Source organism: Arachis hypogaea, chromosome 13, assembly GCF_003086295.3.
Source record: "Arachis hypogaea cultivar Tifrunner chromosome 13, arahy.Tifrunner.gnm2.J5K5, whole genome shotgun sequence".
Taxonomy (NCBI): domain Eukaryota; kingdom Viridiplantae; phylum Streptophyta; class Magnoliopsida; order Fabales; family Fabaceae; genus Arachis; species Arachis hypogaea.
The window spans coordinates 8,329,036-8,473,214 of NC_092048.1; the positions used below are offsets into that span (position 1 = coordinate 8,329,036).

General features: G+C 33.8%; 11 protein-coding genes, 7 long non-coding RNA genes, 3 other non-coding genes and 1 pseudogene across 25 annotated transcripts; 12 read left to right on the top strand and 10 right to left on the bottom strand.

Moving 5' to 3' along the window:
* Positions 1-5,027: 5,027 nt before the first annotated feature.
* Positions 5,028-5,101, top strand: TRNAI-AAU (transfer RNA isoleucine (anticodon AAU)). The gene has a single exon. It is a non-coding gene; the product is annotated as a tRNA-Ile (tRNA).
* A 74-nt stretch (positions 5,102-5,175) lies between these two features.
* TRNAI-AAU (transfer RNA isoleucine (anticodon AAU)) lies at positions 5,176-5,249 on the top strand. The gene has a single exon. It is a non-coding gene; the product is annotated as a tRNA-Ile (tRNA).
* Positions 5,250-5,694: 445 nt separating this feature from the next.
* LOC112736965 (auxin-induced protein 15A-like) lies at positions 5,695-6,235 on the bottom strand. Its single transcript, XM_025786654.3, has one exon. It carries the CDS (start codon positions 6,133-6,135, stop codon positions 5,875-5,877), a length of 261 nt encoding a protein of 86 aa, XP_025642439.1. The 5' UTR covers positions 6,136-6,235; the 3' UTR covers positions 5,695-5,874.
* Positions 5,717-10,275, top strand: LOC112736966 (alcohol dehydrogenase 1). The gene is made up of 8 exons (XM_025786655.3): positions 5,717-6,119; positions 6,251-6,405; positions 6,909-8,317; positions 8,424-8,607; positions 8,709-9,111; positions 9,275-9,511; positions 9,604-9,762; positions 9,896-10,275. The coding sequence occupies exons 3-8, from the start codon at positions 8,284-8,286 to the stop codon at positions 10,004-10,006; spliced, it is 1,128 nt and encodes a 375-aa protein (XP_025642440.1). The 5' UTR covers positions 5,717-6,119; positions 6,251-6,405; positions 6,909-8,283; the 3' UTR covers positions 10,007-10,275.
* Positions 10,205-12,258, bottom strand: LOC112736970 (auxin-induced protein 15A-like). Its single transcript, XM_025786658.3, has one exon. The coding sequence runs from the start codon at positions 10,781-10,783 to the stop codon at positions 10,502-10,504; it is 282 nt and encodes a 93-aa protein (XP_025642443.1). The 5' UTR covers positions 10,784-12,258; the 3' UTR covers positions 10,205-10,501.
* A 1,838-nt stretch (positions 12,259-14,096) lies between these two features.
* LOC112736968 (auxin-induced protein X10A-like) lies at positions 14,097-14,906 on the top strand. Its single transcript, XM_072213116.1, has one exon. The coding sequence runs from the start codon at positions 14,210-14,212 to the stop codon at positions 14,690-14,692; it is 483 nt and encodes a 160-aa protein (XP_072069217.1). The 5' UTR covers positions 14,097-14,209; the 3' UTR covers positions 14,693-14,906.
* Positions 14,907-17,092: 2,186 nt separating this feature from the next.
* Positions 17,093-17,584, top strand: LOC112736971 (auxin-induced protein 15A-like). The gene has a single exon (XM_025786660.3). The coding sequence runs from the start codon at positions 17,170-17,172 to the stop codon at positions 17,434-17,436; it is 267 nt and encodes an 88-aa protein (XP_025642445.1). The 5' UTR covers positions 17,093-17,169; the 3' UTR covers positions 17,437-17,584.
* Positions 17,585-17,691: 107 nt separating this feature from the next.
* Positions 17,692-20,258, bottom strand: LOC140178068 (uncharacterized). 2 transcript variants are annotated; one of them, XR_011870188.1, is made up of 2 exons: positions 19,113-20,258; positions 17,692-18,019 (listed from the first exon to the last, which is right to left on the bottom strand). It is a non-coding gene; the product is annotated as an uncharacterized lncRNA (long non-coding RNA). The 2 variants fall into 2 exon arrangements; XR_011870189.1 differs by lacking the exon at positions 17,692-18,019 and adding an exon at positions 18,666-18,949 and having other exon boundaries at positions 19,113-19,245.
* On the top strand, positions 18,903-21,414 carry LOC112736969 (uncharacterized). Its single transcript, XR_011870187.1, has 2 exons — positions 18,903-19,541; positions 21,108-21,414. It is a non-coding gene; the product is annotated as an uncharacterized lncRNA (long non-coding RNA).
* Positions 21,415-22,567: 1,153 nt separating this feature from the next.
* On the bottom strand, positions 22,568-24,822 carry LOC140178069 (uncharacterized). Its single transcript, XR_011870190.1, has 2 exons — positions 24,021-24,822; positions 22,568-22,993 (listed from the first exon to the last, which is right to left on the bottom strand). It is a non-coding gene; the product is annotated as an uncharacterized lncRNA (long non-coding RNA).
* Positions 24,823-35,278: 10,456 nt separating this feature from the next.
* Positions 35,279-36,544, top strand: LOC112736973 (uncharacterized). Its single transcript, XR_003168849.3, has 2 exons — positions 35,279-36,045; positions 36,128-36,544. It is a non-coding gene; the product is annotated as an uncharacterized lncRNA (long non-coding RNA).
* Positions 36,545-39,859: 3,315 nt separating this feature from the next.
* On the top strand, positions 39,860-44,874 carry LOC112736975 (uncharacterized). The gene is made up of 2 exons (XR_003168851.3): positions 39,860-42,166; positions 42,997-44,874. It is a non-coding gene; the product is annotated as an uncharacterized lncRNA (long non-coding RNA).
* A 5,553-nt stretch (positions 44,875-50,427) lies between these two features.
* LOC112735735 (auxin-responsive protein SAUR21) lies at positions 50,428-51,344 on the bottom strand. Its single transcript, XM_025785247.3, has one exon. It carries the CDS (start codon positions 51,269-51,271, stop codon positions 50,876-50,878), a length of 396 nt encoding a protein of 131 aa, XP_025641032.1. The 5' UTR covers positions 51,272-51,344; the 3' UTR covers positions 50,428-50,875.
* Positions 51,345-51,924: 580 nt separating this feature from the next.
* LOC140172902 (auxin-induced protein X10A-like) lies at positions 51,925-52,546 on the top strand. The gene has a single exon (XM_072213118.1). It carries the CDS (start codon positions 52,054-52,056, stop codon positions 52,363-52,365), a length of 312 nt encoding a protein of 103 aa, XP_072069219.1. The 5' UTR covers positions 51,925-52,053; the 3' UTR covers positions 52,366-52,546.
* Positions 52,547-52,727: 181 nt separating this feature from the next.
* Positions 52,728-54,647, top strand: LOC112736986 (uncharacterized). The gene is made up of 2 exons (XR_011870191.1): positions 52,728-53,610; positions 54,419-54,647. It is a non-coding gene; the product is annotated as an uncharacterized protein (transcript).
* Positions 54,648-58,908: 4,261 nt separating this feature from the next.
* Positions 58,909-61,022, top strand: LOC140178070 (uncharacterized). The gene is made up of 2 exons (XR_011870192.1): positions 58,909-59,816; positions 60,629-61,022. It is a non-coding gene; the product is annotated as an uncharacterized lncRNA (long non-coding RNA).
* A 4,545-nt stretch (positions 61,023-65,567) lies between these two features.
* LOC112736977 (disease resistance protein RUN1) lies at positions 65,568-72,063 on the bottom strand. The gene is made up of 5 exons (XM_025786663.3): positions 71,319-72,063; positions 70,033-71,131; positions 69,669-69,953; positions 66,317-67,210; positions 65,568-66,239 (listed from the first exon to the last, which is right to left on the bottom strand). Exons 1-5 carry the CDS (start codon positions 71,816-71,818, stop codon positions 65,679-65,681), a joined length of 3,339 nt encoding a protein of 1,112 aa, XP_025642448.1. The 5' UTR covers positions 71,819-72,063; the 3' UTR covers positions 65,568-65,678.
* A 3,992-nt stretch (positions 72,064-76,055) lies between these two features.
* On the bottom strand, positions 76,056-99,234 carry LOC112736976 (disease resistance protein RUN1). 3 transcript variants are annotated; one of them, XM_072213119.1, is made up of 6 exons: positions 98,781-99,234; positions 89,741-90,115; positions 87,397-88,501; positions 87,030-87,317; positions 76,821-77,690; positions 76,056-76,742 (listed from the first exon to the last, which is right to left on the bottom strand). In XM_072213119.1, the coding sequence occupies exons 1-6, from the start codon at positions 99,050-99,052 to the stop codon at positions 76,170-76,172; spliced, it is 3,483 nt and encodes a 1,160-aa protein (XP_072069220.1). In that variant the 5' UTR covers positions 99,053-99,234; the 3' UTR covers positions 76,056-76,169. The 3 variants fall into 3 exon arrangements, with proteins under 3 accessions (XP_072069220.1, XP_072069222.1, XP_025642447.2); XM_072213121.1 differs by having other exon boundaries at positions 76,056-76,716; positions 98,781-99,137; XM_025786662.3 differs by lacking the exon at positions 98,781-99,234 and adding an exon at positions 90,417-90,637 and having other exon boundaries at positions 89,741-90,311.
* A 4,390-nt stretch (positions 99,235-103,624) lies between these two features.
* On the bottom strand, positions 103,625-107,550 carry LOC112736978 (disease resistance protein RUN1-like; annotated as a pseudogene).
* Positions 107,551-119,524: 11,974 nt separating this feature from the next.
* On the top strand, positions 119,525-121,785 carry LOC140177830 (uncharacterized). Its single transcript, XR_011869316.1, has 4 exons — positions 119,525-119,705; positions 119,797-119,846; positions 119,940-120,068; positions 121,497-121,785. It is a non-coding gene; the product is annotated as an uncharacterized lncRNA (long non-coding RNA).
* A 9,391-nt stretch (positions 121,786-131,176) lies between these two features.
* Positions 131,177-135,653, bottom strand: LOC112736979 (disease resistance protein RPV1). Of its 2 annotated transcripts, none has more exons than XM_025786665.3 (5): positions 134,564-135,653; positions 133,267-134,371; positions 132,896-133,189; positions 131,998-132,750; positions 131,177-131,899 (listed from the first exon to the last, which is right to left on the bottom strand). In XM_025786665.3, exons 1-5 carry the CDS (start codon positions 135,064-135,066, stop codon positions 131,324-131,326), a joined length of 3,231 nt encoding a protein of 1,076 aa, XP_025642450.1. In that variant the 5' UTR covers positions 135,067-135,653; the 3' UTR covers positions 131,177-131,323. The 2 variants fall into 2 exon arrangements, with proteins under 2 accessions (XP_025642450.1, XP_025642451.1); XM_025786666.3 differs by having other exon boundaries at positions 131,177-131,847; positions 134,564-135,184.
* Positions 135,654-137,829: 2,176 nt separating this feature from the next.
* LOC112736980 (disease resistance protein RUN1) lies at positions 137,830-141,818 on the bottom strand. The gene is made up of 5 exons (XM_025786667.3): positions 141,123-141,818; positions 139,827-140,931; positions 139,456-139,749; positions 138,602-139,354; positions 137,830-138,526 (listed from the first exon to the last, which is right to left on the bottom strand). Exons 1-5 carry the CDS (start codon positions 141,620-141,622, stop codon positions 137,969-137,971), a joined length of 3,210 nt encoding a protein of 1,069 aa, XP_025642452.1. The 5' UTR covers positions 141,623-141,818; the 3' UTR covers positions 137,830-137,968.
* Between the last annotated feature and the right edge of the window lie 2,361 nt (positions 141,819-144,179).

Here is a 144,179-nt window from a genome sequence, read left to right on the forward strand (position 1 = left end):
CCAAAACTAAAGGGTTTTTTCTGGAGAAGGGTTTTTAACGAGGCATCATAGTAGGGGGCTAAGGGAAAATAAATTATCAAAAGCCCTTAGTAGCAATAAGGTATCTCCTCAATTAATAAAGATCTCTTTCATTTTAAATATCTCTTTTGAATTCCCTTTTTATTCTCTTTCTACAAAACGCGCCGATTTAAGCTCGACAAAACGTGAAAATCCCATGAACCGACCTAGACGGTCGTCAGGATAAAACGACGAGGTACAAGTCGGCGTAAAGAGGCTATAGAAGTCGATCATGATAAACTCGGGAGCAGTCCGATTCATAAGTCGGAATGCGAAACCGAGTAAAATTAAAATGAATCGCAAAAGTAGCCTAAGTCACGAAAAACTCAATGAAACAAAATTGAGTACTAGGAATGATAAAAAAGAGATAGGAAAAAACTAAGAAAAAGTTATAAGGCTGCCTTGAGGATCAAAAAGATTCAGAAAAGCAGGCCAGCCCCAAAGAATAGGCTTTTTCCAAAAAAGATCAAAAGAATAGAAAAGCATGCGCGCATAAGGTAACTCAAAACCCTTATCCAAAAAGGGCATTTATTTAAAACGCTAAATTAAACCCTTATTAAAAAGGGTATCGTAAATTGTTTTGTTTACGGCCCTAAAAGGCCAAAAAAGTGTTGCAAACATCAACAAATAAATATAAAAGAGTTTAAAAAGAGGGGCCCACAGGCCGGGCCCCAATAGCCAAAATTACTTCTTCGCAAGAGGAGTAGAAGGATCACCACCACCAGGACCAGGAATTGGAGAGAAAGTCGGAGGAGCGGTAGAAGAGCTCGGAGCGTCCTTAGAGTGAGGAGGGGACTCTATGATCCTCTGCCCCCGAGTCTTCAAATCGGACTCAGACTCCACCACGGGGACAGGAGGATCCACGATGGCACCATCAATAACAATCTTATCAGGGTCCAAAGGAGAAAGGTCCAAGTCAGGAGCAATGACTCCGACATGCTCCTTAAAAACCCTCCAAGCCTCATCAGCACCATCCGCAATAGAGTCCTCCAACTCGGTATAGGCCTTCCGGGCATTCAGCAAGTCATTCTTTACAGACACAAGATCAGCAAATAAACTGTTGTAGCTGGCTTGCGCTGCCTTCCTCAAATCCACCTCCATGTTGCATTGGGCTTGCAACTTCTTCTCCTTCTCCCGGAGGCTGTCCCTCTCCTCCTTCAGCTTGGCGACTTTCCCCTCCAACTCCCTCTCGTGCTCCTGATATATGCGAAGCCTGCCTTCCAGCTCCTCGACCCTCGAGGTCGTCCCTAAAGAGTTGAGAGGAGTCTTCTCAAATATATCTAAGAGTTTGCCACAAACTCCCACCGTCTTGAGACTCTCCTCAACCACAGCAGTAAGGTAGTGCCGAACAGAAACATCATCCATGCTCATACGAGCATGGGGATAAATGTTCTTTCGGACGAACGCAAGAGCGTCCGCCTCACCAGAAGCGCCAGACTCTAAGGTCTTACGCTTCCTCTTCTCTGGTTCAGGAGTAGGTCGGACGGAGGGGGGTGGCAGAGAGGAAGCAGAAGAGGAAAATCACAATAGGTTGGGAGGGAGTCCCGACGTTTCGAGGAGGAGGAGGAGGAGAGACAACCGCCCTAGCGCCACCAGACCTGGCACGAGACCTCGCCTTGGCCTCCTGAACTCTTTGGTAAGACTCCTGGGCATTTGTTTTTGCCATCTCTGAAAAAACAAAAAAAGCAACAATTAATAGATTAGACAAGTCGGAAGAATTAATCAGACAAGTCGGAAAACCAAATGAAAGCTACCTATTTGCGCTTGGATAAAACTCGGAGACCCCTGGATAAACTTTTTCGTGTCCAAGTATGGAGACCTCCCCCAAACTTCTCGGAGGAACCCCACAATGGCCGCCTCCACATCATCCAGGTCGTCAAGACCATATTTTTCACAAAAGGAGGCCTCCAACCAATACAAAGGAAAGCAGGGGGAAGAGTTATCATCCAGAAAAAAAGGGTGGTGACCCTCTACAGCTTGCACTTTGAAAAAATAGTTTTTGAAGTCATGGAAGGATTCGTCAAAAAGGGTGAAAATTCTCCTACCTTGTATGGTCCGGAACGACACCCACTGTTGTTTATTGTTTAGCCCACTAAAGGATTTTGTCATATGAAAAAGATGGAAAAAAATCTTTAAAGAAATCGGGAACTCTAAAGCCTGGCTGATGAATTGATAAATTTTCAAAAAACCCCAAGAGTTGGGGTGAAGCTGGGTAGGAACGACTCGACAATGACGTAAAACAGACACCTCAAAGTCTGAAAAAGGAAGAAAAACACCCAAACGGGTGATCATACACTCATACATAAAGAAAAAATGGGAGGCCGCCTCATTAGCCCTCCCAAAGCAAACCCGGTCTTCTGGACCTGGGGCCACTAACTCATACTTCGGCTCGTCCTCCTCAGAAGAACAAATTCTGTGGCGAGTACGAAGATGGGTGATAAACTCAGAATCGACTGAGGGTTCCTCCCCTAAGACTGTGACATCAACCCAGTGAGAGAGAGCATCTACAGAAGCCATTTCTTTTTCTAAAAAAGGGGTGACAAAACCTACAAGGGGAAAAGAAAAATCACCAACACGGTCTCTAAAGGGAGGGGGATGCGAAACTAAAGTATGCAAATCAAATTTATCTACAAAGGCATATTAAAGAACTAACCTTTATCTGGAAATGAGGGTTGGAAGCAAAAGCCTTCGAAAGCACAAGAATGCAATACGAACGAATGCAAGGGAAATTTGAAAGATCGCAGAAACGAAACAATGAAAGAGAGGGAAAGTATTTATAAGAACGTTAGGGGCATAATGGTAAAATAGGGGCAGTCATTAATGAAGATGCACTGTTACCAAGGCTATTGAAACCCTACGCACACCCCTAACGGATACGACGCTTGATTAGACGTAACTGTCAGAACCAAAAGGTCACGAAAGGTCACGTCGGTTTCAAACCACCACGTCGGTCCTCTTACAAATCGGCTACGACCCCGAGTAGAATACTCGAACCCAAATCTTAAAAAGAAATTGGGCTCGAGTAGGGGCACTGTTCATACCCTGACCCAATAATAAAGGCCCAGGATCCAAGCAAAGAAGCCCAACCCAAAGGGTTGGCCCTCACCCAATACCAGCCTTCATCCCAAGAAGTCGGTACTGAACACGACCTGCTCCAAAAAAGTCGGATACGAGGGTTAGCTGGCAGATAACACTCATTCGAATGAGTAACTGCCCCTAGAAACTCTCTAACCACTTCATAGAGCCATATCTTAACCTCCCTAAGATATGGGAACGGTTATCCACCTAAAAAGGTGGCACTACTTCAGCGGTGGTTATTGGTTCACCACTATAAATACACTGACACCATTCCGGTATCTCTAGGTCCCAATACTCTCTAACCTGCTCACACTCTTGCTAACTTAGGCATCGGAGTGTCTTTGCAGGTACCACCCCCCATTCTCTCATACGTACAAGTCGGACGGAGGAATATCGAGTAACAGACCCCCTCGAAAGCCACCTCCTTCATACGTTTGGGCCAGCCAACGCCATCCAGCCTACTAATCTCCGGTTACCCACCGTAATAAGTTCTTTCATTATTTATTTCCGATTAAATGATATGCAAAATTCTAAAAAATTGAGTCATTTTTAGATGTTTACAGAATAAATAATTTATTTATTCAGGTAAAATCATTAAAAAAGAATTAACAGTAAATGCGTAATTAAATTTGTGAACATAATCGAAAGAGATTTATTTTTGAATTTTTTCCATTAAAATTTTATGTAATTGTAATTTCATGAAAAAAAAAAAGACTATAGAGACGACATTGATATATTAAAAACCAAAATCTTAAATTATTATTTATATTTGAGTGGGAAATCTAGACTAAATTTTTATAATAGTCCCCAGATTCAGCTCGTATACTAATTTAATCCCTAAAATTCCAATTGCACTATTTATATTCTCCAAATTACGTTTTGGACTACATAACGGTCCTTTAGTAGAATTCCGGCGTGACTCAACGACAATCTTGCTTATGTGGCACAGCCACTGTCACGTAAGATCTCCAATTATATAAGTCATTTAAATTTAAATTAAAAGTAATAATAACTTATTTAATTTAACATTTATGATAATAAATAAAATTATCGTTATATAAGTCATTTAATATAAAATAGTTAAATTAAAAATTATAATTAATATATATATCACTTGTAAATAAATTAAAAATTAATAATTTTCTAATATTTATACCATAGAATAAATAATTTTGTTATAAATATTCATTAACGATTTATTATTCAATTAATATATCAATACAAGAATCATAATTTGCAAAGAAAATACTTAAACATGATGGAAGAGAGACTGTAGTAGACCATGCAAGAGTATGCTGCTTTTTTTTTTTCTTTTTTTTTTTTTAATAATTTCAAACGACAATACTTCTAGTAGTTTTTCCCTACCATCATCAATCAATGGATTATCGTTTGTATGATAGGCTAACAATCCAAAAACAAATAAATAAATAAATAATAAAATAGCATACTTTAGCGTACTACTCCAGTGATTGTTTATCTTAATCTCATGAGTATTTTATTAATTATTTAATTCCTAGAATTGAATGTTGCGTAGTTAATTATAAAAGATATTAAAACTAATTTAAATCATCGAAAAAACAATAGTATAAATATTTTTGGTAATTTAGAGAGATAAATTATTAGTATAGTATCATTATTATGTATTAGTGTGAAACAAATGTATGTATATTTTTAAAGTATAAAATAAATAAGTTTTTACTCCAAATTGATAGGTTATGATATATATATAAATAAGTTTTTTTTATGTATTAGTGTGAAACAAATGTATGTATATTTTTAAAGTATAAAATAAATAAGTTTTTACTCCAAATTGATAGGTTATGATATATATATATAAAAAAAAAACTATCTAAATCAAACAAAACGAAAATAACGATAATTAATTAACATCTGGCCTATTAGCTCAGTTGGTTAGAGCGTCGTGCTAATAACGCGAAGGTCGCAGGTTCGAAACCTGCATGGGCCATTTTTTTCTTTTCTATCTCCACCGTTGCTGAAGTATACTAAGATAATATATATATTCCTTGTTACAACACAACTGGCCCATTAGCTCAGTTGGTTAGAGCGTCGTGCTAATAACGCGAAGGTCGCAGGTTCGAAACCTGCATGGGCCATTTTATTCTTCTTATATCTCTATCGTTGCCGAAGTATACTAACATAATACATGTATTGGAGAAAAACTAAAGGGAGAATTTTGCATAGCTTCACAAGAAGTGAACTTACTTTTTCTATGAAAGCAGCCCGAAATCAATATAATACCTTAAGAAAGCAGTGAAGTTATTTCATAATTACGGAACTAAGTTGCCCGGTAATTTGGATAAGGTGGGTACTCCCATGAAGATATTATAATTGTCTTCATGTGATGATTTTTCTTTTTGACCCTTAGATGATGGAGTGTAGGGTTAGATTTTGATATGTTATAAAAGTGTTGTTTTTATTTGAAGTGTGGCCAAATCAATAAATCACACTTTTATACAAAGCATCTTCATAAAAAGATGTTTTTTGCATCTTCATTTGAGTAGCTCCCTTTGGATAATATCATAATCATTTTCAAAGAACAATGACAAGGAAGAGAAGCTTTGATCATTGGATGTTCTGCATCTTTCAAACATGTTCCACTTTTGCTTGAAAGCAAAGGGAAAATAAACAATCTATCTACACACTGTACAATTGTAATTGTTTGCTTTGAGCTAATCTATGTTATGTCAGCTTTTTTTTTTTTTTTGAAGAATGCAGCATTCAATCCAAAATTGATATGATGCTGCAGAACAAATCTTCTGTGCAAGGAATTGTGAGGCCACCCATTGGATGAACATAACCAAATTCTTCTTCTGCTTTACTCAGCAAGTCTTGAAATGATGGTTGGTTCAAGTATGATATCGGAACTATAAACCTCTTCATCTTTTCTCCTACATACACTGCAAGATACCCCTTTGGAATTTCTCCACCCTTTGAAGCTGCTTGTGTTGCTTTTCTAATACCAGGTAAGCGAAATCCCATTGCTTCTTCTTTGTTAAGAATGATCTCAAGTAACTTGTATGCGAAACAAGCGTTTCAAGTTTGATGCTTTATGTTTTGGGTTTGAGAATGCTAAGATGAGTATTGGTATATATAGATCATAAAATTGCTTCAGCTTGTGTGGAACTGAATGGTTATGAACTGTTTGATGGGGTCTAGTGAAGGACAAAGACTCATGAACCTTCACATGGAGTGTTTTGGAGGTCTTTATGAAGAACTATTAATGATTCAGGAGTAAATGACCCACATTATGTAAGATTTTCCAACACAATCACTGCTTGAAAATGAAATCTAGATCTTGAAAATCTTGTGTATAGCTGTTAGGCAAGGTCATGCCAAACCTCATCTATTATTCAGTTGCTGTTGCTTAGAACTTTATTCACATCCACACAACCTTGTGATATATTCAGTGTCGGCTCGAATCTTGATTCCCGGACACTGTTTCGAAGCTATCAATCAAGTCTTGCTTGTGATTCACAAATTTCATAACTTATTACTCTGCTATTATTTGTTGGCAGATGTATGGCATAAAATTGTCATTCTAATGAAAATTTGTGAGATGTCTAAAGCATGTCTAGTAATAATAGATGAACACATGAACAAAATCAACTCTAATTTAGTCCTCTTCATTGCAAAATTGATTGTTAGCAAATTGTAACTATATATACACTATAATTCTTGAGCTCTCAAAGCAGAACAAGTCATTTGCATATCAAATTTAAAGCATCCTAACTCAGCTTTTTCTCTCTCACAAGTGCTTGAAGATCTCTATCTATTTTCTTAGAACAAAATGGGGTTTCGCATACTAGGCACAAGAAGGGCATCAATTTCTGCAACTGAAGTAAGTTCCAAGCGATTTGTAGTCCCAAAAGGCTATCTTGCAGTCTATGTCGGAGACAAAATGAGGAGGTTCATGATTCCGATATCATACTTGAATGAACCTTCATTTCAAGCATTACTAAGTCAGGCAGAAGATGAATATGGATATGATCATCCGGCAGGTGGTCTCACTATTCCATGCAGGGAGGATGAGTTTCTAAACATCACTTCTGGCTTAAATGGGTTATAAGATCATGCTAATGAAGATAGATAGGTAGATAGATAGATTGGTTGAAACAAATTTTGTACACATGGCACTTTATTTTTCTTCACCTTGGTTTCTTCCTTGATCAATTCTTTCGGAAATGTAAAATTTTTTATCTGAATGAGAAAGTTATGATTCATGTCATAATAGCTTGTTGCATCACTTTTAGCCTTTTCCAATTCTACTGTATAATATTATACTTTTTCTATATTATATTATATGTAGCATCCCTATTGAATTTCGGTTTTGTGATACACACACCATTTCCTGCTTTCAAGTTTTGGAGACTAAGGTAGTGAATCAATTGTCTTATGACTATTTAGCACCAGCTAGATTAAATAGCGAGACATTGTAAATAATAATAATAATAATAATAATAATAATAATAATAAAAGAATGTTCACAGACATTTATAGTTGGTATAGGAAATATTTAAATTTTTATTACTTTAAAAATTTCCGAGATGAATTCATCCTTCTATTAGGATATTGATTTGTATTTTAAAGATATTTTTTGTTTATCTAACACCTATATTAAAATTTTGTTCTTGAGACTTTTAAGATAATTCGGTGGGACAAATTTTCAGGTGCATAGCAAATCAAATGGATTTAATAGTTTTTTCAAGTCCATGCAATTTTCCACTTCAAGTCTATATACACATTTTCAACTGTCATTTTCAACTGTTTGTCTGCACACATTAATTTTTCCTTTGACACTTTCATTTTTGGTATTTATGTAAACCAAATTTAGCATTTTTTCCTTCCTATGTTCTTGCTGAGCATCCTATGCATTATATGAATATTATATTTTTTAGATTAATTTTGTATGTCGGTTCTTTTAAAACAAATTTTTTTTTGAAAAAAAAAAAAAAACAAATAATAATAAAAGAAAAAGAATCATGTGTTGAAATGAATCTTTATCTTGTTGTACATATTACTATTTGCTAGTTTAAGTTTAGAACTGCACCTTCCCATTCTTTTCAGTTCAAAGCCAAAACTTTGGCTTTCAGCATAGCAAGTTTCTAAATTGAGCAAATTCTTACAAAGATGAGCACTTCACAGGGTGTTATTACCTGTAAAGGTATAATTTTTATCATTATATCAACATTAAGCATGCATGTAGAAATCAATTAACTTTCATGTTACTTGCAAACATGATATTATGCAAAGTTATTTGCTTTTTGCAGCTGCAGTGTGCTGGGGATTAGGAATGACACTAAAGCTTGAAGAGATTCAAGTTGATCCGCCGAAATCAGGCGAAGTTCGAGTTAAGATGCTTTGTGCTAGCATCTGCCACACTGATGTTTCAGGCATTCAAGGATCTCCATATGTTAATGGTTTCCCTCTAGTACCTGGACATGAAGGAGTTGGGTAAGATAGATTCTATGTCCACATACTGCATTGTATTGTATCAATGATAGAATTCCATCCATGAACATGATGAATTGGTTTTAAATTTTAATTAATTGCAGTGTTGTAGAGACAGTTGGAGATGAAGTGAAAAATCTTAAAGAAGGGGATATGGTGATCCCAACATATATAGGAGAGTGTGGACATTGCCGGAATTGTGTTTCTGGAAAGACCAACCTTTGCCTGACATATCCTTTCAGAATTACTGGCTTCATGCCAGATAACACTTCTAGAATGTCCTGCAGAGGCAAGAAGTTAAAACACACTTGGACTTGCGCCACGTGGTCCGAGTACACGGTTGTCAATGCCAATTACCTTCTCAAGGTTGATCCAGGCATCAATCTAGCCCATGCTAGCTTCATCTCATGTGGGTTTTCAACTGGCTATGGAGCTGCATGGAAGGAAGCCCAAGTTGAAAGTGGATCAAGTGTTGCTGTTTTTGGTCTTGGTGCTGTAGGATTAGGGGTATGCTTCAAAGAGATTTGTTGGAAGTTACTCAATCCGTCCATCAATAACTGTCGGACTGAAAAAAATTTCGTACATATCCGACAGTTATCGATGGATGGAGGGAGTAGTTTGCTTCTAGTTTTGAGCCTTGATGAGTTTTGATAATGACCTTGTGATGCAGGCTATAAGCGGAGCGAAAATGCTGGGGGCTACTAAGATAATAGGGATTGACACAAATGAGATGAAGAGAGAAAAAGGGAAAGCTTTTGGAATGACTGATTTTATAAATCCTCAAGATTCTGATAAACCTCCATCAGAATTGGTGAAGGAACTGAGTGATGGATTTGGTGTGGATTATTCTTTTGAGTGCACTGGAGTTCCATCTTTGATTAGTGAATCCTTAGCAGCCACAAAGATGGTTAGTTTCACTTCTGTCAAGTAATTCAGCTGTTTGATTTCATCAAATTATTATATGATCCTTGCTTCTAATTGTTGTTTCGGATTATGTAGGGAACCGGTAAAGCAATATCTATTGGCGCGCCAAATGAACCTATTGTGCCTTTCAATCATACAACAATTCTGGCTGGCAGAACTCTGAAGGGTTCTGTTTTTGGAGGTCTAAAAACCATGTCAGACCTTTCAATTGTAGCTGACAAATGCCAAAAGGAGGTACTTTAAACTTTAAAGACACTTAAGTTCAATAGATACACTACGTTATCGTTTCTGGAATATGCTTAATACATTGATGAAGAAGTCTCACAATTATTTAATGTATTCGGACTATTTATTTACATTTTCACAGGAGTTCCCTCTTCAGGAGCTATTCACCCATGAGGTCCCATTGACAGATATAAGCAAAGCATTTGATCTACTCAAAGAGCCAAATTGTGTCAAAGTTGTCATCAAGATATGATTTTCTAACAATTGATGGATGTAAAATTCAAATTATGCAGCTTCAGATAGTTTTATAGGAGAATATTCTGCTTTAAAAATCACAGAAGTTGCAGTCCAACAACTGTTCTGTGTGAATATGAATAAAGAATTGTTTGATGCATGTGTGTATAAGTTGGCAGTTATTTTACTTCACCATTGTAATGCAAAATCAAACAAATTTGTGATATGCAATGTAACTTTTTATTCAAGTGCAAATGTTTTAATAAGAAGTAAGGTGTTCAGCTCCTACTTTGAAATTTATTCAAACAGGCAAATAATCAAGTTTCAGTGAGTAACTTTGCTTATGTAAGCTCCTAATTGCAGGAACAAGTGAACATAACTGAATTCATTGTCAATTCGTCACTATTCAACAAAAGTAGACATACTCTTTGAGTTTGTCATCTGATTCTCTATACTAATCTATTCTATACAACATGTATATGCTAATCTATGTCAATCTTCTACAGTCTGAGATTTATAGCCCATTCAAGCGAGAAGTGATCCGTTGGAAGACATGTTCACTACAAGGAATAGTGAGACCTCCCATGGGATGATCATATCCAAATTCTTCTTCAGCTTGACTCAACAAGTCTTGGAATGAAGGTTGGTTCAAGTATGATACGGGGATCACAAAACGCTTTTGATTCTCTCCAACATACACTGCAAGATACCCTTTTGGGAGTTCCACAGATTTTGAAGCTGCTTCGCTAGCTGAGAATGATGATGCCCTTCGAATAACAGGTAAACGGAAACCCATTTTTTCTGTATGTATGTAAGAACTAGAGCAGAAAAGCTTTCAAGTTTAAGATAAGAATCTGTTAAGTGTTGATGCTTAAGAATGGCAATGAATTGTGTTGTTTCTGAAGACAGGAGGAAATGTATTTATAGATTTTAAGATTCTTTGGAAGATTATTATTTCCAAGATAAAATTATTGTTGAAGTCACTATAGGATTGCGGGGCATACACACGAGAGATCACATGGTGCTGTCTTAGAAGTGGTTAAGAGTGAATGCCCCCACCTTCTCAAAGAATAGCCAAGACTGAAGCCACTGCAATCAAATGAGATAAGATCAAACTGAAGCCTTATATTTGTTTCATGTCTTAATTGGTATTCCATATTTTTGTAAACATGCTTTAGACATGTCACATTTTCTTCAATGTTGAGAAATTGACTAAATGCTAATATATAGCTACCAACTGTTGAAATAATCTTGGCAATGAAAACAGGTACTTGATGGCTATATATTCATATTTATTTATGGACATGTTTTAAGACATCTCATATGAATCCTTTCACGTACTGATGTACCCTGTGATCTGTATTCTATTGCAATAAATGTAGTCATATCCACTCTGCATCATTATTAGACAATTTCCACTGATTTAGTAGGTTACCCATCAGTATGAAGAGCCAACTTATGTGATATGTCTTAAACATGTCTGCGACATAATAAGTAGTAGTCCATTAAATCAGCTTTGTATTTAACCATTTATTAGCTTCTCAGTTGTCTCTTTCAAAAGGTGGCAACATTGTTTGGCAAGAACTCTCAAATCTAAAGTAATCTTTCATAAACACAATGAAGACACTACCATGTGATCTTCGTTTCGCCCTTGTCTCAAAGTAGGCCTTATCGAATGGCTAATTACAAAAACTTATAGATGGTATATCTATATATAGACGGTTACCCTTGCACTCTAAAGCAACACAAATCAGTAGCAACAACAATTCTTCTTTACACCCTTTGAGATCATTTGCATTTTTATTAGTTTGAAGCAAAAGAAAACAATGGGATTTCGCTTACCTGCTATTAGAAGGGCATCATCTGCTGTAACCCAAGCAGCCTCCGTCCCAAAAGGCTATCTTGCAGTCTATGTTGGAGAGAAGATGAAGCGGTTTGTGATTCTTATTTCCTATTTGAGTCAACCTTCATTTCAGGAGTTACTAATCCAAGCAGAAGAAGAATTCGGATATGGTCATCCAATGGGTGGCCTCACTATTCCTTGCAAGGAGAATGCTTTCGTGGATCTCACGTCTCGCTTGAATGGACTATAGTATAGTCGAAGGAAAACAAGACTGACTTAGATTAATTGAGAGACAAATTTGTACAGCAGGCACTTAGACTTTTTCTTTTTTACTTCCGTTTTATTGGCAGATACTGACTACCATCTCATTGAAATGTCAAGGATGTAATATCAGAAATTTTTCCCCTAGTTCAATGAATTTAAACACCTTATCCCTAAGGACTTGTATACTCAATTTCTTTGCATATGAACTTCACTTTTGAATGCATCCATGTGAACATGAATGCATCTAAATAATGCTTTACTGCTGGCAAATGAATCTCCTGCTTATGATGAACTGCTTTACTTCTCTAGATAGTAAATGCAGTCACAAATTTTAGTCATTGATTTTAGCCATCTAGAAGATATAAGACTAAATTATTTCTCTAGGTAGTAGTTATTAGGTACTAGCAAAAGAACTATCATTGTTGAAATTGATACAGATCCTTCTCTACATCTTCAGTTTTGCTATTCCAGTGAGCTAGCTAATTTGTTGAAACAAATCCATAACTTGATTACTTAAAGCTAATTGAGCGAATCTATAAGTTATTCAACCAATCTCTTCTGATATTTCCTTTGAATTAGTTTCTTCTATGCTAAAGGTTGTTGGATCTTATGTCTCTATAGTCTTCACAGTTTATACTATTACCACATATTCACACTGTAATCTCTCCCAGATCAGAAGCTCACCAACTTTGATTGTTTCACTTGAATTTGACATCCCTCTGAAGCTTGTTTTCTCTAATTTTTTACAATGATGTACACCTTTCTGATATATACAACTGTAACTAGTATATTTGAAACCATTGCATATTGTACTTTTAATTTTTATTTGTATGAAAGAAATAGATTTGCTCATTTGTAGGGCCATGTTTTAATGGATTCCAATTTCATATAATATTAGTTAGATAGTCATTGAATCTACGTGGATTACAAATTTGCAATTCTCTTTTATTGTTCTTTAAAAGTTCTGGGCAATCGGAGCATGTTTAATTTTATTATGATGTTGTTGCATATATTAGAGATCATTCATATCAGACAAAAGCAAACAAATTTTGACAATGTCATGCTGTAATGTTCTCATTCAACATTTTTACGCTTTCAAATGAATGATACAAGGAAGAGACCAAAATGGACAAAGTTTATAATAAAAGAAAGAGCCTTCTGTACAAAATTTGTCTCAGCTAAGCTATGTCAGTTTCTATTAGAACAATTTACTGCCCAACCATTTGAAAAGTGAGGTTTAGGAATTCATCCTCACTGCATGGAATTTTGAGACCACCAGTTGGATGTTCGTATCCAAATTCTTCTTCTGCTTGGTTTAGTAATTCTTGAAATGAAGATTGGTTCAAGTAACATACAGGAATCACAAACCGCCTCATCTTATCTCCCACATAGACTGCAAGATAGCCTTTTGGAACATTAGTCCCTTTTGATGCAGAAAGTGATGCCTTTCTAATACCTGGAATGCGGAAAGCCATTGTTCCTGAGGGATTTGTATGAGAGAAAAATGTAAGTTCTTGATACTTGAGGAGATGCAACTGATTTGTGTTGGTTGAGAACACAAGAAGAAGTGTATATATAGTTGCCATCCTGAAGAAATTATTCAGATGAAGCAGTAAAATGGGGTCTACATAGTGACAAGGGTTAGCAAGGGATCACATGGTATTGTCTTGGAGGTCTCTTTCATAAGATTAGGACCAAAGAAGTTAAGTGAGAGTACATATCCCACCTTCTGAGGTAATTGCTAAGTGGCTAATATATGATATCCACTTGAAATATAATGAAAATCTACACAAATTGATAGGTGAAGTATGCTTCTTCAAGCATTGTAGTTGTACTTAAGGTACTCCATGAGACATGCTTTAGACATCTCACAAGCTTCTTCAAATTGACATACAACTGATAATGAAATCTGTTGATATGAGGCCAGATGAGAACTAATATGAACCTCAACTCTTCAAGTACACCAGATTATAAACAACACAACCATGAAATTTGCAAAACATTGCAATCTGTTGGCCTACCCTCTACAAGGTGGACCTTGAATTATGTAGTTTAACAAGCTGATACTGTGATACATATGAAAGTCCGCCGAGACAATACCATGTGAACTCTTACATGCCCTTGTCTCCTAACTGGTCCTATCTGATGCCCTCCTCCACCAACCATTCTAATATCGGTGTGTTTATAACATATCCTTTTATCTATATATATGTTCATGGTTGCAGTCATTCACATCCTAAAGCAAAAGAAAAACTCAAAAGATCGCATCTTATTCACAAGTCATATCTAAGACTAATATTTCATCAACACATACATACAACAATGGGTTTTCTTTTGGCTGGTATCAGAAGAAAGACATCATTTACTGCAAACCAAGCAACTTCCAAAGTTGTGGAAGTCCCGAAAGGCTATCTTGCCATGTATGTTGGCGAGAAGATGAAGCGATTTGTGGTTCCCATTTCTTATTTGAATCAACCTTTATTTCAAGAATTACTAAGCCAAGCAGAAGAAGAATTTGGATATGATCATCCAATGGGTGGTCTCACTATTCCATGCAGTGAGGATGCTTTCTTGGACCTCACATCTCGCTTAAACTGACTTAGCACAAGTCCTGCCGAAGGAGACTGACATAGATTAATTCAGAGTGAAACTTTTCCTTTTCTGTAACAAGAATTGAGAGACAATTTTGTGTAGCAGGAACTATAGTATAAGTTTTCTTTGTAGCATAACATCATCTCATTGAGATGGCAAGGATGTAAATATCAGAATTTTTCCTCCCAATTTCAATGAATTTATAGACTTCATCTCAAAAGATTTATAGACTTAAGTGCTTTGCATATGCTCTTCACTTGTGCATTTGTTCCGTTTCTGCTTCTGTTGTATAAAAAAGTTTATGAAATGCTGCAAATTTGTTTCCAAAAGCCCTTTCTAACACACATAAGCACACCACAAGTTGGCCTTGAATCTGTAAATTGCTTTATGACATGAAGGACTGAATCATTAACTGATTTTCAGTCATATGGCTAAGTTAAATATATTGGATCCAAGTTTATATTATTAAATGTTCCCCTCATTATTATCATTCTTTTGGGTTGTGAGTTCTGAAATTGAGAGCCATCCATCTAAAATTTGCTGCAATTGATCTTATGATGAAATGTTCTATACCTCTAAATAGTGTCGTTGCCGAAATCCAAATAGATAGATATTTCTATGCAGCAACTTCTGTTTTGCTTTTTCATCCAGCTAACTAAAATTGTTCAAATAAATCAAATGACTCTTGAAGCATGAATTTAAGCAGGCATTAGGTTGTTCTCAAAGCCTGTACATCCTTTTTCAATAACAAGGAAGTGCCTCTTCCTTTTCATGTTTGTAACAGATGGAACTTTATTTAGACTCTTGCCTTCACCACCTACTTGGGTCTGCTTCCATAGAAGAAAGAAAGGAAGTGCCTCTTCCTCAACTTTTAATACAAGAAATCTACTAGTCCTTCACATATTTACTTTAGTAGTTTTAACAAATTGTGAAAGAAACTTTATTTTGATATTGCCAGTTTGCCACATATATTAGAAATTATTCAGGTTGAACAAAAAGCTGCAATAAGCCAATAACTTTCTCATTCATAGAACATTTTTACACTTTCAAAGGAATGATACAAGGAAGACACCAAAATTGACAATCTTCAAAATAAAAGAAAGAGCCTTCTTTACAAAATTGTCTCATCTAATCTATGTCAGTCTCTATTAGCACAATTTACTGTCCACTTAATTCAGAAGTGAGGTTTTGAAACTCATCCTCACTGCATGGAATTGTCAAACCACCAGTTGGATGATCATATCCGAATTCCTCTTCGGCCTGGCACAGTAATTCTTGAAATGAAGGCTGATTCAAGTATGATACCGGAATCACAAACCGCTTCATCTTATCTCCTACATAGACTGCAAGATAGCCTTTTGGAACATTAGTTCCCTTGGATGCAGAGAAAGATGTGGCCCGTCTAATACCTGGAATGCGGAAAGCCATCGTTTCTTGTTGCTCAAAAGAAAAAGTAATATATTGTTGTTGAAGGATTTGTATCAGAGAAATATGTGAGCTTTGATAGTTGTGGAGATGCAAATGAGTTGTGATGGTTGAGAACACAAGAAGTGGTGTATATATAGATGCTATCCTGAAGAAATAATTCAGATGAAGCTGTAAAATAGGGTCTACATTGTGAAATGATCACAAGTGATCACATGGTATTGTCTTGGAGTTCATACATCATATTCTGACATAATTGCCAAGAAACTACACATATCAAATCAAAGACATCTAAATTAAAGCAATGTAGTTGTACTAAAGATACTGAATTAGACATGCTTTGGACATCTCACATGTTTCTTCAGATTTAGAATTGCTTGTGACAATGAAATCAGTAAACCTTGTCCACAACCTGATTTATATCTCTGAAACGAAGTGTTCTGAGGCCAGAAGAGAACCAAAATTGGACACATGATAATGATCCGATATGAACCTCATTTTTTTTTTTTTGGTTTCCCACGGTATCCCCCAACCCGGCAGGTCAAGGACTAATCCGTCGCGGTACTGAGCTCCATTTAAGGGTTTGCCGCTGGCCAATAGGTTGCTGCATGCACAAGGCGGGATTCGAACCCCCGACACTTGCTTAAGCGGACTAGTGAGCTAACCACTAGACCAACCCAACTTGGTTGATATGAACCTCATTTTTAAGTACACCAGATTGTTAACATATCCCTTGGAATTTGCAAAACCATAGGCAACATGATCGAATCAAACTTGCTGTTGTATACATAAATGGACCTTGAATTATCTAAGACAACACCATGTGATCTCTTTTATGACCTTGTCTCCTAATAAGTCCCATGGCTACCATCTCTTACACTTTCTCCACCAATCATTCAAGTGGCATTATGTTTATAGCATATTCTATTATCTATATATATGTTCATGGCTGCAAGCAAGCAGCAACACAAGTCATTGACATCCTAAAGCACAAGAAACTCAAAAACTTACATCTTATTTTCATTTCTTAGACTAGTATTTCTTCAACACATACAAAAATGGGTTTTCGGTTACCCGGTATTGTAAGAAAGGCATCATTTACTTCATCTTCAAAAGCTATGGAAATTCCAAAAGGTTATCTTGCAGTTTATGTTGGAGAGAAAATGAAGCGGTTTGTGATCCCCATATCATACTTGAACCAGCCTTCATTTCAAGACTTGCTAAGTCAAGCTGAGGAAGAATTTGGTTATGATCATCCAATGGGTGGCCTCACAATTCCTTGTGAAGAAAATATGTTCTTAGATATCACTTCTCGCTTGAGTTGATGCTAGCACCATCAAGATTAGGCTGACTTAGAAATAGATTACTTAACACAATTTTTGTAACAATTTCTTACCCAGTTACACTGAGAAAGATTTTCTCCATTTTTTGTTATCCTACTATTCATCTCAATGAGAAATTTATGCACATAAACATTTGTCTCCCATTTTCTCCTTAAATCTAAATGTATTAAGTTCAAAGGCAATAACAAGCACAAAGTGCTGTTCATAAAATCAATTTTCACTATGTTGTACAACAAGTGCAAAAGAACCAGCAGGTAACTTTTATGATGATAGTAAATGTCACGGCCCAAAATGAGCCATGATCGGCGCTTAGGAAAATAATCCCCAAGCAAGCCTAACCGACTCAAATATAAGTTGAATAAGAAAATTACAAATATTTGAAATAAACTTACAATGTTTAAAATGAATAATTACATATTTTTAACAAACAAAAAATAAAATAAATATGAGTGGATCCTGCCTGTGACATATGGAGCATACAACGTCTAGGAACTCAACAAGGAACAAATACCTATTGTAGATCATAATTCTTGGATAGAGAGCTCACATATTCAAGTATTTATTCCTGAAAAATATTTTTAGAAAAACGGAATGAGTTTTGCAACTCAGTGACTAGACAATACATTTATAATCCACATGAGACCATATAACATTATTATTAAAGTAATTTCTTAATTAGAAAATAGTAATTGATCATAATAAGCGAATCAATAAGGGAGTTCTCATGCAGAAATCAAATCAAAAGTCCACACTTGGGCGGCTCCACCTCAATGGGTAGCCCTTTCCTCTCGTGTGTCCTAACAGAATAACAGATCTAACGTGTGGCCTACACGTTAGACTAGCAACACCCCTGCTAGCTGGAGTCTGAGTTAGATGCATCTAAGTTAACGTCATAACCGCTGTTAACTACGGTTTTCTATACGAGCCTCCCAAACCAATTCAAAATATATATTTTCAAATATAACAAATTCTTCAGTCTTGCAAACATATGAGGTATCAAATTAAATAATACTTTCTCATAAGAAATATTTTCTAATCATAACTTCTTTGATCATAAGTAATTTCAAACACATTTCACAATTTCAAAGTCAGTAAGTACTAACAAATACTTCAATGCTTCAAAAGTATATATTTGAATAAAATCAAATGTTCTAAAATAATATAAAACTTCATCAAACATATATATAGTCTCATGTAAAATTTCTAAGATATGAACTTCATAAAAATATATTTTTTTTTTAAACTATAATAAATCAATTATTCTAATCAAATCAGAGTTTTTCAACAATAATTTTATAAATATAATTAGAAACTCAAAATAGCATGAACCATAAAGAAAATTAACAGTTATAAATGTAAAGCCTTCTCACAGCGTGGTCCTAAAGGACCGAATAGACCAAACCCGGAGTGCCGAATTAAAAGGTACGAAAGAGTGCAGAATTTGGATTGGGTAGTAGCAACAATTTCAATTCTCACTGCAGTAATGCCAACAGCCCTAGTAATAATAACATGGGACAACCACAGTAACAATGGCAGCAAATCCAACGGCCTATGGTAGTTTAAAATTGAGCAAAGACAGAAAGGGGTATTAAGCAAGGTAGGACAAAGTCAATAATAAGGCTTTACGGCAAGATAAGGTAGAACAAGATGAGTCTTACCAAAGAAAACAAGGGGATGGAGCATCAGCAGCTCCGGTGACCCTCTCCAACGTCGACGGTGAAGGACACAACAGAATAACGGTGGCGGTGGTTCCTCTCCTCTGGAGTGACTCCCGCAGCAACACTACAAGCTTTGACGAACAGGGGAGAGGTAGGGGTCAGCCGCAGTGGAGCAGAGTAAAGGCGGAGATAGCTTCGGGTTGCACCAGCGGTGAGCTTCAGCGATGGCAATATCTCCGTCCGACGCGGCCCCTTCAACGGCGATGACCGTAACTCCAGCGATGAGTCCCAGCAGCGACGATAGTGGTGCTGCCTTCTCTTTATCCATCTCTCTCCTTATTCGTCTCTCCCTCTGCCTCTATAACTCGATAGCGGCGACGGCTTCTCTTTGCTTTGCCAGTGCCGTCATCTTCTTCTCTTCTTCCCTCGGTGACTTTCTCACCCCCTTTTCTCTATTTCTTTTGTTCAGACTTCAGTAGGGCTGCACATGGATCGGATAATATCCGCATATCCGCGGTAATTATCCGCATCCGATCCAAATTTTGCGGATATTATCCGATCCGCAGAGCCATCGGATCGGATCCGCACTATGGTCGGATCGGATTGCGGATTTGGCAGTGATATCCGCGGATCCGATCCGCAAATCCGCATATCCGCACATCACATATGAATAGCATAGTTTAAGAAAATAAACCCTAATGTGATATGAATTTTAATGTGTTATTTCTGAATTTTATGATATTTTGTTTTTAATTTTTTATGTTGTACTTCAACTTAGAATAATTAAACTTAAATCTTGTGTTATTATTTTGTTTTTGTTATTCAAAAGAACTATTATTGATAATATTTTAGGAGTAAATAGGCTTAAACAGATAAAAAATGAATTTTTTGGATTTTTTTTGTAAAAATAGTCAAATAGAATCTTAAAATAGTTTTTTTTTAAATTATGCGGATATATACCCGATATCCGATCCGATCCGATCCGCATACTTGCGGATCGGATCGGATCGGATCCGGCCTAAAAAAATGCGGATATCGTATCCGATCCGATCCGATGAGTGCATTGCGGATCGGATAGAATTTTAGGCTATATCCGATCCGATCCGATCCGTGTGCAACCCTAGACTTCAGAGTGTATGCTTATGTGAGAGTAAGAGTGTGTGGGTTTAATTTAGGCATTAGGGTTAGGTTTTGGTAAAAAGAATAAGGGTAGTGTAGGAATTTTGATAAAATTAAAAGATAGGGTAACAATAAAAGAAATCAAATATAAAATATTTCAGAAAAAGTTTGGGACGTTACAGTAAAAGAAAGTTATGATAAAAAAAAAAGGCAGTAACTAAGTATGAATTTGCATAATATTAGTTTCAATAATGATAACTTGTTTGGTCAATTCAATTATCCAATTATTACTATAGGATGATTAACAGCTTCAAGGACCAGTCCCTATATTTACCATGTCCCCACTTTGCTTTCATCTGTCTTTGAATTTGAACATGGGGATCACTAAAATGTGGCCTCTGAAATGACACAAGAGTGGGAAGCTAGGTTGTAGTGAATGTTGTGGAGAAGATCTGATGGGTGCTATCATGTTACCATCTTTGGACTTAACAATGGGTATGTTTTTTGGTTTGGGAAGGTTTGAGTCAGGTATCATTTCTTATTTTGACTTGCAGAAACTTTTAATTGTTTTTGAAGATATTGTGTTTTTTACCAGTTATGCGAACCTATGCATATTATTTCAACATTTATGGGGGCATGTGTTGGAAAAAGAAGTTTTAATTTGATTTTTATTATGTAATTGGAGTTGTAGTTCAGTGAATGATGAAAAAGAGAAAGTGTTTTCTCTTGATCTGTATTTCATTCATACAAGATAAAACTAAACCTTGAGTTTTTTATCATACAATCAATTTTGTCCTCTCAAGATGACAACTTTTGTGAGATATTCTTTAACATTTTGAGTATGTAACTGATAGCATAAAGATATTGATGATGCAGTTTCAGAAAGGCATCATGATGATGGAGAGGCAGTTGACATGTTTTCTCAAGTCATGATGGTATTCTTGGCTCTCCTAGTGATTAAGCTTAGTGTTCATGTTTTAGGTTGAATGGAGCTGATAAATCTCTAGAGGTGTTATTAGGCAAGGAGTTATGTATGGGAAAATCCATTGGTACTTTTTTTTTAATTGGAAAAACTTCTAGAGAGAAGGGTGTTCAAAGTATAATTAGTCATATTAAGGAAGGTTTTGCATGCTATTAACACACACAAATTTATGATTACAGTGGTTAATTAACTTTCTTGGATTATTGTTTGCAACCATATAGGGCTCTACCATTGCATGCCTTTGAACTGTATTCTTTGTTTTTGTGTTTGCCATTAGCTTGTTGATTTGGAACAGGCAATGACCACATTGACCAAAGCCACCCTGATTTCTTCTCTTTAGCCTTACACTCACCTCCTTTTTGATTTCACTCACCTATTGGCATTTTGTGCAATATAATTATGGCCCAACTACCATTAATGTATGACCAAAAAAACTAAATGTTTATATGAAGTGTAATGTGAATGCATTACATTGTGATTAGTTGGGTTCTTACCTTGGTCCATCTCCAACAAGTGGAAGCAACAGAAGTAACTTTGAACCTTGCAAGACTCTAGATCAATGGCTTATTTTCCGAAGTATTTTACTAAAATTTTATGATGTAGGATAGTTGAAGTGAATATAATATATCGATACTAATATAACACGTTCTAATCACGTTATTAACAAGTGAAATAAGGGTTTTTTTTTTTTTTTTTTTTTGAGTAAGGATTAAGACAAAAAAACAAAGTACAAATTTATATATAAAAATAGATATTAAAATAATTTTAAAGATTAGTTTAGTGTATGAGTTTAATTTAAATAGCTTATCAATAGAAACAAGTAAATAAATGACACAAGGTGGCAGCCATAACATTGGGATTGAAGCTTATCCATACTTTAGAGAAGATAAAAAAAATAGAAATATTAATCCAGTTGTATTCCATAATGTGATGGTAACAATGTATGATAATGAATTATTATGACAATAATCATAATCAATTGGACACCAAAAAAAAATCATAATCAATTGTATAATTATCAATCGTTGAGAATAATCTTTTTAAATAGATTTATGTGGTGTTAATTTCTATTTCTTAAGTATTATGTGTCAAGCTTTTAACAAAACAGGAAATATTATTTTGCAGTGATGATTGAATTGGAAAAACATGGGAACAACAGATTAACTAAATTTTATTCTGAGTTGCGGAGAACATGAACCTCATTTGTTGTAGAAGAATCTAGTAACAAATTGGCTAAAACTGTTTCAACAGAAATGTGTATTTTGTTCCATGATCAACTCAAGGACAAATAAGGAACTATAGTCTCTATCGAAAGCAGATAGTCTGATGATATATATGAACTGAAACTTGAAAATGCTACTGATGAATAAATTTTATTTCATTCAGATTTGAGCACAAGCTAAATTTGTTTAAACAACATCTTGTCATGAATTTCTCATTTATCAAATGATTGATACAAGGAAGAAATCAAAATATAAAATCTCAAAAAGAAAGTGCCTTCTGTACAAGTTACTCTCAACTAATCTATTCTCCATTAGCATGATTTATAGCCTACTCAACTGAGAAGTGAGGTTTAAGAACTCATCCTCCCCGCATGGAATTGTGAGACCACCATTCGGATGATCATAGCCGAACTCTTCTTCTGCTTGGTTTAGCAATTCTAGAAACAAAGGTTGGTTCAAGTATGATATAGGAATTAAAAGCCTCTTCATTTTGTCTCCAACATAAACTGCAAGATAGCCTTTGGGGACATCATTGCTCTTTGTTGCTTTTCTAATACCTGGTATGCGGAAAGCCATTGTTTTTTAGGAGAAAGAAATATTTGAGTTTTTCTAAACTTCTAATACTTGAGAATATGTGAATGATTGGTGTTGCTTCAGAACACAAGAAGTGGTGTATATATAGTTGCTAGGATCTTCTTCAAACCAATTTCCTCAAGAGATAATTTGAATAAGATAGGGTCTACCAAATTGGCAATGTATTATGCATCACAAGAAATCACATGATATTGTCTTGAAGGTGTTAGGAAGTTCATTGAGAGTGCATACCCCACTTCTTCATATAATGGCCAACATATTAGCCTCTTGAAATTAATGAGATCTACATCAAAACAGTGCATACCTTACATAATGCTTCTTTCATAGATTGTACTACAGCTACTCCATTAATTAGTAGACATGCTTTAGACATCTCACATGTTTATTCAAATTGAGATTGCTTCTAAGTTCTAACAATGAAATTGTAAACCTTGACTATGACTTTATCTATTATCTTTGAATCTATTGCTAGTGAGCCAATATGAACCTCAGCTTTTCCAAGTACACCAGATTATAAGCAGTACAACTGGAATTTGAAACCATGGACAAACATGTTCCAATTACACTTCCTCCTCTTGCATATATATGGTGGGCCTTGTAATATCTACTATGAACTAACATTTAAGTTTCACTTAAGCACCTAGCATTTGATTACAAGTGGCTGCTTTATTAGCCATTCCTTGACAAGGTGGGGTATGCATTCTCAAACAACTGCTTAATCCTTGAGAGAGGCCTCTAGGACAATACCATGTGATCTCTCGTGTAGTGATGCGTATGCATTCCTATCATTTTCAAAAATCTTTTATCTTAGAAATAGTTTTCCAAAGAATCTTAAAATCTATAAATACACTTGCTCTTGCCTTCAAAAACAACACAACTCATTGGCAATCTTAAGTGTCAAACACTTAAAAACACATTCTTCTTAAACTTGGGAACTTTTCCTTGCTGTTATTCTTACATACTTCTTTAAAAAAATGGGTTTCCGTTTACCTGTTATTCGAAGGACATCATCATTCTCAGCTAGCCAAGCAGCTTCTAAATCTGTGGAAGTCCCAAAGGGGCATCTAGCAGTGTATGTCGGAGAGAAACAGAAGCGGTTTGTGATCCCCGTTTCATACTTGAACCAACCTTCAATCCAAGACTTGTTGAGCCAAGCTGAGGAAGAGTTCGGATATGATCATCCTATGGGAGGTCTAACAATTCCTTGCAGTGAAGATGTCTTCCAACAAATCACTTCTCGCTTGAATTGACCATGAATCTCACGCTGTAGGAGACTGACATAGATTAGTATACACATTTTGTACAATAGGCAACTTGTAATTACACATTTTTCTAAGTAAATGAAAGAAGAATGACCATTACTATGAAAAATTCAAAGTGTTTCCTCTGTTTTTTGGTTTAATGACAAAGAAAGAATTCAGCTACTCTCGTATTTCATTTTTTTTTTCTTTTTTAAACATTTTATCTTCTCTCTAAAAACAGAACATCATGCAGTATCTAGTAGTAAGCTGCCTGATGTAAGAAAAACCATACTTAATTGTTCATTTTTTTCTCATAGATTGCACTAGTTCAAAGTATGTAAAATTATAATATTTTAAATAAAAGAATAAGAATATGCATGGAAAACTATAGCTAAAGAAATTTCTTAAACGGGATGTATGGCTCATTTATTTATATATTTCTCAATGTCTGTTCTCTTATTTCTTTATTGAAGTTTTAACCATGCCTTAACATTTTTAAGAAGCATGTTATGTGTTGCATTTAACTAATCTAAGTGCTATTTTCGTCGGCCAACAGAAGTTTTAATTGATAAATTTTATACTTATTAGCATGTTATGTGATTTTAGTAAGGTTGAACCACAAAAAACTATTCACATGGTTCCTGCTTTTTGTAGAGAATATACTGATGTACCTTGTGATATATTGAAATGTTTGGCTAGGATGTGGGACCATATTTCATGCCCTCCAAGTGCAGAAGAAGTTGGGATACAGTCACAAAATGTGGTCCTCTCTGGCATCCTATCCCTTTATTTAAGAGGTTATGTGATATGTTTTAAGCATGTCTGCAACATAAGAAGTAATCCATTAAATCAGCTTTGCATTTAACCATTTATTAGCTTCTCAGCTATCTCATAGTGTTTGGCAAGAACTCTCAACTTTCATAAACACAAGGAAGACAATACCGTGTGGCCTCTCATTAGACCTTTGGTTATTCTAAAACACATATGCATACTACCAGTTGGTCTTGGATTTATAAACTGCTTTATGAAATGTTCCCTTCACTTTTTTTTTTCTTTTTCTTTTTCTGAATTCTGAATTCAATATTGCTTTTTTTATGGTTTTATAGTATTTACACTTTCATAAGAAAATTGCTGAAGTTTGTGACATTCAATCATGGAATGTCTCAAGCTTGTGTTACTTTTTACAATGACATGGAATGCCTCTTCCTTTACTTTTAATATAAGAAAACTGTGAGTTCTTAACAGATTTTCAATTGTACTTTCAAACAGCTATTCGAAATTCTAGTTTAAATGAAATGAATCATCAACTTCAGTCAATTTCTTCAAAACAACGTTGAACTTAATTTTGATTTGCTGCATAAATATATAAGAGATCATTGATTCAACAAAAGCCAAGAAATAAAAAATATAAAAAAAAGTTAACAAATGAGATGCAATAACTTTCTCTCATTCATGTTCATTTTTACACTTTCAAAAGGAATGATACAATGAAGAGACCAAAATGGACAATCTTCAAAACAAAAAGAAAGAGCCTTCTGTACAAAATGTCTCAGCTAATCTATGTCAGTCTCTATGAGCAAAATTTACTGCCCACTTAATTGACAAGTGAGGTTCAGGAAGGCATCCTCGCTGCAAGGAATTGTGAGACCGCCAGTTGGGTGATCATAACCGAATTCTTCTTCTGATTGGCTTAGTAACTCTTGAAATAAAGGTTGGTTCAAGTAATATACAGGAATCAGAAACCTCCTCATCTTATCTCCCACATAGACTGCAAGATAGCCTTTTGGAACATTAGTCCCTTTTGATGCAGAAAGTGATGCCTTTCTAATACTTGGAATGCGAAAAGCCATTGTTCTTGAAGGATTTGTATGAGAGAAATATGTGAGTTTTGATACTTTAGGAGATGCAACTGATTTGTATTGGTTGAGAACACAAGAAGTAGTGTATATATAGTTTGCTATCCTGAAGAAATAATTTTAATGAAGCTGTAAAATGGGGTCTACAAAGTGAGAAATGATCACAAGATGTCACATGGTATTGTCTTGGATATTTCTATCAAAGGTTAGGTCTCTATCTATCCGTTGTGGTAAAGCTACTCCATTAAACATGCTTTAGAGTTTAGACATCTCACATGTTTCTTCAGATAGACATTTATAGCTCTGAAACACTGTTCTGAGGCCAGAACAGAACCAAAAGTTGGCCTCACAAGACAATATGGACCTCAACTTTTCAAGTACACCAGATTATAAACAAAACTCCGTGGTATTTGCAAACCATGGGCAATTAGATTTCCTCTTGCATAAATAAGTTACAATTTTTGGGCCTACCCTCTAATGAGGACAATACCATGTGATCTCTTACATGCCTTTGTCTCCTAATATGTCCCATCTGATAGCCTTCCTCCACCAATCATTCAAGTAGCTACATGTTTATAACATATCCTTCCATCTATATAAATATTCATGGTTGCAAGCATTTAGGACCAACACAATTCATTCACATCCTCAAGCAATAAGAAACTCAAAAGCTTGTATCTTATTTACAAGTCATTTCTAAGACTGGTCTTTCATCAACACATACAAAAATGGGTTTTCGTTTTGCTGGTATCAGAAGAAAGCTATCATTTAATTCAAACCAAGCATCTTCAAAGGCTTTAGAAGTCCCAAAAGGCTATCTTGCTGTCTATGTTGGAGAGAATATGAAGCGGTTTATGATTCCCATTTTGTACTTGAACCAGACTTCATTTCAAGAATTACTAAGCCAAGCAGAAGAAGAATTCGGATATGATCATCCAATGGGTGGTCTAACTATTCCATGCAGTGAGGAAGCCTTCTTGGACCTCACTTCTTGCTTCAACTGACTATAAGTAATTCTAAAGAAGACTGACATAGATTAGTTGAGACACAATTTTGTAGTGGAAGCTAGTAGCTATCATCTTAGTGAGATGTCAAGGATGTAAATATATATCAGATTCTTTTTGCAATTTCAATGAATTTATAAACTTCATCACTAATTACTTATAGATTCTATTTCTTTGGTATATTCTCTTCAATTTTGTTTATTTCTTTGTTGTATTGCTACTACTGTGGTATTAAAAAAATGTCTATTAATTTATAATGGCATGCTGCAGAATTTTACTTTCTAAAACACATAAGCACTCCACCTTGTGAATCAGTGAAATGAAGGAGAGAAGCATATGGTTAAAGTTCATAAATTGGATTCAAGTTTGGATTTTGGATAATTCAATGTTTCCTGCAATTTGATTATGGTCTTTTGTTTTAGATTCACTAAGTTATTTCTCTAGAATACAGAGAAAATAGTGTCATTGATGAAATCCAAATTCTATCATTCCCGGTAGCAATTTCTTCCAGCCATCTAACTAAAATTGTTGAAAGTTAACTCTTGATTGGTTAAGCCCTCGATTGAATCATCATTGAAATTCTCAAAATTCTATCAACATGAGGGCTAAATTTTATTAGACAACCCAAAGCTAGTCTCTGACTCTCTTCTTCTTCTATTTTTTTTTTAATTTCTTTTTTTATTTTTAAAACAATGGCATGTAAGTGCTTCTTCTTTCTTTACTTTTATTATAAGAAAACTGAGTCCATGCCTTAACTTATTTACAATAGTGATTTCAAACCACTGTTAAGAAACTGTAACTTAAATGTTTGAACGAAACGAACCATCGAAGTTGGCAATCATCGAACTTAGATAGCCTAACATATTTTAAGTTTTAAACTGGAACTTAATTCTGATGTTGTTGCATAAATAAGAGATAATGCAGATTAAAACAAAGCCAAAAGGTAGTTTTAACAATGAGATGCAAATAACTTTCTCATTCATATAGCATTTTTACACTTTCAAAGGAATTATAGAATCTTCAAGGTATAAAGACAAAAGAGCCTTCTGTACAAAATCTCAACTAATCTATGTCAATCTCTATTAGTTTTTTATTGCCCACCCAACTGAGAAGTGAGACTTAAGAACTCACCCTCACTGCATGGAATTGTGAGACCACCGGTTGGATGATCATATCCGAATTCTTCTTCTGCTTGGTTTAGTAATTCTTGAAATGAAGGCTGGTTCAAGTAACATACAGGAATCACAAACCGCCTCATCTTATCTCCCACATAGACTGCAAGATAGCCTTTTGGAACATTAGTTCCTTTTGATGCAGAAAGTGATGCCTTTCTAATACCTGGAATGCGGAAAGCCATTGTTTCTTCTTGTTGTTCAAAAGAAAAAAGAAATAGATTGTTCTTGAAGGATTTGATTTGAGAGAAATATGTGAGTACTGATACTTGAGGAGATGCAACTGATTTGTGTTGTTTGAGAACACAAGAAGAAGTGTATATATAGTTGCCATCCTGAAGAAATAATTCTGATGAAGCTGTAAAATGGGGTCTACATAGTGAAATGATCACAAGAGATCACATGGTATTGTCTTGGAGGTCTCTTTCAAGGACTTGAAAGTTAAGTGAGAGTTCATACATCATACCCCACCTTCTGACATAATTGCCAAGAGATTATGCATGTCAAATCAAAGACATCTACATTAATGCTTGTTCATATACTAAAGATACTGAATCAGACATGCTATAGACATATCTCATGTTTCTTCAGATAGACGTTGCTATTGACAATGAAATCTGTAAACCTTGGCCACAACTCTGAACCAAACTTAGGCACATCCTCACAAACCAATGTGAACCTGATTTTTCCAGTACACCATATTTTTAGAAACATATCCCATGGAATCCGCAAACCATAGACAACATGATCTAATTTGTGTTGGCCTCCTCTTCATAAGGTAGACTTTGAATTATGTACTTATTACAGGTTTGAGAAAATCCCCGAAGACAACACCATGTGACCTCTTAAATGCCCTTGTCTCCTAATAGGTCCCATTTCATAGCCTTCCTCCACAACCAACCATTCAATTACCAATTTTACAACATATCCTTCATCTATATATATGTTCATGGCTGCAAGCATTTGGCAACGACACAAGTCATTCACATCCTAAAGCATAAGAAACTCAAATACTTGCATCTTATTTACAAGTCATTTGAAAAACTAGTATTTCTTCAACACATACAAAAATGGGTTTTCGGTTACCCGGTATTGTAAGAAAGGCATCATTTACTTCATCTTCAAAAGCTATGGAAATTCCAAAAGGTTATCTTGCAGTTTATGTTGGAGAGAAAATGAAGCGGTTTGTGATCCCCATATCATACTTGAACCAGCCTTCATTTCAAGACTTGCTAAGTCAAGCTGAGGAAGAATTTGGTTATGATCATCCAATGGGTGGCCTCACAATTCCTTGTGAAGAAAATATGTTCTTAGATATCACTTCTCGCTTGAGTTGATGCTAGCACCATCAAGATTAGGCTGACTTAGAAATAGATTACTTAACACAATTTTTGTAGCAATTTCTTACCCTGAGAAAGTTTTTCTCCATTTTTTGTATCCTACTATGAAACTCAATGAGAAATTTATGCACATAAACAAATGTCTCCCATTTTCTCCTTAAATATAAATGTACTCTTAAGTTCAAAGGCAATAATAAGCTGAAGTGCGGTTCATAAAATCAATTTTCATGATGTGGTTTACAATAAAAGAAAAGGAAAGCAGTAGATAACTTTCATGATTTAATAATGATGATGCTATACTCCTAAGTAAAAAAGTTATTATAAGAAAAGCAGTAACTAAGTATGAATTTGCATAATATTAGTTTTAATAATGAGAACGACTAAGTATGAATTTGCATAATATTAATTTTAATAATGAGAACGTTTTTGGCCAGTTCAATTATCCAATTATCACTATAGGATGATTAAACAGCTTCAAGGATCAGTCCCTGTATTTGCCATGTCCCACTTTGCTTTTATCTGTCTTTGAAATCTGTGTGGACCCTTCCCAATTTGTACATAGTGGTCACTAAAATGTGGCCTCTGAAATTACAATTGAGATTGAAACACTAATCCAGTTGTATTCCATAATGTGATGTTAACATTGTATTATGAGTTACATTTGTTTGCTGCAATCAACTAATGACCCCATTTCTTCATGTGACTGAGGCCCCATTTTTTCTATGACAGAAGATTCCTCAATTTTGAGTCACACAGCATCCTCACATGAACATGTTATTTGGTTTGAGGGCCACAACAAAATTATATCCAAGTGACTGGTTCCTCACTGATCCATATTCACCACAAAAGCATCTGAAGATATCTTAATCCACTTATTCATTGCTATATTTCCTTCTTTCCAATAACCAAATAGACTAAGGGCCAGTGACTTGTGTAACAGCTGTCATGAGTATGAAGCTAAAACCATTATCAAACTTTCCACTTTTGGTCTTTCTTGGTATGATACAATGGTTTTTACAAAAATTCAGAATAATAAAAAGGAATCTAACTGTTGTATGATCTTTATCCAAGAAAAAAGAAGGAATTCAATGCATGTATAAGTTTAAATCCATAGTCTGATTGGAGCATACTATGAACTTTATGAACATATATACTAGCATGTTATCATGTATGTTATGTTGGTTCTCTTTGTAACACTACTTTTCAAAGTCAATCTGGTATAAGTTGGCACCTCACAGATGCATGTCAACATCAATGTCAATCTAAGAGAACGTGTGATGTCTAAAGCATATCTACTAATAGATTATGTATGGTTTAATGCATGGACATATTTTTGGTGTCACCTATGCTATGCATATGTCTTTGCTTTCAAGAGGGTAATTTGTTAGCCACTGTATCAGAAAGTGGGGTATGCAATCCTTTTCAACTTAGCAATCCATAGAAACACCTCCAAGACAATGCCATGTGATCCCTTATCACTCATAAAAAATAATTTCAGTTGGAAATTGATTTGAAGGTTCCCTACTTCTCTTAGCATCTATATATACCAAATTTTTTGAGGTTCTAAAGGAACACAAGTCATTTGCATCCTTAAGTATCCCTAACTCAAATACTTATTTTTATTTCTCATACAAGTTCTTTGAAAAAACCACTATACAACATGGGTTTCCGCATTCCAAGTATTAAAAGAGCAACAAAAACAATTTCCAAGGGGATTGATGTACCAAAAGGCTACCTTGCAGTCTATGCTGGAGACAACATGAGGCGGTTCGTGATTCCAATATCATACTTGAACCAACCTTTATTTCAAGAATTGTTGAGTCAAGTTGAAGAAGAATATGGATATGATCATCCAATGGGTGGTCTCACAATTCCGTGCAGCGAGGATGAGTTTCTAAACATCAGTTTCTAAACATCGATTCTCACTTGAATGGGATGTAGATCATGCTATTAGGATGTAGATAAATTAGTTGAGAGACATATTTGTCCAGAAGGCACTTCATTCTTTTTCTTATGGACACTTTCCATTTTGCTTTCATTCCTATGGAATTGTAAAAAGGATTTTCTGAATGAGAAAGTAGTTATGGCAAGATAGTTTTGCAACATAAAACACTTTTTGCTATTGTTATATCTCAATTCTCTAATGAACTAACTCGTTTAAATGAGATACTGAACAAGTGAATATAGATGATCAGTCTAACAAAATGAATGGTTCTTGCAAAAATTAAGTTCCAAAGGGAAATTTATTATATATCTTGAGGGTGGTCCCAGCTTCCTTGAACTCACCCCAAAAATTTCTCTTGAATGATTTATCTCGAACAATTGAATTTAGAAAACTATGAAGTTGCACCACTTCTTTGGCAAACAAATCAACTACTTCCTTGGCTATGTAAAGGTATGCTAGACTAAAAAAATGAGCATATTTAGTCATCCTATCCACAACCACCAAAATAGTGTCTATTTCCAAAGCCTTGGGCAATCCCCCAATGTAGTCCATAGATACACATCAGACCAAACATTTATGGGAATTGGTAATGGTTATAACAGGCTAGCAAGTAGCAATGTCTGGTGCTTATTCCTTTAGCAGACCTCACATTCTTTGATGTATTGCAGAATTTGTCTTTTCATCCCTTCCCAATACATCACTGCAGAAATTCTCTTGTAGGTCCGAAAGTATCCAAAATGTTCACCCACATTTGTATCATGAAATTCTTTGAAATAATTAGGAGACAGAAGAAGAATCTTTCCATTCCTAATAATGAGACCATTTGCTCTTTCTCTTTTATCTTCTATTTCTTTCTTTGCATTAGTTTTCTCAGGGCATTCAAAGGTTTGCATAGATGTGTATGTGTTATTTCAACCAGAGCAATCTGAGGGCATGCTCTTGTTGCATGCCTCCTAAATCCATTATCTATAGCTTTCAACTTAATAATAATTTATCATGCTAGTTGGCTGTTTCACCTTGCTATTGAGTTGCATGAACTGAAATGTAGGAGACTATGATCTATTATTGGCCGCCACTGTTTGAAAAGGTGGGGGACGCACTTAGCACGACCCCATCCTTTAACCCCCTTCAACAATTATTTCTCTTATAAATACACTTTCTCTTGCCTTCAAAAACAACACAAGTCACTGGCAATCTGAAGATCAATACTTGAACACGTTCTTCTTAAGCTCTAGAGCTTTTCCTTGCTCTTTCATTCCCTACATACACAAGAAAAATGGGTTTCCAGTTTTCCTGTCATCCAAAAGGCAGCACTCTTAGCTAAGCAATTTCAAAATCCGTAGAAGTCCCAAAGGGTTATCTTGCAGTGCATGTCGAAGAGAATAAAAAATGTTTTATGTTGAGTGAAGATGAGGAAGAGTTTGGATATGATCATCTCAAGGGAGGTCTGAACAATTCCTTGCAGTGAAGATGTATTCCACCAACTCACATCTCCCTCGAGTTGAGACTGATGAAGAATCTCAGACTCTGAGACTAATTGACATAGATTAGCATACATGTCATAATAGATTAATATAGAGAATTGGAATGACAAATTCAAAGAGTGTGTACTGTTTTTTTTTTTTTCTTTTTTTTTTTTGTATAAACAAATTGACAATGAATTCAATCACTTAATTGTGTTTTGTTTATCTATAACATCTTTCAATTATCTCGAAGCAATTAACAGCCTATATATGCAAATTTACTAGTATGAGAAAAACCAAATTTGGCTTTTCTAATAAATTTCAAGCATGAGCAGAACACATCAAGGAAAGAAAACTCTGTTTTGGAACCAAGTGATCCTTCACCATTTCAACTTCATATAGACAACTATACCATCAAACTTCAATATTTTAGAGGAAAAAATTAGCAGACGACATCGTTTTGCAACATAAGCAGGAAGCATAACATCCTATCCGCTAAACATAATGGATTTTATCGAGTCATAAGGACTAAGATCCTTCATCACAATTCAATTTCGTAGGTCCACATCTAGCATTACATTTCAATTTTGTTGGATAGAAAAATCCAGCTATATCATACATCACCACAATCTGATTTTGCAGTCATATATAGGTCAAACATATTACTCTTCCACACATTTCATTTTTCTAGGCTCACAAGAATAGTGAATATTGTCCCACAATTTTACTATCAACAAATCATTACACAGCTTTTCTCAAAGGACAAAATTTTAATTTGATCCAATAGTAAGTGAACAAAAAAACTAAATCATCACAAAAGACTTGAAATGACTCTGCAACTAAGTTGTCATGCTGTAAAAGTTTATATCACAAATTGATAATGAATTCAATCACTCAATTATTTTTCTGATAACATCTTTCAATTCTTGAGCGGCAGCTTATATATGCAAAGTTACTTGTAGAGAGAAAAGCCATATTTCACTATTCAATGTTCTAATAAATCTCAAAACATAGAACAATAGCACATCAGAGAAAGAAAACTCTATTTTGGAGCCAAGAAATCCCTCAACACATTTCAACCACATTGGAGCCAAAAGATCCATAGCCATATTTCAGCGTCACAAGGTAAATTATACCATCAAACTTCAATATTCATAGGTCCAAAAAGCCAAATAACATCATTTCGCAACATAAAGAGTCAAGCATATCATCATATCCGATTTTTTCAGGTCATAGGGATCCTTCATCACAATTCAATTTCGGTTCATAGGGCCTAAGATCCTTCATCACAATCCAATTTTGCAAAGCCACATATATCATCAATACAATTTTATCAAGTCATAGGGACTGATCCTTCATCACAAATTCACAATCCATAAGGCCACATATGTCATTACATTTCAATATGATTGGACAGAAAGCCAACTAAATAACCTTTCCACACTTTTCGGTTTTCTAGGATCATAAGCATCATGAACATTATTGCACAATTTTACCATCAACAAATCATTACAACTTTTTTAGGGGAAAAATCTTATTTGATCCACATAGTAAAAAAAAATTCATCACAAAAGAATTGAAACAATTCTGCAACAAATTATTTTCCCAAACGGCTCAAGCATACAAGGTGCAAGGTAGAATTGAAATAAATTCAAAATCCAGAGTCCCATCCAAATCATAAAAATGGAAGAGAAAATTGTGCATCCCAGAACTTCCAAACCCAAATGGCAAAACTCAGTTGCCCGTAAATTCAATAACAGAAAAATAGTTGGGGAAATAAAGAAAACCTAACTTTTCCAAAACCAACTCATCCCCAAGATAATAAAAAGACAGCACTAATAATCAAAAGCAAACCTTTTTTCATTTTTAAGACATGAATATATTCCATAAGAGCAACGATTTGCACACAAAATTTTGTAAAACACAGATTGACAATGAATTCAGTCACTCACTTATTTTCTGTTTATCCATAACATTTTTCAACAAAATAATTATCTATAACACCTTTCAGTTCTTGAGAGCTTATATATGCAAAGCTACTTGCAATAAGAAAAACCATATTTAACTGTTAACTGTTCGGATAAGTTTCAAAGCATGAACAAAAGCACATCGAAGAAAAGAAATACTATTTTGGAGACAAGAGATCCTTCACCACATTCAAACCACACTGGAGACAAGAAAAACCCTGTAAAATCCCTACAATACCCCTTGTTCCTCTTTTTTTTTCAAACCAAACCCTAACCCTCTTCTAACACACTCACTCACCTCTCACTACCGCACACACTCTCACTCCCCTCACACCCTCTTCCTCACAGCACACACACAGACTTGAAGGAAAAAGAAAGAAAGAAAGAAAAGGGAAAGAGAGAAGAGGGGAGACCGTGAGAAGAGAAGGGAGGAGGAAGGAGAGAGCTGTCCACGCCGAGCCACCACGCGAGGAGAGAGAGAGCCGTGCCTCGTCATCGCTGGCCTGGAGCTCGCCCTTCGTGTCCGTCGCGTCGCCACCAGCCACGTCCAGCTCGCCGCCGTCGCATCGCCATCAGAGGCCAGAACCGAGTGAGATGCCTCTGAGAGAGGGGACGAGCGCGAGAGAAGAGACAAGGAAGAAGGACTGCCGCCGTTCTGCTTCGCTACCGTCAAACTGCTACAGCTGCCGTGCCTTGTCTCCATCGCCGCTGAGCCTCAACAGCCGCCATGCCAAGTCGTCGTCACTGAGGAGAGCACGAGGAGAGAGAAGGGAGAGACTTCGCGAAAGGGGAAGGAGAATATAACAGAACTCGTCGCCGGGAAGAGGGGTAACGGTGGTGTGTTGCCGCTGCTGCTGCCGTTGCTGGGGAAGGAGGTCACATTCGAGCTGCGGCCGCCGTTAGAGCCATTCCTTGCTGGCGCCGTTGCTGGTCCTATGCTTCCGGTTTAAGCATCTTATCGGAGCTAATGTTGCCATCACCGTTGTGGTTTCTGGAAAAACGCCGCCGAACCTTTGTTTTGATTTAGGTCTTTTCCTTAAACTTGCATCGTTTCCACTTTTGCTCTGCTATTATTCCATTTATGCTATCTTGTTTCCATTCTATTTCAGCCGCTATAGCTGTGACTATTACAAAGTTGTTGCTGCGGGATTAGTTGGAGTTGTTGCTACTGCCTCGGTCTAGATTCTACGTCCTTTCGATCCATTCTATTCCAACCATCTTTACCTTTTTAATTTGCCACTCCGGTTTCAGTTTCTTCGGTCCCCTGGGACCAAGTTGTGAGTAGGCTTTACATTTATAATTGTTTGGCTTTACGTCTATAATTATTTGGATATATGGTGTTTGAACTTAGTTATACTTATAAAGATTATTATCAAATGATTTTAAATTTGGTTTTACTAATTGATTTATTAGAACTAAATGCTTATCCTTGTTAAATTCATTTTAATATGCACATGAGACTATATATTTTTATGAGATTATATGTATGTTGAAGAAGTTTTATATTATTTTAAAGTACTTGATTTTATTCGAATATATATTTTTGAAGTATTGAAATTTTGTTGGTACTCACTTGTTTTGGAATTGTGAAATATTTTGAAATGCTTTAAGATTGAGAAAATATGATTGAATATGATTTGGATGAAAAAATATTATCTGATTTGATTTGATTCGATACCTTATATATTTGTAAGATCAAAGATTTGTTGTATTTGAAATTATATGTTTTGAATTGGTTTGGGAGGCTCGTATTAGAAAACCGTAGTTAACGGCGGTTATGACGTTAACCTAGATGCATCTGGCTCAGACCTCAGCTAGCAGGGGCGTTGCTAGCCTAACGTGTAGGCCACACGTTAGATCTGTTATTCCGTACGGACACACTAGAGGAAAGGGCTACCCATAGAGGTGGAGCCGCCTAAGTGTGGACTTTTGATTTGATTTCTGTATGAGAACTCCCTTATTGATTCACTTATTATTATGAATTATTATTTTCTAATTAAAATTATTTTTGATATAATGTTTATATATGGTCTCATGTCGATTATAGATGTATTGTCTGGCCACTGGGTTGCAAAACTCATTCCGTTTTTCTAAAAATAATTTTTAGGAACAAATATTTGAATGTGTGAGCCTTCTATTCAAGAGTAATGATCTGCAATTGGTACTTCATTTTTGTTGAATTCTTAAACGTCATATGCTCCATATATCACAGGAAGGATCCATCCATATCTAATTATTTTACCTTTTATTAAAAATATGAAATTATTCGTTTTAGAAACTGTAAATTTCTTTAAAATATTTGTAACTTTTTTATTTAATTTATATTTGAGTTTGATAGGCTTGCTAGGGAACTGTTTCCCTAAGCGCCGGTCATGGTTCATTTTGGGCCGTGACAAAGTGGTATCAGAGCCAGGTTTAATCTGTGTAATATGGAGCAAGTGTCCTATGATAGGATCACAATTGTATAAATAGAAGCGCGCCTATTTGTACAAATTGTGGCACTATCAAAGACCTATAGGAATGTCTTCTTGTCCTCTATGTCATTGTTGTCTTCTGATTATTGAGAGCATGCGTCCTCTCCGCTTCTTACTACTCTTGTCCTTTTGTACCCAATCTTGACATATCCTTTGGTAGATTTTCTCGAATGTGTTTTTGCAAGGGTTTAAGTTTTGGTTCTGGTTCGCGATTTCTCTCCTAGCTAGTTCTAATTTTCTCCGATTTTGTGAATGTGTGCTTTAATCTTCTTCGTCTTTGGGTTGTTCTCTATGATTCCTAATGTCAATAGTTCATGAGTTACTTAAAAGATTTGATTTATGTTTGTTGTGAATTACAATCTGATTTCCTTATAGAATTGTATTTGGATTTGTGGATTGCATGAATTTGTTGAGTTTCTGATCGAGATGCTTTATTCTGGATTTGATAAGCGATATTGAGATTTTCCTTCTTATGTTGATGATTTTTGAAGCTAACACAATTTTGATTAGCTTTTGATTCTTTTTTTCAAATCAATAATTTTGAAAACAGCTATTTAGTTGCTCAAGAAGGACTATGTGATGCAACATATGAATAGAGTGTTATCGTTGTTTGTTCGATTGTTGATTTTCTTTGCTTAAGTGTAGTGAATTATTTGGGTGATAAGTTAGCTTTTTGGATCTAGAAGTTTAGTTTTGTTTTTCTAATTGATGATCTGTTTCCATTATGGTTCTTTGTTGCTGAATATGACTTTTTGTCACGGAACCATTTCCTGCTTGATAAGTTGAGAGAAAGATTGTGAACGCTTGCCTTTTTGGTTGGTGATTATAAGATGAACTTTGCTTTTGAGTATAATCTGAAACCTGAAAATTTTTTTAACCCTTGCTTTTCTGAAAATTTCCTTATTTTCAACTATTGTTCTTATTCTCAGAGGTTTAGGGAGATTGATTTTCTTGATTTGTAGTGCCTTTGTGATATTTGGAAGTAGATCTTAGAGATTGAAAAGAATTGTTGACAATTTTTGATAAAAAGACTAGATATCTAATTTCTTAAAGCAAAATAAATTACTTATACGAATTTTTTTTTCTTTATTATATTCAACTAATTATTATAAATCATGCTTTCTTATTATGTACCCCTTAATAACCCTAGTTTTAAAATTATCTGATTTCTCAACGAAACTTGATGTTTCATGAATTACATTTGGTTGGGTTTGTGGAATAAAATAGTGTAAGTAAAATTATGTACTTACTTGAGCTATACAATGATACTTTAAATTAAATTTTCACTAGGATTGAAAATATATTATTTATTTTAATGTGATAATATAGGATTTTTGTGAACTTTGTTGTTTTTAAATTTATAAGTGGGAATCAATATTCAAAACAACTTGAGATTTTATTAGGACAATCATAATATATAGAGACTATTTTGGTAATTTTTTAACAAGTTAGGATTTTTTTTTATTGAATGATTAGTAATTTGAAAGTCTTTTCTCTTGTAACGAAGTTATTGCTAATTTTATTATTAGTATTATGGAGTATTTACTTGAATATTTCCTTGCTTTACATCTTAATCATTAGCTTCTTTGTCACGATTATAGAAGCTCTGTTCTCTTGCTTTGCACTCATTTAAGTATTTAATTATTATAATTCTTGACTCTTTGCGAAGTTGTTAAAGTATTTCAGCATTTGGCGTTTTGATTTCTATTAGAATGTATTTTATACATAAAACCTCACCATTACTTTAAGCTTTTCCTTTCCTTTTTCTTTTGAGAAATTTCTTTTACAAGGATTTCACATCTTCCTCCAACCATTGATGATTATATGCTCCTATTTTCATTTTATTAATTCTTATGCCTATTAAAATTTTAAGAGCCATTAATATCGGTTGAAAACTGCTGCAAAGCAAATATAGATATTTGTCTATATAAAATGTGCATCAGTGTATGCATAATGACTGGTTTACAATTGGTAATTTATAGTTTATAGTTGTTGTTCTCCTTTTCACAAAAAAAAAAAATAGTCAACTTTTTCTATAACTATAGTTATACTTGCATGTGTGTTCTCTATTTATCCAAAAAAAAAGATAAAGTATATATATTTATGAACATGATTTTTTTTTCTTTTGGTGTTTTATCTTTACAAGAAATCTAATTTCATACTAATTTTCTGAAATTCTTTTGCTATGTGCTTTGATTATGTTAAGAGCAAATTCATAATTGGAGATTTAAACCAAAAAAATAAAAAGAAGAAAGTAGTTATTATAATTGATTCTACTGTGTTAATTGCCAATACTTTAAATTTTAGTTTTATTATTATTATTATTTTATATGTGAATTTATTTGTAACTTCATACTAAGTTTAGCTACATGATTATAGGTGAATTTTGGCCTTGGGAATAATGAGATGATTGCTTGCATTTTCTCATTATGATTTACGTTATTTGTCTTTTATTTATAGTCAAAAGCTATTAAATTTTATTCTAGTATACTTAATATTCAAGGTTATGGCAATAATTATTTCAAATGACCTTTGTCAAAGAATTCTAGATAAGAGAAAATGAGGATGTTAATTTTTGTGACAATTACTGTTTTTAATTTTCATAATTGTACAATTGTCTTTTTAAAAGGTGCGGTCAAATCTTCTATTTGTTGTTTTGCTTTGTCTCTCTGTTATTGTCTTTGTCTTGTTGTGCTTGGGATTTGGATTTATAATTGTTGTGGGTATTTTATTTACGTTGTATGTTTGTTGCTATTTAGCTTTCCTTACCTATAGTGCTGTTGCTTCTTATTGTTTTCTTTAACTTCATTTGTCCTAGTGTTCTTATTTTGCTCGATAAATATTATAAAATTTTTAGGCTTTGTATGTTCTTCCTCTTCTTTAATTCTAAAAGATTGTGTGTTATTTAATTGTGTTTCTAGTCATTCTCTTAAATCTTTGTGAATATTACCATTGATTTTAGTGGCCATCTCTTGTGAACTTCGTACTTCTTTGATCCAACATAAACTTGTTTTGACTTCATACACCATCTTTTCTTTTATTGTTCTATCAAAGTTCTTGATTCAAATTTCCTTACTAAGACGCGATTGATTCTCTTTTTGGCATGCTTCACTGTTTTTGTATATCCTTGTTTAGTTGCGATCCTACGCATCTCCCCGAATTCTTGCGAATACCATCTATGATGTTTGCTCTTTTCTGCCTAAGTTTAGAATCCTTTTAAACAAACTCGTGTTTGTTTCAATATCACGTGCGATTCTCAGATATAGCAAGCGATACGTTAGTTCTTTAGGACACAGCTACCGATGCGGAAGTTCAGAAAGTTGAAATTTGAACACTTGACATAAAACTAGTTGCTACCATGGATATGTACTACAGAACCAAGATTGTATTTAGAAAAGATTGACGAACGACGTGAAGAGGGTTATGTATATCTGAGTGGTCAAGGGAACGAGAGTAGCGAAATGCCAATGACATCGTTTTATCAGGATCCTATCTTGTAACTTTTGCACCTCGTTATGCTTATTTCTCATGTTCGGTAAAGTGCTAAAATCATGTAAAGTTTGAAGATTATATCAATTTTCGAGGACGAAAATTTTTATAAGGAGGGTAGAATGTAAAATCCCTACAATACCCCTTGTTCCTCTTTTTTTTCAAACCAAACCCTAACCCTCTTCTAACACACTCACTCACCTCTCACTACCGCACACACTCTCACTCCCCTCACACCCTCTTCCTCACAGCACACACACAGACTTGAAGGAAAAAGAAAGAAAGAAAGAAAAGGGAAAGAGAGAAGAGGGGAGACCGTGAGAAGAGAAGGGAGGAGGAAGGAGAGAGCTGTCCACGCCGAGCCACCACGCGAGGAGAGAGAGAGCCGTGCCTCGTCATCGCTGGCCTGGAGCTCGCCCTTCGTGTCCGTCGCGTCGCCACCAGCCACGTCCAGCTCGCCGCCGTCGCATCGCCATCAGAGGCCAGAACCGAGTGAGATGCCTCTGAGAGAGGGGACGAGCGCGAGAGAAGAGACAAGGAAGAAGGACTGCCGCCGTTCTGCTTCGCTACCGTCAAACTGCTACAGCTGCCGTGCCTTGTCTCCATCGCCGCTGAGCCTCAACAGCCGCCATGCCAAGTCGTCGTCACTGAGGAGAGCACGAGGAGAGAGAAGGGAGAGACTTCGCGAAAGGGGAAGGAGAATATAATAGAACTCGTCGCCGGGAAGAGGGGTAACGGTGGTGTGTTGCCGCTGCTGCTACCGTTGCTGGGGAAGGAGGTCACATTCGAGCTGCGGCCGCCGTTAGAGCCATTCCTTGCTGGCGCCGTTGCTGGTCCTATGCTTTCGGTTTAAGCATCTTATCGGAGCTAATGTTGCCATCACCGTTGTGGTTTTTGGAAAAACGCCGCCGAATAGTGCCTTTGTTTTGGTTTAGGTCTTTTCCTTAAACTTGCATCGTTTCCACTTTTGCTCTGCTACTATTCCATTTATGCTATCTTGTTTCCATTCTATTTCAGCCGCTATAGCGGTGACTATTACAAAGTTGTTGCTGCGGGATTAGTTGGAGTTGTTGCTACTGCCTCGGTCTAGATTCTACGTCCTTTCGATCCATTCTATTCCAACCATCTTCACCTTTTTAATTTGCCACTCCGGTTTCAGTTTCTTCGGTCCCCTGGGACCAAGTTGTGAGTAGGCTTTACATTTATAATTGTTTGGCTTTACGTCTATAATTATTTGGATATATGGTGTTTGAACTTAGTTATACTTATAAAGATTATTATCAAATGATTTTAAATTTGGTTTTACTAATTGATTTATTAGAACTAAATGCTTATCCTTGTTAAACTCATTTTAATATGCACATGAGACTATATATTTTTATGAGATTATATGTATGTTGAAGAAGTTTTATATTATTTTAAAGTACTTGATTTTATTCGAATATGTATTTTTGAAGTATTGAAATTTTGTTGGTACTCACTTGTTTTGGAATTGTGAAATATTTTGAAATGCCTTAAGATTGAGAAAATATGATTGAATATGATTTGGATGAAAAAATATTATCTGATTTGATTTGATTCGATACCTTATATATTTGTAAGATCAAAGATTTGTTGTATTTGAAATTATATGTTTTGAATTGGTTTGGGAGGCTCGTATTAGAAAACCGTAGTTAACGGCGGTTATGACGTTAACCTAGATGCATCTGGCTCAGACCTCAGCTAGCAGGGGCGTTGCTAGCCTAACGTGTAGGCCACACGTTAGATCTGTTATTCCGTACGGACACACTAGAGGAAAGGGCTACCCATAGAGGTGGAGCCGCCTAAGTGTGGACTTTTGATTTGATTTCTGTATGAGAACTCCCTTATTGATTCACTTATTATTATGAATTATTATTTTTTAATTAAAATTATTTTTGATATAATGTTTATATATGGTCTCATGTCGATTATAGATGTATTGTCTGGCCACTGGGTTGCAAAACTCATTCCGTTTTTCTAAAAATAATTTTCAGGAACAAATATTTGAATGTGAGCCTTCTATTCAAGAGTAATGATCTGCAATTAGTACTTCATTTTTGTTGAATTCTTAGACGTCATATGCTCCATATATCACAGGCAAAATCCATCCATATCTAATTATTTTACCTTTTATTAAAAATATGAAATTATTCGTTTTAGAAACTGTAAATTTCTTTAAAATATTTGTAACTTTTTTATTTAATTTATATTTGAGTTTGATAGGCTTGCTAGGGAACTGGAACTGTTTCCCTAAGCGCCGGTCATGGTTCATTTTGGGCCGTAACAAACCCTTCACCAAATTTTAAGGTCATAGGTTGACTATCCCATCAAACTTCAATATTCATGGGTCCAAAAAAGCAAAATAACATCATTTTGCAACATAAGGGTCAAGCATATTATCATATCCGATATATTCGGGTCATAGAGGATAAGATCCTTCGCCACCATTCGATTTCATAGGACCACGCATCATTGTATCTGATATTTTAGGGTCATAGGGACTATCATCCTTCGTCACAATTAAATTCCATAAGACCACACATTACTATATCCGATTTTCTTGAGTCATAGGGACTAAGATACTTTGCCACAATTCAATTTCGTAGGGCCACATATATCATCTTATCCGGTTTTATCGGGTCATAGGGACTAAAATCTTTCATCACAATTCATAGGGTCAGGTCATAAGGAATAAAATCCTTCATCCCAATTCATAGGGCCACATATATGGTTACATATATCATTGGACAGAAAAAGTCAAGTATATTACCTTTCCACACATTTTAGTTTTCAAAGGTCACAAGAATCATGAAAATTATCGCACAATTTTCCCATCAACAAACCATTACACTACTTTTTCAAGAGATAACATCTTATTTGATCCGCATAGTAAAAAAATTCATTGCAAAAGAATTGAAACACTTCTGCGACTAAGTTTGTCCTGCTATAAAAGTCAATCATATATCATTCTGCAAAAAATTCTTTTCCCAAACGGCTCAAACATGCATTGTGCAAGGTAGAATTGAAATAAATTTAAAGTCCAGAGTCACATCCAAATCATAAAAAGAAGAGAGAAAAAAACAGGGCATCCCAGAACTATCAAATGGCAAAACTCAATTGCCCGAAATTCAATAGCAGAAAAATAGCTTGGGAAATAAAGAAAAACCAACTTTTCCAAAACCAATTCATTCCCAAGATAATCAAAAACTAACATCACAATTAAAAAGCAAACCCTTTTTCTTTTCGCGGACTTGAAAATATTCAATAACAGCAATGATTTGCACAAAAAAAAAACATCTTTACAATGGACCCCGACGTTAAGTAACAAAATGCAAAAGATTTGAACAGAGAAACATCTTTATAAAGAGAACCAACAAAAAAAGGGGGGGAGGGGGGGAGATCCATCCCCGTTACCGAAACGTGAAGATAATAAAGTTTCTTCTCCCACCATTGTTGATTCATACATTCTTTAAAACGCTAATCAAGCAGATTTTGCAAAAGCACCAATTACCTTCGTATTCACCGTTGAAATTTTGTTGAACCGAGCCTCCGAATTCACCCACAGTAGAGCGTTGATCCCATTATTCAAAGTAATAGCAGAGAAAGAAAGAACCCAACAATGGAGAAAGAAGAATGGAAAATACCAAATTTAAGAGGAACAAGAACCGCTTACTGAGAAATCACAACCTGGGTAGGAAGTGTCGAGAAGAGAGTTTCGCATTCTTATATAGGTTGTCAATGGCGGTGTTTTATGCTTAGTGTACCCTATGTATGTGTGTAGACATTTAATAATTATAATTATAATTTTTTAATTCTGTGTAATCTTTTTTTTTTCTTTTGTCGGTCAATGACTAATTGAGTTTCTCATTTATGTAATTAGCACCGGAAGGTCTCTCTCTCTTTATTTATTTTTTTTCTTTTGGAGTTATTCACTATCAAAATTCAAAAATAATTAATTTACAAAGTAATATTGATAAAGTGGTAAAATAAAGAGTTAATCACTTTTAGTTTTATATTAAGATGGAGTATATATTTTATGAAAATTATAAAATTAATAATGATTAATTTTTTATTTATTATTTTATTAAATTTTTCTATTTTTTATTTTAGAAGATTCAAAGTGACATGTATTTTTAAAAGGTTTATTTCTGATTTCTTGAAATTCTTCTCTTGAAAAAAAAAAGAGTGAAAATTAGTTTGAATAGTATTTTTTAGGACATTGTCTTTAAATATCCCTAAAGTTAAATCAAACAACATTGAAAATACTCTAAACATTTAGACCGTGTATATCCTAATCAACTAATATATATAAAGAATTTCTTTCGTTTGAATGCCAAATGACAATGATAATCACCGAAAAAACTAGCCTCTTTAATTTTCACGTTTTGCAAGTACTAGTAATATTAGATAGGGTATTTTTACAATATGTGATCTTCTATATAGATGAGATAAGATTCTAGCTGGTATTGATATAATCAGTAAATGATCAAAAGACTCAGCATGTGAAAAGCGAAAATTCTTAATAAAACTGAAAACCTATTTCTTATTAAATCTGTCTTTAATAGTTTCTTTGTATATTATTTTAGTTTGTATAAGATGTCTAAAAATTTGTTTGGATATTATTTTTGAAAAAAAAAATTTTTATGATATTTTTTTAAATTTTTTTATAAAAATAAAAATAATTTTATGTAAAAAAATCTTTTTATTTATTAATTAAGTTTGGATAAAATAAGATAAAAATATTTTTTATTTATTTATTTATTATTTGAAAAATATTTTTTAAGAAAAAAAAATCTTTTAAAAAAAAGATATAAATTGTAGTTTTTCAAAAAAGATGTTTTTTTATTTTTCTAGTATTTTTATTTTTACTATTAGAAATTTGTCAAATATAATAAAAAATAAAAAAAAAGATATTTTTTATTGAAAAAAGATCTTTTTTTATAGATTTAATGACGCCCAAATAAGCACTAAATCTATGGAAGAGAAGCTAATTTCACTGCAAGTGAGACTTTTGTAGAATAAGAATGATGGAAAAAATGGAATACCTTTAATAAAATGAGAACTAGAGTGATGAGACCCGCATAATGTGCGGAGAGATAGATTATTTATACTATATAGTATATTTTAATAAATATTATATTAAAAATATTTTAGAGAACATATTATAAATAAATTTTAAATTTATTTATTTTTAAAAAAGACATAGGCTATTTATATTAGAGTTATACAAAACTGCATTTTCATTTTTTTTTTTTTTGATTTGCATTAATGGCTATATTTTATCTTTTCTTGTGATTTTTTTGTTTGCAAATAATTAAAAAAAATAAATGAATGAGAATAAAAAACATATAAAAATGTTATATTAAATTTAAGGAATTTTTGACAATTAGTATGAGAGATTAAGAAATGAAGAGTAGTAAGAGTCTTAATATGTATAAGTTGTAGAATTTGAATATTTGTAACTGAAATTTTTTACCATTAGTATAAGTCTGTAAGAGATTAAGAAATGAAAGAGTAGTAAGAGTCTTAATATATATAAGTTGTAGAATTTGAATATTTGTAACTAAAATTTTTTTATAATAATTATTATTATGACACTTTTAATGTATATTTATTACATTTAATTAGTACTTGATGTTTCAATTGAATAATAATATATAAGAGTTTTTTGTTTTATTTTTTTTTAAATATTTTACTAAGTAGTGATTGGTTGATTTTCATCATTTGCCAAGTTATTAGAATTGCTGATGTGACATTATTAGCAAAGAAAAGATGGCTTAAACTCATTGTGGAGAGAGTTGGTATCAGTTTTTATATATTATAAATAGATAAATAGATAGATAGATAGATTGGTGCAGACTCTGAAAAATCTAGGTGGATTGGAGATGGAGTGATTTGAAATATAGCTCTCTTGTTTAAACGGTGGTGGCGGTTTTCAAAAAAAGACTATCTAAAAAGATTGTGTATTCATGTAATAATTTAAAATTTTCAAAAATACTTTCTAGGCCGCCCATACCTAAAGAGAAGTCCTTAAAAAGATATTTGTTAGTTATAAATTAAAGAAGAGAGAAATTTATTCGAGGCTTGTTTATACACCTAAGGAATGGAAGAAAGTTTTGGGAGGACATTTGATTATAAAGCGGTGCACTGTAACATACTTTTTCAAGATTTTTCTCCGTCTCAAACTAAAGAGATTCTTTTATCGGAGATTGTGGGTTTTGTGATAAATTAAAATGGATATGAATTTTTCACAGAAGGAGAGAGTTGTTTTAATAGGAGATGGGCTACTTAACTAACTGCATGGAAGCTTATAGTCGGTCACCTTAACATCTGCGATAGAGGATTAAGTTGTATCGAAATTTTATAAAAAAAAAAAAAAAGTAATTATTCTACTAACTCTTTGGTATAGGTTATGCAGGCAGAAATACTTCCAAAAGATATAACAAGTTATAGTTTCACTAGCTTGGCTTGTCTTAGTTGGGCGAGTTAATACTAAAGAAAGATTGTGTCGTTAGGTGTCATTGGTCTGAATGATATTGTTTGTGTATTATGTAAAAAGGAAATTGAAAATATATTTTATTTGGTTGTGAGTATACTTGGCAAGTGTGGTGTGCTTGGTTGTTTGCCGTGGATAGACTAGAAGGAAAGAAGAGCGGAACCGGGGTTGATTAGTTTTTTTACTGTTATTTAGAATATCTGGCGTAAAAAAAAAAGATAGAATTTTCAAAAACAAGCACTCCGGTGTACAGGAAATTATCTATAGAACGGTTAAAAACTACCGAGAGTGGGAAGGTGTTGACTTCTTAATTATTGATGGCAATACCTGAGATGACTATGGGTTAAGTTTTACATTTTGTTTATTTTGTTATTTCTTTGTTTGTTCTTTTGCTCCATCACTTTGTGTTTAATTCTTTGCTTAAAAAAAAAATCCAAATTTGTCTCTGAAATATTATTTATTTTTTAAATTGATCTTTAAAAGATTTTTTTAATCAAATTCGTCCTTCAAAAATTTTAAGTTAGTCATATTAGTCATCCCGTCACTTCTATTGCTGATAGAGTCAAAATTTACTTATCTGGCACATCAAATGACACCATGCTCACCATAACACACAGACACAGTAGTCCTACTTAGCAACCAACATGATAAGTTTATGCAATTAGATTAAATCAACCTCAAATCGAGAAAACCTTGAGGCATTGAAATCTCTCAATTTAGGGTTGATTTGATTTAAATTCATAAACTTATTATGTTAGCAGCCAATTAAAACGGCCCGGTATGTATTGTGGTATTACTTAATATGTTGTATCACTTAATATGTGATATCAACAAACTCTAATATCATGAGCAATAGAAGTAATGAAAGCACTAATTTGACCAACTTAATATCATTCAAAGACAAATTTAACTAACAAAAAACTTTGGAGACCTATTTAGAGAATGGGTGATTTTTTAGATACGAATTTAATCATTTACTCAATAAATATTCCCTAAAAGTTAAATTAATTTATATATTTTCCCGTATGAATTTTATGGACTGCCATTGATTTTCAGTACCTGGAAACTTTTATCTATGTCTTTTAATCTGCAGATTTTTGCTTCCAAAATCCTGTATATGATCATACATAAGCAAATCAATAATACTAGTTGCATTCATAAAATATTTGGTGTCACAGCGTAGAGTGTGAAACTAAGAAAAAAGAAGCATTAACTAGTTTTTTAATTTTGATGGCTAAGTATTCAAGTTTGGATATGTCAAGGCTTTAATTTTCTACACTGCTTTTACAATTTGTGGCTGTGTCGAAATATTTTGGCCATATCCTGTATGCAAGTTAGGTTCTAGCAAATGAATTTGCAGCTTCTGTGTATGGTAAATTCTACCACAAATTTTGGATAGTCTTACTGGATTTTATAGCCTCTATAATCTTTACTCTTCTATCATATTGCCTTAGGGGCATAGAATAAACAAGAGAAACCGAAATAACAGAAACACAATGAGCTTAAATAATAGTTTAGATTTTCATTAACAATAAGTAATGAAACTAATAAACACATTCCACTTTTGCATGAAAGCAAAGGGAGAAAAAAATCTACCAAAGCACTATTGTACACTACACAATTGGTTTCAACAAAAATGTTATGTCAGTCTCTTTGCTCTGATGAACAACTTAAGCCTGAACTGATATGATATCTAAGAACATATCTTCTCTGCATGGAATTGTGAGGCCACCCATCGGATGAACATATCCGAATTCTTCTTCTACTTTACTCAGCAAGTCTTGAAAAGAAGGTTGGCTCAAGTATGCTATTGGAATCACAAACCTCTTCATGTTTTCTCCCACATACTCTGCAAGATACCCTTTTGGGACTTCTCCACTCTTTGAGGTTACTTGTGTAGATTTTCTGATACCAAGTAAATGGAAGCCCATGATTTCTTCTTGGAATGATCTCAAATTACTTGTAGAAGAAGCAAGCTTTTTAATTCAGATGTTTAAGTTTGTGTTTGAGAACACAGAGTTGAGTGTATATATATAGAATCTGAGGTACTTGTGTGGATACTGCTCTTTACGGATTTGAATGGTTAATCAGTTACTTGATGATGGGGTCTGCCGGTTTAGTGAAGAACATGCTCATGAGCCATCACAAGGTGTTGTAGAAGATTTGCTAACAAGATCACTTCTTGAAAATGAAATAGATTTGCACAGCTAAGAACTTAGTTATTATTTAACCAATGCAATGCCTTGCTTCATAAGTTCAAGACATGATCAAGACATGTAACATTTTCTATAATATTTATATGCTAACTGACAGCTAAAAGTACTATATCTTGAAATTTTGAACCTGATATACAATCCATTAATTTGGTTTGTAGCTTTTGGATAATTTCATAGAGAAAGAGAAATAATTGTAGTTTTTGGAGGCAAGAAGGGACAACCCTATTGATGGTTGTCTACCAATCAAAATCAAAGGTGTTATTTGTCACAACTCACAACAGCTTGCATGACAAGTCTTGTGAAGAGTACAGAAAGTACTTCTGAATGTAGTCTCCATCTACATCCTCACATTTTTTTAATCTTCAAAAACATAATTAAGCATATAATTTAATTGGGAATTGAGACATTGCAGCAAGATAAACTCAGCTACTGGCATATCCCTTTTTTTTTTTTTTTAAGTTCCACTTTGATTTCTCTGCTGGGAACCATAGAAGAAAATGAGTTTGATCACTTTTATGAGTTGTACTTGTTTTAAAACGTACCACATACTTGATTCTCAAATTAATCTGTTCATTTTGCTTGTAATAAACCTTAAACAAATCATCAACTCTTCTCAAATCTTATCACAATTTAATCCAAATAGCAAATGAGTACTTTATTTGATAAAGCTAGTCATCAGAGAAACATAGCAAAAAGAGAGACACTATGCTAGATAAGGATTCACATATCAACTGATGATGTTTATTTCATAGATATAAAAAAATGTTTATAATATTTCTGGAACAACTCAGTGCTCCTATACAAAATTACATAGAGCTGATGGTGCATTTTCAGCATTTTTATCAACTCAAATTCTCACAATCAACTCTATCCATTATGGGATTTTGTGTGGTCATCAATTGGATAAAGCATGAAGTTATATCCAAAATGCATGGTCTCCATTTCAGTAAGATTCAACAGCAAAATGGATTGCAATCTTTGGTCCTAGTCCATCTGAAATGGCAGCAAAGATCATAGCCAGATCAATGTGCTCTCAAGCTGCTGTGATCTGCTACTAACTACCACTTGATTCAAGTCGCTTTTGCATTTTTGGTGTTGCATGCTTTTGGCATATCAGTGGAAAGAAAAGCACGTGAAATGAATGATGAACCTGCTTGCTTTCTAACTTTTTAACTGAGAAGTCACACTGCAAAAGATGTCTTCACTGCAAGGAATTGTTAGACCTCCCATTGAGTGATTAAATCCGAATTCTTCCTCGGCTTCACTTAGCAATTGTTGAAAAGCAGGTTCATGCAAGTATGATATAGGAACCATATATCTCTTCTTTTGCTCCTCTTCTCCAACATACACTGCAAGATACCCTTTTTGCACATTTCCAGACACTTTTTTGCCACCTGAAAGAGACCGGCTGAGGACACGTTTAGCATGGATCACCGAAGAAGGCAAACGAATAGCCATAGTTTTCTGAAAATGTGGATTTTTTTCCTTTTTTGGAAGAAAGTACTTGTTGATGGATAATGTTGTGAAAACTTGATGAAAGATTCTGAAATGTTGCATGTGTATATATAGAGATAGATTTACTCAGCAAGATTTAGAGATAAGCAACGACATGAAATTTGGTGAGACAATAACATTTTGATGAATCACATGGTTCTGTCGTTCAAAGCACTGTCAAGATAACAATTATGATTGAAACTAGAAGTATAAATTGGTACATGTACCCAACAATTTTAGTTAAAGATGGACTACTTGGCATTCTCATGTTCTAAAAATCTTAGTACAATAATTTTTGGATGTAGGAACTTTCCTCTAGACATGGTGTACAGAAACTATATTTTGGACCAAGGATATAATAAGATTTTAATTACATGATTTTCCTTTTGTTTTGCTTTCTTTTTTCCCTAAGCAATTATGGTTGGCATTATAGATAGATTTGGCATTATTAAAGCATACCAAACTACTTGATTATAAAAGAGGATATGGTGGATATACATGAAGAACCTTAGTGATATGTTTTGAGCCTGTTATAGCATAACAAGTAGGCCATGGCTTTATTTGCATTATATTGGCCTCAGTCTCTAAAAGTCTTTTTCTGAAGATAAGACTATGTTGGCAAGAAACCTCATTGAAGACAAGACAATACCATGTGATCTCATTTGCCATTGTCTCTCCCTAGACCCCATCAAATAGTACATTAACCATTCATTTCTGAAGAGAACTACCTCCACATAACATGTATCTGTTATATCTATATATACTCACCAATCACTATGCCATTCTCAAGCAACACAAATTAATAGCAACAATCATTCTTCTTTACACACTTTGAGATCATTTTTATGGTTGTTTGTGTTAAGCAACATAAAACAATGGGCTTTCACTTACCAGCTATTAGAAGAGCATCATCTGCTGTTAGCCAAGAATCTTCCAAAGCTGTGGAACTTCCGAAAGGCTATTTCGCAGTCTATGTTGGAGACAAAATGAAGCGGTTTGTGATTCCAATTTCATATTTAAATCAACCTTTGTTTCAAGAGTTACTAAGCCAAGCAGAAGAAGAATTTGGATATGATCATCCAATGGGAGGTCTCACTATTCCTTGCAAAGAGGATGCTTTCATGGACCTCATCACTTCTCGCTTGAAGGGATTATAAGTAATATTAAAGCAAACTCACATAGACTAGTTGAGAGACACTTTTGTACAGAAGGTACTTAGAAATTTCTTTTTATCCTTCTTTTGTATTGGAAACTACCATCTCAGTGAGATGTGAAAGATGTAAATATTAAAAATTTCTCCCTCACAATTTCAATGGATTGATACATTTTATCAACAAATATTTTTAGATTGCTATTGTTTTGTAAGTTCCATATGTTCTTCACATGTTTTTTTTTAGCTGCCACTGTTGCAAGAAAATAGTGTGTATTAACTAACAATTGAAATTGGAGCTGAATTTTGAGAGATATTAGCTGCCTGGCCTTAATGTTTTCTGTAATAACTCAAAAAAAAAAATTTTGTGGGCCACTCTTCTTTTTCTTTTTTTCCCTAACCCTAATCACACACAAACATTCTCTCTCAACCTTCAATCCCTCCCTAGCGGTCACCCTCCCTAAACCCCCCTTCCTCACTCACACACGGACACAAACTCACAACACACACAAGTCACATGAACAAAGAAGAGAAGAATGGAGGGAGAGCTGTGCTGCGAGGGAGAAGAGAGAATCGCCGCTACGTGTCCTGCTGCTGCCCTCCCCACCGAGCCGCCGACCCCGCCACACCTCGCTGCCAGTTGCCACCATCATCAACAACGACGGAGGAGAGAGAAAGAGGCGAACACGAGGAGAGAGAGGGAAGCCTTTGTGTTGTTGTCGTCATGCTGGAGGGCTGGCTGTCGGGGGAGCTGCTGCGACGAGCTCACCGCCGGCTAAGGCCCATCGCCGTCCGTGGAGAGTCGTCGCCGTCTGGGTCGCTGCCGGAGGAAGCGAGCTTGCACAAGGGGTTGCTGGAGTGGCTCGCCGCTGCCACAAGCGCCACCGCACCTCTGGCCGCCAGGAAGTAACATTGAGGTCTCCGTTCTTCTGCCGTCGCCACTGCCGAGGTTTCTGGTTAATGGGTATGGCGCTGTTGTTGCCGGAACCACCACCAGTGCTGCCGCTACTTGTTTCCCTTAAGTCCAAGTCGTTGTGGTTGCGGAGAAAGTGGGTTGGAGCTGAGAGGAAAGGTTCCGTTGACGCGTTTGGATTATAGTTTCAACAATCGAGAACTATTACCAGCTCCATCTTGTTGCTACTTCAGTCCAAATTCTACGCTCATTCGTTCCATTCCACTTCAATCCTCCTTACCTTGAATTTGGCACTCTGAGTTTGGTATCTTCGGTCCCAAGGGACCACGTTGTGAGTAGGTCTTACATTTATAATTATTTGACTGTGCATCTATAATTATTTTGATATATACCTATTATGATCTTTGAATTATACTCATTATATTTGTTTTGAACGATTTTAAATTGATTAAAATAATTGATTTATTAAAATTAAATAATTCATTTTTATGAAGTTTATACTTTTAGAATTATACATGAGACTATATATATTTTTGATGAAGTTTTGCATTATCCTAAAATGTTTGATTTTACTTAAATATCTGTTTTTGAAGTATTTGTTAGTACTTACTTACTTTAAAAATTGTGAAATATATTTGAAATCTCTTATGATTGAGAAAGTATGATTGAAAAAGATTTCTGATGAGAAAGTATTATCTGATTTGATTTGATTCGATATCCTATAAATTTGAAAGATAAAATAATTGTTGTATTTGAAATTATATGTTTTGAATTGGTTTGGGAGGCTCGTATTAGAAAACCGTAGTTAACGGCGGTTATGACGTTAACTTAGATGCATCTAACTCAAACTCCAGCTAGCAAGGGTGTTGTTAGCCTAACGTGTAGGCCACACGTTAGATCTGTTATTCTGTTAGGACACACAAGAGGGAAGGGTTACCCATAGAGGTGGAGCTGTCCAAGTGTGGACTTTTGATTTGATTTCTGTATGAGAACTCCCTTATTGATTCGCTTATTATAATCAACTATTATTTCTAATTAAAATTACTTTGATGATAATGTTTGTATAGTTTTATGTCAATTATAGATGTATTGTCTAGTCACTGAGTTGCAAAATTCACCCTTTTTTTTTTCTAAAAGTATTTTTCAGGAACAAATATTCGACTATGTAAGACTTTTTATTCAAGAATAACGGTCTGCAATGAGTATTTATTCTTTGTCGAATTCCTAGAAGTGTATGCTCCATATGTCACAGGCAGGATCCAACTACTCTTAGTTATTTTAATTTTTTGTTAAAAATATATAACTATTTATTTTAGAACTTGTAAATATTTGTAAGTTGCTTATTTAACTTATATTAGACTATGTTAGGCTTGCTATAGAATTATTTTCCTGAGCGTCGGTCATGACTCATTTTGGATCGTGACAAAGTGGTATCAGAGCTTAGGTTTAATCTGTGTAATATGGAGCAAGTGTCCTATGGTAGGATCACAATTGTATAAATAGAAGCGCGCCTATTTGTACAAATTGTGGCACTATTAAAGGCCTATAGGATTGTCATCCTTGTCCTTTATGTCGTTGTTGTCATCTAATTATTATCATGAGACTTTTGCCGCTTCTTGCCACTCGTTTCCTTCCCTTTGTAACCAATCTCGGCTTATTCTCTAATAGATTTAAAGTTTGTTGAATTTCTTCATGGAAATAGAATATTTTGAGTAATGGTACATATTATGAATTGATATTTAACCCCACTTTTATCTACCTTAAGACATTAAATTATTATGTTGTTTTAGATTTTGTTCGATCTTTAATTGTTATGATCTGTTTGAAATGTATTTATTTGGTTTCTGGTTAAACAAATATTAAATAAATTTGCTAATTATAATACGGATGATGGATAATTGATTTTAAAGAAATTAAGTCCGTAGCATGAGTTTCTTTGAGAAAGCTTTGTGTTTGTCCAAGATTATTGAAATTTTCATAGTTGAAATTAACATTTGGATGTGAACCAAATTGAGTACTAAAGTTCTATACTTAGTATAACTGATTGTATGGGAAACACGATTGAGCTTCACTCAGGGTAGGATGTTCTTGTCTATATGTTATTAAATGAATGTGTCTCTTAGATTATAGGTGATTTCTAGTTTTATAGACTTGCTTGCTGAGCTTGTGGATCATGGTGATTATGAAGCATTTGATGATTATTTTAAATGTGTTAAATTATAGCTTGCCTATGAGTGTTAGCCATTGATTAGATACTTGTTTGGTGATTCATGTCACTTGATTAGTAATTATTACAGTAACTAACAAGTAAATAATTTTGGTTAATTATTTTTTTGAGAAATCCATAAGGTTATTGGTTGTTGCTGCTGTAAAGGAGTTAATAATATTATTTGTTGCTGAATTGGTGACTGACGTGACTGTAACTGGGTGAATCTTGGTTGTTATCTTGTAAAAATTTCTATTGAAAGGAGGTAATGAACACTCTTAATTGCTTGTGTTGTTGTTGGAGATGATATGCCTGATTTGTAGTTATATATGGCGGATTAATAGATGTTTTGGTTTCTCTGATACGATGAGGGCTTGATAATTTCAAATTGAAGTTTGTCATGATAAACTTGTGATCTGAACAATACTTTTGTGACACACTTGAGCATCTGAATTTTTTTTTCCTTCAAAATTAATTATTTTATTGACTAAAAAAATTGTTCCAACTCTTTCAACATACTGTTCTAACTTTTACTCAATATTTTTTCATTGGTGGTCCATTACATGATGCTTAACATAAAAGTTAGTTTCTCTGGTTTGCACTATAAGATTTATGTAAAAATGTTTAGTATTGCATTCACACTCTCAATAAAAATGCTTAATGACTTTGCCTTGTTTATTTATTTATTTATTTATTTATTTATTTATTAACATTTTTTTAAAACCTAATTAATTTTTAACCTATCAAAACTATCAAGTGTTGTGCTTATCATGCAATCTGCATCTGTGCTATGTGACTGTTTCTTTTATATATAAGATTACTGTTTTCATTTTCAGAGTGGCACATTCCCGACAATGTTCGGATGAATGTTTATTTTGCTTTGCTTGTTTGTGGGTTCAGCTTGTCTGTTCACATGCTGTGTCTATTTATGTTTCTCTTTTCTCCTTTCCTCTAGTTTAAACTATTGTTGTCCATGCAATACCTTTTTATGTCTATTATTCATACTCATAAATTTTCATTTTGCTCTGCCCAATTTGTTTGTGGATTTGGCTTGTTTCTTCATTTTTTCCCTTAAAATGCTCCTAGCTTGTAGTTTTTAGTTGTTGTTGTACATCTTTTTATTTACCTCTATGGCTTTTGCCCTTACATTTATGTTCTTGTGCGTATTTAGAGAGCTGTATTGTGTTACTTTGTAGTGACACACCGACGGTTTCTTTGGTTATTAAGTAATGTCAAGCATCATAAATGTTTTTGTCAATAAGCTATTTTTGTTACTGTATAATTTTTTTAAATGATAGTTGTGAAATGAATTGAGTTGCGAATGGATGTTTGATTCAGGTCTATCATCGCTTATTAGGTGCAAATGCTTTATATGCTTTTGGTTCTTGCGTGATTGAAGACTATGTGCTCTAGTGTAATAAATTTATTAGCCTGTCCTTTTACAGCTTGTTGAGCTTTGATTTATTTGTTTTAATACTGAAAGGCAGTGAGATAAATTAGTTTTGTACCTTTGGCTGGATCATCTTGGCTGATAGGATTGTTGATTTTGTTATGTAGTTTTAAATTCTGGTGATATTTAGTAGTTGGGTTTGTATTTAGTTACTCCTTCCTACTGATGATTTCAAAAAAAAAAGGGGGATTTTTCTTTTTCTGATTATGTTTCATTTGGAGAATCAATATTTTCTATTACCCCATTGGTTTCGTTGGTTATCCAACTATGTCGCAGATTCTACTTTATTTGCCCAATAAGGATTTTAATTTGATTAAAGAGTCCTTACATTGAGGGTTTTGTGTTAAGTTGTTTCTTTTTGGCCAAATTTTTTTCCTGTAACAATCACAGTGTATTTCGAATATTGTCTATTAGAAAATTCTGAAAATTGACTGTTTCATTACTAGTGCTTTTGCTTTGGTTCATAGCCCACATCTTAGCTTGACATTTCTTCATACGTTAAGGGTTTGATATCAGTTGTACTGTTATTCCTTAAATTCGCACATCATGATCTAAGTACAATCTATTTTAAATTGTTGTATTAACCTTTTTTCTTCCAAAGATATATAGGCTTTGCAAAGCTCTTAACATGATCGAATTGTTGAGGCAGTTATATTGATTCATTTGTTCGTTACTTAATTGATCCTATGTTGTATGACCTTTTTGAGACATTACCTTGCTGGTTTTAAGTTGCTCAGGATTGCAACTAATTGGAATATGTTATTGCCTTGTCGATATTTTTGAGCTTCACTAAATCTGTGGTTTTATTGCTCCTTGAGTGACCTGCATTGTAATGGTGGTTGAGTAGTGAAAATTCGAAACTTCGCTAAATTGGTGGTATTGTTTCCCAACTAATGGGATTCTGTTTGTTTAACTGGTTGATGATGAACCACTTGTCTTTAGTTTATCAGTTGGTGTATATGTAGCACATTTGTTAGTTTATTATCTGGGATTGTCGATTGCTAACCTGAAGGATGGCTAGGGCCAATACTATGTTTGAATAAGCGGAACTGTTCATTCTAATATGTTGTTCTCACAATGCCCTTAAAGAGCCTTGTAGATCGATTAAATTAATTCCTTTCTTCTGTTTAACTTCCTATCACTTATTACTTGACATTTAAGGTTAATATGCATAATATGATTTGAAAATGTTTTGCTGGCTGTATATTGCATGCTTGGTTTGATGTGTTGATTATGTTTGTCCCTAAGTCTAGAATCTGGCCATGTATATTCTACTTAATTCTTCACCTTGCTTCTCTCCGTTCTCATCCTTATCCACCACATAATTGCACTTGAACTCATGGAATCTCACATGACCGCGCTTTTTAATTATTGTTTTATGTTTTGGGTGTATTGTTGGAATTTGTGTTACTCGATATGTTTTATACTTTTTGCTATGTTATTTGGTCTCCAATTTGAGTTTGTAGTGTGCTTTTGAGATTTTTCATATTAATCTAATTATCTCATCTGTTCTTTGAGATTGATGGTGCTTCATATCGAATCCTTTTGCTACATTGTATATGTGAATATTAAGATGTCTAGCATTTGATCGTTGCATAATTCTGCAAAATGTTTTCTTTATACATTGGGTTCAATTTGTATCTGGTTATGTAATATTGTATAGTTAAAGTGCTTAAGTTCTTTCCTGCAACTTTGCTCAGATAGCTTGATTTTTTTAGCCTTGTTCTTGCTATCTAATTGTGCAAATTATTAAACTTATGGTGTCATGATGTGGATATATTTCTTTCGGATAAGGTTGTCTCAATGTTGTTTTTCTTTCCTTATTCCTAAATGCATCATTCTTTGCATCAGCGTCTAGTTGTATGAACTAGATGTGACTTGTACTGTTGAAGCAATAATATAAATAGTAAGTTGGTTTGAAATTTGGGGACCGAATTTCTAAAAGGGGGGAAGAATGTAATAACTCAAAAAAAAAATTTTGTGGGCCACTCTTCTTTTTCTTTTTTTCCCTAACCCTAATCACACACAAACACTCTCTCTCAACCTTCAATCCCTCCCTAGCCGTCACCCTCCCCAAACCCCCCTTCCTCACTCACACACGGACACAAACTCACAACACACACAAGTCACATGAACAAAGAAGAGAAGAATGGAGGGAGAGCTGTGCTGCGAGGGAGAAGAGAGAATCGCCGCTACGTGTCCTGCTGCTGCCCTCCCCACCGAGCCGCCGATCCCGCCACACCTCGCTGCCAGTTGCCACCATCATCAACAACGATAGAGGAGAGAGAAAGAGGCGAACACGAGGAGAGAGAGGGAAGCCTTTGTGTTGTTGTCGTCATGCTGGAGGGCTGGCTGTCGGGGGAGCTGCTGCAACGAGCTCACCGCTGGCTAAGGCCCATCGCCGTCCGTGGAGAGTCGTCGCCGTCTGGGTCGCTACCTGAGGAAGCGAGCTTGCACAAGGGGTTGCTGGAGTGGCTCGCCGCTGCCGCAAGCGCCACCGCACCTCTGGCTGCCAGGAAGTAACATTGAGGTCTCCGTTCTTCTACCGTCGCCACTGCCGGGGTTTCTGGTTAATGGGTATGGCGTTGTTGTTGCCGGAACCACCACCGGTGCTGCCGCTACTTGTTTCCCTTAAGTCCGAGTCGTTGTAGTTGCTGATAAAGTGGGTTGGAGCTGAGGTTGCGGCTGCCGCAGTTTCGGGTTGAGAGGAAATGTTCCGTTGACGCGTTTGGATTATAGTTTCAACAATCGAGAACTATTGCCAGCTCCATCTTGTCGCTACTCCAGTCCAAATTCTACGCTCATTCGTTCCATTCCACTTCAATCCTCCTTACCTTGAATTTGGCACTCTGGGTTTGGTATCTTCGGTCCCTTGGGACCACGTTGTGAGTAGGCCTTATATTTATAATTATTTGACTGTGCATCTATAATTATTTTGACATATACCTATTATGATCTTTGAATTATACTCATTATATTTGTTTTGAACGATTTTAAATTGATTAAAATAATTGATTTATTAAAATTAAATAATTCATTTTTATGAAGTTTATACTTTCAAAATTATACATGAGACTATATATATTTTTGATGAAGTTTTGCATTATCCCAAAATGTTTGATTTTACTTGAATATCTGTTTTTGAAGTATTTGTTAGTACTCACTTACTTTAAAAATTGTGAAATATATTTGAAATCTCTTATGATTGAGAAAGTATGATTGAAAAAGATTTCTGATGAGAAAGTTTTATCTGATTTGATTTGATTCGATATCTTATAAATTTGAAAGATAAAATAATTGTTGTATTTGAAATTATATGTTTTGAATTGGTTTGGGAGGCTCGTATTAGAAAACTGTAGTTAACGGCGGTTATGACGTTAACTTAGATGCATCTAACTCAGACTCTAGCTAGCAGGGGTGTTGCTAGCCTAACGTGTAGGCCACACGTTAGATCTGTTATTCTGTTAGGACACACAAGAGGAAAGGGCTACCCATAGAGGTGGAGCCGCCCAAGTGTGGACTTTTGATTTGATTTCTATATGAGAACTCCCTTATTGATTCGCTTATTATAATCAACTATTATTTCTAATTAAAATTACTTTGATGATAATGTTTGTATAGTTTCATGTCAATTATAAATGTATTGTCTAGTCATTGAGTTGCAAAACTCACCCTTTTTTTTTTCTAAAAATATTTTTCAGGAACAAATATTCGACTATGTAAGACTTTTTATTCAAGAATAACGGTCTGCAATGAGTACTTATTCTTTGTCGAATCCCTAGAAATGTATGCTACATATGTCACAGGCAGGATCTAACCACTTAGTTATTTTAATTTTTTGTTAAAAATATATAACTATTTATTTTAGAACTTGTAAATATTTGTAACTTGCTTATTCAACTTATATTAGACTATGTTAGACTTGCTATAGGATTATTTTCCTGAGCGCCGGTCATGACTCATTTTAGGTCGTGACATTTTCAGCATCTAAATTTCCCTTAATATTTATTCTTACAAATTTAGAAGTTTTTCTTCCAAAAATCCTTAATAATGTGTAATGTCTGCAATACCAATTGTTGGTGGTTGGATCCTTTAGTTGCTTTTATTATTAACCATTTTTGTTATCAATTTGCTAAATTTCAGAACAACAACAATAACAATAATAACTGAGACTTCATATTTCATATTTACATGCATGTGATGATTCTTTTCTTTTACTATATAGTATATGAATATATCCTAAAAAGACCAATAAAAACTTATCGACGATATAGTTAAGGATATTGTAACAAAAAATTAACCAATGTTTTTAGGAAATTTTTTAACTTAATTTATAGAATTATATGATGTGAAATAAATAAACTATAATTGAATATTTAGTTTTGAATCCAATATTTTTAAAATGGCTGAAAAAAGTATGCACCTATAGAATTAAGGACTTGATGATTGATTTATTGTTATGTTAACTAGAATAAGACCCACGCATCCATTAATGATAGTATATAATAAATATTTAAAATGGCTATATTTTGTAGAATTAAATTAAATATGTGTAAATTAAAATTAAATTTAAAAGGTGTTTTGTTTAAAATAATTTGTAGTACAAAAGATTTAAATTTTGGAGTTGTACAAAGTGATATTTTTATTTAGTGTGTGTTTGGATTACAGTTTACAAATGAGAGTTTGTATAAAATTGATTTTGCAAACTTGATTTTGATAAAAAGTAAGTTTGTGTTAAAGTGATTTATATTTGACAATTTTTGTATCAAAATGGATTATAATAAAATAAATATTGTTTGAATAGATCTTATTAGTTAATTTTATAATAAAATTAATATTTACTTACTAAAATAAAAATAACATATAAAAATAGACAAAATATATTTTTAAATAAAAATAAAAAATATAAATTTTAGATATATATTTATATTTAATCAAATATATTATATTTTTTAAGTATTAATGTGAGAATGTTAATTTAGTATTTTTTTTACATCGTACTTTTATTTTAGTACTCTCAATAATCTTATTCTTAATATTATTGAAATTTAACGTTTATGATTTTATTATTATCTATGATTAATTTTTATTTAATTATCTTTTTTAATGAAATCATAATCTATATTATAAAAAAAATTACACTCAAAGATAGTATACGAGAATTACAATTCTAAAAGAGAATACTAAAAATAATAAAAAATTAAAATTTACTTTGTAGTGATTGAAATAAATTTAAAAGTTCTGGATGATGTTTTTTACATAGTATATTTTTAGTATTGTTAGTATTCTTTTTTAGTGTGCTATAATTTTTTACTATTATTATTATTTACGTTTATTTTTTGTTTAATTTACTTTACCTAATAAGATCAATAAATCATATTATAAAAAGATAATAACAAACATAATACACAAAAATTATAATTATATAAGTGTATAATATCAAACAAACAGTTGACAAAAAAATAAAAATAATAAATAATAAAAAAACAGAACTCATATAAATACAAATAAGAAGAATTCTATAAATAATACAATAACATACATAAAGGATAAAGTTGGTAAAAGATAAATAAATGTTTAATATTCATGACTAAATCCCGTTAAGAAAACGCAAAAGTTAGAAATGGTTGCTTTTTGTAAACGTAGTTTTAGTAACAAAATCACTTCTGCATTTATAAAAAAAAATTGTCAAACCAAAAGTTGAAAGCTTTCAAGAAACCTAAACATACGTCTTCCCTTCTAATGCATTTGCCAAACACACCCTTAGTGGTTTGATTTTTGAATTTGTTTTAGTTGATAGACTTAGTCTTCTTATGTGACGCTCGTCCTCCAGTTTCTTTATTAGTTATCATTAGAGTTGTTGCTTTCTTCTTTCTATCGTAGGTTCTTGTGAAGACATATTATTTATGAATTGTTAAGTTGTACGCACTTTCTATTGTGTTGTTTGTTCTATCTTTGCATGTATGTTCTTTTTCCGAAGATGTATCTTGAATTTGTATGGTTTTCTTTCTCTTTAATCTTTTAATGTGCATGCAATTTTTCAACGACATCTACAATAAAAAGAACAAAAATGTATAGAATTTTTTTTTAATAAGTTATTTTTAATAAGAATAATTGAAATAGTATAAAGTGAAATTACCTGTTAATATTTTTCTTTGACCCACCCTGTCACAGTATCTCAAGTGATGTAAATTGAAGATAGTGTTGAGAAATGTTCAAAATTGAATCTTTAATTTCTTTCACAACAGTTATGAGTAAAAAGTTTGTTTTTATTGTAAGTTTAATTGGTCTATACAACTCATTTGCATCTTCTATTTTTAAATTTTTTATAGTATAGACTTTTTCTGCTTGTAACAAATGCTTGAATTTGTTCATCATATTTCTCTTCACAATTACATGAAGAGATGTTCTCTGCAGTGTTAGTAAATCATAGTTAATAATTAGTTAAAAAAATTGATTACATTAATTTTTTTTAAGTTATTAAAAAAGGAACAATGAATAGCATATTGAAAGAAGTATAATTTTAACGATATTAAAATACAATTATATATAAAGTATTATAAAATAATATAAAAAGTATAAAACGCAAAAATAATTAAAGTATTTTTTTGTAAATTCAATTTAAAAATACAATAAATATGTTTGTTTTGTACCTTTTCATCTAATATAATCATTTCTAAGTAAAGAGACTCTTCTTCATTTGTGGGTGTTAATGTTTTCCATAGACGAACCACGTAAACTTTTATAAACCAATTGTCTGTTTGTTTGGTGATATTGTCCAAAGAATGATGCTCCATTGAGTAAGTTTGAGATGTTATGTAGTGCAAAAATAAATTTCTTGTGCTGAATTTAATGTTATTTGAAGAAATAGTGATAAGAGACTTATATAAGTATTAAGTAGTTCAAATAGTATGAAATTTGAATATTTGTAAAGTAAAATTTATTATGATTAATAGATTATTATGACATTTGTAATATGAATGTTTATTACATTTAATGAGTTATTTATAAAAATTAATAAATTAATTATTGGGGTTATAAATTTATTGTATTGTTTATAAGATAAGATGTAATAAATATAGGGATATGAATTCTTATAGGTTACAAATTTGGTTAGATACTATTAAGAGTAAAGTATCATTTTTATTCCCAACGTTTGGAGTAAGTCTCAAAGTTGTCCCTAACGTTTCAATCGTCCTATTTAAGTCCCTAACGTTTCAAAACTGACTCAATGTTGTCCTGCCGTTAGAGATCCGTTAACAGAATTGACGGCGGGACAAAATTGAGACAATTTTGAAACGTTAGGGATTTAAATAGGACGAAAATGTTGGGGACAAAAATGATACATAGAAATAAATTTTAATTGTATCCTTCAAAAATATCATTTTTTTACTATACATAGTATTCAATTATTTTTTAATTACATCTAAGTAAATTACACTTAATCATATTACTTTCATTTTAAATAAATTAATTTTTTTTATAATATTACTCTTAAATATTTTTAGTTATCATGAAATGTTTGTAGAATGACTAGTATATAAACTTACAGAAAAGAAAAAAATAATATATATACAATAAAATATAAATTATACCTTTTGTCTCTAATATACCAAAATTCTTTAAAATTATAAAAAAATAAATTTATTTAAAATGAAAGTAATGTGATTAAGTGTAATTTATTTAGATGTAATTAAAAAATAATTGAATACTATGTATAGTAAAACAAGTTAATATTATTGAAAGATAAAATTAAATTAAAATTTATTTTTTATGTATCGTTTTTGTCCCTAACGTTTTCGTCCTATTTAAGTCCCTAACGTTTCAAAATCGTCTCAATTTGGTCCCGCCGTCAATTCTGTTAACGGATCCCTAACGGCAGGACAACATTGAGTCAATTTTGAAACGTTAGGGACTTAAATAGGACGATTGAAACGTTAGGGACAACTTTGGGATTTACCCCAAACGTTGGGGACAAAAATGATACTTTACTCTACTATTAATTTCTAATTATTGTCATTGGTAATTTTGCAGCCGAATTTGTATATATTTCTATTACTTGTATATTTTTTTGTATATTTTATTTTTGTGCTGATTTGAAAATAATAGTTGATTTGACAAAAAATGAGTGGTTGATTCTAAAATTTTGTCAAGTAATGTTGTTGACATAGCATTAGTAAGAAGAGAAAGATGTCTTAAAAGTAATGTGGATAAACTTATCTATCTATTTTTATATATTAAGAATAGATATAAGTAGGTTAATCAAAAACATCTAAATTACAAGAACCATTTGAAAATGTAAAGCAAAAACCTCTACAAAAACTGAACCATTAAACAATAAGAACAGAGAATGCTTTATATTTTTGGGAGGTGTTAAAACTGTTACAACTTACAAAAAGTGTTTTTTTTTAAGTTAATTTTTTTTAAGTTTTTATGTATTTATGTATGAGTTTAATTTTGATGCACTGACAGTGTAAAACGTTTTACACAGTCGTGCAATCACATCCGTTTTTTTGGATGATCATTTATGAGATCAATGTGAAAGATAGTTATTTTTAGTGATGTAGTAGTTAAAAACATCTAAATTACATGAACCCATTTGTAAGTGTAAAGCAAGAGCCTCTAAACAAACTGAACCACTAAACAGTAAGAGAATGCTTTATATATTGTGGGAGGTGTTAAAAATGTTTAAGTAGTAGACAAAACGCAGATGCAACATTTTCATTCATTCATGAATTTAAGGATTGCGGGCTACATTAATTGCTCATCTTGAATTGCCAAAAACTTGTGCTTCTGATTGTGACGAGATGAAGAATTGGCTCTGTACATCATTGTTGGGTTAAATTGTTCCACATCTTCCTTTAATACCCAACGATAACCAACACTCTTCACTTCTACTACTTCTGGATAATCACTTTCGATGGCCAATTCAGGATAATATGTTCCTTCTTTTGAACCCGATTTAATATATTGGTGGGATAGAAACATTAGCAACATATGATCCAATTCAGTTGTGATCAAATCTTGCTTAAACCATATTGGAACATTGTAACGACCGGTCTCATAGCGACTTCGATGAAAACGACATTCTAAAAGAGATCCTGTCACTCGTCGAACAAATTGAGGTGAAGCATGATGTGCAACAAATGTTCCACAAACAGCAATGCCAATACAATTGTTGTCATCTAGAATGGGAGACGGATCCAGCCATATTGAACTACCCGCATTCTGTTCGCTGAACCACCTTGGAATTTTAGTTCCTGGAACAACAGCTCTAATGCTGTATTTGGGGAAAGAGCATTGCAAGTTCACCTGCCACCGTAGAAATTAGGTACGATTAACAATATAAGTTCATAATATACATAGAAAGGAGGAATTGAAGTTGGTACCTGAATCATTCTTATCATCCATGAAATAACTGTCACACGACAACCTTCCGTGTCACTCAAATTTGGGCAGTTGAAAACATATATTCCTCCATAAGATACTCTTCTGATCGGCAAAAGTGTACTTGGCAACCACTTTAGATGCTTACAGTACTCCAAGTTCAACACCCTTAGCTTGGGAAGTTCCTTGATGCAATGAGGTAGCGCAACAATATTGTTTCCCCCGATATTTAAATCTTCTAAACAATGTAACTGTCCAATAGCTTCAGGGATTTGAACTAGATTACAGAAACTTATGTCAAGAGATGTCAAAACTGGGAAACGAGACAAAGAAGGCACCAATGAACCAACTGAATTGGAGCGCCTTCTAGAAGACAAAAAATGGAGAGGCCTTGTAAGAGTTTTGCATATGGATGACGTCATGTGGCTTTGCACACTTTGACCTGAATTCAACTGCTCGCTCTGTCTTGGTTTCTCTAACAACTGATATCTAAATAATTTTGAACAGCCAGATAGATTTAAATTTTGAAGAGAATTAAGACGAAATATGCAATTGGGAATACTAACAAGGTTTTTGCAGTTTTCCAGATTCAAGAAACGAAGCTTTTCTAGAGAACCAATAGATGCATCAAGATGAACAAGTTTATCACATCCTGCAAGTTTTAGCTTCTTAAGATTTGAAGTCCGAGATAAGATGGGTATCTTTACAAGGCTTTTGCAGTTTTCCAGATTTAAGGAATGAAGCTTTTGTAGAGAACCAACAGATGGATGAAGGTGAACAAGTTTAACACATCCTTCAAGATTTAGTTCCTCAAGATTTGGGGCCTGAGATAAGTTTGGTATCTTTACAAGATTATGAGAATCACATAGTGCTATATGTGTCAAATTAGGTAGATCCTGCAACCAAAATAAATCCAATAAAAGAAAGCAATATTACTCTATCTAGTTAACTACCTTCCAACTCATTAATTTTTTGTCCTTTTTCACCTAATTGTTTTCATTACTTATACATTATTTTTGTTCCTATATATCATTTTTTTTCTCTTTCAACAATTTATACTCTTTTAATATATATGACCTAGTTGTAATAATAATATTGTTAAAAATAGATAGTATTTATGATTCATAAAATATAAAATTAAAAAATTAAATATTATTGTCAACTATTCAAACGTTACATTCCTACTTATATATTTTGTCGAATATTTTCATTTTTATGCTATAGTATATATTTAAATGTAACTTTTAAAAGACAAAAGAAATAATAAATAAAAGTAACTACTTAAAAAGAACAAAGACAAAAATGATATGAAATCAAATAAATAAATTTTAATTTAATATTTTTATTCAGAAAGTATGTATTCTTCCTTTCTAGTTCTTGAAAATAACCATTATTAGCAATTGGTGGTTTGCGGTTTTTGGGCGTTTTGTCATAGTAATGGTTTTTGAAATGGTTGAACTGGTTATAAATTATGGCTTTTGTTTTAAACAGATACAAATCTTCGTGAAAATCTTGACGGGAAAGGTCATCACCATGGAGGCAGAAATTAAAGTTCCAAAACGATTGTTAAGGCTAAAATTTAGGATAAAAAAGGAATCCTTCCTGACAAGCAAATACTTATTTAGTAGTTTTTTTCTGTATTAACATATAGAGAGATGTTTATATAGTAGCTTTTTTTATACTTATTTTGAGATTGCTTACTTCATAAATGAAATCTAAGTTTTGTTTACATGTGAATAATATTTTTTCTTATCATTACGCTTTTGATATACTTTTAGGATGATAAATAATGTTGTGTTCATTGATATCCTTATATGAATAACATTCATTATTAGTTCTTTTCCACTTCGATGTTTCATTTTATCTTTTCATATATTCAGATATTGCATATAAAACGTTAGTGTTTGATTAAGTAAACATTCTATCTCAAGAAATATAAAAACTATAAACGGCAATTATTAGTTTATTGTCAAAATATTAATTTATTTTCGTTTTATACAAAAACACTTTTTAAATTTTAGATAACATCTTATCTTTCATGTGTTTCTATAATGGTTAAATTAATTTTCTTTCACAAGAGTTATAAAAAAAATTATTTTTTTGTAGCATTTTAATTTTTTTTTTGTTAATTAAAAAATTTGTTAAATTATATAAATTCTATCATATATATAATTATATGATAGAATCCCGTATAAAAAAATTATTTGATAGAATCATGAAAAATTATTGTTGTATATGATCATATTTATTCTTAAATTTGATGGAAGTCTATAAATATCCATGTCTATTTTCAATATGCTCATAAAAAAAAATTATTAACTTGAATAAGGTTTTTCCGTGCACAGTATGGATTGCTAATTTGTTTATTAAAATTTTAATTTTAAAGAAATTTTTATGGGAAGTTAATATTAAATTGTTTTGTTCACAACTTTTATTATACAATTATTAACTTTTATTAAATTGTTTTGTTCACAAATTTTATCTTATATATTTTTGAATTCTTTAATAAAATAAAATTATATATCTTTATTCTTATGATCCAATTTAATGTAAAAAGTCCATATTAAATACTTAATCTAACTGTATCTTAATATTAAATATTTTTCATTAAACTTATCATATGCACGAGGCTCTTCACTAGTTTACTTGAAACTATATATTTAAATTCACAAATAAGTTATTTAGTTGATATACTTTTCTTATCAATTATTTTAATTTATAATTACAAATATAAATACAATTCAAATTCTTTTTCCAATTGTATTCGTATATATTGATATTATTATTAATATTTTATGAATAACTGTATATAGTTTATAATATCCACCTATCTAATTATAATTTTTTTAAAGGGGGTTTTATTCTTGTAATTAGAGAATACGTTACAAAAATCAATAGCATAAATAATTACTTTTAACTTATAAATTTAAATAATTAGTTCATTTATGCAAGTAATTCTAATTAAATACAATTTTATCAAATAACTTAATGAATACATATATATATTAACTATTACAAGAAATGAATATGAATATAAAATGGTTTTAAGTAAATATGAATATGTTAATAATGACTATTTTGCAAGAATTAGAAAAGAATACATATTTTATGAATAAAAAACTTGACATTTACTTAAAATTTTACATTTTTAAATTAATTTTCTCTTTCTTAAAATTTTATATTTTTAAATTATTTTTCTCTTCTTAAGATTTTATTCTACTTAATGGTATAAGAATTTAGTTAAATATTTTTAAAGTATAAGGATCTAATTATAAATTTGATAAAATTATAGATGTCAAAAAAATAATTTAATTATAAAATTAATACGAACAAAGACAAGGATATCTGCCATACCTTTGTTCCCTTCCAGAGTTCTTTGAATTTGCTAAAACGCAGGTTTAGTTGAACGAGTTTATTTGGCTGAAAGTTTGATGGCAAACATGTGAAAGGATAACTTTCCCAGTAAAGATATCCCAACTCATTAGAAAGAAAATGCAGGCATCCTGAGAAATTCAAATCTCTAAGTATAAGCAATTTCAGGTTACTCATTTGTGATAAAGCTTCAACTGGCAACTCTTCTCTGCTTTCACAAAATTCTTCTTGCCGACGCAGAACTATGGCTTCAAGGTTTTCTGCTATCTGAAATATTAGAGCTTTTAAGATTATTTAGATTCTAAATAAAAGTGGCAACCTACAACAATTTCAATAACTATATTACCTTGTTTTCTCGTAAGACATTGCTTAGATCCTTTTTATTCCATAACCTGCTCCACTTTCTTGGTTCGTGGGGTGATTTTTCTCGAACAATACTTCTACCTAACTCTCTCAATAGATCGTGCATAGTTATCCACGATGCTTGTCGAGTTATGAGTGATTTATCAATGAGAATTCTTATACCAATCTCAGGATGAAATCCTCGAATACGTAAAATATCTTTCACGTATTCTTCACTGTAATTTGATAAAAAACAAGCAATGTCAAGAAATATTTCCTTTTCCATATCGTCAAGTGCATCAAAACTGATTCGTAGCACATCCAGAATATCTTTTGTTGGCTTTTCTTTCAATCTAACCAATGCGCTACTCCACTCTGACACATTTCGTCCAAACAAATATGAGCCCAATACTCTGATTGCTAACGGATGTCCATTAGCATATCTTAATGCAGAATTTGTCAGGCTTTCATAATCTTTTGCAACTTGACTACATTTGAAAGCTTTTCTGCAAAACAACTGGAGAGCATTCTCATCATTTAAGAGCGGAACTTTGAAAACTTCATCCGCTCCATACTCTCTCAATATATGCTCATCTCTAGAAACTATGATTAATCTACTCCCTCTACCTAGCCTTTCCCGTTTTATAGCCAACTTCTCCAATTGAATCCCCTCATCAACATTATCAAGAACTATCAGAACCTTTCTATGCCGTAACCTAGTTTGAATCAGATTATTTGCCAATGAAAGATTGAATGTTGAAAAATTTTCTTCCATGAAAGCTTGACAAAGAAGTTGCTTTTGTACACCAAGTGGACCATAACCTCCGTAAATTCTACTTACATCATCCACAAAACATGAAGCATCATATTGATGAGAGAATTTTTCATATAAAATGGTGGCAAGAGTTGACTTTCCTATGCCGCCCATTCCACAAATTCCTAAAACTCGAACATCATCCTCTGAGTCCAAAAGTAGAAGCTTTTCTAACTCTTGTAGAGGAGAATGCATCCCAACTATATCATCAGATAGATTTGATGATGGTTTGGGACTCACTATGCTTGTTACCATTTTCACAATATTTTCAATCTCAGCAGATTGTGACCTAAACATATCAATAAAAAAAAAAGAGAAAATCACAAAATAATCACTGATGACAACACAAGAAAATCTACATATCAATCAACCATAATCATTCAATAAAATCTTTGAAATGTCTTGATTTAGTTTTACGAGTGGTGATCAAATTAGTTCAGAAGAATAGATAGCAAAACATAGAAGGGGTAACTCACTTATCCTTGAGATCCCAGCCAGAGAGACTGGCTACTTGTGTTAGAGCTGCCCTCCATCTTCGCACTTGCTCCATCATCTCTGCATCTTCTTTGAATCTTTCTTCGTGTTCCTCAAAGGCTTTTTCGTAATTTCCACTTTGCTTTCTCACCTCAGATGGACTCACATCACAAAAAACAGGCAGAACACGCTGTCCCGGTATGTTCATGTAATCAGCTATCTTTGCCAGTTCTTGCAAGCACCATGTGGAAGAAGCATAGTTCATAGAGAAGACAACAATCAGAACCTGTGATCCTTCAATAGCTTCCAGAAGCCCTGCTGATATAGGTCCTCCTTTCTGGAGCCTAGTATCATCCCTGAAGGCAACCATGCCGTGTCTGCGGAGAGCAGCATAAAGATGATCGGTGAAATTGAAGCGAGTCTCCCCTCTAAAACTCACAAACACATCATATTTCCAATTCTTCTCAACAGACAAGGGGCTTTGGATTCTCATGCAATCCATTGTATGTGTGCAATGCAAATATGCAATTATAAGGAATAGTTTGAGTATTCAGGGAAGAGTGTATAAATATATAGTGGCTTCATAGTGAATTAGTCATTTGTGTGAAAATTGAACAGAATGAAAACACGTTGAACGGATGAAAAGGGAGACATACTTTTCGACGCACGTTTCTTCAATTATTGCTACTACATGTAAACCCGTAAAGAATTTGAGTTGTGCTTAGTGCTTACACAGTCACACACACTAAAGATTCCAAAATTCAAAAGTAAAATATAACAATATTTTTATTAAATATCTTTTTTTAATTTAAATATTTTACACGTCGTGTAATTATAATTATTTTTTTAAATGTATGTATAACAAGTAATTATTTTTATTAATGTCACATCATATAATTTGATGCAAGTATAAAAAGTTTATAATGAATCTTTAAATATAATTTCAAAAGAATGAATTTTTTTGACCATAATCATTTGTAAAGAAAGAAGAGACGCTTTCTAAACTACTATTTTAAACTGTTGCTACATTTTCTTAAAGATTTCTAAATTGCTATTCTCTTATCTGAATATTTTTCTTATTTTGATGACAAATTTTTTAGTTTATAATCGAACGAAAACCAAAAATCAAAAATAATTCTTATCGAAATAACAAATTTGCAAGTGGAGAGAATTTTTTGTGGAAACTTTTAAAGGAATCATATACTGATATACACGCAAATGATGTCTTTTCCCATAGACCAACCCACGTGAATCAAATATTAACAAGCATATCTGACTTCTTTTAAAGGAATCATATACTTTAAAGGAATCATTATTATTGCAAGCAGTCATTGTATTCAAGATAAGATTGAAAATAGAATTTTTACGAAAAATTAAAAGATAATTAAATATATAAAACATAAAATTATAATATAATTTAAATTTTAAAACTTTTCAACTTAATAATTTTTTTAAAAAATTAATTAACTAATTCAAAATTATATCATCAAAATATTTTAAGAGTTAAATCAAAATTTTAAAAATTATAACCACTTAAAAAATTATCCACACCTAATGTTTCTTTCTCATTTTCTACCCACCACATAATTTGTCTTTTATTTTTATTTTTTACATAATTTGTAAATTATAATTTGTTTTTAATAATTAATTATATTTTAATTCATTGAACATTAAAGAATATATTATATATATAAAAAACTTGTGTCATTCTCAAAGATGAGCAATGGATCATCACGTCACCAGAAAAAAAAATGGATCATCACATATTTTTTCACATGTTTTCTTTTATCATTTAATATTTTATTTCATACATTTTTTTTATTTTACTTCAAAAATATTCGATGAGAAATCCTTAGACACACAATTTAAAAAATTGAGAAAATTTATTTCCAAAAATTGTCTCTAATGATGTTTTAGTAATTTCAACCAATTTTTATTATAGCATGATACTTCAATTGTTAATTCTAAAATAAATTTAAATTTGAATTTTTATACTATTTTAGAGGATTATTTTTCATAACATATCTATTCATAGTCTGGTTTAATATTTTAGAGCCAGAAAACCCAATAAATAAAAATGTCCACTCAAAAAGGTATTTCTGCGAGCATATCTGACTTCTTTAAAGAAGTCCGACATTAACAAAGGAGTCTAGCTATACTTGTCCAAACAGGTAACTGTCTTCGAGATTTTCTTTTATTATCTCTATCTTCGCTAAAGAATAGATCATAACAAACTCCCAAGATAAAGGGAACAGATATCCATCAAAAAAGATGGAACTACTTCAACGAACGAAGGTAGTTATCAACTCTATTATAAATACATTAACGCCTCTCAGGTATACTCACGTTTTCCTTTACTAAAAACTTGCCTAAAATTCTTGCTAACTTAAGTATCGGAGTCTCTTGCAGGTACCATCCCCACCTCCTCACGAAAAACTCGGACAGCGGCACTTCAGCACTAACAAGTCGGACGTTGTCACTCAAAGGAATCTGGACCTCACATTCAGACCCAAATCAATGTTTCAGGTAACACTCAGAACAATATTATTTAACTATCTTAAAAGAAAGAAAAAAAGGGGAAATAATATTAGTATTACTATGTAGAGTAAAAATTGTTGAAAAATTATGCAAAATTTGCTATTAAACTAATGTGACAATATTTTTTATTTTAGAACACTAGTAGGTTAAAAATTGATAAACAGGTTCTTTTGTCCAAATATTTTCATTTGCCAAACATTTTCTTTATGGCAAATGATGCATGTCTGGTTTCTCGATCTTAGAGGTGTCTTAGTCCCATTTTCCTCTTATGACCGTCATTGATGGATGACTAACGAAATTGATGGAAAGATCTCATATGCATGACTCGTAGCTTCTTAGCATGTTCGGGACTTCGGTCTTCTCCACAACAACCACGAAAAATTTACAACATTGTTTACAAGAAAATGTGTTGACCATTGACTATCTACAGTGAGTCTTCTCCAGTCTCCACTATGACTTAAGCAAACAAGAAGTATCTCCATTCTCTAACGTAGAATTATATCTCGTCAAATTTTTAATTAAATCTTTATAATTTAAAAATTTATAATTAAATTTTTATGATAAACTAAAACTTTAATTAGGTATTTTTTAAGTAATTTTTTGTAAAAAATACATGTGTTTTATATATTTATTTTTGTGTTTGACATAAGATGAATTATAAAATATTATAAAATTATGTGTTTTTTTAAATTACTAATAAAAATTTAAATTAAATTTTTATTAAATTTTTATTTAATATAAAGATTCAATTACAAATTGTTAAACAATAAAAATATAATTAAAAATAGTAAAATTATAAGAAATACTAGAAAAACTAAACCGAATTATAATTGTGTACAAGTGAATGGCTACAGGATCCACTTGAATATTGAAAGCAGAGCAATATATAAATTGGTTGATTTTATGAGTAGTATTGTCAATCTAAAGAAGTATGTAAATTGTCTAAACCATGTAATCACACAGCAACCAATGCATGAACAAACGTTAAATTTCACCTAAGCACAAGTCAATAGTAATATTCAAATGGGTAATCTGTTGATCATAGTCAAAGAAAGCTTTAGGTAATAGTTTTCCTGTGTAGGTAAATTTAGTTGAAAAGTTTTGCAGTGAGTAGTTTATACTTTATTATGAACAAAACAAAACTTTCAAGTGGGACATACTTCTCAGTTTTAATTAGATATAAGTAGCTACGCGTTAACCATTGTTAACTTGCAATTTGACAATTGTTGCAGCTCTTTATATGCTAAACATTTTCTCTATTTGAAAGATACGTTTGGTTTATTGATCTTAGGGGCTTCGTCTCATTTTGCTTTAATGACTCTCTGCGATAGAGACTAACGAAGTTGATGAGTATTCGTAGCGAAGGATCTCATATACATGAATTGTAGCTTCGTAACATGTTCAGAATGCTATAAAATTTTGTACACAAGGCACTTAGAAATTTCTTTTACCACCAATTTTCTAAGTTAGATATCAAAGATGTAAATGCTAGAAATGGATTCATACTTAATAATAGTTTATACTTAATATTTACATGAAAGTGATGATTCTTTTATTGTTCTGTAATATTTCAATATAATTAAGGATATTACAAGTAAAATTTTTCATAAAATTATAAAGGAAAAATATAGGTAAACAATGAAAATACTAAATAATGTGAATAATGGATATATCGGATATTTAATCCATTAGGTGTGCGAATGGTTATTCTAATATTAAAATTTAGGTGGGTTTACGTGAGTAATTTGAAAGTATAGTGTGTTTTTACTTTATTGAGTCAATTTTAAAACACATTGTTCACATTGTTCACAAAAGCCATTATCTACCTAGCAAAGTCCAATTATAAAATATAAGTTAATGTCTCTTTTAATTTTTTATCTATTTATGTATTGGGAAAAATCAAATTTTATTCTTCTACCGTGTTAACCAATATCTTTAGGATATTTTTTTAGCTTAATTTTTATAATTATATGATGTGAATTGTGAAATGAATAAATTTTAATTGAATCTTCTAATTATTTTAAGACCAATATATTTTAAAATAGTTGAAAAAAGAGTATATATACCTATAGTCATAGAAGTAAGGACTTAATTGATTTATTTTTATGATATAGTAGTTTAATTAAAAACATTTAAATTACATGAACCCATTTGTAAATGTAAACTGTAAAGCAAGAGCCTCAATTAAAAAAACTGAACCATTAAACAGTATAAGAGAATGCTTTATATATTGTGAGAGGTGTTAAAAATGTTAACAGTGTAGACAAAATGCAGATGCAACATTTGCATTTATTCATGAATTTAAGGATTGCGGGCTACATTAATTGGTCATCTTGAATTGCCAAAACATTGTGGTTCTGATTGTGGTGAGATGAAGAATTGGCGGTGTACATCATTGTTGGGTTAAAATGTTGCACATCTTGCTTAAATACCCAACGGTAACCACAACTCTTCACTTCTACTACTTCTGGATAATTACTTTCGATGGCCAATTCAATACCATCAAGATAATATGCTCCTTCTTTTGAACCCCTTTTAACGATATATTGGTGGGATAGAAACATTAGCAACATATGATCCAATTCAGTTGTGATCAAATCTTGCTTAAACTGTATTGGAACAGGGCAACCAATGGGCCCAAGCGGATTACCACGAAAACGATAACGTAAAAGAGATCCTGTCTCTCGTCCAACAAATTGGGTTGAAGCATGATGTGCAACAAATGTTGCACAAGCAGCAATGCCAATCCAATTATTGTCATCCACAATGGGAGATGGATCCAGCCTCATTGAATTACCCGTATTCTGTTTGCTGAACCACCTTGGAATTTTAGTTCCTGGAACAACAGCTTCAATTATGCATCTGGGGAAAGTGCATTGCAGGTTCGCCTGCCACCGTAGAAATTAGGTATGTTTAACAATATAAGTTCATAATATACACAGAAAAAAGGGAATTGAAGTTGGTACCTGAATCATTCTTATCATCCATGAAATAACGGTCACACGACAACCTTCCGTGTCACTCAAATTCGAGCAGTTGAAAACATATATTCCTCCACGATATACTCTTCTGATCGGCAGAAGTGTACTTGGCAAGCACTTTAGATTCTTACAGTGCTCCAAATTCAGCACGCTTAGCTTGGGAAGTTCCTTGACGCAATATGGTAGCGTAACAATATTGTTTCCCCCTATATTTAAGCGTTCTAAACAATGTAACAGTCCAATAGCATCAGGGATTTCAACTAGATTACAGAAACTTATGTCAAGATATGTCAAAGTTGGGAAACGGGACAAAGAAGACACCGATAAACCAATTGAATTCAAACGCCTTTTGGAAGATAAAAAATGGAGAGGCCTTGTAAGAGTTTTGCATATGGATGATGTCATGTGGCTTTGCATCTGTCTTGGTTTCTCTAACAACTGATATCTAAATAATTTTGAACAGCCAGATAGATTTAAATTTTGAAGAGAATTAAGACCAAATATGCAATTGGGAATACTAACAAGGTTTTTGCAGTTTTCCAGATTCAAGCAACGAAGCTTTTCTAGAGAACCAACGGATGCATCAAAGTGAACAACTTTATCGCATCCTGCAAGATTTAGCTCCTCAAGACTTGGAGTCGGAGATAAGAAGTAGGGTATCTTTACAAGGCTTTTGCAGTTGTTCAGATTTAAGGAATGAAGCTTTTGTAGAGAACCAACAGATGGATCAAGGTGAACAAGTTTAACACATCCTTCAAGATTTAGTTCCTCAAGATTTGGGGCCTGAGATAAGTTTGGTATCTTGACAAGATTCTTAGAATCACTTAGTACTATATGTGTCAATTTTGGTAGATCCTGCAACAACAACAACAACAACAACAAAAAATCCAATAAAAGAAAACCATATTATTATTATAACTAGTTAACCACTTTTCAACTCATTAAATTTTTTTTGTCCTTTTTGACCTAATTGTTTGCATTACTTACACATTATTTTGTCACCTGTACATTGCTTTATTTTTCTTTCAACCATTTATGTTCTTTTAATATATCATTTAATTATAATAATATTATTAAAAATACATAATGTTATGATTTATAAAAAATAAAATTAAAAAATTAAATATTACTTTCAGCTATTCAAATTCTTACTTATATATTTTGTCTAATATTTTCATTTTTATGCTATAGTATTTAAATGTAACTTTAAAAAAGACAAAAGAAACAATAAATAAAAGTAACTACTTAAAATGAACAAAGATAAAGATTATATGAAATCAAATAAATAAACTTTAATTTAATATATTTATTCAGAAAGTATATATTCTTTTCTAGTTCTTGAAAATAATCATTATTAACACATTTATATTTATTTGAAACTATATTTAAATTCACAAATAAGTTATTTCATGCAATAGTTGATATACTTTTCTCATCAATTTTTTTAATTTATAATTACAAATATAAATACAACTCAATTTTTTTTCCAATTGTATTCCTATATTGGTGTTATTATTAATATTTTATGAATAAATGTATATAGTTGATAATATCTATCTAACTAATTATAATTTTCTTTTAAAGGGAGGTGTTTCGGAGCTTACCTAGAATTGGACGGTTGGATTTGAATGAGAGGCCCAAACGCTAGAGGAAGGTGGTCTCCGACTTGATTTATATTTGGGAATCGCCGTCCGAATTGTGTATATGAGAGAATGGGGGCCGGGTTGGTACATGCAAAGACACTCCGATACCTAAGTTAACAAAGAGGATAAGCAGGTTTTTAGTATATTGGAACTTAATTTTACTTGAGCGTGTCAGTGTATTTATAGGTGATGAACCAATAACCACCGTTGAAGTAGTTCCACTTCTGATGGTGGATAACCGTCCCTTTATCTTAGGGTTGTTGAGATATCTCTTCTAGAAGTGGGTGAGAGATTTTAGGAGGTAGTTACTTATTTGAATAAGTGTCATCTGTCAGCTTATGTCGAATCCGACCTCTTTGGGGAGGTCGGGTGAACAGTGAAGGCCAACTCTTTGGATTGGGCCTCTTTGACCTAACTGGGCCTGGCCATTGCGTTGGGTTAGGGTATAAACAGTGCACTTTCTCGAGTTCGATCTCTTAGTTATGAGTCGGATTCGAGTATTAAACGAACTCGGGGATGCTTGAGTTGGTATTTCTTTTTTAGTCGCAAAACCGACGTGATTTTAGTTTTGAAACCGACGTGATTTTAAATTCTCAATCGTCGCGTCTAATCAACTGTCGTGTCCATTTGTCTTCTGTGTTTACACGCCGGGGGGTGGGGGGGGGGCAGTTACATCGGTAACGGCACGTCCTCTTCATGACTGCGTCGTTTTACTGTTATGCCCCTAGTGTACTCTAAATTTCTTTCCCTCTTCTTTCTTTCTTTTCTTTCGTTTGTTTTCTGAGAACTGTTTCCCTCTTTCGCTCTTTTACTCGCTCACAGAATTCTCAGGCTCTCTTTCGTTGCAGTGTTCGCCTTTCTATCTTCTTCTTCACAAAAGGTTGGTTCTTTGCATCTCCTTTCGCTTTCTACTTAATATGCTGCATGTTTTGAGAGTGAGATTCCTTTGTGGCATTTTTACTGTTCGTAGTAGGAATATTTTTGAAATTTTGCATTTTCCCTTTTGTGAAGATCTCTTTTGCTATGACTGCTATATGCTCTTACCTTCTATTTGAAAAGATCTTCTTCGTTATGGATTGGTTTTTTGATGACTTCTTTTTCTGCGTAATGTAGGTGTTATCATTTTCACGTACATTTTTTCCTTTTTAAGAAATGTCTTCCCAAATTCCTGAAGCCCTTTTGAGATAGGTAGATATTTCTGTTCTTTCTGAGAACCCTTTAGTAGATATGTCTTCATAACTGAACTCAGGAAGCACCAAAGGATCTGTAGCCTCGACGGTGATGAACCCTAATATGAGTTGATAGCCCCCGATCCTAAGGACCGAGTTTGTTGTGGGAGGAATAATGATACTGACCCCCACTTTATTTTCATGCATGACTGTCTTTTTACCCGTTTAGGGGTTACCTTGCCTTTTTCTGATTTGAAATGGAGGTCCTGTCCCACTGTAGGGTAGCTCCTTCCCAACTTCATCCCAATTCCTGGGGTTTTTTGAAAATTTTTCAGCTTGTCAGCCGAGAGCTTGACCTTCTGATTTTTTTAAAAATCTTTTTCTATCTTTTCCACTTGACCAAGCTTTTCAGTAAACAAAACAAACAACAATGGGTGTCTTTCCGAGCCATTCAAGGCCGGAAAATTGTTTCCATCTTTGACGAATCCTTCCATGACTTCAATAATTTCTTTTTTAAAGTCCAAGCCGTTGAAGGCCATCACCCTTTTTTCCTGGATGAGAATAATGAGCTCCAGTTTTCTTTGTACTGGGTAGAAACCTCTCCTGTAGAAAAGTATAGCTTAGCATACTTGGATGGGGTAGAGGAGGCTCTTGTCGAGTTCTTTCAAGAGGCTTGGGGATGGGCTCTAACCTGGACACCAAGAAATTTCTTCTTGGATCTCCGAGTTCTGTAATGGCTGAGCTAGGTAGTCTTTCATTTCTTGCTCTTATAACCACATTTGACTTCTTCCGACTTGTATTAATATGTTTATTCCCAACTTGTGTGCTAATCAAATTCGCTTTTCTTTTCAGAAATGGTGAAAAGCGGGTCGAGAGCAGCTTACCAGAAGGTGCAAGAGGCGAAGAGGAATGCTCGTGCCCGAGTTGCTGCACAGGAACTCGGAGCTTCTACTACTCCTCCTCTTCATGGGTCTGGTCTGGGGACCTCTTCCTCTCGGCCAATCTTGGTAAATCCTATTCCTCCTCCTCCTCCTCCTCCTCCTCCTCCCCCCGTTCAATCCGCCTCGAAACTTGAAAAGAAAAAACTCAAGACCATGGAAGTTGGTTCTTCTAGTGTTGGGGATGCCGATTTGGATGGTCTGAAGTTTACTAGGAAGCACATCCTTCCATACAGCCAGATTGCTATGGATGCTGCTGCTATCTAAAATCATCTTAACATTTTAATTCGAAGGGGAATTCAAACTGTCGGAGTCTGCACCTCCCTCCTTGATATTTTTGACAAAACTCCTTTGAGCACTACTCAAAAATCTTTGGAGGATCTCCAATGGAGGATTGTCATGTATCAAGAGGATGAGAGGAGGCTACAAGAGGAGAATTCTAGGCTAAAGGAAGAGCTTGGCCAGGCTTGGGAGAGGGAGAAGAAGTTGATGGGTCAATGTGCCATGGCTAAGGGTTCAAAGGAGAAGGCCGAAGAGAACTATGTTCGCCTTTTTTTCGGTAAAATAGAATTAAAGGAGGAACTGGAAAAGCTTAGGGAGGGATACCAGGATCTGGAGGAGTCCGTGGTTGAGGGGACCGAGGTGCTGAAAGAGCAAGTTAGGTTATTTTTGCGATGTATTTTATTCTGTTCGGGCTTTCCGACTTTTAAGTCATTAGCTATATTATGTTCGAGCTTGTGATGATCGACTTTTATAACCTCTTTAAGCCGACTTGTACCTCGTCGCTTTATCTCGCCGACCACGTAGGTCGGTCGATGGATTTTCGCGCTTTTTCGAGCTTAAGTCGGTGCGTATCGTAGTAATGATAAATGAAAACTTTAAAGAGAAAAATAAAAGATAGAGAAAAGAGATATTATTACTAATGAAATGTGGTTTCATAAGGATGCTTTCGCTACTAAGGGAATGATTATCCTGCCCCTAGCCCTCGCTTTGATGCCTCGTTAAAACCCCCTCCAGGAAAACCCTTTTTTGGAAAAAAGCCATGGAGTCGGGAAAAAGAGTACATCAGGGAGCGATGTTTGCTTCTAGCTATAATATCTCTTCATATTACAAGCGTGCCACGATCTTGGAAGCTCGGATCCTCCTAAAGGACACTTTTCACCAATGTGTAGTTCTGTGCCTCCCTCCGAATCTTCTTGACCTCTTTTTGTTCCTCTGGTAAGATGTCAAATTTTAAGTATTCGATCAGAGGAGTCATCCAACCGAGGTCTAATCCGGAAACTTCTAAGACGTCTAGCTTGGTGTTTGCCTTTGTGACTGAAGGTTCTTGGAGAGTTTCTTGGATTAGGCTTCTATTATCACCAGGCTTGGTACTTGCCAACTTGGAGATGGCGTCTGCTCTGCTGTTGAGTTCCCAAGTTATATGTCTGACCTCGGTTTCAGGAAATCGCCTAAGATACTCCATAGTTTTTTCAAAGTATCTTTTCATATTTGGGTCTTCAGCCTGGTACTCTCCGTTAATCTGAGAAGTCACGACTTGAGAGTCATTGAAGACTACGACTTTGGTTGCTCCGACTTCTTTGGCTAACTTCAGTCCGGCAATCAGGGCTTCATATTCTGCTTGATTGTTGGAGGCCGGAAACTCAAATTTCAAGGAGACTTCTATTTGAGTTCCCTCCTGGATAGCCAGTATTATGCCTGCACCGCTTTTGACTTTGTTAGAGGAGCCATCCACATACAACTCCCAGATCGTGGAGGTCTCCTCTTGATCACCTGGGTATTCGGCTACGAAGTCGGTGAGGCATTGGGCTTTAATATCAGTCCGATATTCATATTTCAAGTCGAACTCGGATAACTCTATAGCCCATTGAACCATTCTACCCGCAACATCTGCTTTCTGAAGAATTTGCTTCATGGGCTGGTTCGTCCGAACTCTTATGGTGTGAGATTGAAAATAAGGCCGAAGCCTTCTAGATGCTACTATCAAGGCATATGCAAACTTCTCAAGTTTTTGATACTTTAGTTCGGGGCCTTGTAGCACCTTGCTTGTGAAGTAGACAGGATGCTGTCCAACCTCATCCTCTCGTATTAAAACTGACGCCATGACCTTCTCTGTGACAGCTAAGTATAGCACGAGTTCTTCACCCGCTTTTGGCCGGGTAAGAATTAGAGATTGGCTCAGGTAACTTTTGAACTCTTGGAATGCCCTCTCGCATTCAGAAGTCCATTCGAACTGGCATACTTTTCTTAGTAGAGAAAAAAGTGGTAAGGATCTTAATGCTGATCCTGCCAAGAACCTGGATAAAGCTGCAAGTCGGCCATTCAACTCCTGGACCTCCTTTAAGCAGGTCAGGCTCTTCATTTCCAGGACCGCTCTATACTTGTCGGGGTTAGCTTCAATCCCCCTTTGTGTTAGCATAAATCCTAGAAATTTTTTTGCCTCCACTGCAAATGTGCACTTATTGGGATTTAGTCTCATCCCGTGTGCTTTTATGGTGACGAAGACTTTCGAGAGGTTGTCCAGGAGGCCGGCATCATCCTTGGTTTTCACCAGCATGTCGTCTACATACACCTCCATCAACTCTCCCAAATGAGGTGCAAATACCTTATTAATCAGCCTTTGATAGGTGGCCCCTGCATTTTTTAATCCAAATGGCATGACCACGTAGGAATAATTTGCTCTGGGCGTGATAAATGACGTCTTCTCTTGGTCTGGCTTGTACATCGGGATTCGGTTATACCCCGAGTAAGCGTCCATGAATGACAAGTATTGATACCCCGAGCTGGAGTCCACTAGGGTATCAATATTTGGTAGAGGATATGGGTCTTTTGGACACGCCTTATTAAGGTCTGTGTAGTCGACACACATCCTCTATTTGCCATTCTATTTCTTGACTAGCACCACGTTTGCCAGCCAGGCTGGGTACTTGACTTCTCTGATAAAGTCTGCTTCCAGTAGGGCTTGTACTTGCTCTTCGACCACTTGAGCCGCTCAGGTCCTAGCTTTTGTCTTCTTTGTTGGACAAGTCGGGATCCTGGATGAACAGCCAATCTATGTGACATGAGTTCGAGATCTATCCCAGGCATTTTGGAAGCTTTCCAGGCAAAGAGATCAGAATTTTGTTGTAGGAGCTATGTCAGCATCTGCTTCAGATCTTCCGTTAGACTAACTCCTAAGTTGGTATTCTTTCTGACCTCTTGCCCGATCTGCACCTCTTCAGTCTTTCTTCCAGGCTGTGGTCGTAGCTCTTCTTTAACTCGGACTCCTCCGAGTTCAATGGTATTGACTTGTTTGCCTTTACCTCTCAGGTTAAGGCTTTCGTTGTAACACTTTCTCGCCAACTTCTGATCTCCTCTGATGGTGGTGATCCCTTTCAGTGTTGGAAACTTCATGCAAAGATGGGGGGTAGAAACCACTGCTCCAAGCTGATTTAGGGTTGTTCTACCTATCAGGGCATTGTAGGCAGAAGCTACATCGACAACAATGAAGTCGATGCTCAGAGTCTTGGCTTTCACCCCCTTTCCAAAAGTAGTGTGTAGGGAAATGAAGCCCAACGGATTAATGGGAGTGTCCCCTAATCTAAAGAGAGTGTCAGGGTAGGCTCTTAACTCCTTCTCGTCCAATCCCAACTTGTCGAATGTTGGTTTGAACAGGATGTCTGCCGAGCTCCCTTGGTCCACCAGAGTTCTGTGTAGATGAGCTTTGGCGAGGATCATAGTGATTACTACTGGGTCGTCATGCTCAGACACAATACCTTGTCCGTCCTCCTTGGTGAAGGAAACAGTTGGAAGGTCAGGTCCTTCATTTCTGACTTGATAGACTTCTTTCAAATGCCTCTTTTGAGATGATTTGGTCACCCCTCCTCCCGCAAAGCCTCCCGATATCATATGAATATATTGTTCGGGGGTTTGTGGGGGCGGACTTCTTCGTCCGTGATCTTCATCATCTCTTTTTCTTTTCCCGTGATTGTCTAACATTTTCATGAGATATTCGTCTAGCCGACCTTCTCTGGCAAGCTTTTCTATCACATTTTCTAGGTCGTAGTAATCATTGGTGGAGTGACCATACAATTTATGGCACTCACAGTATTCATTATGGCTCCCCCCTTTTTGTTCTTGATTGGTCGCGGGAGAGGTAGCTTTTCAGTATGACAAATTTCCCTGTAGACGTCGACTAGGGAAACTCGTAGGGGAGTGCAGGAATGATACCTTCTGGGCTTCTCAGACCCGACTTCTTCCTTTTCTTGGGCTCTCTCTCTTTTTCTTTTGATTGATGGGGGTGCCCTTGTCGTCAGCTGGGTTCTCGTAGCCTGGCGTTTTCTTCCATATTGATGAACTTATCAGCTCGTTCTTGTACATCACTCAAGGAAGTCGGATGTCTCTTTGAGATGGACTGCGAGAAGGGTCCTTCTCGAAGTCCATTGACAAGACCTATTATCACTACTTCAGTAGGCAAGTCTTGAATTTCCAGGCACGCTTTGTTGAACCTTTCCATGTAGTCCCTCAGGGGTTCCCCGACCTCCTGTTTTACTCCTAGTAGGCTAGGCACGTGCTTGACTTTATCTTTCTGGATTGAGAATCGCATAAGGAACTTACGCGAGAGGTTGTCAAAGCTGGTGACCGATCTGTGGGGGAGGCTGTCGAACCACTTCATCGTCGCCTTTGTCAAAGTCATTGGGAAGGCTTTGCAGCGGGTAGCATCTGAGGCGTCAGCTAAATACATCCGACTTTTGAAGTTGCTAAAGTGGTGCTTTGGGTCAATAGTTCCGTCATACAGATCCATGTCAGGGCTTCTAAAGTTTCTGGGAACCTTAACCCTCATGATATCTTCACTGAATGGATCTTCTCCCCTCAATGGGGTGTCTTCTCGGTCAGCACGAGAACCTTTATTTCTGAGGTCGGATTCCAGCCTTGAGAGCTTTTCTTCAAGCTCTTTTCATCACTCGACTTCTCTCCTTAGGTTTCTCTCCGCTTTTTGCTGTCGTTCCAGCTCTTGTTCTAACTGGTCTAGCCTCCCTTGGTAGCCGTGTAGCAGCCCCATGAGATCGGCAGAATGAGGTTGTCCCTCCTTCTCTGGCTGATGAACCTCAGAGGAGATTCTTCTTGAGCCTTGAACACCTGAGAAGCCCTCGCCGTGTTGTCTTTCTGCTCCTTGCAGTGATATTATTACTCTGTCATTGTTGACTACATCTTGATGCTCTTGCTCAGATTCTAATGCAATATGTCTGTCCTCGTACTGGTCATCCGCCATTATGGGTTCATCTTCCAGGTCCCCGGCAACGGCGCCAATATTTTGGGACTTACCTAGAACCGGATGGTTAGGCTTGAATGAGAGGCCCAAATGCTAGAGGAAGGTGGTCTCTGACTTGCTTTATGTCTGGGAACCGCCATTCGAGTTGTGTATGTGAGAGAATGGGGGGTGGTACCTACAATGACACTTCGATGCCTAAGTTAGCAAAGGGGGTAAGCAGGTTTTTAGTATATTGGAACTTAGTTTTACCTGAGCGTGTCAGTGTATTTATAGGTGATGAACCAATAATCACTGTTGAAGTAGTTCCACTTCTGATGGTGGATAACCGTCCCTTTTATCTTAGAGTTGTTGAGATATCTCTTCTAGAAATGGGTGAGAGATTTTAGGAGGCAGTTACTTATTTAAATAAGTGTCATCTGCCAGCTTATGTCGAATCCAATCTCTTTGGGAGGTCGGGTGAACAGTGAAAGTCAACTCTTTGAATTGTACCTTTTTGACCTAACTCAACCTGACCATTGCGTTAGATCAGGATATGAACAGGAGATTTATTCTTTTATATATAAATTAATTCATTTTAGTTCTGTAAAATGTGAAGTCTAATTCTAGTATTAACGAATTGCTTACATTTATAAGTTAAAAGGTAATTATTTTTGCTATTAGTTTTTTGTAATTTTTTCTCTAATAAAAAATTATAATTAATTAGATAGATATTTTTGTGACTATATTCAAATGGATATTATTATCAACATTTGTTATTCATATACAAAAAGATATAAATAATAATATCAATAAATGAATGCTATTGGAAAAAGAATTAGAGTTGTATATTTGTATTTATAATTATAGATCCAAAAATTGAAGAATAAAGTATATTAACTATTAGATGAAATAACTTATTTGTGAATATAAAAATAGTTTTAAGTAAATATGAATATGTTAATAATGACTATTTTCAAGAATTAAAAAAGAATACATACTTTCTGGATAAAAACTTGACATTTAATTAAAATTTTATATTTTTATATTAATTTTCTCTTCTTAAGATTTTATTCTTCTACCTTGATGGTATAAGAATTTAATTGAATATTTTTAAATTATAAAAATTTAATTATAAATTTGATTAAATTATAGACGTTAAGAAAATAATTTAATCATGAAATTAACACGAACAAAAATAATGATATCTGCCATACCTTTATTCCCTTCCAGAGTTCTTTCATGTTGCTATGGCACAGGATTAGTTTAACGAGTTTATTTGGCTGAAAGCTTGATGGCAAAGATGTGCAAGGATATTTTTGCCATTCAAGATATCCCAACTCATTAGAAAGAAAATGCAAGCATCCTGAGAAATTCAAATTTCTATCTCTAAGTATAAGCAATTTCAGGTTACTCATTTGTGATAAAGCTTCAACTGGCAACTCTTCCCTGCTTTTACAAAATTCTCGCAGAACTATGGCTTCAAGCTCAAGGTTTTCTGCTATCTGAAATATTAGAGCTTTTAAAATTATTTAGATTCTAAATAAAAGTGGCAACCTACAACAATTTCAATAAGTATTTTACCTTGTTTTCCCTCAAGACATTGCTTAGATCCTTTTGATTCCATAACCTGCTCCACTTTCTTGGTTCGTATGGTGATTTTTCTCGAACAATACTTCTACCCAACTCTCTCAACAGATCGTGCATAATTATCCACGATTCTCGTCGAGTTATGAGTGATTTATCATTGAGAATTTTTATACCAATCTCAGGATGAAATCCTCGAATACGTAAAATATCTTTCACGTATTCTTCACCATGATCTGAAAAAAAACAAGCAATATCAAGAAATATTTTCTTTTCCATATCGTCAAGTGCATCAAAACTGATTCGTAGCACATCCAGAATATCTTTTGTTGGCTTTTCTTTCAATCTAACCAATGCGCTACTCCACTCTGACACATTTCGCCCAAACAAAAATGAGCCCAATACTCTGATTGCTAATGGAAGTCCATTAGCATATCTTAAGGCAGAATTTGTGAGGCTTTCGTAATCTTTTGCAACTTGACTACATTTGAAAGCTTTTCTGCAAAACAATTGGCGAGTATTCTCATCATTTAAGAGTGGAACTTTGTAAACGTCGTCCGCTCCATACTCTCTCAATATATGCTCATCTCTAGAAACTATGATTATTCTACTCCCTCTACCGAGCCTTTCCCGTTTTATAGCCAACTTCTCCAATTGAATCCCCTCATCAACATTATCAAGAACTATCAGAACCTTTCTATGCCGTAACCTAGTTTGAATCAGATTATTTGCCAATGAAAGATTGAATGTCGAAAAATTTTCTTCCATGAAAGCTTGACAAAGAAGTTGCTTTTGTACACCAAGTGGACCATAACCTCCGTAAATTCTACTTACATCATCCACAAAACATGAAGCATCATATTGATGAGAGATTTTTTCATATAAAATGGTGGCAAGAGTTGACTTTCCTATGCCGCCCATTCCACAAATCCCTACAACTCGAACTCGAACATCATCGTCTGAGTACAAAAGTAGAAGCTTTTCTAATTCTTGTAGAGGAGAATGCATCCCAACTATATCATCAGATTGACTTGATGATGGTTTGGGACTCACTATGCTTGTTACCACTTTCACAATTTTTTCAATCTCAGCGGATTGTGACCTAAACACATCATGAAAAAAAAAAATTCTCACATAAATCAGCACAAGCCTACATATATATAGATTATCCATCTACTTATAATATCTATTGTAATATTCTAAACAGAAGAGACCATAGTTTAACAAGTTAATAACATCTAAATTTTTAAATTGTCTATGAATTTATCATGTTAACACTAAACTTAGTTTATATAGCAATATAAAGAAAACAATTTATCTATATATCACATTTAGAATATCATAATAACTATAGCATCTATATATATGTATGTAACCAATTTATCATCAATTTAATAATTTCTTACATTAAATTCTTCAATTATATAAAAGAAATTATATTATAGAAAACATTAGTTTATATAAAGGGTTAGTTTAAATTCTAATATTATAGGTCATATTTGTTGAATAAATTTTACTTTATAAATTTTTAAAAATTATATAAAAAAGAGATCAAAATAGTATTAGAATAAGCTAATGACATATAAGTTTTATGTAACTTATCTATCATTAATTTCATAATCTTTTAAATTAAAATTTTCAATTATATAAAAAATATTAATTTATATCAAGAGTCAAATTCTGATATTTTAGGTCCTATTTGTTGAGTAAATTTTGTTTTATAAAATCATGGATAATTGTATAAAATAAGAAATCAGAGCTGTATTAAAGTAAACTGATTACACTTAAGTTTTTTAAGTTTATATAAAAATTATCATGTTAATACTAAATTTAATTTGTAACAATATAAGAAAATATCAAATTTATTTAGAAGCATTTAACAATAATAATGATAATAAAATTTGAAAGCCAATTGTATTAATAAATGTGAAGATTGAAAATAATATATCTGAAAAGTGAAAGTTTTATGTTTATTCATAAAAGAATAGGAATTCAAAAACAAAAAAAAGCGTTACATATATTAGTTTCTTCCCCATTATTATAAAGAATGTAAGATCTAAATCTACATATTTTTTAATAAAAATATATTTTACAACAGTTAAATTGACACACACACACATATATATAACTTAATAAAAATAGACTTTTTATTAATCTTTAATGTATGATGGCTAAATTATTTTATGAAAAAATTATACACTTTAATACCGCGCGATTTAGGTGTAGTTAACCATAATTGTTCAATAAAATCTGTGACATGTGTTAATTAATGTTAAGAGTGATGATGATGAAATGATTTGAAATAAGGAATGAATAGCAAAAGATGGAAGGGGTAACTCACTTATCCTTGAGATCCCAGCCAGAGAGACTGGCTACTTGTGTTAGAGCTGCCCTCCATCTTCGCACTTGCTCCATCATCTCCGCATCTTCTTTGAATCTTTCTTCGTGTTCCACAAAGGCTTTTTCGTAATTTCCACTTTGCTTTCTCACCTCAGATGGACTCACATCACAAAAAACAGGCAGAACACGCTGTCCCGGTATGTTCATGTAATCAGCTATCTTTGCCAGTTCTTGCAAGCACCATGTGGAAGAAGCATAGTTGATAGAGAAGACAACAATCAGAACCTGTGATCCTTCAATAGATTGCAGAAGCCCTGCTGATATAGGTCCTCCTTTCTGGAGCCTAGTATCATCCCTGAAGGCAACCATGCCGTGTCTGCGGAGAGCAGCATAAAGATGATCGGTGAAATTGAAGCGAGTCTCCCCTCTAAAACTCACAAACACATCATATTTCCAATTCTTCTCAAGACACAAGGTGCAATCCATTGCATGTATGTGAATAATAAGGATTAGTTTAATCTGTATGGAAATAATGAGATGCATACCGAGGACTCGGGGAAGAGTGTATGTATCTATATATATATATATATATATATAGAAAGTATGAGAATGGAATATTTATACAATGTCTACAATAGAGATTTAGAGAATATTAAAAATATAATTATTAGTGTTACCTTTTTTCATCAGTTGAAGTTTTTAGAATGAGTAGTATCATGACATGATATTAGAGCGCTAAATCCAAAAGATCAGGGGTTCGATATTTGGTGAATCACTGAAGCATGAAAAGAAGAGAACACTCTAGTGGAACACAACCTTAATTAACTTCCAACTACTTCACGCGCATTCTTTCAATTACGGCGAAGAGAAAGTCTCTAGCCACCACTTTCATTCAAATCTAGTAAACATTTAATGTTAAGAAAAAAAAAAGTATATAATTTTATTTCATTAAAAATATTAATAATAATTAATGTGTACAAAATGTGTTAGTATATAATACTACGGTTATTACCAATTTCCCACAAGATGTAAACTCATCTAATGTGGGGACAATATATATGAACATTTTTTTTATCTATACCAATATATAATGGGATACACAGAGGTTTGATATCCAATTCTTTCTTCTTCTTTTACCCCTGTTCTTTCTTATTAAAAAATGAGTTTACCTACCATAGAATTTAAAAACTGAATTATTTCTAATAAAGAAAACTGACACCACGTACTCAGAATACATAAATAATTATTAATTTTATTTTTATCTTTAATTTTTCATGATATTTTTTAAAAATTATTAAAATATAAATAAGTAATATAAATAACGTATAAAGAAATAGAATATAAAATAACTGATATATTTTTAAGTGATCAATATATCATTATAGTACAATAACTGATAGTATATAATTAAATCTACAACCTATGGTTTACATATTTTTGATGTCCAATATTTATTTTTTAAAAAAATTACATGTAAAAGTGTACTCATTAATCAAGTTTATACCAATACAATATATAATGAACTATATCAATATATAATTGGAATAAGAAAATTTGGTATCCAATGTTTTCTTACTATTTTACCCCTGTTTCTTTTTATAAACATTGGATTCACAAAAATATAACAAACTGTTATCACGTCCTTCATATTTATTATTTTTTTATCAAAGAAAGAATTTACATCCATGACAAAGTATCAAACTGCTTCACTATCAACCCACGACATATTTTAAAACTGAAAAAAAAATGCTACTACTACGTACTCACTTTAAAAACTAACTCACTGTTCCACCTTCAGTCATACTTAACAGAATTAAATTACTCTTTCCTTTTTAATCTTGGTCTCGCAAAAGTATTTCTTCTCTGCATAGTATTGTTATCTTTCTGACAAATAGAGATGAAAACTTCACGAAATCAACAGTCACATCAACGTTGATCCACTTGGACAGATTATGCTAGGCGAAGAAGACAGAACATAACCGAAGAACAAAGATAACAATACCTAGCTAGAAGACGTCCAAGTTATCGGGAGATGATTTGACAAGGAAAACAAATTGTCGTACCAACTGATACAACTCCAATTCCAAATACTGGTGGAGGTACCCAATTAACTACAAACATAAGGGGTAGCCAGATTGACTACAATTAGATAAATGGCCAGAGCTACCACCTATCAACAATTTGTTACGTAACACGATAACTAAATTTAAATTTTTTTGTTATGAACTGAATTAGTTCTTAATAATTATATTTTACTTTTCAAAAATGCAGGAATGAAAGCACATGACACTAGAACTGCCACAGGTAACAGAAATCAAAATAACATACACAAAATTAATCAAATTAATATTACTATACATAGTTTAGTATCCGAAATATATATCACAAAATTATACATAAATTACGGTGTCTTTTTTAATCAAACAACACATCAATCATATATGAAATTATAAAGTTAACATTAAAAATTTGGTATTCAACTTTTTCAGACATCATTCATTCTTAAAAATAATTTTAAAAAAAAATTAATGGTTAAAATAATATCTATATTTTTTTAATATATTTCATTTTCATCTTACAATATAATATATAACATAATATATAATATTTATATATTTATATTTATATTAAAAAAGAATAAAAAATAATGTCATGTAAGACTAACGATAAAAGTACTCTTATATTAAAGTTTATGATAATAATTTTATAATCAAAAATAAAATTTATATATTAAAATAATAATCAATATAACATTAAATTTTTTAACAACACTTTAATTTAATTTTTTTTTTAATTTTTTATGTTCTTATATTTTAGAGCTTTTGGTAATGATATATATTTTTAAAAAATTAAAAATAAAATTAGGATATATCTTACTTACATACAAATATAACGGTTAAAAAAATTACAACAGCTATCTATACCAATATATAATAGGAATACACATGTTTAGTATCCCATTCTTTTTTTCTCTTTTGTCTTTGTTTCTTTTTTATTAAAAAATGGGTTTACCACAGAATTTAAAAACTGAATCACTTCTAATAAAAAAACTGACACTACCTACTCATGATACATGATATTTTAAAATTAAATTTATTAATTATATTTTTTCTTTAATTTTTCATAATATTTTTTTAAAATTATTAAAAATAAATAATTAATATAAATAACATTATACTATAATCATAATAATCATAAAAATAAAATTACCTCAACAAATACCAATATCTATAACAATATATAATGACAATACATGGAATTTGGTGTCCAATTTTCTATTTCTTATTTTAACTCTACTAACATAATTCAAAAATATTTTACAGTTACTTATTTTTCAAACATATTTCACTAACAGTTACAAAAATTCACGCATAACTTCTATTCAATTCTTTATTTCCACAATCTCTCTTTTTTTATTTTTTTTTATTTTTTTGTGGCGATATATGAAATGAAAAAAATAATTAAAAGCCAATAAGTGTTTAACCAGTAGTGATAAATAGTTTTTTTATAGATCTTATTATATTCTGAGCTATTCATTTAAATTATATTTTGTTTAATTTTATGTTAGTCTTTGTTTGTATAGTATTGTTTTGAGTATGTCTGTGAGTACTGTACTCTGATGGTCTGTCCATCAGTTTAACCTCATTCTAATTTTCTATTAGAATTTTTTTTGTAATCATAAAAAATATATTTTTTTTTATTTTTTTTTATAATTTCATCCATTCTACTACTTCTTTTTTGACCTCTTAATACACTTTATTATATTTCTCTTGCTGCCATTATTTTTTTACCTTCAACACTATCACATTCATAGTTACAAATTTTATTTAGTTGGACTGCAGTTACTACATTCATGTATAACTTTCACCTATATTTTTTTTCTCTTTAATTTACTTACTCAATTAATATTTTCATCATTTTTTTACTTTTTTATTTTATATGAAATAATATTATTTTTAATTTTTAAATTATTAATTATACAGAATATTATATTTAAAACTTGAGTACATGAATATTTATTTTTAAATTAAACAAAATTAAATGAATTATATTACAAAAATATAATTTATTTTGACTTCTATAATATCATTTGTTTGCCATATGGCATTGGTTTTTTTATTAACGTATAAAAGATGTAACATATAAATATTTGGTGATAATTAATTATGATAGAGTGAAGAGAAGGTGGAAGGAGAAGAAAAAACGAGAAAGAATAAAATAATATAATAATGGCTACTAGACAATGGCAGGTATGTATACAGAGAATAATAACAAGAGAAAGAATAGTGTTTGATATAGTAAAGTGATATAATAAAAGTTATAAATTAATAATTTTAAAAAATAATGAAATTAAAAAAAATTAAAATATTAAATATAAAATTAAAACAAAATATAAGATATTTTTTATCAATTGAAATTATACATGAAGATAAAGAGTCCTTTGAATATAAATTTTTATCTCGACTTCAAATTAAATACTATTAAAAATAAATAATTAAACTTAATAACATTTATAAATAGTTAATTTGTAAATAATATTTTTAAATTTTTATTTTAATTTTTTTATGCATAATAACAACATAATAAATTCGTTTAATATCTTATTTAATTTAAATTTATAAATTTTATACATTCTAAAAGTTAATTTGATAATTTAGGTAAAAAATTTAAATGCTTTATGTCTTACTTTTTCTAGCGAAACTTCAACAACTCATAAAAGTTAACAGAATATATGGGGTTATAAATCAAAGTGATAGACAATATTAAAAGTTGCGAACTTGCGATAATAATATTTGGTGATAATTAATTACGGACTGTCGGGTGAAGAGAAGATGGAAAGAGAAGGAAGAAACGAGAAATGAAAACAAGGTAATATAATTGTTACGATAGGTAACCGGAGATTAATGGGCTGGATGGCGTTGGTTGGCCCAAACGTATGAAGGAGATGGCTTTCGGATGGATCAGCAACTCGGTGCCCTCTGTCCGACTTGTACGTATGAAGGAATGGGGGGTGGTACCTGTAAAGACACTCCGATGCCTAAGTTAGCAAGGGTGTGAGCAGGTTTAGAGAGTATTGGAACTTAGAGATACCTGAGGAGTGTCAGTGTACTTATAGTGGTGAACCAATAACCACCATTGGAGTAGTGCCACCTTTCTAGGGTGTTAACCGTCCCTTTATCTTAGGGAAGTTAAGATATGGCTCATGGGAGTGGTTAGAGAAATTCTAGGGGCAGTTACTCATTCAAATGAGTGCTTATCTGCCAGCTAATCCTTGTTCCGACTTCCTTAGAGCAAGTCGTGGCGCGAACCGACTTAGTAGCGGCTGATTTGGCGCTGGGTGAGGCTCAACCCTTTGGGTTGGGCCTTCATACTTGAATCCTGGGCCCTAGCGTTGGGCCAGGGTATGAACAGTGCCCCTACTCGAGCCCAACTTCTTTTAAGACTTGGGTTCGAGTATTCTACTCGGGGTCGTAGCCGACTTGCGAAGGAACTGACGTGATTGTGCGGAACCGACGTGACTTTTCGTGACCTTTTGGTTCTGACAGTTACGTCTAATCAAGCGTCGTGTCCGTTAGGAATGTGCGTAGGGATTAATGGTCTTGGTAACGGTGCATTTTCATTAATGACTGCCCCGTTTTTACCATTTTGCCCCTAACGTACTTATAAATACTTTCCCTCTCTTTCATTGTTTTGTTTCTGCGATTTTTCAAATTTCCTCTTCATTCGTTCGTGCTATATTCTTATATCTTCGAAGGCTTTTCGTTTTCTCCAACCCTCATTTTCAGATAAAGGTTAGTTTTTCTGTAACATGCTTTTCTTCTTACATGCCTTTATTTTGTAGATAGGTTGATTTGTAGACTTTAGTTCCGTATTCCCCCCTTTAAAGACCGTATTTTTTATTTTTTCTTTTTCCCTTGTAGGTTTTTGTTACCCTTTTAAGAAAAAGAAATGGCTTCCATAGATATTCTCTCCCAGTGGGTTGATATCACGGTCTTAGGGGAGGAACCTTCAGTCGACTCTGAGTTTATCACCCATCTTTGTACTCGCCATAGACTTTGTTCGTCTGAGGAGGACGAGCCAAAGTATGAGTTGGTGGACCCGGGTCCAGAAGACCGGGTTTGCTTTGGGAGGGCCAATGAGGCGGCCCCTCATTTCTTTTTTATGTACGAGTGTATGATCACCCGTTTGAGTGTTTTTCTCCCCTTTTCGGATTTTGAGATGTCTGTTTTATACCACTGCCGAGTTGCCCCTACCCAGCTTCACCTCAACTCTTGGGGTTTTTTGAAAATTTATCAATTTATCAGCCAGGCTCTGGAGTTTTCGACTTCTTTAAAGATTTTTTTTCTATCTTTTTCATATGACCAAACCCTTTAGTGGGCTAAACAATAAGCAACAGTGGGTGTCCTTCCGAGCCATACAAGGTCGGAGGGTTTTTACCATTTTTGACGAGTCCTTCCATGACTTCAAAAATTATTTTTTCAAAGTACAAGCTGTAGAGGGTCACCACCCCTTTTTCCTGGATGATAATTCTTCTCCTCGCTTTCCTCTATACTGGCTGGAGGCCTCCCCTTGCGAAAAATATAGTCTGGATGACCTGGATGAGGTAGAAGCAGCCATTGTGGGGTTCCTCCGAGAAGTTTGGGGGAAGGCCCCATATTTGGACACAAAAAAGTTTCTCCAAGGGTCTCCGACCTTTGTCCGGGCCCAGATAGGTAGTTTTCACTTGTTTGTTAGATTTCCGACTTGTCTGACTAATTTTTCCAACTTTGTCTAACCTATTGTTTGTTGCTTTTTTCAGAGATGGCGAAAACAAATGCCCAGGAGTCTTACCAAAGAGTTCAGGAGGCCAAGGCAAGGTCTCGTGCCAGGTCTGGTGGTGCTAGGGCGGTTGTCTCTCCTCCTCCTCCTCCTCGGAACGTCGGGACTCCCTCCCAACCTATTGTGATTTTCTCTTCTGCTTCCTCTCTGCCACCCCCCTTCGCCCGACCTACTCCTGAACCAGAGAAGAAGAAGCGTAAGACCTTAGAGTCTGGCGCTTCTGGTGAGGCGGACGCTCTTGCGTTCGTCCGAAAGAACATTTATCCCCATGCTCGTATGAGCATGGATGATGTTTCTGTTCGGCATTACCTCACCACTGTGGTTGAGGAGAGTCTCAAGACGGCGGGAGTTTGTGGCAAACTCTTAGATATATTTGAGAAGACTCCTCTCAGCTCTTTAGGGATGACCTCGAGGGTCGAGGAGCTGGAAGGCAGGCTTCGCATATATCAGGAGCACGAGAGGGAGTTGGAGGGGGAAGTCGCCAAGCTGAAAGAGGAGAGGGATATCCTCCTGGAGAAGGAGAGGAAGTTGCAAGCCCAATGTAACATGGAGGTGGATTTGAGGAAAGCAGCGCAGGTCAGCTACAATAGTTTATTTGGTGATCTTGTGTCTGTAAAGAATGATTTGCTGAATGCTCGGAGGGCCTATACTGAGTTGGAGGACTCCATCGCGGATGGCGCCGATGAGGCTTGAAGGGTCTTTAAGGAGCAGGTCAGAGTCATTGCACCTGACTTGGACCTTTCTCCTTTAGACCCTGATAAGATTGTTATTGATGGTGCCATCGTGGATCCTCCTGTCCCCGTGGTGATTTCCGAGTCGGAATTGAAGACTCGGGGGCAGAGGATCATAGAGTCCCCTCCTCGCTCTAAGGACGCTCCGAGCTCTTCTACCGTTCCTCGACTTCCTCTCCAACTCCTGGTCCTGGTGGCGCTCCTCCTGACTCTGGTGGTGGTGATCCTTGACAAACCCCAATTTGACGGTTTATCTTGTATTGATTTTTGGGGATTTTATCACCTTTTACCCATATTTATTCAAGAAATAGCATGGTTTTGTATATTCTCCTTTAATTGTGCTTGAATGTGAAAACATGCTTTTTAGGACTCAAAATAGCTAAATTTAATTCACCTTGATTCTATTAGATGCCTTGATATGTTTGTTAAGTGATTTAAGGTTTAGGAGGCAAAGATTGGATCAAGGGAATGAAGAAAGAAAGCATGAAAAGTTGGAGAACTCATGAAGAAATGAAAGAACCGGAAAGCTGTTAAGCCGACCTCTTTGCACTTAAACGACCATAACTTGAGCTACAGAGGTCCAATTGATGCGGTTTCAGTTGGGTTGGAAAGCTAACATTCGGGGCTTCGAAACGATATAAGATTTGCCATAGTTTCTACACGTATGGTGGCGCGCACGCGCAAAGTACGCGCACGCGCCGTTGCTGCCACCTAGTTCACTTAAAGCAAAACGTGGCCAACAAATTCTAAAGCCTTGTGGGCCCAATCCAACTCATTTCTGATGCTATTTAACCCAAGGAGTGAAGAGGGAAACGTGTGTTAGTTACCAATTAGTTTAGTTTAGCTTTGTAATTAGTTTCTAGAGAGAGAAGCTCTCACTTCTCTCTAGAATTAGGATTAGGTTTAGTTCTTAGATCTAGATTTAGATTCATGTTCTTCTACTTCTACATCTCAATTCTTTGTTGCTACATTCAATCTTCTTCTATTCCTTTATTGTAATTTCCTTTATGTTGTTCATATACTTTGTTGTGGATCTAGTATTGTTCCTTCTACATTTTCTTTCAATTCAATAAAAGGTAATTCATAATAAATGTGTCTTCTTTGCTTTTCTATTGTTGATCTCTTGTTTTTGTAGTAGTAGATTCCTTTAATTCTTGCAATTAATAATGTTTACTTCTATTGCACTCTATGTGTTTGTTGAAATGCATCTTTTAGTTTTAGTGTAGATTTTGTTCCTCTTGGCCTAGGTAGAGTAATTAGTGACACTTGAGTTATCTAATCCCTTTGTTGATTGATAATTGGAGAGATTGCTAATTGGTTTGGAGTGCACTAAAGCTAGTCTTTCCTTGGGAGTTGGCTAGGACTTGTGGCTCAAGTCAATTCATCCACTTGACTTTCCTTTAATTAGTAAGGGTTAACTAAGTGGTAGTAATGAACAATTCTCATCACAATTGAGAAGGATAACTAGGATAGAACTTCTAATTTTCATACCTTGCCAAGAGCTTTTTAGGTCCTCCAATAGATTGCAGAAGCCCTGCTGATATAGGTCCTCCTTTCTGGAGCCTAGTATCATCCCTAAAGGCAACCATGCCGTGTCTGCGGAGAGCAGCATAAAGATGATCGGTGAAATTGAAGCGAGTCTCCCCTCTAAAACTCACAAACACATCATATTTCCAATTCTTCTCAAGACACAAGGTGCAATCCATTGCATGTATGTGAATAATAAGGATTAGTTTAATCTGTATGGAAATGATGAGATGCATATCGAGGACTCGGGGAAGAGTGTATGTATCTATATATATATATATATAGTGGCGTCATAGTCATTGTGTGGTGGAAAGTTTAGCTGAAAATTTTTGCATTTGGATAGTGTAGCACTCCAGCATGAAAAGAAGAGAACACTCTAGTGGGACGCAACCTTAATTAACTTCCAACTACTTCACGCGCATTCTTTCAATTACGGCGAAGAGAAAGTTTCTAGGCACCACTTTCATCAAAATCTAGTAAACATTTAATGATTAAGAAAAGAGTATATAATTTTATACCACTAAAAATATTAACAATAATTAATTAATGATTACAAATTACAAAATGTATTACTCCATAATACTATTGTTATTATCAATTTTCCACAAGATGTAAACTCATCTGATGTGGGGACAATATACATGAACATTTTTCTCATATATATAAATAATTATTTAGTAGATATATATATTTGATAAATTAAAATAAAATTTATTTTTGTTAAATTATTTGTAAAATTTTACTATCTTTTTTTCTAGTGAGATTACATGGCAATATTCTAACTATGTTGTAGATTAAATTAAAATATAATATAATATCTTAATATTATTATATCTTTTAATCATTAAAATGCATCTACTCTTGCTTATTGCAAGTTATTTTCTATTTTAAAATATTATTTTTATTAGTATTAGGACTATGCTAGAAAAATTTTTTATTTTTAAAAATTAAATTTATGATAATAAATACTAAACAAGATAAGTTTTTGTTTTTTTTTTCTAATATATATTACCGTTAATAATAATAATACAACTACAAAAATAATTTTAATTGCATGCATTTGTCCCGCTGAAAATTAATCAACGAAAGAGTTTATTTAACAATAATAATTGCATTAAATAATTAATTTGTGAATCTAAATATAATTTAAGCAAAGACTAATGTTTTGACAATAATCATTTATAAAGAAAGAATAGAGAGGTATTCTAAATTACAATCTTTCAATAGTTATTATATTTTTCTAATAAAGACTTTTTTTTTTTAACAAGAGAGTTCAATACAATAAATGAAGTAAGAATAACAATAAGCAAATAGAAAAGTTAAAAAAAAATTACAAAAAAATTCATCAACTATTGTTTGTGCTTCTCCTTCTTATGGTGTACTTTTGATTTTGTACTTCTAATTTTGTACTCATGAAAACATCTTCAACCACTCTAATCTTATTAAAACTTTGTCAATCCAATTGTAAAATCGCTAAGCGAATGTTCCCCAGTTGCATATTTTCTTTTATCAATTCTTACTAAAATTCTGTTAATCTCGTTGAAGTCTCCCATAAAGACTGACATAACTCGCAATATAACTTAATTTCTCCCACACAACAAATTTCTCTTCTCTTGTATGAACTCCATACACCACAGAAAGTATAATTAAAATTATTTTTAGTAAGACCCCTTCAACACACAACCAAAACACCACTTTATGACAACGACTCATTTTAAACTTTATTTCATCCCAAATTAACAGTAAACCACTTGAGGCACCCTCCGACTCAACATATTTTCATCCCGCAGCATCACTCTCCCGAATTCTTATTACATCAAATTTCATCACTACCCGCCACTTAATCTCAAACAAGCCCAATGTATTCAACTTAAATTTTTTCTTGAGGTTTTTGACCATGCTCAATTTTTCATCACCCATTAAACCCCTACCATTCCAAAAACAAATTATTTTAATAAATTATTACACACATTTTTTTTTTATTTTTGGGCTTGCAGCGTCTTGCTTTCTCTTTCTGTTTTGTCAATCTTCTTTTTTTTGAACAATTTCTTCATTTTGTGCTTAGAGAATAGTCATAATATCATCTTTTTCATTGTATAAAATTGCACTTGATTCTAAATATTCTTTTATTTGAGTATTTTTCCTAATTTTGTTGATAAAATTCCAAACTTAGAATTAAAAATAAAAGAATAATTTTTCTTATCAAAATAACAAATTTATACATGTAGAGAATTCTTTGTGGAGATTTAAAAAAAAAAAAAAATCATATACGCCTATGTTGTCCTTTCTCGATTGACCCCATCACCCATGTCCATGTGAAGCTCTTAGTGGTAAATAATATGTGGAAGGTGGGCACAAAGCCCTCAAGATTTTACTTTTTTTTTCACAGCATATCATTTAACTACTTTAAAAGGAAGAAAATAAAGGGAAAAGAATATTAATATTACTATATATGTAGAGCAAAAAATAGATGAAAAAATTATGCAAAATTCACTATTAAGCTGATGTGACAATACTTTTGATTTTAGAACACTAGTAGGTATCAATTTCAGTAAATTAAAAATAGATAACAGATTCGTTTGTCCAAATCTTTTCATTTGCCAAACATTTTTCCTATGGCGGCAAATGGTGCATGTTTCTTGATCTTAGCGGCCTGTCCTATTTTCTTCTCATGACTGTCATTGATGGATGACTAACGAAATTGATGAGCAATTATAGAGAAGGATCTCATATACATGACTTGTAGCTTCTTAGCATGTTCGGTATTCTCCACATGAACGACGAAAAATTTACAACATTGACTATCTACAGTGAGTCTTCTCCACTATGGCTTGTGCTGCAAACAAGAATATCTCTAACATGACCAATATGGATCACATCATTCTCTCAAATCCCAAGGATGTCTTTATGAAAAAATGTAAAGTTTAATTATTCTATTATTTTTATACTAAATTAAAATTTTTAAGTAAGTCTTTTTTAAGTATTTTTTGTTTTCTTTTTAAATTAACAAATAAGAATCTAATTATAAATCATCGTCTCATTTTCCTTATATGACACTGTGTGATGGTGACTAACTAAATTCATGAGTATTTAGGAAAGGATCTCATAGATAGCGGCAGACCTTTAAATGGAGTTCCGATCCGCGACGGATTAGTCCTTGGTCTGTCGAATCGGGAGATACCTTAGGCAACCAAAAAAATAGGTTGAATTTTATTTTTGCTAGTAATAATATTATGAAATAATATTATAAAATTATAAATTTTATGAATTATTGAAAAAATTCATAGAATTAATGGATCTCTTTAAAAAAAATTGGTAGAAATAAAAGTTTTTACCTATCTAAAAAGATTAGCTAGTATCAGAGTTTTGGACACACTCTAATACTATTGTGTTGACACTTGGATTTATTTAACTATTTAAATTAAAACCAATCAACCTAACCTTTAATATTTAATAAGAAAACTAAAAATACAAAAAAAAAAACACAATAAAAAAAGCTTTAATAAAAAAATTATTATTCAAATAGTTGTTACAAATAACTCACACTCTTACAACTCAAATTCTCACCTTTATTTATAAGTCATCTACCTCCTTGTATATGACTAAGTTAAAGTTAGAACTAAACAAGTACTAAATACTAATTTGCGAGACGAGTTTGTTGAGTGGTTCAATTCGGACAGTAGTAAAATAAACTCAAAACAGAACCATCCCAACAGAAATGTGAAAAAAGGGTCCATAACCTATAATAATAAAATAAAAAAAGAAACAAACTATTAGAAGAGTATCATCTGCTGATAGCCAAGAATCTTGTAAAGTTGATGATGTTCAAAAAAGGCTATCTCGCAAACTATATTAGAGAGAAAATGAAACGGTTTGTGATTCCAATTTCATATTTAAATCAAACTTTGCTTCGGGAGTTACTAAGCAAGACAGAAGAAGAAGAATTTCAATGGGAGTTATTAGACAGAAGAGAATGCTTTCATGGACCTCACTTCTTACTTGAATGGATTATGATTTATGAGTAATACTAAAAGAAACTCACAGAGGATAGTTGAGTAACAATTTTGTAGATAAGGCGCTTAGAATTTGTTTTTCAATCCTTCTTTTGTTGTGAAACTAGCATCTTAGTTAGATATCAAAGATGTAAATATTAGAAATGGATTAATACATTTTATCATCAAATATTTTTAGACTGTTATTACTTATTATTGTGCAATTTGCATATGTTCTTTAAATGTATTTTTTACTTTTTAGCTACTGCTATTGTTGCAAGAAAATAGCGTGTATTAAAATACAACTGAAATTGGAGCGGAATTTTGGAAGATACTATCTATCTAGCCTATTTTCAGCATCTAAATTCTTCTGAATATTTATACTTAAAAATTTATAAGTTTTTCTTTCAAAAAACACATACATGTACCATTGTTGGTTGGATCCATAAATTGCTATTATTATTATTATTATTATTATTATTATTATTATTATTATTATTATTATTATTATTATTATTATTATTATTATTATTATATGAAAATCTTTTCATAGAAAATATAAAATATAAGTTAAGATTTTAAGTTTTTTATGTATTTAGTTTATTGGAAAAACTAAAATTTCTTTTTTTACCATTTTAACTAATGTTTTTACTTTTTAGGATATTTTTATAACTTAATATATATGATTATATGAATTCAAATGAATAAACTTCAATTGAATATTTAATTTTGAATCCAATATTTTTAAAACTGACTGATTGTTTTATTTTTATGTTATAGTAATTTAATTAAAAACATTTAAATTACAAAAACCCATTTGTAAATGTAAAACAAAATTATCATTGCTGTTAAAATGTTACAAGTTACAAAATTATCATTGATGAATATAAGGATTGCGGACTATTTATTGGTGATCTTGAATTGCGAGAAACTTGTGGTTGGGACTCTGAGCTGAAGAATTGGCGCTAAACATCATAGTTGGGTTAAATTGTTCCAAATCTTCCTTAAATATCCAACGGTAACCACACCTCTTCACTTCTACTACTTCTGGATAATCACTTATGGTATGCAATTCAATACCATGAAGATCAGATGCTACTTCTTTTATTTCCCTTGCATAATCATTGATGAAAACTTCCCGGGAGATAAACTTTAACAACATATGATCTACTTCAGTTGTGATCAAATCTTTCTTAAGACATATTGGAATTCGGGAATAAATGTTCTCATAGGAACGAGTACAACGCAAACCAAAACCAATTAGAACTCGAGGATCTCTTGTTTCTTCAAACAATTGAGTTGGATCATGATGTGCAACAAATGTTACACAACAAGCAATGCCAATCCAATTATTGTCATCCACAATGAGAGATGGATCAAGGCTCACTGAACCACCCGTGTTCTGTTTGCTGAACCACCTTGGAATTTTAGTTCCTTGAACAACAGCTTCAATTGTGCATTTGGGTAAGGAGCATTGCAGGTTCACCTGCCACCGTAGAAATTAGGTACGATTAACAATATAAGTTCATAATATACACAGAAAAAAGCAAAATGGGAAAAGAAAGAAGGAATTGAAGTTGGTACCTGAATCATTTTTATCATCCATGAAATAACTGTCACACCACAACCTTCCGTGTCACTCAAATTCGGGCAGTTGAAAACATATATTCCTCCATAATATACTCTTCTGATCGGCAAAAGTGTACTAGGCAACCACTTTAGATGCTTACAGTACTCCAAGTTCAACCAAGTTAGCTTGGGAAGTTCCTTGATGCAATGAGGTGGTGTAACAAAATTGTTTCCCCCTATGTTTAAATATTGTAAACAACGTAACTGTCCAATAGCATCAGGGATTTGAACTAGATTACAGAAACTTATGTCAAGATATACCAAAGCTGGGAAACGGGACAAAATAGGCACCAACAAACCAACTGAATTGGAGCACCTTCTAGAAGATAAAAAGTTGAGAGGCCTTGTAAAAGTTTTGCATATGGAGGTTGTCATATGGCTTTGCACACTTTGACCTGTATTCAACTGCTTGCTTTGTCTTGGTTTCTCTAACAACTGATATTTAAGTAATTTCCAACACCCAGATAGGTGTAGATATTTAAGAGAATTAAGATGAAATATGCTGTTGGGAATACTCACAAGATTTTTACAGTTTTCTAGATTCAAATAAAGAAGCTTTTCCAGAGAACCAATAGATGCATCAAGGTGAACAAGTTTCACACATCCTTTAAGATTTATGTACTCAAGATTTGGGGCCTGAGATAAATTTGGTATCTTTACAAGATTTTTGGAATGACATAGTTCCAGATATGTCAAATTATGGAGATCCTGCAATTAAGTGAACGAAAAGAGAAAGAATAAGAAAATTGTGTTCTTGTTTTCTTTCAAATATAATTAAAACATGAATAATACAATGATATCTATCATACCTTTATTCCCTCCCATAGTTCTTTGATGTTGCTATAATGTAGGATTAATTTAACGAGTTTATTTGGCTGAAAGCTTGATGGCAAACATGTAAAAGGATAGTCTTCCCAATCAACATACCCCAACTCATTAGAAAGAAAATTAAGACATCCTAAGAAATTCACTTCTCGGAGGATGAGTAATTGAAGGTGCCTCATTTGTGATAAAGCTTCAACCCTCAGTGTTGTCCTTTCTGACATCTCTTCTCTATTTTGATGAAATCTTGGCAGAACTATGGCTTCAAGGTTTTTTGCTGCCTGAAACATTAGACCTTTGAAAATTATTTAAATTCTAAAAATAAAGTCAAGAACAATATTCTCAATAACTATTTTACCTTGTTTTCCCGCAAGACATCACTTAGATCCTTTTGATTCCATAACCTACTCCACTTTCTTGGTTCTTTGGGCGATTTTTCTCGAACAATACTTCTACCCAAATCTCTCAACAAATCATGCATATTGATAATATCGTCCCACTTATAAGTTATGAGTGACTTATCAATGAGAATTCTTAAACCAATATCAGGTTGAAATCCTCGAATACTTAAAATATCTTCTACATCCCATTTTCCATTCCCAGAGGGAAAGAAACATGCAATATCAAGAAATATCTCCTTTTCCATCTCCTCAAGTCCATCATAGCTGATTCTAAGCACATCTAGAATGTCTTTTGTTGGTTTTTCTTTTAGTCTAACTAATGCACTACTCCACTCAGACACATTTCGCCCAAACAAAAATGAGCCCAACACTCTAATTGCTAACGGGAGTCCACTAGCATATGTTAATGCAGAAGTTGTCAAACGTCTGTAATCTTGTGCAACATGATTACATTTGAAAGCTTTTCTACAAAACAATTGCAGAGCATTCTCATCATTTAAGAGTTGAACTTTATAAACTCCATCCACTCCATACTCTCTCAATATATGTTCATCTCTAGAAACTATAATTATTCTACTCCCTGGACCTAGCCATTCTCGTTTTATAGCCAACTTCTCCAACTGAATTCCTTTTTCAACATTATCTAGAACTATGAAAACCTTCCTATGGCGTAACCTAGTTTGAATAAGATTATTTGCCAACGAAAGATTGCATATAAGAAAATCTTCTTCCTTGAAAGCTTGACAAAGAAGTTGCTTTTGTACACCAAGTGGACCATAATGTCTGTATGTTTCGCTTACATCATCTACAAAACATGAAACATCATATTGATGAGAGATTGCTTCATATAAAATGGTGGCAAGAGTTGACTTTCCTATACCACCCATTCCACAAATCCCTACCACACGAACATCATCATCCAAGCCTAAAGCTAGAATCTTTTTGAGTTCTTCTAAAGGGGATTGCATCCCAACTATATCATTAGATAGACTTGATGATGGTTTGGGACTCAATATACTTGTTACCGCTTTCACGAGTTCCTCAATCTTAGCAGATTGTGACCTGAATATATAGTAAAAAAGGTGAAAAACAAAAGACAGAACATGATAATAGAGTTTTGAAAACTTAAATTCTTAGTTCAACAAAACTATGTATACCATGAGATGGTCTATCAATCATAATTGTCCAATGAAATCTTTGAAATGTCTTTATTTTAAAGGAGTAAATAGCAAAACATAGAACTGTTTACTCACTTATTCCTCATATCCCAGCCAGAGAGATTGGCTACTTGTGTTAGAGCTGCCCTCCATCTTCGCACTTGCTCCGTCATCTCTGCATCATCTTTGAATCTTTCTTCATGTTTCATAAAGGCTTTTTCATAATTTCCACTTTGCCTTCTCACCTCAGTCGGACTCACATCATAGAAAACAGGCAGAACACGCTGTCCCGGTATTTCAATACAATCAGCTATCTTTGCTAGTTCTTGCAAGCACCATGTGGAGGAAGCATAGTTGATAGAGAAGACAACAATCAGGACCTGTGATGCTTCAATAGCTTCCAGGAGCCCCGCAGATAATAAGTCCTCCTTTCTGGAGCTTAGTATCATCCCTGAAGGCAACTATGCTGTATCTGTGGAGAGCATCAAAAAGTTGATCGGTGAAGTTGTAGCGAGTCTCGCCTCTGAAACTCACAAACACATCATATTTCCAATTCTTCTTATGAGACAAGGGGCTTTGGATTCTCATGCAATCCATTGTAAGTGATTAATAAGGATTAGTTTAATCTGTATGGAAATGAGATGCATACGGAGGACTCGGGGAAGAGTATATATATATATATATATATATAGTGGTGGCGTCATAGTGATTATTTAGCTGAAAATTCTTGCATTTGGATAGTGTAGCACTGCAGCATGAAAAGAACAAAACACTCTAGTAACCTTAATTAACTTCCAACTACTTCACGCGCATTCTTTCAATCTATTCTTAATATATAAAAGTAGGTACATAGGTTTACACACATTATTTCTAAGTCTTCTTCTATTAACACCATGTCAACACTGTCACTTACTTAGCAAAATTTTAGAATCCACCACTCAAATCTTGCCAAATCAACTTTTATTTTTCAAATAAAAAAAAAACACAAAAAAATAACTTTTCTCATATTTTCTTGAAATCCTCTTCCTCTTGGCACCTCTTCTATATTAAGATTCTATTTTCTCCATCCTCTTCCAATTCCATGAGCTATTGTTTTTCCCTCAAAATAAATTGTCCATCACGATGTCCAGCAGAGCCGCATTGTATAAATTGCAGAAACAGGACAAACTTCATTCCTCTTGTTGCGGTTTTCCTGTCAGAACTCGATTCTGGGTCTCAGACCAACGTCACCATTCGGCGCCGCCAACATAGGAAATTCGTCCCAGGTATCTTCCTAAAGATTTTCAACTTTGCCGTTTATTCTTCTCATTCTGTTGTTCAATATCATTTTCAATAGCTTTATTTATTCGTTGATAATCTAAAAATTGAAAACTCGAGAGTATTAGAGTCAAATTCAGAGTTTTATAGCCTTGATTTTATTCATATTTTACATCATTTGACATGAAGTGCATATAACTAATTTCCTCTCAAATCAAGCTTTTACAGCTTTTTCTTTTTTCCAAAAAAAAAAAAAGCAGAAAAAATAAATTCTAAAGTAGAATGGAGTAATCATACCAACCTGCAGCTAAAATTAGAAACCACCACATAAAAATATATCTCATTTGAGAATTATCAAGTGATATTGATTTTTTTGTTCAATTATTTTTAATTTTTTAACATAGTACAGCAATCCTATCAACAGCAAAAAAGAAACCACTTTTATAGTACTAGATTTTTAGTAATTTTGTAATGTTACTATTAAATTAAAAAGATATTTTTTTAAGCTAGAGAGAGTATTTGACTAGCCCTGTTGAATATTGATATTTTTTTAATCAATTGTGGAACTTCGGAAGATTAACTACTCCATTTATTTGTCCTATTTTGGTATTTTGGTCTTTCTTTTTTGCTTTGTCATTTTTAGTACGTATCAAGCAAAAGTAACAAAAATGATCCCAAGCTTCTATTCTTAATATATAAAAGTAGATGGATAGGTTTACTCATATTATTTTTAAAACATCTTTTTCTTTTTACTAATGTCATGTCAATAACATTATTTACGTAGCAAAATTTTAGAATCAACTACTCAATTTTTGTCAAATCAACTATTATTTCCAAATCAACAAAAAAATAAAATATACAAAAAACAATACAATAATACCAACGACAATAATTAGAAATTAATAGTGTCTAACCAAATTTATAACTTACGAAGATATTAAATCCATATCCCTATATTTATTATATCTTACCGTTATAAACAATACAATAAATTTATAACCCCAATAATTAATTCATTAATTTCTATAAATATGTAAAATCCCTACAATACCCTTATTTCCCTTTTTTTCAAACCAAACCCTAACCCTCTTCTAACATACTCACTCACCTCTCACAGCCGCACACACACTCGCCCACACCCTCTTCCTCACAGCACACACCCACGAGCTGAGAAAAGAAAAAAAAAAAGAAAGATGGAGATCGAGAGAGTGAAGGAGAGGAGGAGAGAAGGAAGAAGAGGAGGGAGAGGGTTACTGCACCGGTGTCGTGCCTCACCGTATCCAACTTGCCATTGCGTCGCCACCGCACCCGTCTCGCGCAGCTGCATTCAGCTCGCTGTCGCGCCGCCTTGCCGTCGTTGCTGCCGAAGAAATCGCCGTTAGAGGGAGACCTTGTCGTTGCAGCGGAAAGCGCAGAGTACGAAGAGAGGGTGAGAGAGCTACAAGATGGAGGGAAGGAGGGTGGCAGTCGTGAGAGGAGGTGACGATGGAGGTTTCTGCTGTTGCCGTCGCTGGAACTCACCGCTGGTGCACTGGAGCTACTTCATCCCCTAACTTGCTCCACCGTGGCTGACCCCTGTCCTCCCTGTTTTCGTCGGAGTTACTGATGCCACTGCTGGAGGAGAAGATCTAATGGCACTACTGTTTTGCTTCACCAGTGTAGCTCTTACTGTTGCCGGAAAACATGCTACAACTTCCAAACTTGCCGGAAACACTGTCTTGCCACTGTTCTGGTCTAGTTTCTTCCCTTGATCTGTTCCAATTTCACCTTATCTCTGCCGCCATTTCATTTCTCTGTCTTGCTCTTATTCTGATTTATTTTTGGCCTCTATTCTGTTTTAGATTTTCAGAACTATATTTGTATTTGTCTTTCATTCGATTTGAATCTACTGCCTTTGGCTGGTGTCGTGGCCATTGTTGCTATCGTAAGAATTGAAGTTGCTGCACTGTCCCAGTTCAAGTTTCGCGCTCTTTCGTACCCTTTTAATTTGGCACCTGAGTTCGGCCTCTTCGGTCCCTTAGGACCATGTTGTGAGTAGGCTTTACATTTATAATTGTTTGATTGTGCATCTATAATTATTTTGATATATATCAATTATGATTTTTGAATTATACTCACTATATTTGCCTTGAATGATTTTAAATGGATTAGAATAATTGATTTTTTAGAATTAAATAATTCATTTTTATGAAGTTTATACTTTCGGAACTATACATGAGACTATATATATTTTTGAAGAAGTTTTGTATTATTCTAAAATGTTTGATTTTAATTGAAAATCTGTTTTTAAAGCATTGAAGTATTTGTTAGTACTCACTTTAAAGGTTGTGAAATATATTTGAAATTTCTTATGATTGAAAAAGTAGGATTGGAAAGATTTCTGATGAGAAAGTATAATATGATTTGATTTGATTCGATATCTTATATATTTGAAAGATCAAGGATTTATTGTATTTGAAACTATATGTTTTGAATTGGTTTGGGAGGCTCGTATTAGAAAATCGTAGTTAACGGCGGTTATGACGTTAACTTAGATGCATCTAACTCAGACTCCAGCTAGCAGGGGTGTTGCTAGCCTAACGTGTAGGCCACACGTTAGATCTGTTATTCTGTTAGAACACACGAGAGGAAAGGGCTACCCTTAGAGGTGGAGCCGCCCAAGTGTGGATTATTTGATTTGATTTCTGTATGAGAACTCCCTTATTGATTCACATATTCGTATAAATTATTATTTTCTAACTAAAATTATTTTTATGATAATGTTTATATGGTCTCATGTGGATTATAGATGTATTATCTAGTCACTGAGTTGCAAAACTCACCCTTTTTTTTTAAAAAATCTTTTTCAGGAACAAATACTTGAATGTGTGAGCCTTCTATTCAAGAGTAATGATCTGCAATTGGTACTTCATTTTTGTTGAGTTCTTAGACGTCATATGCTCCATATGTCACAGACAGGATTCATCTATATTTACTTATTTTACCTTTTATTAAAAATATGTAATTATTCATTTTAGAAACTGTAAATTTATTTAAAAATATTTGTAATTTTCTTATTTAATTTATATTTGAGTCTGATAGGCTTGCTATGGAACTGTTTCCTTGAGCGTCGGTCATGGTTCATTTTGGGCCGTGACAAAGTGGTATCAGAGCTTAGGTTTAATCTGTGTAACATGGAGCAAGTGTCCTATGGTAGGATCACAATTGTATAAATAGAAGCGTGCCTATTTATACAAATTGTGGCACTATCAGAGGCCTGTAGGAATGTCATTCTTATCTTTTAAGTCATTTTTGTCATTCTTGTCTTCTGGTTCTTGTTACCATGTGTTCGTTGCCGCTTCTTGCCACCACTTTCTTCTTCTTTGTACCCAACCTCGAGTCATCATTTGGTACCTTTTCTTGAATTTGCTTTTGCAATGACTTCAATTTCGGTTCTGGTTCGCGATTTATGCCTTGTAGCTAATTCTAATCTTTCTCGCCTTTGGTGAATGTATGCTTTAATTCTTATTCGTCTTTGTGTTGTTCTCTGTGATTCTTGATGTCAATATCTCATGCATTACTTGGATGATTCGATCGGTGTTTGCCGTGAATTATTATCTAATTCTCTTATAGAAATGTATTTGGATTTGTGGATTTCATGGATTTTTGTTGAGTTTCTGATCAAAATGCTTTGTTCGGAATTTGATAAACGATATTGCAGTTTTTCTTCTTATGTTGATAATCTTTAAAGTTATAACATAATTTTGATTTGCTTTTGATTCTTTCTTTTAAATCAATAATTTAAAAAAAAACTGTTATTTAGTTGCTCAAGAAGAAGGACTATGTGATGAAACATATGAATAGAGTGCTATTTTTGTTTGTTTGATTGATGATTTTATCTGCTTATGTATAGTGAATTAATTGGGTGATTAGTTAGATGGATCGAAGGTCTTTTTGATCTAGAAGTTTGTTTGAGTTTTTCTAATTTGATGATCTAGTTCTATTATGGTATTGTGATGCTGGACATGGCTTTTCTGTCACGGAATTGTTGTGATTATGTTGTTTTATAATTTTTCTATTGTTGTTGAATTCTGATGATTTCTACAGAATATGATGCTTGTGAAAGAAATTAGTTATTTCAAGAGATTTCTGAGAGATATGTGATACTTAAAGAAAGAGGTGAGAGCTAACTTTGCAGAAACTTAAATTGAGGAACAAGGAGAGAAATTACTTAGCTTTTGGATGCTTACAATATAATGTTTCACAACTTTCTATCTACTCAATGAGGACCCCTTTCACTCTATTTAGATGAAAGTAAAGCTCAGAAGATTTTCTCTTATACTACCTTTATACTTTTTCAGGTTTATCATTAGTTAGATTAAGAAACATTTTTCGTGATCATGTCGAAATGATTTCATACTTTCAAGTGAATTTTTATAATCATGTTCATTATTTTGAAACTGAAAGTTAAAATAATTTGGTTGGTCTGACTTTAGAAGTGCACACCACAGCCGATGTGTCTGTGTCTTTTAATAATTATGTGCTTTGCTTTGATTTCATTGTTGCAACAGTAGATTACATTTAGACAGGAATGTCTTACTAAAGGGCAGATCAAACAACCTACTTTATATGTATTATCATGACAAAAATTTCGTTTATGTATGAATGACAGTGTGTTAGAAACTTAGAATCAACTCTTAATTTTATTTATTTTGGTGATGTTTGTCTTTTATTTTTTTTTTATTAGCTGATTTTAGATATATGATTGTAACTGTGATAGCAGTAAATGCTACTTTGTTGTTTGAAATTGATTTTAAACTGAATATTTGTTCGAGTGGTATCTCAGTTTATTCGTTGTGAAGGAACTTGGTCTACTTTCAAATAGGATAATGCATGTGAAGGTGAAGCATAGATTGTGAATGTTTGCTTTTTGTTGGCGAGTAAAAGATGACCTTTGCTTTTTGGCTAAGATCTGAAACTTGAACATTTTCTTAATCCTTGTTTTTTTGAAAATCCCTCTGTTCTCAACTATTGTTCTTCTTCTCAGAGATTTGGGGAGATTGGTTTTCTGAACTTGTGAGGTTGAAATCGTAGGTCTTAGATATTGAAGATAATTTCTGGTAATTTCAAATAGAAAAGATTGGATATCTAATTACTTAAAGTTGAATAAATTCTTTATATGAGTTTTTTTCTTATTATATTCACGGATTATTATAAAGTAGGCATTGTAAAAAAAATTGATTACTTTTCTAATTTTACTATTTTAAGACAGCTTTGATACTTGTTTGCTATGTATGAAGATTAGAGATGTCTAAACTTTAAATAAACTGATGGGTTCACTTTGAGTCACTGGGTTTGATCTTAAATTGTTTCATCATAACTTGTTAACATGAGAAATGATGGGTATGGATTGATGACATTTTGATCTTGGAGATGTAAAATTTATCAATATTTTTTTTCTTTTCATGAGTTTCCTATTTTTAGTTGGTTCATTTATTTCGAATTTTTTTTCATATGTTGCATTTGCTCATTCTAAATATTTTTTTTATTAATATACTTTGATTGATTGTGTTTGAATATTTCATTTAGTTATCATTGTTGATATTTAGAAGTAGAAATCTCTGGGTGATACTATTTTTTTTTCTTATATATGCTGGCTTCTAATTTTGGATGCAACATCTATGTCCTTTTCCTAATCTGCTCTTTCAATTATTTGCAATATTCTTACCGTTTTTGGTCTTTTTAGAGTCTTGATGATGATGTTGATTAGGAATGGTTATGGAATAAGGAATATGGCAAAGCTTTTTCGGTGATTTCAACATTTACTTATGCCGTAAAGCCTCTTATGCTATGATGATATTGTTCTACTGGACTTTGTTTTGTTTTGTTCGCTTTCTAGTTTTGTTGTAAAATATGTATATATTTCTACATTCTATTTAGCGTTGTCACATTTTGTGGTATGATTGTTGAGCATGGTGCATACAGAGCAAAAAATTTTAACCTACGAGAAATAGTTCTTTTAAACTCCTGCGTTTCTTTTATTTGAGTAATGGTAATCGTTAAGTTTGGGAATGTTAGGTGTTCTTCTTGGGATAGTTTGTGTTGAAGTATGCGCTATAATCGTGCCGCGTAATTTGATGGATCGTTCATTCCTCTATATTTCATATTGGGAGTTTCTTGTTTCAATTCTTGTTGAAATGAAATTTGATTATTTTGTTTCATGTCCTACATCTTAAGCATATTTCAATCTGATCGTGCTTTTGGCTATTCTATAGATTCTCGGCAACATAGGTGTTGATGTTGCATTCCTTTACGTGAACTGTATAACTCCTTGATGTACTCTGAACTTGCTTTACTGTGATACACCATATTTCTAGTATTCTCCTCGAATTTTTGTCCCATATTTTCTTGGAAATTTTTTTTTTGATTTGATTCTTTTCTTGCCTGATTGTGTACCTAATCATTCTCTTAAATCTTTGTGAATATTACTGTTGATTTAAGTGGTCATCTCTTGTGAACTTCGTACTTCTTGATCCAACATAAACTTGTTTTGACTTTATATACCATCTTTTCTTTTATTGTTATATTAAAGTTTCTTGATTCAGATTTCCTTGTTAAGATGCAATTGATTCTCTTTTTGGCATGCTTCACTGTTTTTGTATATCCTTGTTTAGTTGCGATCCTACGCATCTCCCCGAATTCTTGCGAACACCATCTGTGATGTTTGCTCTTTTCTGCCTAAGTTTTGAATCTTTTTAAGCAAACTCGTGATTATTTCAATGTCACGTGCGATTCCCAGATGTAGCAAGCGATACGTTAGTTCTTTAGGACACAGCTAATCGATGCTGAAGTTCGAAAAGTTGTAATTCAAACACTTGACATAAGACTGGTTGCTACCATGCATATGTACTACAGAACCAAGATTGTATTTAGAAAAGATTGACGAACGACGTGAAGAAGGCTATGTATATCTGAGTTGTCAAGAGAACGAGAGTAGGGATATGCCAACGACATCGTTTTATCAGGATCCTATCTTGTAACTTTTGCACCTCGTTATACACATTTCTCATGTTCGGTAAAGTGCTAAAACCATGTAAAGTTTTGCAGATCATATCAATTTTCGAGGGCGAAAATTTTTATAAGTAGGGTAGAATGTAAAATCCCTACAATACCCTTATTTCCCTTTTTTTCAAACCAAACCCTAACCCTCTTCTAACATACTCACTCACTTCTCACAGCCGCACACACACTCCCCCACACCCTCTTCCTCACAGCACACACCCACGAGCTGAGAAAAGAAAAAAAAAAAGAAAGATGGAGATCGAGAGAGTGAAGGAGAGGAGGAGAGAAAGAAGAAGAGGAGGGAGAGGGTTACTGCACCGGTGTCGTGCCTCACCGTATCCAACTTGCCATCGCGCCGCCACCGCACCCGTCTCGCGCAGCTGCATTCAGCTTGCTGTCGCGCCGCCTTGCCGTCGTTGCCGCCGAAGAAATCGCCGTTGGAGGGAGACCTTGTCGTTGCAACGGAAAGCGCAGAGTACGAAGAGAGGGTGAGAGAGCTACAAGATGGAAGGAAGGAGGGTGGCAGTCGTGAGAGGAGGTGACGATGGAGGTTTCTGCTGTTGCCGTCGTTGGAACTCACCGCTGGTGCACTAGAGCTACTTCATCCCCTAACTTGCTCCACCGTGGCTAACCCTTGGCCTCCCTGTTTTCGTCGGAGTTACTGATGTCACTGCTGGAGGAGAAGATCTAATGGCACTACTGTTTTGCTTCACCAGTGTAGCTCTTACTGTTGCCGGAAAACATGCTACAACTTCCAAACTTGCCGGCAACACTGTCTTGCCACTGTTCTGGTCTAGTTTCTTCCCTTGATCTGTTCCAATTTCACCTTATCTCTGCCGCCATTTCATTTCTCTGTCTTGCTCTTATTCTGATTTATTTTTGGCCTCTATTCTGTTTTGGATTTTCAGAACTATATTTGTATTTGTCTTTCATTCGATTTGAATCTACTGCCTTTGGCTGGTGTCGTGGCCATTGTTGCTATCGTAAGAATTGAAGTTGCTGCACTGTCCCAGTTCAAGTTTCGCGCTCTTTCGTACCCTTTTAATTTGGCACCTGAGTTCGGCCTCTTCGGTTCCTTAGGACCATGTTGTGAGTAGGCTTTACATTTATAATTTTTTGATTATGCATCTATAATTATTTTGATATATATCAATTATGATTTTTGAATTATACTCACTATATCTGCCTTGAATGATTTTAAATGGATTAGAATAATTGATTTTTTAGAATTAAATAATTCGTTTTTATGAAGTTTATACTTTCGGAACTATACATGAGACTATATATATTTTTGAAGAAGTTTTGTATTATTCTAAAATGTTTGATTTTAATTGAAAATCTATTTTTAAAGCATTGAAGTATTTGTTAGTACTCACTTTAAAGGTTGTGAAATATATTTGAAATTTCTTATGATTGAAAAAGTAGGATTGGAAAGATTTCTGATGAGAAAATATAATATGATTTGATTTGATTCGATATCTTATATATTTGAAAGATCAAGGATTTATTGTATTTGAAACTATATGTTTTGAATTGGTTTGGGAGGCTCGTATTAGAAAACCGTAGTTAACGGCGGTTATGACGTTAACTTAGATGCATCTAACTCAGACTCCAGCTAGTAGGGGTGTTGCTAGCCTAACGTGTAGGCCACACGTTAGATCTGTTATTCTGTTAGAACACACGAGAGGAAAGGGCTACCCTTAGAGGTGGAGCCGCCCAAGTGTGGATTATTTGATTTGATTTCTGTATGAGAACTCCCTTATTGATTCACATATTCGTATAAATTATTATTTTCTAACTAAAATTATTTTTATGATAATGTTTATATGGTCTCATGTGGATTATAGATGTATTGTCTAGTCACTGAGTTGCAAAACTCACCCTTTTTTTTAAAAAAAATCTTTTTCAGGAACAAATACTTGAATGTGTGAGCCTTCTATTCAAGAGTAATGATCTGCAATTGGTACTTCATTTTTGTTGAGTTCTTAGACGTCATATGCTCCATATGTCACAGGCAGGATTCATCTATATTTACTTATTTTACCTTTTATTAAAAATATGTAATTATTCATTTTAGAAACTGTAAATTTATTTAAAAATATTTGTAATTTTCTTATTTAATTTATATTTGAGTCTGATAGGCTTGCTATGGAACTGTTTCCTTGAGCGTCGGTCATGGTTCATTTTGGGCCGTGACAAAATAACTCATTCAATGTAATAAACATTCATATTACAAATGTCATAATAATATTATTAATAATAATAAATTTTACGTTACAAATATTCAAATTCCATACTATTTGAACTACTTATACAAGTCTCTTATTAGTATTCCTTCAAATAATATCAAATTTAGCACAAAAAATTTATGTCCGAACTACACACCATCTCAAACTTACTCAATAGAGATAAATATATGTTGAATGTAAAAAGTGTAAAAAGAAAGCATATGAAAAAAGAGATAACTACGCTTGTAGCACATGTAATCAAACACCATAATATCCAACAATATGGTAACTCTTTATGTTTTTCATAATCTCATCTATCAAATTATTAGTTACTAACTCAATACTTATTTTAAGTTCAAAATTCAATTAAAGGTTTCTAATCAAAGTGGTACAACAACTTTTGTACTATTTGATGGCGAAACAAAAAAGTATTAGATACAACTGTTTCAAATCTAATGGCACTCCAGAAAAGTAATGACCTTGAAGCACTACCCCAATTGAAAAATTTTTGTAACCTCACTTATATTTGAAGTCAATGTAAATGATTTTAATCTTAAATAAAGTTCTCAACAATACAATGTTACCAAGACATTTGTTCTAACAAAAAATACTGAATCTCAACGCCCATTACAACAAATAAAACAGATAATATTAAAAAAAAATACTTATTTTAGACATCATTTTTATTTCTAATTTAAATTATTCATTGATTATAGGAACCAACTTCGCTATAGGATCTCATTCTAGTTATTGCTAATTTTCCACTAGATGTAAACTCATTTGATGTGGGGACAATATATATGAACATTTTTTTCATATATATAAATAATTATTTAGTAGACATATATATTATATAAATTAAAATAAAATTTATTTTGGTTAAATTATTTGTAGAATTTTACTATCTTTTTTTCTAGTGAGATTACACAGCAATATTCTAACTATGTTGTAGTTTAAATTAAAATATAATATAATATGTTAATATTATTATATTTTTTAATCATTAAAATGCATGTACTCATAGTTAAACATTTTATTGTGAGCTATTTTTTATTTCTAAATATTATTTTTATTAGTATTGCGACTATAATTGAAAATTTTTTAATTTTTGAGAATTAGATTTGTGGTAATAAATGTTAAATAAAATAAGTTTCGACTATTTTTCTTTTTCTAGTATTATCATTAAGAATAATAACAATGCAACTACAAAAATAATTTGAATTGCATTTGTCTCGCTGAAGATTAATCAACTAAAGAGTTTATTTAACAGTAATAATTGCACTAAACAATTGATTTTTGAATCTAAATATAGTTTAAGCAAAGACTAATGTTTCGACAATTATCATTTGTAAAGAAAGAATAGAGAGATTCTAAATTACAATCTTTCAGTTGTTATTGTATTTTTTCTAATAAAGACTTATAAATGGATATTCTTTTATTTGAGTATTTTCCCTAATTTTGTTGATAAAATTCCAAATTTAGAATTAAAAATAAAAGAATAATTTTTCTTATCAAAATAACAAATTTATACCTGCGGAGAATTCTTTGTGGAGATTTTTTAAAAAATCATGTACGCGTATGTTGTCCTTTCTCAATTGACCCCATCACCCATGTGAAGTCGTCCTTACACATTATTTGGTTTAAAGAAAATTGAGTAGAAAAAAAAATGTAGGTATGAAAAATGAATGAAAAATTAAAATTTTCATTGTTTGGATCAGGATAAAAAATTAAAAAAAATAATAAAGAAGTGGTATGAAGCCATCTAAAACTTCTCGGTCATCAAATGAAAACTGATAAAAAAAAGGTGTAAACAATGATAAAAATATAAATTTATTCTTCGTGTAACAGAAAAAATAAAATTCTCAAATTCACTTTCATCTCAAAATACGTTTCTTGTCTTCTTTCTAGTTTCACCGTCGTTGTCAACAAAGCCTTCAATGTAAACCCCGGTTAAATTAGTAGATAATTAGTTAATAAATTATTTTTTAATAAGAAGGATTATAAATGCGAATATTATATCAAAATAGGGTAGAGCTCATCGAAACGAGAATTTTGACACTAATTTTGAAGAAAACGGTTCAAGAATGGACCGAAAGGACCGAACCGGCTGAACCAAACCCGAACCGGGCTGTCGGTTCAACCGGACCAGCCCTATTAAATGAACCCAGCTTTGTCTTCTCCTTCATTACTGCAGCAACGAAGCTTTCAGCTTCCAGGGAAAAGAGAAACGAGAAATATCCCGTAACCCTAACGTAAATTTCCGATCCCCGTAATTTCTCCGTCCGAGCTCCAATCGCCGCACCGTTTGCGGCCACGCGTTCACCGCGTCGAGCTCTACATTTCTATCGGAACAATTTCATAGGTAACTTGTTTAATCACTCTCAGCTTTATCTTCCCCCAATTTTCGAATTTTAAGTGGGAATATTGAATTTCTTTGATTTCTGATGTTTTAGGATCCAATTAGCTTGAGAGAAACGTTCACTCTTACTTATGTGAAGCTTGGGTAAGGTGAGGATACGATAATTCTATTTTAATTTCATTAAATTTGAGCTTTGAGTATTAAATTGGGTATATATGTATTATGAATGTGTATTAGGTTGAAAATAAATAATTGGAGCTTGAAATTGTGAATACTGAAACTTGGAGGAAGCGGATTAGTTGAGTTTTGAGGGGCTGTCTTGGTTTTGAATAAATAGCTTTGGTCGTTACGTGGAAATCGGCTAAGGTATGGTTTAGGTTTCTTGCATTTAATATATAATGTTCTGTGAGAACTTAGGCTAGACGGCCATAGGATAAGTTGGAATGCAGGTGTATGTTTAATGTTTAGTAATTTGTTGATGAATATATTTGGTTGAAGTTTATTGGATAATTAGTTATTAATCTTGGATGGTGAATGTTATTGTTGATGAACATGGTTGGTTTAGTGCTAATGATTTGGTGAATTATTGATTTGAGATATTATGTGTTAGAAGCCTAGGGTTAGTGAACTATGATCCTTAGTTGAATTTTGGTTGTTGGATTTGAATATTGTATGAATATAATTGTTAATCTGAAGTAGATTTATTGTGGTAACTGTTATGATGACGAGGAAGGGTATGTTGAATTGAAAAGAAAGCAGGTTTGGACCCGAAAAGGGTGGCAAAATCCGAGTTTTAGAGGAGATGCTGCCGAAATTTTATAAAAAATTAGAGATTTTGTTTAAATGATTATTTAAAAGAGATTTAGATTTAAATGTTATATGGTTTGATTTTGAGTTATTAAGAAAGTGAGTATGTTTTAAGTTTGAAGTTTGATTCTTAGAAAAGAATGAATTATGTTTTGAATTGAAACTATTGATGGACGGAATGGGAGGTGTGATAATGAAGGATAAGGATTGAATATGTTTAATGTATGATGATGAATGAGATGCAATTGAGAATGATGCGGATGTTGAGGAATTATAATTGAATTATTTATATGGCTTATGAATTTGAATAATCTGAGATACGAGATTCCCTGGATTAAGTGTCGTGGCTTGCCACCACGTGTACCAGGTTGAAAACTCGATACTCTGTTGACCCTACGACGTAAGTGTGACCGGACACTATATAAATTCCCGGGAATGTTACCCCCATTGAGCAATATTGATTATTTGAGAAAAATCTATGCATAGACTCTTGGGGATGCACGTCGGGGGACAGTCTAAGGACAATTCAGACTTGTCGGATTGGCTGGATAACCGACAGATGAGCCTCATCAGCCATAGGACAGGCATGCATCATATGCATATTACTTGAATTACTTGCTTGTGCTCTAATTGGGTGTGCCTATCTGTATTTGCCATGCTAAATGTGTATTTGTTACCTGCAGTAGTTGTAACTTTCTTGTGTTTGCCTTTATCTGTTTATTTGTCTGTGAAAATGCATGATGGAATTGGAGGTATGGAGGAATGGCAGTATAGGACTTAGATTTAAGGTTAAGTTAAGTTAGGATTAAATATTTTTAGGAAACCACCTTTTATGGCTTCTGTTTAATACTTTAAGCTCTACAATCTGAGTGTCGGCGTTCTAGGATTGCCTCTGGCATTCCCAGGACCTTATATATTATGTGTGTGGCACCTTTACCATACTGAGAACCTCCGGTTCTCATTCCATACTATGTTGTTGTTTTTCAGATGCAGGTCGGGAGCCATCTCGTTAGGCGTCTGGACTCTTAAAGCGGAGGGGTTACTGGATAGTGTTGTTGTATAGTTTTGTTGTACAGTGATGTATATATATGTACTTAGCTTTCTCTCCTTATAACTTGTCCTTTTTTATCCTCTTAGAGGTTTATGGAGAGGCAGGATTGTGTGTATGTACTTTTGGGTTTTGGATATGTATGTATATATGTGTAAATATTCTCCGGCCAGTCTTGACTTCGCAGGCTGAGTTAGGAGCTTGTTATTTTGTATCTTTGGCACTCTATTCCTACTTCTGTTATCTTATGTTTGACAGTTACGGTTTTCTTAGCATGCAAGTTAACTCGTTCCTTGAGCGTTGCGCTTTTATCTCGCGATTTTTATTTCCCCTATCCTTCAAGGCTCCTAGTATATTATAACTCTTCTGCTATTATATGTACTTATTTTATTTTAGAGGTCGTAATACCACATCACCTCTGTTTTACGACTTAAGCGTAAAGCTTTGTGTGGTAGGGTGTTACATTAATGGTATCAGAGCAGTTCGTTCCTATAGAGCCTGAAAGACGGACTGATTGTGCTTCTGTGCATTCTCTGTATATGTGTTTATGTGCTATTAGGATATCTGATTGATATATATGGCATAAACGTTTGTGAGCATGCATTTGGAACTTAAAGCATTAGACCTGCGATATTGAGACTGATCAACTTAATATCACTTGTTTGGTGTGTATAGGGACCAGATGTCGACTCGCGGACGCGGTCGCGGGTGAGGTAGAGGTAGGACAGGCACCGTTACTCCTGTACCCACAGGGACTGATCCAGTAGACTTTATGGCTGCCTTGGGAAATATGGCTGCAGCTATGCAGGCAACAGCTGAGGCACTGGGTAATCAGATAAATCAGGGTAATCATGGGAACAATAATGATGAGAACGGTCCTATGACACTTGCTACATTTCTGAAAGTTCGCCCTCCGACTTTTAGGGGAACCTCAAATCCCACTGATGCAGATAATTGGATTCAGGCTATGGAAAGGGCATTACAGGCACAACAAGTTCCTGAAGAGCAATGGGTTGAATTTGGAACTTATCAGTTGCAAGGTGAAGCTCAGTATTGGTGGCAGGGAACACGACGTATCCTGCAGCCTGATGGTGCTGCGATTCCTTGGGAGGTTTTCCGGACAGAGTTCTATAAGAAATACTTTCCTAATTCAGCTAGAAATGCCAAGGAACTTGAATTAATGCAGTTAAAGCAGGGACAAATGACTGTTGCTGAGTATACCAGTAAATTTGAGGAGTTATATCGCTTTTCTTATATCTGTCAAGGTGCGCCTGAAGATTTTGCTGAATGGAAGTGTATTAAATATGAGGGAGGTCTTCGGAGCGATATTCTGAGCTTCGTTGCCCCAATGGAGATCAGGGTGTTTTCTGAATTGGTGAATAAGAGTAGGGTTGCTGAGGATTGTGTGAGGAAGGCGGCAGCAGAGAAAGGAAGTTTGAGGGTGCCTTTTCAGAGGCCTTCAGGGAGGAACTTTGCTCCGAGAGGTAGGAATTTCAAGCGTGGAGGCTTTGTTCCGCAGCAGACTCAGGGTCAGGGTAATTATAGAAGGCCGAATATTACTGCGAATCAAGGAAAAAGGTTTGGGAAGCAGCCACAGCAGGATCTGAATTGTCAGAAGTGTGGAAAATATCATCCTGGAGTTCCGTGTAGATTAGGACTTGGAGTGTGCTATTCCTGTGGACAGCCCGGGCATATAGCCAGTAATTGCCCTGAGAAGAAGAAGTATGAGACTGGTAGGGTGCAGCAGCCGGGGAGAGTATACACCACTTCTACCATTGGTGCTGAGGGATCTGAGACACTGATTAGAGGTAATTGTGAAATGGCTGGTAAAATCTTAAATGCTTTATTTGATTCAGGAGTGTCTCATTCATTTATTGCATTTGAAAAGGCCAATGAATTAGGATTGAGAATGGTGGTTTTAAGTTATGATTTGAAAGTATATAATGCTACTCATGAAGCTATGGTGACTAGGATAGAATGTCCACAAGTTCCTTTTCGAGTGCAACAACGTGAATTTGTGCATGATTTGATTTGTTTGCCTATGACTGGTCTTGATCTCATTTTGGGATTGGATTGGTTATCCAAGAATCATGTTTTACTTGATTGTTCTGAAAAGTCAGTACAGTTTATGCCGGAAGGGTCAGAAGCACCAGTTGTGGTGAATAGTTACTATTTGAATTCTATGATAGTAAACTGTTCTGGAACTGAATGTCAGGGTATTATGTTATTAACTGCGGAAGTATCAGGTGATGATCAGAGTTTAGAGCAAATTCCGGTTGTATGTGAATTTCCAGATGTGTTTCCGGATGATATTAATGAATTCCCACCTAACCGAGAGGTTGAATTTGCAATTGAGTTGGTACCTGGATCCGGTCCAATTTCAATTACTCCTTATAGGATGTCGCCTTTAGAAATGGCTAAACTGAAAGCTCAGCTGGAAGATCTGTTGGGTAAGCATTTTATCCGACCAAGTGTTTCTCCGTGGGGAGCGCCAGTGTTACTGGTAAAGAAGAAGGATGGGAGTATGCGGCTGTGTGTCGATTATCGGCAATTGAATAAGATCACTGTGAAGAATAAATATCCGTTGCCTAGAATCGATGATCTAATGGATCAGCTACAGGGTGCCAGTGTGTTTTCTAAGATTGACCTGCGATCCGGATATCATCAGATAAGGGTTAGAGACGAGGATATTCCGAAAACTGCTTTCAGGACCCGTTATGGTCATTATGAGTATACAGTGATGTCTTTTGGGTTAACTAATGCCCCGACAGTATTTATGGATTATATGAACAAGATTTTTTGACCGTATCTGGACAAGTTTGTTATTGTCTTCATTGATGACATTCTTGTTTATTCTAAGACTGAAGAGGAACATGCTGATCACTTGCGGATTGTGCTTCAAATTCTGAGAGATAGGAAGTTATATGCTAAGTTATCTAAATGTGAGTTCTGGAAGAGTGAAGTGAAGTTTCTCGGCCACGTGGTGAGTAAGCAGGGGATAGCTGTGGATCCTGCTAAGGTAGAAGCAGTGATGAATTGGGAGCGACCAACTTCAGTGACAGAGATCAGGAGTTTCTTAGGTTTGGCAGGGTATTATCGCAGATTCATTAAGGGATTTTCACAGCACGCCTTACCTTTAACTAAGTTGACTAGGAAGGATACACCTTTTATCTGGACTCCGGAATGTAAAGAGAGTTTCCAGGCATTGAAGCACAGGTTGACTACTGCACCTGTATTGGTATTACCTGAACCAAGTGAACCGTTTGAAGTGTATTGTGATGCATCTCTGAAAGGGTTAGGGTTTGTTCTGATGCAGCACCAGAATGTTGTAGCATACGCCTCACGGCAGTTAAGGCCGCATGAGATAAACTACCCGACACATGATTTAGAACTTGCTGCTGTTGTGTTTGCTTTAAAGATTTGGAGGCACTATCTCTATGGTGTTAAGTTTCATGTTTTCTCATACCATAAGAGTTTGAAGTATCTTTTTGAGCAGAAAGAATTGAATATGCGTCAGAGGAGATGGATGGAACTTCTGAAAGATTATGATTTTGAATTGAATTATCATCCAGGAAAAGCGAATGTTGTAGCGGACGCTTTGAGTCGGAAGTCTTTATATGCAGCTTGGATGATGCTACGGGAGGAAGAGTTACTGAAGGCATTCCAAGGTTTGAATTTGGGAGTTAGAGAAGAATCTGGAATCCTGTGTTTGAGTCAGTTGCAAATTTCTAGTGATTTTAAATCAGAATTTCTGAAGGCTCATCAAGATAGTGAAGCGTTACGTAAGGTATTACCAGCAGTTGAACAGGGAAAACAGTGGAGAATGTCAGAAGGTCATGATGGTTTATGGAGGTTCAAGAACCGGATTATTGTGCCTGATGTTGGAGACCTACGACAAAGTATCTTGAAGGAAGCTCACAAGAGCGGGTTTTCAATTCACCCAGGGAGCACTAAAATGTATCAAGATCTGAAAGCGATGTTCTGGTGGCCAGGTATGAAGAATGATGTGGCATTGCATGTATCTAAATGTTTAACGTGTCAGAAGGTTAAGATTGAGCATCAGAGACCATCAGGGACCCTTCAGCCTTTAGAGATTCCACAATGGAAATGGGAGAGTATCGCAATGGATTTTGTGATAGGGTTGCCTAGAACCCGATCAGGTTATGACGCTATTTGGGTGGTTGTAGATCGACTAACAAAATCAGCTCACTTTCTTCCTATCCGAATAAGTTGCACAATGGAGGAATTGGCTCGAATGTATATCAAAGAGATTGTCAGGTTACATGGTGTGCCCTCTACTATTATATCTGATAGAGATCCCCGTTTTACATCAAGGTTCTGGGGAGCTTTTCAGCGTGCATTTGGGACTCAGTTAAGCTTGAGTACTGCGTATCACCCTCAGACAGATGGTCAGTCAGAAAGAACTATTCAGACCTTGGAGGATATGCTAAGGGCTTGTGTTTTGGACCAGCCGGTAAGCTGGGACCGGTATATGCCATTAGTAGAGTTTGCTTATAATAATAGCTATCATGCGAGCATCGGAATGGCTCCATATGAGGCTCTGTATGGCAGGAAATGTCAGTCTCCGTTGTGTTGGTATGAAACTGGAGAAAAGAGTTTATTAGGGCCTGAGATGATAGCTGAAACAACTGAGCAGATAAAGAAGATTCGTAATCGAATGCTTATAGCCCAGAGCCGCCAGAAAAGTTATGCTGATCAGAGGCGAAAGCCTTTGGAATTTGAGGAAGGAGAACATGTTTTTCTGAAAGTAACACCAACCACTGGAGTGGGAAGAGCTATTAAGACCAAGAAACTGAATCCCTGTTATATTGGACCGTTTGAGATTCTGAAGAGAATTGGACCAGTGGCTTATAGAATTGCCTTACCGCCATACCTTTCGAATTTGCACGATGTATTTCATGTATCACAGCTTCGGAAGTATACTCCTGATGCAAGTCATGTTCTAGAACCAGAACCAATCCAAGTGAGAGAAGATCTAACACTCCCAGTAATTCCGGTGAGGATTGATGACACCAGTGTTAAACGATTACGAGGAAGGGAAGTATCATTGGTAAAAGTAGCTTGGAGACGAGATGGTATCGAGGAACATACCTGGGAACTCGAATCAGATATGCGAAAGGACTATCCACATCTCTTTTCAAGTAACTATATTTGAATTTTGAGGGCAAAATTCTTTATTAGGTGGGTAGGATGTAAACCCGGTTAAATTAGTAGATAATTAGTTAATAAATTATTTTTTAATAAGAAGGATTATAAATGCGAATATTATATCAAAATAGGGTAGAGCTCATCGAAACGAGAATTTTGACACTAATTTTGAAGAAAACGGTCCAAGAATGGACCGAAAGGACCGAACCGGCTGAATCGGACCCGAACCGGGCTGTCGGTTCAACCGGACCAGCCCTATTAAATGAACCCAGCTTTGTCTTCTCCCTCATTACTGCAGCAACGAAGCTTTCAGCTTCCAGGGAGAAGAGAAACGAGAAATATCCCGTAACCTAACGTAAATTTCCGATCCCTGTAACTTCTCCGTCCGAGCTCCAATCGCCGCACCGTTTGCGGCCACGCGTTCACCGCGTCGAGCTCTACATTTCTATCGGAACAATTTCATAGGTAACTTGTTTAATCACTCTCAGCTTCATCTTCCCCCAATTTTCGAATTTTAAGTGGGAATATTGAATTTCTTTGATTTCTGATGTTTTAGGATCCAATTAGCTTGAGAGAAACGTTCACTCTTACTTATGTGAAGCTTGGGTAAGGTGAGGATACGATAATTCTATTTTAATTTCATTAAATTTGAGCTTTGAGTATTAAATTGGGTATATATGTATTATGAATGTGTATTAGGTTGAAAATAAATAATTGGAGCTTGAAATTGTGAATACTAAAACTTGGAGGAAGCGGATTAGTTGAGTTTTGAGGGGCTGTCTTGGTTTTGAATAAATAGCTTTGGTCGTTACGTGGAAATCGGCTAAGGTATGGTTTAGGTTTCTTGCATTTAATATATAATGTTCTGTGAGAACTTAGGCTAGACGGCCATAGGATAAGTTGGAATGCAGGTGTATGTTTAATGTTTAGTAATTTGTTGATGAATATATTTGGTTGAAGTTTATATTTGGTTGAAAACTCGATACTCTGTTGACCCTACGACGTAAGTGTGACCGGGCACTATATAAATTCCCGGGAATGTTACCCCCATTGAGCAATATTGATTATTTGAGAAAAATCTATGCATAGACTCTTGGGGATGCACGTCGGGGGACAGTCTAAGGACAATTCAGACTTGTCGGATTGGCTGGATAACCGACAGATGAGCCTCATCAGCCATAGGACAGGCATGCATCATATGCATATTACTTGAATTACTTGCTTGTGCTCTAATTGGGTGTGCCTATCTGTATTTGCCATGCTAAATGTGTATTTGTTACCTGCAGTAGTTGTAACTTTCTTGTGTTTGCCTTTATCTGTTTATTTGTCTGTGAAAATGCATGATGGAATTGGAGGTATGGAGGAATGGCAGTATAGGACTTAGATTTAAGGTTAAGTTAAGTTAGGATTAAATATTTTTAGGAAACCACCTTTTATGGCTTCTGTTTAATACTTTAAGCTCTACAATCTGAGTGTCGGCGTTCTAGGATTGCCTCTGGCATTCCCAGGACCTTATATATTATGTGTGTGGCACCTTTACCATACTGAGAACCTCCGGTTCTCATTCCATACTATGTTGTTGTTTTTCAGATGCAGGTCGGGAGCCATCTCGTTAGGCGTCTGGACTCTTAAAGCGGGGGGGTTACTGGATAGTGTTGTTGTATAGTTTTATTCTACAGTGATGTATATATATGTACTTAGCTTTCTCTCCTTATAACTTGTCCTTTTTTATCCTCTTAGAGGTTTATGGAGAGGCAGGATTGTGTGTATGTACTTTTGGGTTTTGGATATGTATGTATATATGTGTAAATATTCTCCGGCCAGTCTTGACTTCGCAGGCTGAGTTAGGAGCTTGTTATTTTGTATCTTTGGCACTCTATTCCTACTTCTGTTATCTTATGTTTGACAGTTACGATTTTCTTAGCATGCAAGTTAACTCGTTCCTTGAGCGTTGCGCTTTTATCTCGCGATTTTTATTTCCCCTATCCTTCAAGGCTCCTAGTATATTATAACTCTTCTGCTATTATATGTACTTATTTTATTTTAGAGGTCGTAATACCACATCACCTCTGTTTTACGACTTAAGCGTAAAGCTTTGTGTGGTAGGGTGTTACATTCAAGATACTTATTTATATAAGTGTTATTTGTAATAATTGTCTTTAAATCAGATTTTTAAGATTTTACTTTTTTTTTCATAGCATATCATTTTTTTTTTTTACCAAAGATAGGAGACTCGAACCCGCAACCTCTTAATTAAGTAAGGGGAGACTATGCCATTTGAGCTATTACTCATTGGCTCATAGCATATCATTTAACTATTTTAAAAGGAAGAAAATAAATAGAAAAGAATATTAATATTACTATATATGTAGAGCAAAAAATAGATAAAAAAATTATGCAAAATTCACTATTAAGCTGATGTGACAATACTTTTGATTTTAGAACACTAGTAGGTATCAATTTCAGTATATTAAAAAATAGATAAACAGATTCGTTTGTCCAAATCTTTTCATTTGCCAAACATTTTCTCTATGGCAAATGGTGCGTGTTTCTTGATCTTAGTCCCACTTTCCTCTCATGACTGTCATTGATGGATGACTAACGAAATTGATGAGTAATTATAGGGAAGGATCTCATATACATGACTTGTAGCTTCTTAGCATTTTTGGGATTTCGGTATTCTCCACAGAAACGACGAAAAATTTACAACATTGTTTGCAAAAAATGTGGTCACCATTGACTATAATCACTATATACACTCAGTCTTCTCCACTATTCCTTGTGCTGCAAACAAAAATATCTCTAACGTGACCAATATGGATCACATGATCCTCTCAAATCTCAAGGATGTCTTTATAAAAAAAATGTAAAGTTAATCATTCTATTATTTTTATAATTTTATTAATTTTTTAATTAAATTTTTATACTTTAAAAATTTATAATTAAATTTTTATACTATAAATTTTTTAAGTAAGTCCTTTTTAAGTATTTTTTGCTTTCTTTTTAAATTAACAAATAAGAATCGAATTATAAATCTTCGTCTCATTTTCTTTATATTTTTTTTTTTTGGTACTTTAAACGGGACATGAAGTCCAAGAAGCAAAAGAGACTACACTGTAACTATGCGGGGTAAAATAACCCTTCTAGTATCATCATCAACAATCATTCTAAGGATACCAAAAGGCAGATCCACAAAATGATAACCAGGTTCTCTTTTTGTACTTAGCTTAGCTAAGCAGTCAGCCACACGGTTCCCTTCCCTATATGTATGGCTGAATTGGAGTTGCCATTCTCTATTGATAAGGAAATAAATTCTCTTTATTAGACTATTTGGATGATTTTTTGCTTTGGCTTTTTCATCAAGAACTTCTATCACTGTGTGATGGTAACTAACGAAATTGATAGGATCTCATAGACATGAATTATAGCTTGGTAACATGTTCGGTCTATAAAAGTCCATATTCAATTTATCTTTTTGGTCATATTTATGCTACAATCACAAAACATAAAATAAAAAAGGTATGAACAAAAAATCTCTAGTAAACTTTTTTTTTTTGGGTCAATTTCTTTGTAGAATACTAGTGTCTACTTGTATATGACTAAGTTAATTTTTTTTGCTAGTAATAATATTACGAAATAATATTATAAAATTATAAATTTCATGAATTATGGAAAAAATTCATAGAATTAATGGATCTCTTTTACAACAAAATTGTAGGAATAAAAGTTTTTATCTATCTAAGGAGATTAGCGTTACAGTTTTGGCCACACTTTAATATAATTGTACCAGCACTTAGATTTATTTAACTACTTAAATTAAAACCAAATCAACTTGTCCTCAATATTTAATAAGAAAATTAAGAATACAAGAGAAAAAAATTTTAATAAAAAAATATTTTATTACTTAAATATTTATTACAAATAACTCATATTTCTACAATTCAAATTCTCACTCTTATTTATAGTCGTCCACCTCCTTATATATGACTAAGTTGAAGTTAGAGGTTGAATTCGGACAGTAGTAAAATTAACTCAAAATAGAACCATCCAACAGAAATGTGAAAAAAGGGTATGTTAGAGAGAAAATGAAGCGGTTTGTGATTCCAATTTCATATTTAAATCAACCTTTGTTTCAAGAGTTACTAAGCCAAGACAGAGGAAGAATTTGGATATGATCATTCAATGGACGGTCTCACCATTCCTTGTCGAAGAGAATGCTTTCTTGGACCTCACTTCTCACTTGAATGGATTATGAGTGATACTAAAAGAAACTCACACAGGGTAGTTGAGTCACAATTTTGTATATAAGGCGCTTAGAATTTGTTTTATCCTTTTTTGTCGTGAAACTAGCATCTTAGTTAGATATCAAAGATGTAAATATTAGAAATGGAGTAATACTATAAATTCAAATGAATAAACTTCAATTGAATATTTAATTTTGAATTGACTATTTTTAAAACCGACTGATTGATTTATGTTTATGTTATAGTAGTTTAATCAAAAAAGATTTAAATTAGTAAATTACAATAACCGATTTGTAAATGTAAAGGAAAAGGCAGTAGAAGAACTGAACCATTAAATAATAAGAGAATGCTATTTATTGGTGATCTTCAATTGCCAGAAACTTGTGGTTGGGACTCTGAGCTGAAGAATTGGCGCTAAACATCATTGTTGGGTTAAATTGTTCCAAATCTTGCTTAAATACCCAACGGTAACCACACCTCTTCACTTCTACTTCTGGATAATTACCCATGCTGTCCAATACAATACCACGAAGATCAGATGTTCCTTCTTTTGCATTACTTGTATTCTCATTAATGAAAGCTTCCCGGGATACAAATATTAGCAACATATGATCTAATTCAGTTGTGATCAAATCTTTCTTAAGACGTATTGGAACATAGCGATAAATGCCCCCATACCCTTTACGACGAAAACCACAACTAATTAGAGCGGGAGGATATATGGCTTCTTCAAGCAATTGAGTTGGAGTATCGTGCACAACAAATGTTACACAACAAGCAATGCCAATCCAATTATTGTCATCCACAATGGGAGATGGATCAAGGCTCACTGAATCACCCGTGTTCTGTTTGCTGAACCACCTTGGAATTTTAGTTCCTGGAACAACAGCATCAATTATGCATGTGGAGAAAGAGCATTGCAGGTTCACCTGCCACCGTAGAAATTAGGTACGATTAACAATATAAGTTCATAATATACACAGAAAAAAGCAAAATGGGAAAAGAAAGAAGGAATTGAAGTTGGTACCTGAATCATTTTTATCATCCATGAAATAACTGTCACACCACAACCTTCCGTGTCACTCAAATTCGGGCAGTTGAAAACATATATTCCTCCATAATATACTCTTCTGATCGGCAAAAGTGTACTAGGCAACCACTTTAGATGCTTACAGTACTCCAAGTTCAACACCCTTAGCTTGGGAAGTTCCTTGATGCAATGAGGTGGTGTAACAAAATTGTTTCCCCCTATGTTTAAACGTCTTAAACAACGTAACTGTCCAATAGCATCAGGGATTTGAACTAGATTACAGAAACTTATGTCAAGATATACCAAAGCTGGGAAACGGGACAAAGTAGGCACCAACAAACCAACTGAATTGGCACGCTTTCTAGAAGACAAAAAGTTGAGAGGCCTTGTAAGAGTTTTGCATATGGAGGTTGTCATATGGCTTTGCACACTTTGACCTGTATTCAACTGCTTGCTTTGTCTTGGTTTCTCTAACAACTGATATTTAAGTAATTTCCAACACCCAGATAGGTGTAGATATTTAAGAGAATTAAGATGAAATATGCTGTTGGGAATACTCACAAGATTTTTACAGTTTTCTAGATTCAAATAAAGAAGCTTTTCCAGAGAACCAATAGATGCATCAAGGTGAACAAGTTTCACACATCCTTTAAGATTTATGTACTCAAGATTTGGGGCCTGAGATAAATTTGGTATCTTTACAAGATTTTTGGAATGACATAGTTCCAGATATGTCAAATTATGGAGATCCTGCAATAAAATAGAAGGCTATTATTATAAATATATTCTAGCTCATTTTAATTAAGTGAACGAAAAGAGAAAGAATAAGAAAATGTCTTCTTGTTTTCTTTCAAATATAATCAAAACATGAATAATACAATGATATCTATCATACCTTTATTCCCTCCCATAGTTCTTTGATGTTGCTATAATGTAGGATTAATTTAACGAGTTTATTTGGCTGAAAGCTTGATGGCAAACATGTAAAAGAATAGTCTTCCCAATCAAGATACCCCAACCCGTTAGAAAGAAAATTAGGACGTCCTAAGAAATTCACTTCTCTGAGGATGAGTAATTTAAGGTGCCTCATTTGTGATAAAGCTTCAACCCTCAGTGTTGTCCTTTCTGACATCTCTTCTCTATTTTGATGAAATCTTGGCAGAACTATGGCTTCAAGGTTTTCTGCTGCCTGAAACATTAGACCTTTAAAAATTATTTAAATTCTAAAAATGAAGTCAAGAACAATATTCTCAATAACTATTTTACCTTATTTTCCCGCAAGACATCACTTAGATCCTTTTGATTCCATAACCTACTCCACTTTCTTGGCTCTTTGGGCGATTTTTCTCGAACAATACTCCTACCCAGATCTCTCAACAAATCATGCATACAGATCGTATTCCCCTCATTAGTTATGAGTGACTTATCAATGAGAATTCTTAAACCAATATCAGGTTGAAATCCTCGAATACTTAAAATATCTTCTACATACCAATCTTCATGCCCAGCGGGAAAGAAACATGCAATATCAAGAAACATCTCCTTTTCCATCTCCTCAAGTCCATCATAGCTGATTCTAAGCACATCTAGAATGTCTTTTGTTGGTTTTTCTTTCAATCTAACTAATGCACTACTCCACTCAGACACATTTCGCCCAAACAAAAATGAGCCCAACACTCTAATTGCTAACGGGAGTCCATTAGCATATGTTAATGCAGAATTTGTCAAACGTCTGTAATCTTGTGCAACATGATTACATTTGAAAGCTTTTCTACAAAACAATTGCAGAGCATTCTCATCATTTAAGAGTGGAACTTTATAAACTCCATCCACTCCATACTCTCTCAATATATGCTCATCTCTAGAAACTATGATTATTCTACTCCCTCTACCTAGCCTTTCCCGTTTTATAGCCAACTTCTCCAATTGAATCCCCTCATCAACATTATCAAGAACTATCAGAACCTTTCTATGCCGTAACCTAGTTTGAATCAGATTATTATTTGCCAATGAAAGATTGCATATAAGAAAATATTCTTCCTTGAAAGCTTGACAAAGAAGTTGCTTTTGTACACCAAGTGGACCATAATGTCTGTATGTTTCGCTTACATCATCTACAAAACATGGAACATCATATTGATGAGAGATTGCTTCATATAAAATGGTGGCAAGAGTTGACTTTCCTATGCCGCCCATTCCACAAATTCCAACAACTCGAACATCATCCTCTGAGTCCAAAACAAGAAGCTTTTCTAATTCTTGTAGAGGAGAATGCATCCCAACTATATCATCAGATAGATTTGATGATGGTTTGGGACTCACTATGCTTGTTACCATTTTCACAATATTTTCAATCTCAGCAGATTGTGACCTAAACACATCAATAAAAAAAAAAAAAAAGAGAAAATCACAAAATAATCACTTATGACAACACAAGAAAATATACATATCAATCAACCATAATTATTGAATAAAATCTTTGAAATGTCTTGATTTAGTTTTACGAGTGGTGATCAAATTAGTTCAGAAGAATAGATAGCAAAACATAGAAGGGGTTACTGACTTATCCTTCTTCACATCCCAGCCAGAGAGATTAGCTACTTGTGTTAGAGCCGCCCTCCATCTTCGCACTTGCTCCATCATCTCACCATCATCTTTGAATCTTTGTTCATGTTTCATAAAGGCTTCTTCATAATTTCCACTTTGCTTTCTCACCTCAGATGGACTCACTTCACAGAAAACAGGCAGAACACACTGTCCCGGTATGTTAATGCAGTCAGCTATCTGTGCGAGTTCTCGCAAGCACCATGTGGAAGAAGCATAGTTAATAGAGAAGACAACAATCAGAATCTGTGATCCTTCAATAGCTTCCAGAAGGCCTGATGATATAGGTCCTCCTTTCTCGAGCCTGGTATCATCCCTGAAGGCAACCATGCCGTGTCTGCGGAGAGCAGCATAAAGATGATCGGTGAAATTGAAGCGAGTCTCCCCTCTAAAACTCACAAACACATCATATTTCCAATTCTTCTCAACAGACAAGGGGCTTTGGATTCTCATGCAATCCATTGTAAGTGATTAATAAAGATTAGTTTAATAAAGAGTATATATATATATAGTGGCGTCATAGTGATTATTTAGCTGAAAATTCTTGCATTTGGATAGTGTAGCACTGCAGCATGAAAAGAACAAAACACTCTAGTGGGACACAACCTTAATTAACTTCCAATACTTCACGCGCTTCTTTCAATTATTGCTATTATTACCGATAAGAATAATAACAACGCAACTACAAAAATAATTTGAATTGCATTTGTCCCGCTGAAGATTAATCAACTAAAGAGTTTATTTAACAGTAATAATTGCACTAAGCAATTGATTTGTGAATCTAAATATAATTTAAACAAAGACTCTAATGTTTTTTATCATTTGTAAAGAAAGAATAGAGAGATTCTAAATTACAATCTTTCAGTAGTTATTATATTTTTCTAATAAAGACTTATAAATGGATATTCTTTTATTTGAGTATTTTCCCTAATTTTGTTGATAAAATTCCAAATTTAGAATTAAAAATAAAAGAATAATTTTTCTTATCAAAATAACAAATTTATACATGTAGAGAATTATTTGTGGAGAATTTTTAAAAAATCATATACGCGTATGTTGTCCTTTCTCGATTGACTCCATCACCCATGTGAAGCCTTTAGTGATAAATAATATGTGGAAGGTGGGCACAAAGTCCTCAAGATATTACTGTGATTTGTAATAATTGTCTTCAAATCAGATTTTTAAGATTTCACTTTTTTGTTTCATAGAATATCATTTAACTACTTTAAAGGAAGAAAATAAGGGAAAAGAATTTTAATATTACTATATATGTAGAACAAAAAATAGATGAAAAAATTATGCAAAATTCACTATTAAGCTGACGTGACAATATTTTTTATTTAAGAACACTAGTAGGTATCAATTTCAGTAAATTAAAAATAGAAAAACAGATTCGTTTGTCCAAATCTTTTCATTTGCCAAACATTTTCCCTATGGCAAATGGTGCGTGTTTCTTGATCTTAGCAGTCTTGGTCCCATGTCATTGATGGATGACTAACGAAATTGATGAGTAATTATAGAGAAGGATCTCATATACATGACTTGTAGCTTCTTAGCATGTTTGGTATTCTTCACATGAACGACGAAAAATTTACAATATTGACTATCTACAGTGAATCTTCTCCACTATGGCTTGTGCTGCAAACAAGAATATCTCTAACATGACCAATATAGATCACATGATTCTTTCAAATCTAAAGGATGTCTTTATAAAAAAAAATGTAAAGTTTAATTATTCTATTTTTTTTATAGTTTTATTAAATTTTTAATTAATTTTTTATACTTTAAAAATTTATAATTAAATTTCTATACTAAATTAAAATTTTAAGTAAGTCCTTTTATTTTAAGTATTTTTTGTTTTCTTTTTAAATTAATAAATAAGAATCTTATTATAAATCTTCGTCTCATTTTTCTTATATGACACTGTGTGATGGTGACTAACGAAATTGATGAATATTTAGAAAAGGATCTAGTAGATATGAATTATAGCTTGGTAACATGTTCGGTCTGTAAAAATCCATATTCAATTTTTTTTTTTGTCACATTTCTGCTGCAACCACAAAACATAAAATAAAAAAAAAAAGTATGAACAAAAAATCTCTAGTAAACTTTTTCTTTTTTGGTCAATTTCTTTGTAGAATACTAGTGTCTACTTATATATGACTAAGTTGATTTTTTTTGCTAGTAATAATATTACGAAGTAATATAAAATTATAAATTTTATGAATTATTGAAAAAATTCATAGAATCAATGGATCACTTTTACAAAAAAAAAATAATAAAAGTTTTTACCTATCTAAGGAGATTAGTGTCACAGTCTTAGCTTGAATACACTCTAATCTAATGTTACTGTATCAGCACTTGAATTTATTTAACTATTTAAATTAAAACCAAATCAACTTAATCCTAAATATTTAATAAGAAAACTAAGAGTAAAAGAGAATATAAGAGAATAGAAACTTTAATAAAAAAAATATTTTATTATTCAAGTATTTGTTATAAATAACTGACACAATTACAATTCAAATTCTCAATCTTATTAGTCACCAAAAAAAAAATTCTCAATCTTATTTATAGTCATCCAGCTTCTTGTATATGACTAAGTTGAAGTTAGAACTAAACAAGTGCTAAATACTAATTTGCGACACGAGTTTGTTGAGTGATTCAATTCGGGCAGTAGTAAAATTAACTCAAAACAGAACCATCCCAACATAAATGTGAAAAAGGATCCATAGCCTATAATAATAAAATAAAAAAGAAACAAACTATTAGAAGAGTATCATCTACTGTTAGCCAACAATCTTGTAAAGTTAATGAAGTTTAAAAAAGACTATCTCGCAGACTATGTTAGAGAGAAAATGAAGCTGTTTGTGATTCCAATTTCATATTTAAATCAACCTTTGTTTCGAGAGTTACTAAGCCAAAACAGAGGAAGAATTTGGATATGATCATTCAATGGACGGTCTCACCATTCCTTGCAAAGAGAATGCTTTCTTGGACCTCACTTCTCGCTTGCATGGATTATGAGTAATACTAAAAGAAACTCACACAGGGTAGTTGAGTCACAATTTTGTATATAAGGCGCTTAGAATTTGCTTTTCAATCCTTCTTTTGTCGTGAAACTAGCATCTTAGTTAGATATCAAAGATGTAAATATTAAAAATGGAGTAATACTATAAATTCAAATGAATAAACTTCAATTGAATATTTAATTTTAATCCAATATTTTTAAAACTGACTGATTGATTTATGTTTATGTTATAGTAGTTTAATTAAAATAGATTTAAATTACAGTAACCCATTTGTAAATATAAAGCAAAAGGCAGTAGAAGAACTGAACCATTAAACAATAAGAGAATGCTATTTATTGGTGATCTTCAATTGCCAGAAACTTGTGGTTGGGACTCTGAGGTGAAGAATTGGCGGTAAACATCATTGTTGGGTTAAATTGTTCCACATCTTCCTTAAATACCCAACGGTAACCACACCTCTTCAATTCTACTAATTCTTCTGGATAATCACTCCTGCTGGCCAATACAATACCATAATCAGATGGTCCTTCTTCTGGAAACTCATCAATGAAAGCTTCCCGGGATAAAAATATTAGAAACATATGATCTAATTCAGTTGTGATCAAATCGTTCTTAAGACGTATTGGAACTTGGGGATAAATGCCCCCATCATACCCTTTACGACGAAAACCCCAACTAATTAGAGCGGGAGGATATACAGCTTCTTCAAGCAATTGAGTTGGAGTATCATGCACAACAAATGTTACACAACAAGCAATGCCAATCCAATTATTGTCACCCACAATGAGAGATGGATCCAAGATCACTGAATCACCCGTATTCTGCTCGCTGAACCAGCTTGGAATTTTAGTTCCTGGAACAACAGCTTCAATTCTGTATGGCAGGTCCACCTGCCACCGTAGAAATTAGGTATGTTTAACAATATAAGTTCATAATATACAGAAAAAGGGAATTGAAGTTGGTACCTGAATCATTTTTATCATCCATGAAATGACTGTGACACGACAACCTTCAGTGTCACTCAAATTCGGGCAGTTGAAAACATATATTGCTCCTCCAGTCCTCTTTCCTATCGGCAAAAGGGTACTAGGCAACCACTTTAGATGCTTACAGTACTCCAAGTTCAACCAAGTTAGCTTGGGAAGTTCCTTGATGCAATTAGGTGGCGTAACAAAATTGTTGCCCCCTATGTTTAAATATTGTAAACAACGTAACTGTCCAATAGCATCAGGGATTTCAACTAGATTACAGAAACTTATGTCAAGATATATCAAAGCTGGGAAACGGGACAAAGTAGGCACCAACAAACCAACTGAATTGGAGCGCCTTCTAGAAGACAAAAAGTTGAGAGGCCTTGTAAAAGTTTTGCATATGGAGGCTGTCATATGGCTTTGCACACTTTGACCTGTATTCAACTGCTTGCTTTGTCTTGGTTTCTCTAACAACTGATATTTAAGTAATTTCCAACACCCAGATAGGTGTAGATATTTAAGAGAATTAAGATGAAATATGCTGTTGGGAATACTCACAAGATTTTTACAGTTTTCTAGATTCAAATAAAGAAGCTTTTCCAGAGAACCAATAGATGCATCAAGGTGAACAAGTTTCACACATCCTTTAAGATTTATGTACTCAAGATTTGGGGCCTGAGATAAATTTGGTATCTTTACAAGATTTTTGGAATGACATAGTTCCAGATATGTCAAATTATGGAGATCCTGCAATTAAGTGAACGAAAAGAGAAAGAATAAGAAAATTGTGTTCTTGTTTTCTTTCAAATATAATTAAAACATGAATAATACAATGATATCTATCATACCTTTATTCCCTCCCATAGTTCTTTGATGTTGCTATAATGTAGGATTAATTTAACGAGTTTATTTGGCTGAAAGCTTGATGGCAAACATGTAAAAGGATAGTCTTCCCAATCAACATACCCCAACTCATTAGAAAGAAAATTAAGACATCCTAAGAAATTCACTTCTCGGAGGATGAGTAATTGAAGGTGCCTCATTTGTGATAAAGCTTCAACCCTCAGTGTTGTCCTTTCTGACATCTCTTCTCTATTTTGATGAAATCTTGGCAGAACTATGGCTTCAAGGTTTTTTGCTGCCTGAAACATTAGACCTTTGAAAATTATTTAAATTCTAAAAATAAAGTCAAGAACAATATTCTCAATAACTATTTTACCTTGTTTTCCCGCAAGACATCACTTAGATCCTTTTGATTCCATAACCTACTCCACTTTCTTGGTTCTTTGGGCGATTTTTCTCGAACAATACTTCTACCCAAATCTCTCAACAAATCATGCATATTGATAATATCGTCCCACTTATAAGTTATGAGTGACTTATCAATGAGAATTCTTAAACCAATATCAGGTTGAAATCCTCGAATACTTAAAATATCTTCTACATCCCATTTTCCATTCCCAGAGGGAAAGAAACATGCAATATCAAGAAATATCTCCTTTTCCATCTCCTCAAGTCCATCATAGCTGATTCTAAGCACATCTAGAATGTCTTTTGTTGGTTTTTCTTTTAGTCTAACTAATGCACTACTCCACTCAGACACATTTCGCCCAAACAAAAATGAGCCCAACACTCTAATTGCTAACGGGAGTCCACTAGCATATGTTAATGCAGAAGTTGTCAAACGTCTGTAATCTTGTGCAACATGATTACATTTGAAAGCTTTTCTACAAAACAATTGCAGAGCATTCTCATCATTTAAGAGTTGAACTTTATAAACTCCATCCACTCCATACTCTCTCAATATATGTTCATCTCTAGAAACTATAATTATTCTACTCCCTGGACCTAGCCATTCTCGTTTTATAGCCAACTTCTCCAACTGAATTCCTTTTTCAACATTATCTAGAACTATGAAAACCTTCCTATGGCGTAACCTAGTTTGAATAAGATTATTTGCCAACGAAAGATTGCATATAAGAAAATCTTCTTCCTTGAAAGCTTGACAAAGAAGTTGCTTTTGTACACCAAGTGGACCATAATGTCTGTATGTTTCGCTTACATCATCTACAAAACATGAAACATCATATTGATGAGAGATTGCTTCATATAAAATGGTGGCAAGAGTTGACTTTCCTATACCACCCATTCCACAAATCCCTACCACACGAACATCATCATCCAAGCCTAAAGCTAGAATCTTTTTGAGTTCTTCTAAAGGGGATTGCATCCCAACTATATCATTAGATAGACTTGATGATGGTTTGGGACTCAATATACTTGTTACCGCTTTCACGAGTTCCTCAATCTTAGCAGATTGTGACCTGAATATATAGTAAAAAAGGTGAAAAACAAAAGACAGAACATGATAATAGAGTTTTGAAAACTTAAATTCTTAGTTCAACAAAACTATGTATACCATGAGATGGTCTATCAATCATAATTGTCCAATGAAATCTTTGAAATGTCTTTATTTTAAAGGAGTAAATAGCAAAACATAGAACTGTTTACTCACTTATTCCTCATATCCCAGCCAGAGAGATTGGCTACTTGTGTTAGAGCTGCCCTCCATCTTCGCACTTGCTCCGTCATCTCTGCATCATCTTTGAATCTTTCTTCATGTTTCATAAAGGCTTTTTCATAATTTCCACTTTGCCTTCTCACCTCAGTCGGACTCACATCATAGAAAACAGGCAGAACACGCTGTCCCGGTATTTCAATACAATCAGCTATCTTTGCCAGTTCTTGCAAGCACCATGTGGAGGAAGCATAGTTGATAGAGAACACAACAATCAGGACCTGTGATGCTTCAATAGCTTCCAGAAGCCCCGCAGATATAAGTCCTCCTTTCTCGAGCTTAGTATCATCCCTGAAGGTAACTATGCTGTATCTGTGGAGAGCATAAAAAAGTTGATCGGTGAAGTTGTAGCGAGTCTCGCCTCTGAAACTCACAAACACATCATATTTCCAATTCTTCTTAAGAGACAAGGGGGTTTGGATTCTCATGCAATCCATTGTATGTGTGCACAGTCAATAAGGAATAAGCAATGCAGAAATAAGGATTAGTTGTTATGAAAATGAGATGCACACCGAGGATAAGGGATTTATATATATATATATATATATATATATATATATATATTAAAGTCAACGGACGTGTCTTTTGGTTAGTTTGCAGGGTAATAGTTTTTCTGGGGAGGAAAGTATAGATGAAAATTCTTGCAGTGAGTAGTTTATACTTTATTATGAGCAAAACAAAACTTTGAAATGGGAGTGTGGGACATACTTTTTTCTTTTTAAATAGATAAGTAGTGACGTTAACCATTCTTAACTTCCAATTTGACACGCATTGCTTCAATATTCGTAGCTCTTTGCTCCAAATCTTTGTCATGATTTGCTAAACATTTTCTCTATGGCACCTACCCAATTTTTGGAACGATACAAGTGTCGTTAGTCTCATTTTGGTTTTATGACTGTGTGATGGATGACTAACGAAATTCATGAATATTTGTAGGGAAGGATCTCATATACATGAATTGTAGCTTCCAAATATGTTTCAATTGAATAGAAAAACATTTCTGCTACAATCACGAAACATAGAATAAACAAGAATAAAAGCACACGTTTCTGGTAAACTTCCCTTTTTTGGTGGACTTCTTTGTAGAATACTAGTGTCTACTTGTATATGACTAAGTTGAATTTAGAGCTATAAAAAGTACTAAATACTAATCTGCGAGACGAGTTTGTTGACTGGTTCAATTCAGGCAGTAGTAAAATTAACTCAGAAACAGAACCATCCCAATAGAAATGTGAAAAAGGGGTCCATAGCCTATGATAATAAAAATAAAAAGGAAACAAACTATTAGAAGAGTATCATCTGCTGTTAGCCAAGAATCTTGTAAAGTTGATGAAGTTCAAAAAAAGGCTATCTCAATCTCTGTTAAGAGAGAAAATGAAGGGGCTTGTGATTCCAATTTCATATTTAAATCAACCTTTGTTTTGAGAGATACTAAGCCAAGGCAGAGGAAGATTTTGGATATGTCATTCAATGGACGATCTCAATGCTTTCATGGACCTCACTTCATGCTTGAATGGATTATAATTAATACTAAAAGAAACTCACACAGGATAGTTGAGAGACAACTTTGCACATATGACAGTCAGAAATTTCTTTTCATCCTTCATTTTTAGTGGAAACTAGCATCTGAATTAGATGTCAAAGATGTTATTATTAGAAATGGATTAATACATTTTATCACCAAATATTTCTAGAATGCTACTGTTTTGCAATTTGCATATGTTCTTCAAATGTATTTTTACTTTTTAGATGCTACTGTTGCAAGAAAATAGTGTGTATTAAGAAACAATTGAAATTGGAGCTGAATTTTGGGAGATACTAGTTATCTGGCCTCAATATTTTCCCAGAATATTTATACTTATTTAGAAGTTTTTCTTCTAAAAGACACAAACGTGTACCCATTGTTGGTTGGATTGGATCCTTAAATTGTTTTTATTATATATATAATTAAGGATATTATAAGAAAATCTTTTCATAGAAAATATAACGTATAAGTCAACATTTAAAGTTTTTTTTTATGTATTTAGTGTATTGGAAAAGATAAAATTTCTTCTTTTACCATTTGAACTAATGTTTTAAGGATATTTTTTAACTTAATCTATATAATTATATGACGTTAGAATAAACTTCAATTGAATATTTAATTTTGAATCCAATATTTTTAAAAATGACTGCAGAAAGTTTATACCTGCAGAATTAAGAACTTGATTGATTGATGTTTATGTTATAGTAGTTTAATTAAAAAAGATTTAAATTACAATAACACATTTGTAAATGTAAAGCAAAAGCAACTAGAAGAACTGAACCATTAAACAATAAGAGAATGCTATTTATTGGTGATCTTCAATTGCCAGAAACTTGTGCTTCGGACTCTGAACTGAAGAATTGGCGGTAAACATCATAGTTGTTGGGAAAATCTCAACAAAAGGTTCAAACAAGAACCTGTCTAACAGCGGAAGTACCAAAAATAATTTTTCCACAACCTGTGCAATTAAATGGGCAATGCCAAAGATACTCCAAGCAGCAAATATAATGGCAGAAATTAAATAATCAGACACCAGAATTTTAACGTGGGAAAACCCCCAAAAGAGGGACAAAAAACCCACGGGACCTAGTCCAGTAAAATCTTTCACTATCAGAATAATGGGTACACAAACAGTCTTCCTAGTGACACTAGGGCATCTCAACAATCAACAAAATACATCACCAAAACTAGGGGAATCAACATAAACCCTCCACAAAGTGGGTATCTCAAATCAGACAAAATAGAAGACAATACAACAAATAAGTTATATCCTAATGTTCATCTCTACGCCAGGAATAACATACTAAAATTTTATAAGAAATGGAGCAAGTTTACCAAGTCAATGTGATCAAAGTTGGCTTGCCCTTTTCCCCAAATTTCTCTTCTCCTCCGACGACGAAGCAGGCTTCGTTTTTCCTTTCATTCAAATGAATGAAAAAAAACTCTTCTCTCCCACCCTCGTGGCTTAA

Bases quoted from the DNA above. Each gene is read 5' to 3' on its own strand.
- LOC112736965 (XM_025786654.3), bottom strand. From the start codon at position 6,135: ATGGGATTTCGCTTACCTGGTATTAGAAAAGCAACACAAGCAGCTTCA.
- LOC112736966 (XM_025786655.3), top strand. From the start codon at position 8,284: ATGAGCACTTCACAGGGTGTTATTACCTGTAAAG. The intron at 8,608-8,708 runs GTAAGATAGATT...AATTAATTGCAG, and splicing joins CCTGGACATGAAGGAGTTGG to TGTTGTAGAGACAGTTGGAG. The intron at 9,763-9,895 runs GTACTTTAAACT...ACATTTTCACAG, and splicing joins CTGACAAATGCCAAAAGGAG to GAGTTCCCTCTTCAGGAGCT.
- LOC112736970 (XM_025786658.3), bottom strand. From the start codon at position 10,783: ATGGGTTTCCGTTTACCTGTTATTCGAAGGGCATCATCATTCTCAGCT.
- LOC112736968 (XM_072213116.1), top strand. From the start codon at position 14,210: ATGCCCTTGTCTCCTAACTGGTCCTATCTGATGCCCTCCTCCACCAAC.
- LOC112736971 (XM_025786660.3), top strand. From the start codon at position 17,170: ATGGGTTTTCGGTTACCCGGTATTGTAAGAAAGGCATCATTTACTTCA.
- LOC112735735 (XM_025785247.3), bottom strand. From the start codon at position 51,271: ATGCAACATTTCAGAATCTTTCATCAAGTTTTCACAACATTATCCATC.
- LOC140172902 (XM_072213118.1), top strand. From the start codon at position 52,054: ATGGTTGTTTGTGTTAAGCAACATAAAACAATGGGCTTTCACTTACCA.
- LOC112736977 (XM_025786663.3), bottom strand. From the start codon at position 71,818: ATGGATTGCATGAGAATCCAAAGCCCCTTGTCTGTTGAGAAGAATTGG. The intron at 71,132-71,318 runs GTGAGTTACCCC...TGATATGTTTAG, and splicing joins GGCTGGGATCTCAAGGATAA to GTCACAATCTGCTGAGATTG. The intron at 66,240-66,316 runs GTACCAACTTCA...CTACGGTGGCAG, and splicing joins GGATGATAAGAATGATTCAG to GTGAACTTGCAATGCTCTTT.
- LOC112736976 (XM_072213119.1), bottom strand. From the start codon at position 99,052: ATGCATCTCATCATTTCCATACAGATTAAACTAATCCTTATTATTCAC. The intron at 87,318-87,396 runs GTAAAATACTTA...CTAATATTTCAG, and splicing joins ATGTCTTGAGGGAAAACAAG to ATAGCAGAAAACCTTGAGCT. The intron at 76,743-76,820 runs GTACCAACTTCA...CTACGGTGGCAG, and splicing joins GGATGATAAGAATGATTCAG to GCGAACCTGCAATGCACTTT.
- LOC112736979 (XM_025786665.3), bottom strand. From the start codon at position 135,066: ATGGATTGCATGAGAATCCAAAGCCCCTTGTCTGTTGAGAAGAATTGG. The intron at 134,372-134,563 runs GTCAGTAACCCC...TGATGTGTTTAG, and splicing joins TGGGATGTGAAGAAGGATAA to GTCACAATCTGCTGAGATTG. The intron at 133,190-133,266 runs GTAAAATAGTTA...CTAATGTTTCAG, and splicing joins ATGTCTTGCGGGAAAATAAG to GCAGCAGAAAACCTTGAAGC.
- LOC112736980 (XM_025786667.3), bottom strand. From the start codon at position 141,622: ATGGATTGCATGAGAATCCAAACCCCCTTGTCTCTTAAGAAGAATTGG. The intron at 140,932-141,122 runs GTGAGTAAACAG...CTATATATTCAG, and splicing joins GGCTGGGATATGAGGAATAA to GTCACAATCTGCTAAGATTG. The intron at 139,750-139,826 runs GTAAAATAGTTA...CTAATGTTTCAG, and splicing joins ATGTCTTGCGGGAAAACAAG to GCAGCAAAAAACCTTGAAGC.